Source organism: Macrosteles quadrilineatus, unplaced genomic scaffold, assembly GCF_028750875.1.
Source record: "Macrosteles quadrilineatus isolate MER2022 unplaced genomic scaffold, UCM_ALF_1.0 Scaffold_9__3_contigs__length_116548681, whole genome shotgun sequence".
NCBI lineage: Eukaryota > Metazoa > Arthropoda > Insecta > Hemiptera > Cicadellidae > Macrosteles > Macrosteles quadrilineatus.
In genome coordinates, this window is record NW_026542602.1 from 40,358,590 (window position 1) to 40,502,768 (window position 144,179).

General features: G+C 33.1%; 3 protein-coding genes across 4 annotated transcripts; all 3 read right to left on the reverse strand.

The window, feature by feature from the left end:
- Positions 1–9,392: 9,392 nt before the first annotated feature.
- On the reverse strand, positions 9,393–35,488 carry LOC129004243 (macrophage mannose receptor 1-like). The gene is made up of 23 exons (XM_054432732.1): positions 35,382–35,488; positions 34,401–34,461; positions 31,792–32,033; positions 30,807–31,022; positions 29,929–30,141; positions 28,747–28,926; positions 28,259–28,365; positions 26,790–26,951; positions 25,812–25,962; positions 25,135–25,360; positions 23,361–23,602; positions 21,839–21,882; positions 20,654–20,774; positions 19,959–20,216; positions 18,387–18,430; positions 17,813–17,933; positions 16,331–16,582; positions 15,380–15,423; positions 14,757–14,877; positions 12,670–12,924; positions 11,336–11,382; positions 10,539–10,659; positions 9,393–9,752 (listed from the first exon to the last, which is right to left on the reverse strand). Exons 1-23 carry the CDS (start codon positions 35,419–35,421, stop codon positions 9,490–9,492), a joined length of 3,531 nt encoding a protein of 1,176 aa, XP_054288707.1. The 5' UTR covers positions 35,422–35,488; the 3' UTR covers positions 9,393–9,489.
- Positions 35,489–39,877: 4,389 nt separating this feature from the next.
- On the reverse strand, positions 39,878–51,444 carry LOC129003346 (macrophage mannose receptor 1-like). Its single transcript, XM_054431638.1, has 11 exons — positions 51,338–51,444; positions 50,675–50,932; positions 48,692–48,742; positions 48,126–48,246; positions 47,115–47,363; positions 45,884–45,927; positions 45,244–45,364; positions 42,391–42,666; positions 41,583–41,629; positions 40,773–40,893; positions 39,878–40,241 (listed from the first exon to the last, which is right to left on the reverse strand). Exons 2-11 carry the CDS (start codon positions 50,828–50,830, stop codon positions 39,973–39,975), a joined length of 1,455 nt encoding a protein of 484 aa, XP_054287613.1. The 5' UTR covers positions 50,831–50,932; positions 51,338–51,444; the 3' UTR covers positions 39,878–39,972.
- A 1,824-nt stretch (positions 51,445–53,268) lies between these two features.
- LOC129004244 (limulus clotting factor C-like) lies at positions 53,269–67,384 on the reverse strand. 2 transcript variants are annotated; one of them, XM_054432734.1, is made up of 10 exons: positions 67,312–67,384; positions 66,789–66,849; positions 60,058–60,296; positions 58,741–58,956; positions 57,883–58,095; positions 56,709–56,888; positions 56,221–56,327; positions 54,694–54,855; positions 53,714–53,864; positions 53,269–53,459 (listed from the first exon to the last, which is right to left on the reverse strand). In XM_054432734.1, the coding sequence occupies exons 1-10, from the start codon at positions 67,349–67,351 to the stop codon at positions 53,308–53,310; spliced, it is 1,521 nt and encodes a 506-aa protein (XP_054288709.1). In that variant the 5' UTR covers positions 67,352–67,384; the 3' UTR covers positions 53,269–53,307. The 2 variants fall into 2 exon arrangements, with proteins under 2 accessions (XP_054288709.1, XP_054288708.1); XM_054432733.1 differs by having other exon boundaries at positions 60,058–60,299.
- Between the last annotated feature and the right edge of the window lie 76,795 nt (positions 67,385–144,179).

The following is a 144,179-nucleotide window of genomic DNA, read 5'->3' on the forward strand; positions in this document are numbered from 1 at the left end:
GAACCTTGTGGTGGACGGTCTTCTAACTGAACTCACCAGCAAGGGCATCTTTGTCCAGGGCTATGCAGATGACGTAATCCTCATGGTACAAGGAAAATTCACAAACATTTTAGCTGACGTCATGAACGGCAACCTACAATGTGTTAAACAATGGTGTCTCAGAGAGGGACTCAACATTAATCCTTCTACAGTCGTAATTCCTTTCACCAGGAAAAAGAACCTGGATTCTCTTTCCAGGCTGAAAATTGGCACTACTCAGCTGGGAGTGTCGAGTGCGGTCAAGTATTTAGGACTGACACTTGACTCCAAGCTGACGTGGAACAACCACCTGAATAACGTGCTGCACAAGGCCAAATGGGCGCTCATGACGTCCAGGAGGTTTGCAGGAACCACCTGGGGAATTAAACCCCACATAGCACTCTGGCTATACGAGGCTGTTGTCAGGCCTCAGATTACCTATGGTTCACTAGTCTGGTGGACAAAGGTGAATCAGGTAACTGTCATAGCCAAGCTAGAAAGCATGCAAAGGCTCGGCACGCTACAGGCCACTGGAGCCTTCAGGAGCAGTCCATCAGCTACTCTAGAAGTCGCTCTTGGGCTGCTACCACTGGACATCTTCATCAGATCTGAGGCCCTCAAGGCAGTTTACCGTCTGAGGGTTGCAAATCTGTGGAGGGAAGGCCTGTCAGGGGCAGGCCACTGCACCATTGCTAAGACTTTAGCTTAGTGTCCTGTGCTTGACATGACCTCGGACTTCCTAAGCAAGGAAGCAGTTTTCACCAAACCCTTTAATGTTGAATTCCGCCCCAGAGATGAGTGGAAACATCAGGAAGGGCATCTCCAAGATATGGAGAGCTTCGTCTGGTACACAGACGGCTCCCTAATCGATGGAAAATCTGGTTTTGGGGTTTACTGTCGATCACCCAGAACAGAACTATCAGGAAGTCTGGGACAATACTGTACCATCTTCCAGGCAGAAATCTATGGCATCTTGGCTTGTGCCAACCTAGGACTAGCCAGACGGTACCAAGACAAAAGGATAGTGAATTTATCTGATTGTCAGGCTGCTCTCAAAGCTCTTGACTCAAATGAAGTCACTTCAAAACTGGTCTGGGAGTGTTTCAACACCCTCTGCAGACTTGTATCACAGAACTCTGTAACTCTCGGCTGGGTCCCAGGTCATGTAGGCATTGGCGGCAACGAGAGTGCAGACAAGCTGGCAAAAAAAGGTGCGAGCATGCCACTCTTTGGACCAGAGCCATTTTGTGGCATCAGCAAAGCGGCTGCTAAACATGTAATAAACAAATGGTCCAGAGGACATCATCTTGAGCGTTGGCGTAATTATCCTGGACAATCACTTGGCAAAAAACTGCTCTCAGAACCTAGCACCCTCTTCACTCGCTGGCTGCTAAAGCTGGGGAGAGGGCAGGTCAAGCAGGTACTTGCTCTTATCACTGGACACGGCCATTTCAGGAAACACTCCACACTCTAGGAATTGTCAATGACAAGCAGGAGTGTCGACTTTGTAACCAGTCCGATGAGACTGCAAAACACATTATTCTGGACTGCGATGGACTACGGGCTAGGAGAAGGGCTCTGTTTGGTCTAAAGCAGCCAGTTGAGGAACCAGACGCTAACATTAGGCAAAAGCTCCTGCACCTAGTTAGGGACACAGGCATAGGCTTACCCAGTTAGTGGCAAGCGGGATGCACAATAAGCTTCGGTTGACGTGCTTGGACCATGAGTCCACCCTCTTACAATCAATCAATCAATCAATCAATCTTCAGTGTAATCTTTGCACAATAGTTACAACTGATGTTTTCCCTTTGTACTGTATTTTGTAATTTGCTATTATACTGTGGATGGCTTGTTATAAACATATGTTACAAGTCTTTTGTTTAACTTTCCCTTGTTACTTTGTTCAATCAATAAGATTACTTGGCAACCTGTCAGGCCAAAAAACATTTTTTACTTTCAATTTTTATTTTTTTATGTGTTTTTATTTTTGCTGGCAGTTTTAACTGCAGTAAATGTTGTTATTGAATTAATTTAAAGAAAGATACAGCTGTATTTATTATTGATTTGGTTTACTAATCAAATATTGTTTATGTTTGATGAGTTTATTAAGTGCGATGTATTGTATTAATAAAAGTTAAGTTTTATATGAAAAATGCTTATTAATAACAGGTTATGGGCCCAGGTACGTATCGCAATGACAGAGTAAGTTTTGTGGGCAGTATCAACAATGCCAGAGCTTCATCTTATCTTACTAATATTATAAATGTGAAAGTTTGTGTGTTTGTTGGTTTATATGTTTGTTTGTTTGAAGGTCAATCACGCTTTAGCTACTGGACGGATTGGGCTGAAATTTGGCATGATAATAGCTCATATTCCCGATTAACATATAGGCATATTCTTATCTCAAAAATTCTTTTGGGCTCCGCCCCAGTGGCTCTGTAGTTTCCCATGTTAACCTTATGAGTATTCATATTTCAAGGGAATTAAAGAATTTAGTCATCTGTTTCAACTAAAAAAGTTGGTTCTATAATATGCAAAAGTATTAAAAATTTATAAGATTTACCAACAGGGTGCAGCACTATTATTTTTTTGCATTTATTTATTTTATTTTTTTATTTTTTTACTTTACAATCTGTTCTATAATATGTTGAACAATAAGTAAATGTCATGTAATATAAAAAATTAACTTTTGAGCATTAAAAATTGCTGTTAGGCACTGTCAACAACAAATTTTTCAATAAAACACTTTACAAAAGTCTGAAGGGCAGGTCCAGAATTGATGGCCTCTTAAGTCTGTAAATTGTATCCGTGTTGTTTAGTAAGTTCAATGCTAAATAATTTTGATGAGATTCTAATTTCGTAATATATCGTTCACTTAAGGTCATGATTTCGTCCTTAACTGTAGGCATCTTAAGGTCTTGATGTAGTGTTCTATTGGTGACATACCAAGGTGCATTTGTTATCTCCCTCAGCATTGTCGATTGGTATCTTTGGATAATTTCTATATTAGAAGTACTCGCCGAGCCCCATGTTGCACTCCATATGTCCATATTGGTTTCAATATAGTTTTATATAGCAATAATTTATTTTCTAGACTAAGTTTTGATTTTTCTCCCGATGAGCCAATTTAACTGATTAGATTTTAAATTTAGTTGATGCCGTTTTCTCCAAATGTGCGTTTTCCACGTTAATTTCCTATCTAAATGGATACCTAAGTATTTAACCTCAGTTACTTTGGGAAGTTGGGTGTTGTTTATTGTGACAGGAGGACAAGAATTTTGATTTAGAGTAAAAGTAATGTGGACAGATTTAGTTTCATTAATTTTGAACCTCCATGTTTTAAACCAATCAGTAATTATGTTCAGATTTTGCTGTAAATTTAGAGAAGCTTGAAATGGATCACGATGAACAGACAAAATTGCAGTATCATCCGAGAATGTAGCAATTTCTACCAACTCATTTTCTGGAAGGTCAGCTGTGTAGAGAATATACAAAAACGGCCCGAGGACAATTCCTTGAGGAATCCCAGATTCAATTGGATGTAGGTCAGTGAGGACATCTTGATATTTAATTTGGAAAGTCCTGTTTTGAAGGTAGGATGTTAAAATGGTAAAAAATTAATGGGTTAAAAACATTTTCACTTTATATAACAAGCCAACATGCCACACCTTATCGAATGCCTGCCTAACATCCAAGAAGGCAGCTGAGCAAAATTTTTTATTTTCCATACATTGACGTATCACGTCAACAACTTGGTGAACCTGTTCTATCTCTATGGTATTATGTTTCCGTCTGAAACCAAACTGATGCGCAGGAATCACATCTTCGCCAATTAGGTCTTGTATCCTTTTCAGAAGATTTTTTTCAAATAACTTAGACATTACTGGTAAAAGACTTATGGGTCGGTATGAACTTACCTGGAAAGAGGCTTCCCAGGTTTCGGAATGACTATCAATTGTGCTCTTTTGAAATGATCTGGTACATATTCAAGTTTTAACATTGTATTAAATAAAATAGTCAAAAACATCATTCCTTTTCGTGGAAGCTCTTCAAGTATTTTACCAGTTATGAGGTCGTAGCCAGGAGCCTTATCAGAATGAAGATTGTTTGTGATGATTGATTTTAGTTCCGAGGGTTTGAACTTCTGCAATGGGAAGTCAAGTTGTAGCGGAGCATCCAAATATTCAAGTATCTCTTCCTCGTTGTTTACTGCCGCATTTGGTTTGAACACATTCTCAAAGTATTGAGCAAAGGCTTCAGACTTCTCTGTGTTACATTTTGCCCAGCTCCCATCAGATTTTAAAATAGGCGAAATTAGAATCTTTGGGAGCTTCATTCGCTTCGTAGCTTTCCAGAGGGAGTAATCCGTAGCTTCGGAAGGTGATAGAAATTGGGCGTAATTCTCAAACCAGTGATTTTTTACATCATATAACAGCCGCTTCAAATTTCGAGATGCCCTATTAAAATTGGATTTATCGACAGGATTCCTGCTATTTTGCCAGATTCTTCTCAACCTTCTTTTTTCCGCGATCTTCTTTTTAACAAATATAGGGTAACTTAATCCAGGTTTCGACAAATAATGAAGGACAGGAGTTGATGTTCTCACAGAATTTTTAATACACGTTATAAATAAGCCAATGGCGTCTTCTAAATTTTGATTGCTTTGTAATTGAACTTTTAAGTTTAAATTTTTGTTTACTTCTTGACGATAAAGGTCCCAATTAGTGCCCTTGTTGTAAATCCGTTTACTTGCTTTTTGATGAAAAACTTGCGTACTGATTTGCAATAATTTGAACTAAGCAGCAACAAAAACTGTGATAGGATATGAGAATTGTCAAAGTAGGATTGTTTACAGTTATGTTTATGTTTAATTGCATGAAACATTTTTGATATTTTGCGAATTATTAATAGTTTATTTTTCTATATTGTTTAGGTGAAGTGGTAGAACATTATGGCTACCGTATTGGCTACGGTATTATAGATACCGTAAATTTAAAGAAGCAAATTTTATCAAACTGTGTCATCCCCCATTGCAAACGCTAAGTTGGAGTATAACTGCAATAAGCATTTTATACTTATATGCCAACACCGTACGAAGGACGGGTACTCTGCTAGTTTTTCCATAATAAAAGGTTGAAGGGCAGGGAAAATTATTCTACTTGGAAGTTTGCTGCTGTATATGCCTATTTGGAACATAAAGAACTTTACGATTGTAAGTAAGAATGTACGGAATGTAAGGATGTAGTAAGAATGATTATGAGAAAAAGAACACAAAAGCTAGATTCAAGTTAATTTTGTTACTTTATCCAATTTATTTTATGCATGTAATATCTGCAAAAAACAGCTAGTGAGGTGTGGACAAATTTTGAGAAAGCATTTGATGATTCAGTTCTAACAAGTAGAGTTGGTTTGTTAAGACAATTAATCACAACTAAACTTGACGAATGTAGTTCTGTAGAAAGTTATATTAATAAGATTGTAACAACTGCTCATAACTTAACAAGTACTGGCATGATAGTCGATGAAGAATGAGTTGGATCCATATTATTGGCTGGTTTAACTCTTACAAATTTTTTAGTTAAAAAAATTATTATTATATTATATTATTACATAAGTTTAACTTAATACATATTTTTTATTTTTAAATAAAACTTCCAGCAAAAATTATAACCCTTTAAGTTGTGTTTTAACAGAACTATTTAACATAACCTTCACACCTATTATATTTAACACAATTTTGCAGTATTTTACAGTAGTTTTTCAGCAAAAACGTCCACTAATGTTTCATAAATAATACATGCTTATCAAAAATATAAACTCAAGTTATAAAAACGTAAGCAAATTGCCAAAGGTGTATAAACACACAAAGAAAATAAATTATTGATAGTTAAAAAGTAATAAAACAACACAGTTTGTGTAATATATCTTAAGAATATTAATATCCGTTGTAGCTATGATTTCCTTGTACATCACGCCACTGTGAATCGTATGATTTTCAGTAAATCTCATTGGCTACAAACATTATCTGATCCCCTCTCCACCTACATCACACCACCGTCCATGTCCGTCCGTCCCTACAACAGCAGAGTCTACCTCCAGAATTCGAACCTTAACCACCCGTTTGTAGCCGAGTTTTAAACATGTAAAACTATCGTAATCATTTCAGTCCACTAACCCACGAACACAACAGTTTGTTTGACGATATTTTTGCATGGTGTCACATTTTACAGGTCCTCTGTCACATGATTGGTTCAATAACAGCTGGAATTTAACCCAGTTTTTTAACAAAATACTTCAACAAAAAATTTTGTTTGGCCAACATTTGGTTTTTGAAATAGTAATACAGTACATAACTAATATTACGTAATACAGCATAATTTTAAGCGAAAATTAATTTTAACATTTTTTACATTTAACTGCATCATTTAGAAGGGAAAAGTTATGCTTGAATGACCAAGCTTAAACTTTCCGTACAATTAGGGCTGCTGTTTTATAATTAGAAACTACACAATTGTCATTGCATTATGAGGTTTCCTTTCTCAACATTAGAAATGCCATGTAATATTTGTATTGATCTTTGACAATAAAGATTTTATTATTATTTTGATTTCCTTGGCTTAGCAGTAATTTATTATTGTACCTGTTCTAATTTCAGAATTACTTTACATGTACTAAATATATATTACTTGGAATTCTTTAGCTAGTGTTTGAATCCAGAATCATAATTAAAAATCGAAGTACGTTATATACTTACATGCAATGCATAACCTTTACACAACAATATGGTATAAATTCTATCTAATGTTGATCTCCATATTATTAATTTATGTATCCATTGTATTTATATAGATGTTTGCTAGTTCCTACAGGATAATGGATTAAGAGTAGTAATAGATAAATAATGTTAATAACACTGCTTTTCCAACTAATATTTAACCGCAGTACTATAAACTAGTTTGGCCAATCCTATTTCTTCAATTGAAGGAAAGGCAATATTTGAGGCAAATATATGTAAACGTAGGGATATAGAATTATACTTAATAATACAAATATTATGCATTATCTAGCTTTTGACAGAATTACAGCTATGCTAATCTCTTAACCATTGATTGTTTCATAGATTATTTTATATATGGTTGGTTTTTTTAGTTTAAGTAGAATAATGACAGAAGTTGTTTTGAAGAGCAGACTTGTATCTGGAAAACGCTGGCTAAATATTATTTTATTTATTGACGTTACTAAAACGATTTGTACGAAATCGCTTTGACCACAAACTCTATATCTGATTTCAAGTTGTTGTTAGGGTAAACCTTGGGACTTTACAAATTTATACATAATTTGCACGATAAATATTCTAATTCTTAATGGGATTTAACGGATAAATACAGTTCAATAATAATATAAGTTGTAACTATCTAATATTCAAATTATAATGCAAATGTGACATGGTAAAAGATATTGTGAGAAGCTTTTAATTTCTAAGTCTTTCATTCATAAACCAAATGAACTTTAAATGGTTAAGACTATCTTTAATTTAATGTGTGCAAGTATTTTAAAAACTTACTTAAATATCTAATCTAGAATTTTGGTGAATCTTTTTCTTTGAAATTTTTACTTGGCGAGTAGGCTATCAAATGAAATTTTCATGGAGTAAGAGTGTTCAGTGTTTATATGTACAGTACGTTTCTAAATAGTAGAACTAAATAAAATATTCAGTAATATAATAACAATAATACTAGTATATAATAAAATATTAAATATCTCATTAGTATACTTTTAATATACAACACAGCTAAGGTTAAGAATTAATTTTAATGCATTTGAAAGTTGTTGGTATAGAAATTTTCTTGGGACATGATAATTTCTAATTTTGTATAATATTTATTAACCTTATAAGAGTATTTGGGGCCATTTAAATATTTCATAGAGTTTGTGTAAAACATGATTAATTCTAGATTAGATAATATAAATAGGCATTTTCAATGAACTAATTGTTTTAAATATTAGAACTGATTCTTTACATGGTGAGGTGAGGGATTAAGTGAGCACCAAATTGCTTTCCAGCAGAAAATACGTAGCTTGTGATGTTATATTCCTTGAGTTTTTAACAACACAAGGAACAATACTTGACAAACTTACTTATTGTATATGTTTCCGCATAGCTACAAAACATAGGCATAATTATGTAGTGTTATACTCGTATGTGTAGAATGAGATAGTAAAATTTATGTACTTTCACTATCGACTATCTTGTGATTAAAAAAGGCCTTGATACGTTTAAGATATAATACAGATTATAATATTAATGTACGACGGTGGTTTGCTTAGAACATATCGAAGCAATCTAAAATATTGCTACGAGATTGAATATAATTAAGCGGATTGTAATTGACTTGCCTAACCCAATCGTCACGGATGTACATAGAGGTTTCATGTTATGTTGTCAGTATAGGCAGGTTAATATTGACTGCTGAATTGTCATTTGTATTATGATTATTATAATAATCGCGAATCTGCGTCAAAGCTTTAGTAAATTAAATTTAGTAAATGTCTTCATAAAGATTTAAACAAAAGGATAAAAGACATTGAGAAATTTTAATATAATATAAAGTAACTTAACTAATGATGGACAAACTAATTCCAGGCATGCAATTGATTGTCTGGGTAGCCGAGTGGTTATAGTGCTCGCCTTCAAATCGGAAGTTCGCTGGTTCGAATCCAAGCGAGATCGTTTCCAGACCCAGATGCTATTTGTCATTGGGCTATGAATGATGCTATCTAACAAAAAGGTCGACGTTAGGTAGTAACAGGACCAGGGTTTGGAACGTTCCCTTTCAAAACGTAAAAAATGCCACTGGCGTAGAAACACACAAAACAAATAAAATAAATGCAGTTATTAATTGTCAATTGACAATTTGTTTACATTGAAATACTAACTACATCACTTCATAGGTTTTGAAAACGTGGATATTGAATAGTATAAAAATAGTTGTTTTCGCAAGAAAAAAACTATCCTGAGTACATGTTATTTCTTTATAAAATACAACAATTTATGCACTTCTTTATCAAAACAAAAACGTGTAAGACTGTTGAAATATATATTCTTGGTAATGGACAGAACATCAAATTAAAACATACAACCGCTGGAATAGTCGGAATAGTTCAATTACGGATTAAGCTGTAAAGAAGCACTATTTAAACTAAAGAAAAATCCACAGCGGGGAATTAGCAAAAATATTTGTAACATTGAGTTGTTATGAATGTTTTCAAGATTAGTTGAAAAACGTTAAAAATATCCCACATGTGCATATTAATATAGGATCAATGACTTGAAAGAAACATTTCGTGTTATACATAAAATAACCTCACAGAAATAATGAAAAACAACTATTTATTGCTATGTTCAATACATTTAGTAAATTACGTTGTCATCTTTTATAAGTTATTTCAACATTAACACTATTTCAAATTTTAATAACGATTGGGGATTTCTTCTTCGCAGAAATACCGCTTCTTCTCAGGGCAGTTGCCGTCGTTCCACTGATACGGTTTGCCGCCGGGCCAATTAGGCCGGTTGCTCTCTTCTGGAATGGCTTCCACACAGTTCTCACTTCCTCCCACAATGTTAGGCTCTCCGGGCAACCAATCAGGAAGCACCAACTCAGTTCCATCCATCCACTTGAACTTTCTGTCTTTAGACGTTAAACCAATCCACAGGGACTCGGTGTTGGCGTCTGCAACAAATCGTAGGGGTTAACCACGATCGTACGTAGTACAGTAGAACCTCGATAAGAAGTCACCCTTGATAACATTATGTGATTTTCAAATCCCCTTGAAACTATTATACCCTTAATCATATGTTATTGCAAACCTCGATAGGTACTATGAGGTACTATAATAGTACGATAGGTACTATTATGTCCAAATAACCTTGATAACAAGTCTTATTTTATGATCCCTATGAGAGTTTTGTTATCAAGGTTTTACTGTATAACGTGTATCATGGGACTAAATAAGCACGGAGGTAAAGTTTAGTAGTGGCATTTTGGATAAACACTCGTTTTTTAGGCTAGACTGTCAAAGAAGAGTCCACCATCATTGTTTATTTTGTTCTATTTACTGAAATTCAATTTACATTTTCATCACCTTAATCTACCTAGTCTATCCGTCTACCTGAAATCACTTCTAATGATTGTTAAATCTATGTTTACCGATATTCGTGATGTTTATAGTGTACTCGTACACAGATAGCTTACTGAGATCGATGAATAAACTAGGTGCCAGTGCTAGTAAAAACTTGGTGAATATTACTGAATACTCGCCTGAAATATTACCGAGATAATATGTTAAAAGGAATAAGAATATGTTTTAAAAAACATCAAATTTATGATACCACATTGTAAGTATTGTTTTATATTTTGCTATGAGGTTAATAAGTTATTGGCCATATGTAACTGCTAGACTAGGTTTTACAATCAACACTTCTACTAATCAAAAATAAAATAGCATTTTTATCTTACTCAAACTTCTTAGATATCTTGCGACGGATTCTTCAAACTTTTTCTGCTGTTCTTGATTGTATACAACAGCTAGTTTGTGTCCCCTAGCTTGGCAGTTGTAACTTGCTTCTTGCCATGTGACCTAGAAATAAATAAACAATTAAAACCATCTTCCTTTATAGAAAAAAATCATCCTTTTATTATTTTCACAATATTGTTGCTTGACCAAATATTATAATTCATACGTCGAATGCAAATGTGAAAACCAAGTTTTTATTTCATTACCAATCTTAAAGTCTTGGTAAATAGTTAACGCTAAGTACTGTATTAACTTCATAGCTTTGTTGATAACCAAATTCAAAGACCTTTCTGACTCCTTTCCGTTTATAATATTGTTGTAAATGGATCTGGATAGCAATTTATATATTGTATTTATTAAGACCAGCCAATCTGTTCATAATTCCTAGTTAATTTATTCTTGACACTCCCGTAATATGAAAATAACGTACCGTGCTGTTTAAATTTATTTTCATATTACCTAAATGTTTACAAAAAATAAGACATTTGTACGTATTGCTTAGGTTAACATTATTTTACATTTTGTGTAAATAACCAAGAGTTAATGCGTATTACTCACGGAATATTTTGATAAACATAATTTGCAACTTACACTAGTTAATTACTTTTAAAAATGAATTAAATAATCTATTTGTAAGGATATGAGTCCACGCAACATTGTTCTATTTTTCAATATTCATAAAGAATTTATTTTTTTAATGACATCAATTACTCATTAATTAACCTTTGTAACAACTTACTTTAGTCCAAGGATTTCCTGGGACATAATTACCATCCACCGTTCCTCCTGTAACATTCATATATATTTTGTAAATCTGAACAATAAAAAGTTATTTCGGAATATTCATACTTCTGTAACATACAATTTCATAAGTTGACCATGTTGATGGTAAGGTTTGAATTTAAAAATATTTATTTATTTCTGTTTGGGACTTTGGTGGTTTTAGTATTACAATAATTACTGTCGTAAATGCTGTATTTTTTAAAGTAATGAATATAATTTAAGTATTTCAAGAAACTAACATTGTATTCTATGTTCAGTTTGGTATGATAAAATTGTTGTCTCTTAAAAAACATTTAAACTTTTTGGAAATGTTGATACAGGGATTTAGGTCAGATTTAGATTATGAAATGACTTAAAATATGTTATGAAAGTGTAAATATGTTTTTCAGACACTATGATAAGTTCAACCTGTTCAACCAAAATGAATTAAGGTCTATTAAGACACATCAGTTTTGGCACCTCACAATTCAGTCACAATCGGACGCCTGACACTTGGGCGATGTATGTGTTGGACCACAAATCGTGTTTATATCTTAAGTACTATTTATAACAATCATCAAGATGGATGATGACAAATTGATAGAATATTGCGTTTAAATAAAAAGTGTTTGACTGCAACATCACTGTAAATAAAGTGATGGAAGACTGATTGTAACCAACTGACGAACTGACTTCTGAATTGAGGATTCAATTGTGACTGAACTGTGGCTGAACTGTGATTGAACTGTGACTGAACTGTATCTGAACTGTAACTGAACTGTGACTGAACTGTGACAGAAATGTGGCTGAAATGTGTCTGAACTGTGACAGAACTGTGACAGAACTGTGACTGAACTGTGACAGAACTGTGACTGAACTGTGACAGAACTGTGACTGAACTGTGACAGCACTGTGACTGAACTATGACTGAACTGTGACAGAACTGTGACAGAACTGTGATTGAACTGTGACTGAACTGTGTCTGAACTGTAACTGAACTGTGACTGAACTGTTACTGAACTGTGACAGAACTGTGGCTGAAATGTGTCTGAACTGTGACAGAACTGTGACAGAACTGTGACTGAACTGTGAAAGAACTGTGACAGAACTGTGACTGAACTGTGACAGCACTGTGACTGAACTGTGACAGAACTGTGGCGGAACTGTGACTGAAGTGTTACTGTACTGTGACATAACTGTGACTGAACTGTGACAAAACTGTGAATGTACTGTGACCGAACTGTGACGGAACTGTGAAAGAACTGTGACTGGACTGATATGTGAATCAACCTTAACAATGCTCATCTTCACCTTCAGAGCAGAAGTAGAATTTCTTGAGCTGACATGAGTTGTCATTCCATGTGTAGGTTGTAACGTTGGGGCCCTGCAGATAGGTCCCTTCAGGGCTGGCGTGTACACAGTTCTCATGACCACCGTTATTGTTGGGCTCGTTGGTCCACCAAGCAGAGAAATCGCTTCCCCTCAGAGGTTGACCAGTCACCCATGTAAAGCGACCCTCCCACTCCCAGTCTGCTAGTCCTATCCAGGCCGAACTTGGAGATTCTCCTAGAGATGAAAACACAACATCTTGTATAAAAAATATTCAGCAGCCTATAATTTACCCTTTTTCGGTCCAATATTGGAGTTCTGCAGTACGCGTTTCGTGTCAACTACGACACATCTTCAGCTGCCTCATTATTAAGGTTAAAACATTTACATTAACTCACATTGAGAGTGTTTGTCACAAATTAGCGTAAAACGAAGAACACGGGTACATAAACGGACTCGACAACGGACTCATATTATTTACATGAACAATTAATGACATTGCATGACGGACTCGGCCGAACCACACGAGATTAATTGGAAAGAAATTCCGACAACGGCACCGCACTAATGTTGTAGGCCTACTCTAAATAGGGTAAATTATACTTAATAATTGACAGGTGTCTAGACTTTAGTAACAAATAAAACATAGTTTTTTCGTTTTTGATTGGCTCTTCCATCCGACAGATTTTCATGATTGCTTCACATGTATTTCTTATGGGAGTTAAATATGTTTTTTTTCTTTTCCGAGTTCGTTTGGCTCTTCTACCCGACTGATTTTCATGATTGAGGTCTCAAATTGAAGGTATGCACCCACAAATTTCACATTAAGCATCGGCATATATTTATCTACTGTATTACGGTACTCAAAAATACATAAATTTCATTTATTTTCGAATGTTTACTCCAATTGAAGATGCATTTCACCAGTTATAATTATATAATCCTGTATATTTTGGTCTAAGAACCTTCAGTGAAATACCAGCTTTCATTTAAGCTATTCACATCGGACGAATTACAAGCAAACGCTAGGTGAACAACTAACATAAAAAGGATTTCTATAAGGTTTTTATTATGATTAAAAATCAATAGCTCCAGCATTATTTATTTTTTTATATATTTTTTCTATTGATCGTTTGAATCAGTTAAGTTCAAGATACTGTATTTGTTCCGTATTCAAGCGCTACCTAGATATTTCCAGACGTTTCATATCATACAACAACCTTTGTCCTGTCTCGTGATGTCTGGAAACCCCAATCTCGCCCCAGTTCTCTTGCATTCATGCAACTACTAACATGTCCCCGGCACAATTAACTCACAATTGCTGCTCTCATCTCTTAACCCCAAAGTATATTTAATTATTATTAGTGACACATATTAAAAGTGAACTATTGAACATTTGTGAAGTGAAACACTACTACTGCCGGTCCGGGTCTGTGTACGAGCAATACGCAATAGCTGGCCAGCAGAAGAAACTCGTGTTACGTCTACCGGCTTCGTCTTCTCAACACTTCAGTTAAAAGGAAGGTACCTCATCAATCTCATTATTATCTGTTAAATAATTAGTGACAAGTTTTTAATATTGCTCTTTCACCATACAGTCCATTTGAACATTTTTAGGCAAGTTTACCCCCCAGTATTATTGAATAAAAATCATAAAATTTGATTATTTCTCGGATATGATATTTATTTCAATGCTGCGGAGAAGCATGGGTCCTCTAGTATTCAATAAAAATATTCGACCTACGTTACTAATATGACGTAGGAATGATCTGCCTATTCCAAAATATGCAACCCCCTTCTTCAGAAAGCATATACTTAATAACGGTTTAAAAAAATTGATACGATAACCTATAAGAGATAAATATATAGGGATAAGCTATTCCAAAGCTAATTGGATTTGAACGAAAGTGAGTAGGTTATGTTCTATTTTATATTCACACTACCCAAATACAGTATAAAAATATTATAGAACATATGTATCAACAAAACTTCTAGCAGTTTATAGCGTCGAAGAATGCCATGACCATCGTTGTAATACAAACTAAATATAACATTATGCAATCAATTACCTTTGTTTCTAAAGATATTTTCAGCAGCTTCTTTAAATCTTTGTATCTTTTCCTTAGTTTTTAATACGACGAGTCTCTTTCCAATAGAATCGCAATTTTTTCTCGCTTCGTGCCACGTTACCTACAAGATAAAGAACATTTAGCCAGGTAAAATAGCTCATGTTTGTAACTTAGTATCTTTATGATTTATACTTTCCCAAAGTAATTGTTAGTTAAGGTAATCCTTTATAGTAGACATCAAAAGACACAAAAATAATATAGTACAAAAACTACAGTCCCCTTAAGATTTCAAGAACACCATTGTTTTCTTATTTCAAATAAGATATGTCAACATTGTATACTAATTAGGAATTATTTCTCTCAAATTATTTATCCATACTACGTCATTGATTGAAACATTAATTATAGCTAGGGCTAATGAAATATAATTAGATATTTTTAAAACTCAACATATTTTATAGGGATTTTTGGTTTATTTCAGACATAAATTACCTACTCTAAACCAATCTAAAAAATAGCCTCCCATTCATATAGGTCAGTCTTAGTCTATTTAGAATGATTTTGGGCAAACGATGTAGTTCAAAAAGTGATTAAAATGAGTTTACACTTATAGTCCTGAATACCTTATTCCATGGGTCCCCAGGAGCAATGTTGGATTCTGTAGAATCTGAAAAAAATTGGTTGAATTATTTATTGTTGATGCACTAGTATTTGTGGTCCTAGATGATGGATCTATTTATGTTTTTGCTGGGAAATCCTTTTGTCATTTTTTAATTTGCACTTTCGTATTTTAAATAAACAACACTATGTAACAACATAAATTTTATAAATTTCAATAGCTAAACAATAACAAGTCGTAATGATTAAACAAACATAAACAATAATCATAAGCAGCATGTAAAATGTATTATTCAATTTTAAAATATATTGGAATTTAAAAGCTTCACCCAAACAATTAACAAAACTAAACAAATTTCACCCAGTCGGTGGAAATAAGTAATAGCAATCATATGAAAATAATTAAATATTGCGGAGGGAAACATTTACTAGCGAATCCAATATGTTCTTTTGAGGATTTTTTCTGAATTAAGAGGGTAAATATATATTTGGAAGCGCAACTGCAAACACTTACACCATAGGTTGCTGGTTGTTGGTTGGTGTATATCATTTTTGATCCAAACTTTAACCCGAACATATGCTACAAAACCTATATGTGGCAGGAGCAGAGCAAACCATAGTCCCACCTTCATACCAGTTCTATTTACACAACAGTCCTATTCATACCATAGTTTCACAAAGCATACCAATGGCATCGTGCAGTGGCTAATAAAATGCAGTTCCCTTACTTGGATTGTTTCTTTAACCCTCACATCGAATTGGGTGAATTTTATGTTGCAAGTAGTGAAAACTTCAAAAAAAATAAACATTATTAATATGAATACAAAAACGTGGGTCACAATTTACTTCAAAAATAAAAATACAAAAATACTCAGGGTTAATTAAATTAATATCACAGTTACTTTCTACATTATGTAATTAGAGCACCAAATAGTCCTAATTGAAATACCAATCACCTGTTTTGTCCTCGCAGAAGTACGACCGCTTGGCAGTGCACCATACGTCGTTCCACTGGTATGGCTTAGCGTTTGGCCACAACGGCTCCACGTCTCTCCTCCCCTCAGCTTTGACACAAGGCTCTCCACCCCCGGCATTGGTGGGCTCTGAAGGCAGCCAGTTGGTGTACGAACCCAGGGGAGAGTTGTCGACCCACTTAAACCTCCGTTCTTGCGTCTTCAGACCGATCCATAGCTCCTCTGCCTCACTACCTGATGAAAAAATAAAAAAAATCTTTGAGATCATTGTTTTTTTTAAGAACTACAAATATTTGTATGTACCACATAGGACGATAGATTCGAGCCTGCATCTGTTTTACTCATTACTTCAAGCTAGTACTAGAGGATAAAACCATTATCACATAGATCAAATACATTGGGGAAAGGCGTGATTTGAACCCGGGGCCTTGGCCTTTAAAGTTCTACCAGAAAAGCTCGTTTCCCTCACCAATTAGAGCTTTTAACATAGAGAACAAATGTTGTTGATCACATGACTGGTCACCTTGATCCAGTCAGTTTGATCAATTGATTTTATCAACTCTCTGGCAAGATCGGCTCTACTTTGACCGAGTCTTTCTCATTGACTACTTATTTAATGTTAAATTTTCTCATTTCGTTTTAAATTTAAAAATCGGCCATTCTGTCTAGGAGTATCATCCTTCCTCGTGCTTAATAGTTGTGGATGTAAAACTCCTCTTCTTACCTAATAATTAACTTATATATCAATGCGGATGCGAAGTATTCTTCTAATAAAAAAATCGTAATAGACTGGTGAAATATTTCAAGAAATCTTTGGTCTTTCAAAAAAAAAATTATGATAATGGTTGTCCGCAATTGTTAATATTTGTTTAATTCTAATGCCCATTTGTCTACTGCCCAGGCATTCTCGATGACGTGGAACATACATTTTTCCACTGCCAGCGCTGGGAAAGGCCCCGCCTGGAGGCTCAACAGTTAATAGGACTGCTGTCGGTGGACACGGTCATACCGATTATGACGGAGGGTGAGGACAATTGGACCTGTGTGTCACATTATATCCAGGGTATCCTCCGCGCCAAGAAGATCGACCTTGACCGGGATGCGGTGTAGGTCATAAAGAATCAAAATGCCAGAAACGGTGCGAGCCCTGAGGGCTTAGGTCACATGTTGGCCTGACTTGAAGTAATGTGACAAACAATTCCAGGTCTGTGTCCAACAGAGTAGAGGGGGTTTTTTAGTGAGTAGTCTGATAATTTCAGGAGTCTCACACTACAGGCTGGCTACCTGTGTGCGTAAAAGCATTTTCCCTCCTCTCCCTAAAAAAAAAAAAAAAAAAAAAAAAAAATGCCCATTTGTTACGTGTTTCCTTATTGCATAGTTTATTCTCTTATCGTTTAAAATACGTATAGTTTAAGTAGGAACTATTTTAGGGATAATGTATTTGTTAATAATAATGAACTTCACCTGTTTGTCTAAACTTTAGTGCAGCAGTAGCAGCAAACGCTTGACTATATGTTGCATTACTTATAATAGCCAATTGGTGACCCTTTCTATGGCATAATTCATCCGCTTCTTGCCAAGTTACCTGAAATAATGATTAAAGGAGTTTTTAATTTTCTTCAAACGCATCTTGTCAAAAAGAAACCTCAACGTTAAACACCATTCAAACTCTTACCCTAACATTTCGTAAACATTTTACTGATTTTCAGTCAGATAACCGCATTAATTTACGAACGCAATTTGTAATCGTGGCACCTTTTTGTAAATTTTTAAGTTAGCAACATTTTTAGTTTTAAAAGGAGATTGAAACACAATTTTTTCGCGTAATACCACGTATGTCAATTTACCTACAAAAATAATAAAAGAGTGCATTTTAAAATCAATTTATTACACCTAAACTCCTGAGATAATCGTGTATTTTTTACATTTATCTTTGAAAATCAGTTTTCATTTTTAAGTTCATAGTATTTCTATTCTAAAATCCTTGGATATTGTCTTATACAATACAGAATAAGAAGAAAGTAATATTTTGACTAACCTTAACCCAAGGATCTCCAGGAACATAGTCATTCGCAGAATTTCCTGAAACAAAATCTATTATTTTAGCAATGCAACAACTTCCATGAGCACATCTAAATAAACGTAACGCATTACCTTTGTTATAGTTTAATAAATTAACATGAATCAAAAGAAAGATTTACTATAATTCTACTATAAATTCATGTCTTTGATAGTTATAATGAATTATTAAAAACGCAGAATAAAACCTTAATCTGTCAAGGTAAAGTAGAGCGTTAGTGAGTGGTTCATGGTTAATATAATGCTATGTCCCTTTGGTAAAAAATAGAAGTATAGTTGTAAGTGAAAATATTAAACATGTAAACAAATGCCCCCCCCCCCGTTTACATAGCCAATTATAGGCCTATAGCACATTTTAGAGTTTAACTGTTACATTTGACTATTAATACAACTGTTATGACCCATCAACTTAGCCAGCAACAAAAAATAAGGTAGTAAATAGAGTTTTAGTTACCAGTGCATTCTGTGACTGGCTCACACAACTACATTCTTTTTTAACAAAAAATTGGTTACAGCTGTTCGATATATAGTCTGATTTTTGCCGGAGTGCGGCTGGAGCTCAGCCCTACCTGCGAGGGACCCGACTCACGCACGCACACTCACCACCGTCCTAATTGCCTGAAAGCCCCGATCCCCTATTCACTAAGTAGAAATATCTGTTGTATGATACCTCAAAATTGCAATTCATTTGATGTTAGATATACAGTAAAATGGTTAGTGTTAATAAATTTGTTGTTTAATTCAATGAAAAATGAGTCCAAACACGAAATGATTATGACAAGTAGCTAGCTAATAAAAACGTGTTAAAATATTCGTAGCTTTTACACTTTGTAAGCAAAATATATATTGTTTGGTATCATTTTACTAAGCATTTTGAGCTGAAGACAAAAGCGTTACCAGATTTTATAACAAACGTAAAATTAAAAAAATTGATAGTTTAATTTCCGTGAGGCACCGATGACTTGAGTGGCAGGACAATGGTCCGTCCCACGTCCGTCCTAATCCCTTGCGTCTGTGTGTGTGACGCCTGCGTGTGTGTGAGTAGAGTCGACCCTTCAGCCAGCCGCTTTCCGTCAACAATCACACAGATGGGATCAATGCTGGTATGCTAGCTAAATGTTCATACAAAAGTAGTAAAAACACAAAATAGAACCATCATGAGTTTCAGCTCAAGCCGATTCTTACTGCACATTTGTTTGTTAAGGGTTTGAAGTGCGAAAATTTCTTAAGAATTTAACCAAGTCAGTGTTTTTTCATGGGTTCAAAATTTTTCTTAGATGAGTTTCATTGGTTCCATGATCTAACTAGCCTGTTGAAATTCTTTAGTTCTTGGTATCCTTAGCAAAGACAAACCGTTGTTCAACAAAGGCATATGCAACACAGATAGACCTCAAGATAGAATATAATACCTAGGAAATACTGGAACAATATTCCTGCGTTGTAACATTTAATTCAACTCCTCTAAAAATCATATGGAAATTGTGTGGAGCCATGTCATATCTGAATACACATTTGAACTTGAACTATTTACCTTTACTGCATATATAGAAGTTCTTATGGTAGCAACGAACGTCGTTCCAATTATATGACGTGTTTGGGTCTTTGCCATTTTCCGGTTTTGCTTGTACACAATCCTCGTGAAAGCCGATGTTGTTAGGTTCTCCTTCCCGCCAAGGTGCGAAATCATCCTTCCTCAACGGCTGACCGTCGATCCAAACAAACCTTAGAGCCAAACTTCTGTATCCAGCCTCGTCCCTCAGACCAATCCAAATAGACCGGGAATCTTCACCTGAAAAAAACAACACAATAAATTAACACACTCACTCCCTTGTGGAGAGATGCCATACATACAGAGGAGTGTGACGGCTGGTACTGATCCTGTTAAATGTGTTATGTTAAAATGTATATCTTCAAGGTTAATTATATTAACTACCAATACAAATTTACAAAACATTCGGATGTTAAAACTGTGTCCGGTTTCAGTATCAAAACTGTCTTTGTTCAATTGAACCACCAAAAGAGTGCTCTGGTGAGCACGCAAAATGTTATCCGAACCTTTAATTAATTACAAATAATACCTATTTTAAACCATTGCTTTTTCAATTTCACATAAAATAAGAAAATAGAAAATCTTGCTTTTGACCAAAGTAATTATTTTTCCTTGGGTCAAAATAAGGAGAAAATCAAGAATAAACTATTGCTCTTATTGCGTTAAACTTATCTTACTATTTTCTTTGAATTTCTCGTCGGCAGCGTCTTCAAACATTTTTTGTTGATCTTCACTTTTGATCACAGCCAGCTGTCTTCCTTTAGCAATGCAGTTCTGCTTGGCTTCATCCCAAGTTACCTGAAATATGTTCTTTGTTAATTGAGATAATCTATAATATTAAAACGAAACAGTGTTTTTTTATTTCACGATTCTGAATCAACCACTCGACGGATTTTCATGATTTTTGTGTTGAAAGAAAGATAATTTTGAAAACTAGGGAATGTCGAAGCCATAATTTTAGCTTTGGGTCCCAGTTTTTTGGAAATTAAGTTTTAATTTTAATTTTTAATTTTTAAGTCTAGCAGCCGACGCTAAGATTCTAAACTAGCTTTTGGTCATAAAATAATTTGCTTAACATAACAGCTGTAAACATTCAGCTTTTGTGTCACAAATTCAGCATTTGGATAAAAATTTAAAGACATACTTAGGGTTGACTTATTTATACTATGTGTAATGCTAATCATTGCAACGTTCAATTCTTCTGTAAGAGGATGACAGATTAATTAAATATACATAGTAAAATACTAGGATGTTCAAATTTTTTTTAAAGCAGTCTTTGTAATCTTCGATTTGTTTTAGAGCAATATAATTTGTTTTAACAGCTGGTTAAATAAAAACTATGGAACTATGAGGTAATTTTATTTACTCCTATTTTGTCATTGATTATAGGAAATAAGTAAAATTCTATAACCATTGCTGTATACGAATCGAAGCTCTCGAATCTTCAAAAGAAAGCTCATGAAAATTATTAAACTACTCGACTTTTTGGGGAAAGGTTGGGAAAATAACAATGATCACATGTTTTAAATTCATCTTTGCAGCTTTTTCTTTACTATAAATTTTGAATCACTTACACTATGCTTGAATTAGTAATAGACACAATATATACAGTTTTAATAGACTACTCGATTCCCGTACGTAAGACGGGACAACAGCTCGTTTCTTTTAATGTTCCAAACCTCTTAAATAATAAATTTACAAAACAGTTTCTATTGAGAAGTCAAAGACTAAAGAGAAACACTTTTACCAGGCATCTACAATAACTTTATTACATACTCCCTGAAAATTGCATGGATGTAATTAAAGTATCAACCACCTTTCCATGAAGACATGATTAAAATTGCCGTAGACAAATTACTTACGTGGCTCCAAGGATCGCCTGCAATGTATTTCTTCCCAGTCACCTCTGAAACAAAGGATTGTTATAGTGATCAATACTTAACTCTGCGAAGCGTTTTATATTTAAATGCCATAACTAATTAGAAACATGCTTTCTCATCACAGGATTTATTTAATAGTATATATGATTACAATATATACATGTATTTTATAATCAGATTAAACAGAAAAAAAACAATCGTTTAATATGGGATGATTTGTGTTAACCTCATATATTAAAGCTCAGGAAGAAACTTGCCCTATCCTGACTTGTGCCCTATATTGACTTTTGCTAGCCTATTTTGCACGATTTATTTTAAGTATGGATGAAATAGGCTGCAGATTGTTGTGTATATTACAACGCACTAATCCGCTCCGGGCTACGATAGTCCAGGAGCCTCAAAAATTGTAATGTGGCTTCCATCCACCACATGTCATCTCAATTTCAGTAGTGTACCCCATCAATCTCTTCTAACCGACCTCTACTAGACTGGCATCATGCGGGAGCAACCGGACTAGATCGAGAACCTAATTAAAACCTGTTCTATACGGTATTTTATCACACATTCTTTAGAATGTTATGGAAAATCATGTATCTCCAATGTAAAGTGGGCTATTTACTATTTTATGAAACTACTTACTGACTCAGGTATATAAATTCTAGACCATATATAGTAAAAAAAAGATTTTTGAAATGTTCATGGGTGTTAGTTTGAAGACCAAACCGTTTGGGAAATTCGAAATCGTCTCATTTTCTAACTTACAATTCAGTTAAATCCCCCCTCCATGTTATTTTTATGGGGCAATATTGTAAATCCCCCTAGTATGCGTATGCCCAAGTTCATCCTACAATCTACCTGGAAAGTCCTTAGGACATCTTCAAAGAAGGCCCATGAGCCTCACTGGGGAGACGACAAGAGCCTTTAGCTCCGCGTAACAGGCTCTAAAACCGTTGTCGATCGTAGAGCGCCTATCCTTTCATCTGCCGATGGCATTAAAACTATACTTTCAGTCCTCGAAGGCAGATCAAGGCGAGTAGCAAATCACAACACCCTGCCTAATGATCAAAAAAATTTTCCACGAGGGGTGATCCCTTAGAATCACAGACTTGAGGTTCCTATATACCTGGTAAGTCTGAATGTACTATCACCAAATGACTGCCAAAGATGGGTCCGTTGATGGGTTGACCGTTGATGGGTCCAATGACCGTTGCTGCAGTAGATGTTGGTATAATGACGAAACTACCTTAATAATGTGCCAATGGTTCAACCACTTGGTCCCTAGAGTGACGAGATCGCAAAACTACATCCTGAAAAACTGGTGGTAGCTATTCAAGGTGTTGGTGCGCAGGGCATTGCAATTACAGGACCTATGACTCTAGTTTGTTTCCTTTGTTTATTTATACAAAATACCGTCGGAACTGTTATTTGTTTATGTACAAGACAAAAATAAATACTTTAAAATCACATAAACAGTATATATTACGGTTGATGATATTCAACATACTTATACACTCCGGTATGCGAGGGTACCAGGAGCCTCCTGACAAACATGTAGCTACGTCTCCTCCACTGTACACGTCACCAACAGCTCCTCTCAGACTGTAGCCTGGGTTGCAGACGACTCTGACTCTATTAGCCTGTGATCCCGCCGGAATGATGCATCTTGCGTCACAGCTGTCGCAATCTTCTGCCAAGGAACAAAACTTCCTGTTGTCAGAGTCTCTCGGCAGCATACAATTTTTGGGCCTTGAACATAAAATGGTTTTATTTTAGAATGGTTTGTCATTTTACATACTTGAAAAACACAGCAACAAAATGAAATTAACTTCCCAAAATGTATTAAATCAGTCAATGGAAAAATGCAGACCAACCGTTATCAAGGTAACTAAAAGATTACATAAAATGTTGCTCTACATGGAACCTTTGACTATTAATACCAACAAGTCAATGATGGATCCCAATCAATGTTGTGATCAACTGTAACACCATTCTATTATTATCATTGACTTAATAAATACATATTTTAACGTCTTCAGTGAAATAAGGAGGTATACATATTTTGTAAAAAAACACATTCAGACGACAGACTTTAAACGGTTCGAGATAGTACAGAAGTGTTATTGCATTTTTTGTTTGTTTTGACTGTAACGGGTATGATCAGATTTTTCTTATTTACTAGAATCAAAAATCAAAATACCTCTTAACTACATGAATGACTGATAGCGCGCTCTACTATGCGACTTAATTCAAAACTCGGCCACTAGGGGTCAGCACTCTACGGGGCAAAACGTCTAGTGGACGAGTCCAAAGCCTGGGTACGGGGGAGTAGCGTATGGGGTGAGAGACTAAAGACCTAAGAGAAGGAGAAGACAGATGAGAGGAGCCCGGTGTTGAGTGAGGGTGGGTGCTAACAGAGTTAGTCACTGGATGTTAGTTTAAATTATTTGGATCATCAGGACAGGCTAGTTAGTGACGTGTTGCCCTGTGCTAACTGTTTTCTCAATAAATACTCATTACTCAACACAACTTGTCTTATTACTGCTACCAGTCTTGACAACTACGAGGGTGTGGTAAAGGTAGTCGTGAAGCCGAGGAACAAGATGGCGATAGGCCTACAGGTGATTGACTGAACTGTACTGGACTACAACGACGGAAATCGAGGAGCAAGATGATGACACCGGTGATACAGGTGACCGATTGAATTGGACCACAACTACAACGACAGGTGATTGACTGAACTGGACTACAACTTCAACGACGGAGATCGAGTAAAGACGAAGTACCGTAACCTACGTAGCGACGCGACGAAGTGGCGCCAGGGGACTAAGGGAGTCGTCCGACCGGAGCTTCGACGCAGGAAGCGGCATTAAGCTAAGTGTTAAATTATAAGAATTCAATAGATTAATAAGAATTAGGCCTACATAACATAATAAATAAATAATAATAAAAAGACACCGTTACATGACCTCCTGAATAATCTGGCAAAGTTTTTCCTAGTTTGGAAGCTGGACACTCAGTAAATGTGTAAAGAATCTATAATTTTAAAATCATGCAAGCTCTTTAAAACCTACTTTTATTTGTATCATAATCAACAGTCGTTGAATGACATTTCAATATAATATAGTGTTTATATTTTAAAATCACTGATGTGACAAACCAATTATCTAAATTTTTAGGGTAAATGTCTCAGAAGAATGGTTATTTTTAACAAACTGTTTATTAAAAAATAATGAATGTATCATGAATCACAAATATAGTAAATAAAAACCTTTACTTACCTTGGTCGATCAGGATTGTCTAAAAATTCATGTTCAACCCACGTAAAGCTTGGGTGATGCTTTTTTACTTCGCCTTCCATCCATATCATGTTGAAGGGCCATGTGATATTTGAGAAGTACGTTGTCTTTTCAAATTTTATGCTGACCAAGCCAAATAGATAGTGAAGTCCTTCGTAGACAGCCGTAACCCCCCCACCACTATCGCCTTGTTGAGCAATTGATAACTCTGAAACATATCCAGAGTTTGAAGCATGACAATTATAAAACAACTAATTTTCATGCTAAAAGGTAGTCCGGTCATGTCAAAATGCTTCCCATATTGTAGCCCTAATATTGAAAGACTAAATTAGGGTCCACGAGAGTTTGCAGTTGGCGTCAGCCAAACAACAACGCACGATCCTCATTGGGTCCTTTGAAGTCACGTGGTAAATAGGTTCCTCCCTCAACTGCAGACTCTCGTGGACCGTACTATAATTACGGGCTGTGTTTGAATCATAGAATTTGAGTTGCCGCTACTGAAATCTTGCTGAACTTGTTCTCAGTTATCCACCATCCCAGTTATCCATCAATTCAGTCGAAAGATTCCACTGCAATTTAACATCAGGCAGTTGTGCATGTGCATAATTAGTGTTTTTTTTGGGAGCTTTTAACCTAAAAACGTGTTAATCTTAAATTACCTGAACTGTTTTTGCTGGCACAGAACTTGTCGAAGGTTGGGAAAACAGAAGGGGCTATCTGATTGCACTCGTAAGACGGTACCGGAGTAACATCGTTGTACAGAAGGGTTTCACTACTCATCTTGTCCTCCTTCTTTCCCCAACCTACAACCTGCGAGAAACATTTCAAACAAAAGATTTATCAAAAACGATACACCGGTACATGTATGTCGAAATATTAAATTACGAAAATAAATCTTCAGTAATGGATTTTTAACGTTACAGGTATTCCATCAAGTATGAAATTAAGCTGGCAATATGCATGTGGGTACATCAAGTAATTGAAAAGTAACTGCATTTATCAATAAATTACAGTAAGTTGTTTTTTTTTCTATAATTTATGTTCAAAAGTTTTGAATAGTTAGCCAACCTTCACTTCTAATATCATTCGTTAAAAAACCATTACATGAACACAAGGTTTAGTGTAGCAGCAACATATACTTTAAGTTCATTAAAAGGATAAACACTATAAAATGATGCTTTTTTATTACCAGTTGACCTATAAAGATTATATTTTTACGGTAATCACTGTGTGAAGAAATTAGGAATGAATATTTTATGACAAAGTATTGCTGATAGATTGACCAAAATAAGTATTTTTGTTTGCCACTGTCTGAGAGCTAAATTAAATATTAAAAACTGGCTATAATTTTAATGTAGTCCTATGATGATATCAAAGTTTGCACCGTTCCTTTTTAAGTAACATTTCCTTAAATAGGTGTAATAATTCCTAAAACAGATTAAGAAGTATAAAGAATTTTTATGTGAGTACAATCTGCATGGTCATCTATGCACTATGCAGCCAGTGAGAACTCATCACGCTCAGGCAGAAGCCCAGTTTATACATTGAAATGGTATTTTATTACTTGTAAAAAAAAAAGATTTATCAATTGGTTGATAGTATCATATACAGTATACCTTAATTTCTACTGTACTTACAAACAAATTCTTGTCTTTTATGTAATTTGAACCATCTAAAAATCCATGACAGACTGGCATTATAAATTCTCCTGTTTGAATTTTCACATCCAGCATCAAAAGCGCAATGTCGAAAATAAACGTTTTCTTGCTGAATTCCCGAGGGAATAATATCATCGAAACCTGTAAAGATCAAGCTTTACATTAGTATAGACATACAAAACTATCACACCCTATAAAGAAAGTACAAGGATAAGTTTGTAAAAGTCATGCAGTGTAAAATAGTACATTTCATAACAAGAGTAGAAAGTGAGTCCTTAAATATTTGAGACCATGTTGGAAGTGCGAGATTTATCGAGTATTTTAAATGGTCGAGAATATTGTATAGACCCACTTTCACTCGTGTTGTGAACTTTACTTTTCGCTACACTATAAAGACTAATTCTTTTCTTAATTAAAACAGACATTGGATATTTCTTTATTAAAGATAGAAATATTACAAAACTCATACCATGTTTTAGGATATACCTTAAATTTAATGTTAATACTCGTATTTTACTTTGGTTTTACAGTTTTGGTTGTTGAAAATTGAAACAGTTGACAAAACAATAACAAATCTTTGTTTGTTTACTTTTGCAAAATCCAAAAAAGATAGTCAACATTTCTATCACATAGTAAACATTCTTTTTTCCGTAGTAAGCAATGTAATGATGATGAATTTTGCAGGTGCTAAACATGTAAAAAAACCGGTCATTTCACAGTAGTGTAGCGAAAAGTTACATACAGCTGGGTTAATTTATATTCTAATATAAAAGCTATGTGACCTTCTATTAATTATCAAGTGATTGTTATACTATTTAGTGATAGAACACTATTTCAGTCAGTCTCTTAGGGTAGAAATATTTTGTTCTTAAATTATTTGTACACAGTATTTCATATTTAATCGGTTCAATTAGTCTTGATTAACAGATTTTTCGGGGGATTAAGAACGCTGTTTTTCTCTGTCTTTAACAGATAAGTTTACGGATAAGACTATTTTTCACGATTGAAAATGCGTGTAGTATTTTTTTAACAGGATACACTCTACCAAAATTATTCAAACTAAAGGCTGATTTCTTGAATGTATGACAAGGTATTCTTATTTTGATACAAAAATTGTTTTTAAACCACTAATATTGCCATGCAATATGATGATTGGCTACCACTATTACTGACTCTATTTAGTCGACTACATAAATAAAAGTTATCTAGTTATGTATCTTTTATCTAACTTTAAAAAATAGGCCAAAGTTTATACAAAAAATATTTAACTTGTGAACAAAGTTGACAGTAGTAGTTAATATGTTAATAACATATGGTAATTGTTCAACATATGTTTTGTGTTATTGTTTGATATTTTGATTGAGTTTTTGTTAAAATAGAAATACACAACCTTTCATGATCTCAGTATAATTATTTAATAATTAATTTAATGACAAAAGTCTACTCACATTGCGCTTTTCTTCAGTGTGCTCAGGGATATCCCACGACCTGAAATATTTGCCCAAAGCCACTCGTAGATCGGCCACATTTTGAACGCTTGTCACGCAATGAGCCGCTAAAAAGTTAAAAATATTGTTAAAGTTGCTCACTAAAACAAAACATGTTTCAGAATAATATCAAGTTTACTTAGTTTTAACACATATGCATCAATGTTGCCAAAGGACTGAGATAGAGATGCATTGATTACTTCCGTACTTTTACAAAAATTCCTCAAATTTTATAAATGCGTTGGAAGCAATTGTTTCGAAAAACGTTACTCAGAAAACAATGTTCCTAAAGAAATGTGCCTCTGAGACACTGCTTCGAAAAGCTCTGCTCTAAAAATGTGTTTCAAAGCAGTGAATTTCGGAGCAACGCCTGAAACTAAATGAATCGGTAAAAAAGAAAACTATGATTCTGGTAATCCTTGTCTAAGAGACTCTTATTCAAAAGTTACCTGTTAACACAAACTGGTCGTTTATCAAACTACCACCACATCGTTGGTCCCATATCTCTCTCCCTTCGTCTACATCACGATAATAGAGACCTGCGTGCCAAGGGAAGGCACCAACATTGGCCTGTACTCCATCCACAATCAGCGGAGTCAGTTGGCCGACCTCGTTCGACGCACCACACACTGAAATAACAAGTAGACACGATAGTTCCAGTATGGATAAAATTTAAACAAGTACAACAAATCAAACTTAAATAACAATAATAAAAGAATAAATTATTGCAACAATTACTGAACAGAAATTAAATCTACACACATGGGGAACATGGTTTCTGCAAAAAAAGAAAAACAAATACTGTCATAATATGTTGTGTCATATTTCAAAACTGGTTAATTTTCAATTTCAAACTTAAGACACGATAGTTCCAGTATGGATAAAATTTAAACAAGTATAATAAATCAAACCAAAATAACATTATGAAAAGAATAAATTATTGCATCAGTTACTGAACACAAATGAAAACTACACATTAATACAATAATTGATATTCACATGGGCTACATGGTTTCTGCTAGGTACTTTGAAGTCAATGTAAAGGGCAGTTGATGACTTAAAAAATAATGATGTCAGCTACAGTTTTTTGTTGTTTTTTATCTTCGCAAGTGGCATTTCACAAGAGAGTTAAGAGTGATTAAATGTTTAGTGGATGTGCCGAGGATTGAACCCGTCCCTCCCGCACCGAAGTCAGAGAGGGTTCTTCAAAGAGCACAATCTGTTAAGCAAGTCGTTTACTTTTAGACGATTATCATCCCTAATGATGATCATCTCAGAGAGCTCTCATGGGTGATCATCATGAGTTATTTTTTATAGATTCCAATCATAAACTGCTAGAAAACAGGGAGATGACATATAGGTGTAGGATTTTTCACCGATTCAATTGACGAAAATGAGCTACTTTGGCCAACAACCCCCCATCACACCACTGAGTATGTTACTTTATGTAATCTGTCAGATTTTACAACATAACAACGAAATCAACTTGACAAAATTTACGAAAGAGTTTGAAATATCTATGATAGCATGGCAGTAAATAACTAACCAACTTGAACCAATTGAACTTTGTGTTTGAAAGTTTACAAGTTTTTTTGCCAACGTCTTTCAATGAGTAAATATAGCGTAGTTACCTGCAGTGCAATAGAACAGCTGTTGGTCCCATGAGCCACTGTTAAGACAAGTCAAGTTGGTGTACCCCGGGTCGTAAGCAGGTCTGTAGTTGTGTTTGCATCTGGGGATTGCGATGGTACCGGGCTTCAACTGATCGTCTCTAACGACTTTGTCTTGGTAGATGTACTGAACCTTCATATTGTTCGGCGCCTTCAGTGGCGGGCATAGCTTTTCTGAAATAAATATCCAGTTTGATTAATATACTATAGTTACAAGACAATACCAAAATAGTGTCATTGATATAGGCTATACGCACCTTATTGCTGCTGGTATAAGACCATCAAGTGTATTATCTTGTCATTATTATCACCACATGTGATTTATTACGTAACGGTTATTCATTATTTTTATCTTTCATGATCAAAGACACTTCTGAGCTCTCAAATTTTCTGAACCTAAGACACCTTGGACGTATCAGTCCTTGCCTTGGAAAGGGAATCTAATTGAACCAAACTAAATCGTAATCAATTGACAACAAAATGTTAAATATTAAGCCTATTTTTTAGAAATATTTTCTTACAGACTTTATATAACTTGCGCTATTCTCAGTTGTACAAATTTCAAGGAGTTCGCACTCGCTCAGTTCGCTCATACTACACAAGCTTGGTTATTGCTTGCCGAATTTGCAACAATATCCGTTTTACCACCTGTTTTACCACTCTCTGCTAAGTCTTTTGCTAGCCTTGCCTTCTTGCAGAACATTTTTCATTGAATGACCATACTCGGTTTATCCTTATGTTTTGCGTATGAGATTGCAGACAAATATATGTGTAAGCTGATTTTTTATTTGTACATTAAATATTTGGGGAAATAATCATGGGGTTTGATTTGTCTATACCTGGAGTGCAGTAGAACAAAGGGTAGTCCCAATACCCATCGTTGAGGCAGGTAATGTAAGAGTATGGTATCTGGTAGGCAGGCTTGTAGTTGCTCTTACACTCTGGTGACGCTATCGTTCCTGGCTTCATGGACTGGTCACAAGACACAACCTTGTCTTGGAACGAACACTTGATATTGAGGTACTGAGACTTCAATGGTAAACAAGGCAGTCCAGCTGAAAAAATTAACAATTATCAGAAAATGTTTTCATAAGTAAAAGATCTGACGATAAAAAAAAACTATTGGATCTGACTAAAAAAAAGAACTTTCATCTTCACAGAAGACACGTGAATGACATTTTATGAATTTTATTATTATTACTTCTTAGCTTGAAAATCCCTCATCTTTCCACTTGACAAAACTTATTTTGAAACTAAAGAATTACAGGTCAAGCTATGTCCAAACCCAGTTCAATAATCATAATAAACACAAAAGTTAAATGGAACTTAATAGGAACTTTTTAAAGTAGGTTGTGACCAAGGCCAATGAAACGACAATTTTCAGGCTGAATATAATATAAGCTGTAAGTGACCGTGCAATGGCATGAACGTTTCTAACGTGAAGACAAAGCGTACAAATTAAATGATCTTGAACATATGTATATACATTATGAACAATATAACACGACTAAGCCGCGCTATCTAAACTGGATTAAAGATGTGTAAAAAACTCCAAAACGAATATTGAAACTACGACTTGCAGTCAGATCTGTCTAGAGCTATCCCAGTAGTAGAGTGTGGGACTTCGGTTGTTGAAGTCAAAGGTTAGAATCTCATCAGTCACCAATAGATAGAATCTATGTAATAATGCCTCTACCCAATGAGCCTATCCGGAAAAAAATATGTAAAATTTTTCTGGGATAGAGCCCAGCGTCTTAGGGTGTAAAGGCGAGACGGTAGGCCTAAGTCAACACAATAATTTATCTTTTCCACACCATGTCTTACCTATACACTCTGGCAGGGACGGAGACCAGTTCCCATCCGTACAGAAGGACACGGTATCAGTAGAGTTGAGGACGAACCCATCATCACATCCGTAGTAGAGATCCCACCCCGAGGGTACTGGGGTCCCGGGGACTATCTTGCAAGCGGCGTTGGAGACGTGGGGAGGGCATCTCTTGATGTTGGGTGAGTATCTACCATTGACCATTGGCTGTGGGAGAAGACAGCTCCTCTCGTCTGGGCTGCTGAAATCATTGTCAAAGTTAAATTTTTAGTGATGGTAAGTTTATAAGTAAAAACAAAGGTTTTCGTGATGTTTTGGGATCTGGAATCTCCTAATGGTAAGAAAGTTACTGAAACCTAACACAATTAGTGTACAAACCCAGCCAAAGCCAAACATGGTAAGCTGGTTTACTAATCTTGGTATATTTTAGGGGCTTCCTCAATTGAGGACGTGCTCAGACAGGACATCCAGAAACATCGTGAACAATAAAATTGTTAATGGAAAGTGGCTGCAATAATCTCTTAAAATGACAGGAAATATTTGTTAGAAAAACAAGTTTAATTCAAAGTTTAATTCAAGCTACACTGATTATTGTTAATGTGTTCAGAAATACGGGCATAATGCAATCTAAAAATACCGCAAACATTGAAAAATGCATTTTCATGTTTAAGATCAATATTAATAAAGATTTTCCTTTATTTGTTTATTTTATCGTTCTCATATTGATTTTTATTTGTGTAACTTATCTAATAGCGGTTTTAATAAGCACTAAGTGCATAATTACTAGGAACTAATCATGACCAACTCTAATGTGAACATAGACGATTATAATCAATGTGTTGTTAGCTAAGTAGCTCAGTAGCTATTATACTTGCTTATTAATGTCACATACCCCGATTGGATAAAAAGGTTTTTAGCTTTCAATAATTTCCATCAAATTAAATTCAGCTGCCCTGTAGTATCAATCTTTTAATTCATTAGGGTGGTAAAAAGTTGATTTTACGCCACACTACACTGTTTTAACGAACATTTCACGCATGGATTTTGTCCAGAAAACAGATGTTTGCCGCCAGCTTAATCAAATGGGATTACATTACGCACTATTGTACTGAGTTTTTACCGGACCGCAACCAGGTAATTATATTTGACAATGAATGGTTATAAACAAAAGCATGACCTCTCTTGTACAGAATTGAAGGATTTGTACAGATTTTTTTGTTAGCCCTAGAGTTAGCCCTGTTAGCTTAGAGTAGTATGGTGTAAAATATCGTACGTCACTCATCCAAAATGTGTTTACTCTATCGTAATCCCGAACTCGACTCCGTTTCGCACGGGAACGACCACATTCATCCGGTAAACGCATATTTTTACGACTTAACGGAATATACTATTACATAGTAAAAAATACTAGATAAGAAATATCAAGCTCTCAATGTTCCTTTATTTTATAGTTAAAATTTTCGCTTTTTGGCCCATATCTTATTTTAAACTAGTTAAACTGATAAAATATATTACTATATCAACGGATTTCTAAATGTTTTTATTATTATTGCTGTATCGAAACCTCTGAATGGGGACGCAGGATTGCAAGTTCTAGTGTTACTTTTGTTAATGTAGTCCGTGAATATTTTGCCTATTTTACGATATTCACAAGCAAGAAACTTGTATTTTGTTATTCTTAGAAAGACGGATTCAGGCGGAGAAAGCTTAGGGAGTGATCAAAATTGGCTGACCTTGGCCTCAACTTAGCCCTGTGAATACTTCCCACTCAATGCTATTTACATAGTCCAGTATGTAAAGTTCCACAGTTCTTGTTCATGGTTGGGCTCGAGATGGTATAAAAGGTAGAGCTCGGGGCTTCGGAGCCCTAGGTCCCGGGTTCAAATCCGACCAATCACCAATGTATTTGATCTAGGCCCTATGTGATAATGGCACGACGCGCTAAGACTAACCTGAAGTAATGTGTGATAGTTCCGGGCAAGAACCTAGTGTCCTAGGATGTGAAGGTGGAACAGTTAAACAATTATCATTCATTCGAATTCCATCGGTGATTGGTGTATCAGGTTTAAGAGTTATAAATTATGCTTCATAGGAGAACGCTTCGTGTACGAGTTTTAGAACAACCAACAGGGAACTGCAGTTGTCCAGAACCATCGACTTTTTTTTACAAAACACTTTAAAAAGCCTAATGTCATAGAAACAACACTAGTGCTGTTAGACAGTAAGGTCTGATAGATTACTGAGTAATGTGTTGCATTTCGTGGATTGAGGGTTAAACTCCGTCTCTGTCTGGTCTGATTAGCAAGCCCGATGAGAGAGACCTGGACTACTAACATGAGCTGTAAATGTTGACAAGCTGGATTGATTAATTGTGAGTTACACCTCATATCAGATGCCACGATACATTAGGCTCATATTATTTAATGTGTATGTTCAAAAACTGAGTTTCAATCATTTGAATTTGGTGTTGGGTTCGCAATATGAGAAAAAACTTTAAAAATCTATAGATAAATACTGAATAATCCATTGATTTCAAAGGGTATGACTTTGTTTAGTAGTGTGTTTCAAAATATATAAGCTATTTAAAAAAATAGATTGATTTACTTACCCTTGTCTCTTGGTCCTAATAAATCCATGCTTAGATGTTGTTGAGTTCGGTTCGGCTACCACTGATATAAAAATCACACATAAACAAATAAAGGTTGTTAATTTTGTAATTAGTTTTAAAACAGTAAGCTTGTTTAAACTGAATGCATTGTAATGTAGATGGAAAGAACAATAAAATCTTTAATAATATCAAAGATTGACATGTTTGCTATAGCACACTGTTAGACTACCTTGATATCACTTCTTTGCAGTGTAATATTTACCTTAAAAATATCTTTAACTACGACCGTTTATTAAAGTAGCCATTTCAGTTCAGTTCTCAGAATTGAAAAGTTTCACTTAACAGCTGTTTACTTTCATATCAGCATAGTTTTTTCCCATATCAACACAGGTAACGGACCAATGAGGTTCAAGTATTGAGAGAAAAGAATTAAAATTGTAATGCTTCGAACGTCAACTAATCAGCTAACATGAAATCAGCTGATTATACAATAAGTCGTTGCATCACTTTCAGTGGCACTGACAATAAACGAAAACATAACCTCTCTAAGAAGTTATGAGTAGTGATTGTTAGTAACTAAAAACCAGATTGTTAGTAATTAAAAAACTGTCGTAGGTAAAGTAGTGTACGCAACTCGCGTTAATAGTCTTTACGACACTCGTGGAAGTTTTTAAGGCACTCGCCAAGGCTCGTGCCTTAAGTTTTCTACTCGTGTCGTAAAGACCAACATAACGCAATGGTTGCGTAAACTACTATTACCTAACCTATAAATATTTTTAAACTGACAAACTAAAACAATTTAATCCACTGAGAAGAGAGCAAAAACGATCGGAAAATCCCTTCAGTTTAGCCATGAGGAAACAAACACAACTTAACCGGTTTATCCTAATTTGATAGTAATTTTATTAGGCCATTCTAAAGCTATCACTGTTAATAACTATTGTATGAGTAAAACGTGCTCTCTTTGACCCAAAAACCTACCTAATACTAAACAGAAAATCGGGTAGACCGATCGCAACATTGTTCACAACGTCAACACTCACTGGACATCGCGTCAGTATAAGTTTGCGATTATACTGAGGTTCCCGACCAGGAAAACCAAGTCGTGAGAGCGAAGTCCTTGACGTTGACCTTGAACTCTATCAGACTGGTTCTTCGCAAGCGATAATAACGATAGAAATGGGTTCTGATTAGTCACAGACAGTGTTGACCCTAAGATTCTGTATCTGAGTTGATGATAATAATGTTTTCCTAACCTACTTATTTATTGATACCATTGACCGTACACAGATTAGACCTAAATTTGAAGCCTAGAAAATAGAAGTTCAGGACCATCTCACTAGTGGGTACTAGTGTATTAGGTAAAATATAAAAACAATTCAGTCTTATAGCAAATTGATTGATTTATCACTTGAAACAAAATATTGCCAATAGTTGACTATCTCAACAGATTGCACCAGGGTTTTTGGCTTCAATGTTTTACATTACAAGAGAAGTCTATTCTGTGTATAGTCAATGTTAATTATGAACACCAAAAAAATGGGATATCAGCTATTATTATGGTAAAGGTAATTTGATTATGGAATAGTTTAACCAACCAACAAGCATTTGAAGTAACATAATCTGAATTTACAATTAAACGTGTGTAATTCCCAATGGTGGTTGATGCTTCCATATCAAGTATCAATTTACATGATATTGCTTTGTTCATTAGCATGCGCGGAATCAAATAACTGTGCGATGCTTTGTATAATTAGCAATAACTTAATCAACAACCTTATAATGGATATAGCGTAATTACCGGGACGTGTGACTAATATTACGCATCAAGGTTTTTAATGAGATACATCATATTAGTGATTAGAAATACGATACATTCGTTCATCATTATTTACTTTTAGTGAATTCTACAAAACAACGAAGTAAAAATTAATAGCTTCTTAGTAAATATATAAACGCACATCAATACTATGGCAGATATTTGAGGGAGCGAGTGGTTAGAGCGTGGGACTTCGGTTCCAGAGGTCCCGGGTTCAAATCCCGCTAAATCACCAATGGATTTTTTCTATGTGATAATGCCGCATTCCCTAGGTCTAGCCTGAAGTAATGTGAAAAACAATTCCGAACTCGTGCCTAGAGTCCTAGGACAAAAAAGGCAGATATTCAACCTTAGACAAAAATTCAAGCCTTCACACTTGTCTTTGTAAACTTCTAAAACAGCATATTTCTTACAAGTCGAACGATTTGAGCTTTTACAGAACAGATGACCACACAATTTCCAAAATTGTCTGGTAAACGTACAGACTTAATTTTTTTCACTTACGATGCAAGAACACAACTTCTTAAATTGTTCACCCGCCTTTTAAATAGTATTCCCACAAAGAAGAAACAGCACCGTAACAAGGAACATTGAAATTGTTTCAAAATAACTACTGTTTCAGTCGCAGACTGACTATTGAAAAAAAAACGCAGCAAGTATTATCAAGAGCGCATGTGAGGGATATTAGATTTTCTCCGTTGAAACATGAGAACCAAAGGAGTGGAATGAAAGCTCTTTATTGTCTTCTGTCACATTTTCATGGTTTTATTGTGAAATTATTATGAGCTTTTCGCACATTTAAGAACAAGTTCCAGGGGACCGAGCCATTGCGGTATGGCTTATTTTGATTATAAGGGCAATATAAGGGAAATTCACGTTTTATTTACAACTAATTTTGGGTTTTATTTTTAAATTTCAAAGGAATTTCAATTTAGTATGGTTTAAATTAAAACCTTGCAATTGGCAATTGTTATGGTAACTTTAAAACAGAATGAATCACTTTTTTAAATATACTCTTAAAAAAAAGTGAAACATGAGACATCAACACGAAACACTCATCAATACTTGCTCTCTATAACAATATACGTGTGTAATTTTATTTACGCTACTTAAAGTCAATGCTAAAATGTTATAATAGTTGTTAATAATAATCTGTCTTTTGATTAATGTCGTTTTGACAGTTGGTAAATTAATAACTGCTGATTGAAAATGCGAGTATGAATTCCAATTTATATAAAATAAATATATTTTTCCTACAGATACCTAACAATGTACATGTTCTCTCACTGATTTGAGAAAGCAAAGTGGTCAATTCGCTCATCAGTGAGACAATGTTAACATTGTCTCACTCGTTCCAGATTTGCAACGTGAAGGCACGAAATAGTGAGCGCGTAACATGCAGACAAGGTCGTAAGCGCGCGAAATACGATGGCAGCACTGGCTGTAAATCAGCTGGTCAGCTGTTGTACTGTTGTATCATTAAATGTCATATTAAAAGTTCACTTCTGTGTAAAAATATGTCACGTTTCTTTACCAATTTATTTGTTTTATGGTAACTGTAGGAAAAATATAATGTGCAACTCGAGTGCAAAGTGCAATTGCTCACTAGTTGCACAAATAACCATTTAAATATTTATTCCACTTCAAAATCAAAGTTTGCTAACAATAAATTGCCTCAGTACTTCAGGGATTACGTCGATTACGTTAGGGTGGGAGAGAGCTAAGTTAAATAATCGGTATTTGATAAAAAAAACTAATATAACTTTTTACATCTATGGTGATAATATTTATCCCCACTGTTCTGTTCTGTCAGCGTGTCATAATCTGTTTGCTGGCTGGAGGTAATTTAACGTGAACTTCCTCCACCTGAAACTACATTGTGTTATGAGCAGAGCTCGACGTTACAACTTTTCCCACTTCATGTAGTGCTTACATTATTTTACATGATGTTTTTTACTTTTATTGGTATATTTGAACATGGTTTTGAACTCGAGTAATTTTTTCAATCCCTAATTCACCAGAATGATCAATGTAAGCTAACATTAATGAACAATTGAAATTGAATTATCACCATATTGTTGATAAATTTGATATTTTAGTATATTTTCTTAAACCATCTGTTAGGGATTCCTGTTGGCATAAACGTATGAAGTATCTAAGATTTTTCATGGAACTATTCAACTATTTACCTGACCCGACAATATACAGGAGGTTAAGAACAATATTTTTCATTATGCATTTCACTCATCTTCTAACAGTAACGTTCATTTACAAACAAAAGCTAGGTTAGGAAAATTCTTCAAAGCATAACAATAATTAATTTATTAATTAAATTATAATTAAATTATAAATAGTCAAAGGCAAGACAATGTCTGCCGGGTTCAGCTAGTACAGATTATAATATTAGTGTACGACGGTGGTTTGCTTAGAACATATCGAAGCAATCTAAAATATGGCTACGAGATTGAATATAATTAGGCGTATTGCAATTGACTTGCCTAACCCAATTAATTATCACGGATGTACAAAGCAGTTTCATGTCATGTTGTCAATATAGGCAAAAAATATTGACTGCTTAATTGTCATTTGAATTATGATCATTTTAATAATCGTGAATCTAATGTGCGTCTAAACTTTAGTAAATTCGATTTAGAAAATGTCTTCATAAAGATTTAAACAAAAGGATAAAAGACATTGAGAAATTTTAATATCATATAAAGTAACTTAACTAATGATGGACAAACAAATTCCAGGCATGCAATTAATTGTCTGGGTAGCCGAGTGGTTATAGTGCTCGCCTTCAAATCGGAAGTTCGCTGGTTCGAATCCAAGCGAGATCGTTTCCAGACCCAGATGCTATTTGTCATTGGGCTATGAATGATGCTATCTAACAAAAAGGTCGACGTTAGGTAGTAACAGGACCAGGGTTTGGACCGTTCCCTTTCAAAGCGTAAAAAATGCCACTGACGTAAAAACACACAAAATAAATGCAGTTATTAATTGTAAATTGATATTATATTAGATTGAAATACCAACTATATCACTTCATAGGTTTTGAGCACGTGGATACTGACTGAATCGTATGGAATGAGTGGTTTTAGCAAGAAAAAAGCCTATCCTGAGTAGCATATATGTTATTTCTTTATAATATACAGTAGAACCTTGATAACAAGACTCTCAAGGGGATTATTAAATGAGACTATATAGTGATCAAGGTTGACTCCTTCTTGAGGTTTGCAATAACATGTGATTTGGGGTCAAATAAATTCAAGGTGATTTGAAAATGACACTTGTTATCAAGTGTGGCTTGTTATCGAGGATCTTCTAATCAAGGTTCCACTGTACAACGATTTCTCTACTTCTGTATCAAAACAAAAACGTGTAAGACTGTTAAAATATATTCTTAGTAATGGACATAACATTAAAATAAAACATACAACCACTGGAATAGTCGGATCAAGCTGTAAAGAAGCATTATTAAAACAAATTCACATTGGAACGTTTTAAAAAATATTTGTAACGTTGAGATGTTATGTGTATTTTCAAAATTAGTTCAAAAACGTAAAAAAAATATCTCACATGTCTATATTAATTTGTTAATATTGGATCAATGATTTAAAAGATACATTTCGTGTTACACATAAAATAACCTCACAGAAATAATGAAAAACATTTATTGCTATGTTCAATACATTTAATAAATAACGTTGTCATATTTTATAAGTTATTTCAACATTAACACTATTCCAAATTTTAATAACGATTGGGGATTTCCTCTTCGCAGAAATACTGCTTCTTCTCAGGGCAGTTGCCGTCGTTCCACTGATACGGTTTGCCAAGAGGTCGGTTGCTCTCTTCTGGCATGGCTTCCACACAGTTCTCACTCCACACTCTTGTTAGGCTTGAAATGTTAGGCTCTCCGGGCAACCAATCAGGCAGCTCCAGCTCAGTTCCATCAATCCACTTAAACTTTCTGTCTTTAGACGATAAACCAATCCACAGTGGCCAGTAGTAAGTGCAGCCTGGAACAAATTGCAGGGATAGACCATGATTGTAGTATAACGTTTATCATGGAACTAAATAGGTACGGAGGTAAAGTTTTATGAGTGCATTTTGGATCAAAACTCGTTTTTTGGCTAGACTGTGAAAGAAGAGTCCACCATACGTTCCTATTTTGTTCGATTCACTTAAATTCAATATACATTTTCATCGCCTTAATCTACCAAGTCTATTTGTCTACCTGAAATCGTTTCTAATGATTGTTAAATCGATGTTTACCGATATTCGTGATGTTTATGGTGTAATCGTTTACAGATAACTTACTGTGATCATTGATGTGTTAACTGAGGTGCCCGTGTTAGTAAAAACTTGATTAATATAACTGAATACTCAATATCTGAAAGAGTACCGAGAGAATATGTTAAAAGGGGCGGGTGGTAAAAATATCAAACTTATGACCGCGCCGAAACTACATAAGTTAGTCATATGTTACTGCTAAGCTTTTGGAATTAACACTTCTACTAATCAAAAATAAAATAGCATTTTTATCTTACTCAAACTTCTTAGATATCTTGCAACGGCTTCTTCAAACATTTTCCGCTGTTCTTGATTTAATACAACAGCTAGTTTGTGTCCCTTAGCTTGGCAGTTGTAACTTGCTTCTTGCCATGTGACCTAGAAATAAATAAACAATTAAAACCATCTTCCAATATAGAAAAATCATCCTTTTATTATGTTAAAATATTGTTGCTTGAAAAATATCATAAATAATATTTCGAATGTAAAAGTGAAAACCAATTTTTATTTTAATACCAATGTCAAAGTCTTGGTAAATAGTTAACGCTTAGTACTGTATTAACTTCATACAGTAGTTTTGTTTATGACCAAATTCAGAGACCTCTCTGACTTTTCCGTTTATAATATTGTTGTAAATGGATCTGCATAGCACTTTATATATATTGTATTAATTAAGATCAGCCAATCTTTTCATCATTCCTAGTTAATTTATTCTTGATACTTCCGTAATATGATTTTAAAAGTAACCTACCGTGTTGTTAAAAAATTATTTGTATATTACCTGAATGCTAACAAAAATAAAAAAAAAACTTTTTACGAATTGTTTAGATTAACATACTTTTACATTTTGTGTAAATAACAAACATATAATGCGTATTACTTGCGAAATATTTTGATTAAACAAAATTTGCAACTTATACTAGTTAATTACTATAAAAAATGAATTAAATAATCTATTTGTATGAATATGATTCCGCGTAACCTTGTTTTACTTTTTTATATTCTTAAAAAATAGAGTTTCATTAATCAAATCAATTACTCATTAATTAACCTTTGTAACTACTTACTTTAGTCCATGGATTTCCTGGGACATAATTACCGTCCACCGTTTCTCCTGTAACATTCATATATATTTTGTAAATCTGAACAATAAACATATTTCGGAATTTCATGATTCTGTAACATACAATTTCATAAGTTGACTATTTTGATGGTAAGGTTTAAATTTAAAAATATTTATTTATTTCTGTTTGGGACTTTGGTGGTATTAGTATTACAATAATTACTGTCGTAAATGCTGTATTTTTTTAAGTAATAAATATAATTTAATTATTTCAAGAAACTAACATTGCATTCTATGTTCAGTTTGGTATGATAAAATTGCTGTCCCTTGAAAAACATTTAACATTTTTGGAAATGTTGATACAGGGAATTAGGCCAACCAAATTACGATTATGAAATGACTTAAAATATGTTATGAAAGTGTAAATATGTTTTTCAGACGCTGTGATAAGTTAAACCTGTTCAACCAAAATGAATTAAGGTCTATTCAGACACATTAGATTCGGCACCTCACAATTCAGTCATATTCGGACGCCTGACACTTGTGCAAAGTATGTGTTGGACCACACATCGTGTTTATATCTTAAGCACTATTTATAACAATCATCAAGATGGATGATGACAAATTGATAGAATATTGCGTTTAAATAAAAAGTTTTTGACTGCAACATAACTGTAAATAACGTGACGAAAGACTGACTGAAACCAACTGACGAACTGACTTCTGAATTGAGGATTCAACTGAGACTGAACTGTGACTGGACTGATATGTGAATTGACACCTTATATCATATGATATGATCATCTTATCACCTTCAGAGCAGAAGTAGAAATTCTTGAGCTGACATGAGTCGTCCTTCCAGTTGTAGGTTGTAACGTTGGGTCCCTGCAGATAGTAGGCTTCAGGGCTTGCGTGTACACAGTTCTCATGACCACCGTTATTGTTGGGCTCGTTCCACCACCAAGCAGAGAAATCGCTTACCCTTAGAGGTTGACCAGTCACCCATGTAAAGCGATCCTCCCACTCCCAGTCTGCTAGTCCTATCCAGGTCGAACTTGGAGATTCTCCTAGAGATGAAAACACAGTATCTTATACAGGGTGAGGCAATGAGAGCATCCCGATTTTCTTTCGTTGTCACATCTATATATAAAGCCAAAAGTACCTATGAGTTTTTGAGAAAACTACAAGTCAAACCCCCATAAACCATATACTTAAAATGTTCGTCATGACGAGAAACCTTGCGCAAAACTATCCATTATGTCATAAATTGGACCCTTTAAGGTCGTAATTCATTTCTAAAGGGAACTTTTCATAAACCTAATGTTAAAAATACCTCAGCTGTACCTCAGTTTGTTTGTTATTCTTTCAATGTATTACCTTATCGGATAAGGTGTGATTATTTCTTTCTTTTACTGTATTTTCTTTATTTCAGGTTAACTTAACCAATCAATAGTTTTATTACTTATGATGTCAAATGGGGTAAAGCCCTTGGGTAACAGCTTGTTATAAGTAAAGCAACAATGAATGAACAGCTGTGTTTATAACATCAATCAAACTATTCAATTTTAGTAAACATTGTGCCCGAGGCTTGTAACACTGAGATTTTTATGTAGGAACCTATTTTTAAAATAGTGATTCTCTTGCAAACGCCCAGAGATTGTTTGGATCAAATTCCATACTTGGCCAATATGGCGTTGTTCCAGATTGAAAAACAATTGGGAACTGGGTAAAATTATTTAGGATAAAAGCTTAAACGATAAAAATAATCTGTGGGTGCCGCAAAACTCTTTGTACACCAGCAAATGTTGAAAGAGTGTGAGTCGCAGTAACTCAAAGTCTAAAGAGGTTTGCCAGGATGCTTTCGTTGTTGGAAGCTTTACGTTGGCTCTTTGCTTTTTTGGGTGTTCTCTCTATAAGCTACTTGAAATTTAAGGTTTTTCAAAGTTGTCCTAGAGATTTTCTTTAATTTCCAAGAAACTAAAGTGATTCCTAGAGATATGTTGGAAGGAATATTCAATGGCATTTTCAAGTGACTGCTAAGGAATGTCAAGTAGAACAAGGACGTCACTTAAAAGATTTTGTTTAAAAAAATGGAAAATAACTTTGTTAAGTTAAAATGGCAAAAGATAAGCTGTGTTTTGATGAGCTATTTATATGTATAGGGTAAATAGTATTGAATTTGTACTAGTTATAAATTGGGGTGCTTTCATTGCCTCACCCTGTACATAAAAAAAGTTTTTCTTTTCCAAGTTCGTTTGGCTATTCGACAGATTTTCATGATTGAGGTCTCAAACTGAAGGTATGCACGCACAAATTTTACACCAAGCATCGGCATATATTTATCTACTGTAAAATACATAAATTTTATTTATTTTCGAATTTGTACTCTAATTTAAGGTGCATTTCACCAGTTATAATGATATAATCCTATATATTTTGGTCTAAGAACCTTCAGTGAAATACCAGGATTCATTTAAGCTATTATTTATTCAAATCGGACGAGTTACAAGCAAACGCAAGATGAACAACCAACATAAACATTATTTCTATAAGGGTTTTCTATGATCAATAGCTCCAGTATTGTTTATGTTTTTTTATATGTTTTAGACTCAAAATAACCAGGAAATTATAGGCTTTAATTTGAGCTATAGATCGTTTGAATCAGTTAAGTTCAAGATACTGTATTACTGACTCTAAATTTGATTATTTCTTGGATATGATATTTATTTCAACGCTGCGGAGAAGCATGGGTCCTCTTGTATTCAATAAAAATATTCTACCTACGTTACTAATATGACGTAGGCATGATCTGCCTATTCCAAAATATGCAACCTCCTTCTTCAGAAAGCATATACTTAATAACGGTTTTTAGAAATAGATACAATAACCTATAAGGGATAAATATATAGGAATAAACTATTCCGAGGCTAATTGGATTTGAATGAAATAGTAGGTTATGTTCTATTTTATATTCACACTATGTGATGATGTGGAGTAGTATGAGTGTAAATGAAGATACCTGGGCCCTATATATCTTCCTCTAACCACTACCAAATCACGCACATTTCCTGTCATTACCCAACTCTATTGCATGGAAACTATCTAACTCGTCAAAGTGCACAATATTACCTTAGCTGCCTATCACAGCCAGCTTTTATGTTCTTTAATATATCTAACTATAATATAGTGAACAGAGAAATTAATATACATATCTGGACTTACTCAAATTCGTGAAAAGTAACTAGATATAGCAAATGTGGATTCTAAATTGGTGATGTTGATTGCCAGACCACGACCATTCGAGAACCTAATAAATTACATAAATTAATTACTATTTACCCTAACCTACACCCTTCCCCAACCCCTACCAAGCTATCTAGACATAGTCTTAATTTAAGTACTTATCCGGACAGTTGACTTGTTGCTGGTCCACACACTACTGGACTATGATGGCTCGCCGCGCGTGCTTGCCGGACCGACTGCGCGCGCATTGGCGTTACGTGACCTGCGCTATTGTAGCGATTCGCTACAACTATACAAATGCAGCATTATAATATTATGGAACATTTGTATCAATATAACATCTAGCAGTTTATAGCGTTGAAGAAGTCCATGACCATCGTTGTAATATACAAACTAAATATAACATTTATGCAATCAATTGCCTTTGTTTCTAAAGATATTTTCAGCAGCTTCTTTAAATCGTTGTATCTTTTCCTTAGTTTTTAATACGACGAGTCTCTTTCCAATAGAATCACAATTTTTCCTCGCTTCGTGCCACGTTACCTACAAAATTAAGAGCTTTTAGCCAGATAAAATGGCTCTTGTTTGTAACTTTAAGTATCATGATGATTTATAATATCCTAAAGTAATTGTTAGTTAAGCTAATCCTTTATAGTAGACATCAAAAGACAAAAAAATATACTACAAAAGCTACTTTACATGACCCAATTAAGTCGTGTTTAAGATTGTAACTCCATTGTTTTCTTATTTCAAATAAGATATGTCAACATTGTATTCTATTAGGAATATTTATATCAAATTATGTATCAATACTACGTTATACATTGAAACATGAATTATAGCTAGGGATAATGAAATATAATAAAATATTTTTAAAACTTAACATATTTAATAGGGGCTTTTGGTTTATTACAGACATAAATTACCTACTCTAAACCAATCTTAAATGTAGCCTTCCATTCATATAGGTCCAGGTTAATCTTAGTGTATTTAGAATGATTTTAGGTAATAAATGTATTTCAAAAAGCGATTAAATGAGTTTACACTTATAGTCCTGAATACCTTAGTCCATGGGTCCCCAGGAGCAACGCTGGATTCTGTAGAATCTGAAAAAAACTGGTTGAATGTTTTTTTGTTGATACACTAGTATTTGTGGTCCCAGATGGATTTATTTATGTTTTTTACTAGGAAATCCTTTTGTCATTTTTTAATTTGCACATTATTAAATAAACAACACAATGTAACACAAAAAAATTATATAGATTTCAATAGCTGAACAATAACAGGTCGTAATGATTAATCAAACCTAAACAATAGTCATAAGCAGCATGTTAAATGTATTATTCAATTTTAAAATATATTGGCAATCAAAAGCTTCACCCAAATAATAAACATAATTGAAGAAAATTGAACCCAAACGGTGGAAATAAGTAGTAGCAATCATAGGAAAATGATATAATATTACGGAGTGAAAGATTTACTAGCGAATCCAATATGTTTCAATAGCTGAACAATAACAGGTCGTAATGATTAATCAAACCTAAACAATAGTCATAAGCAGCATGTTAAATGTATTATTCAATTTTAAAATATATTGGCAATCAAAAGCTTCACCCAAATAATAAACATAATTGAAGAAAATTGAACCCAAACGGTGGAAATAAGTAGTAGCAATCATAGGAAAATGATATAATATTACGGAGTGAAAGATTTACTAGCGAATCCAATATGTTCTTGTGAGACTTATTTATGAATTAAGAGGGTAAATATAACTTTGGAAGCGCAACTGCAAACACTTACCCCATAGGTTGTTGGGTGTATATCATTTTTGATTCAAACTTTAATCCGAGCGTATGCTACAAAAACTATCAGCGCACGGAGCAGAGCAAATCAAAGTTCCACCTTTAAACCATAGTTCTATTTATACACTAGTCATATTCATACCATAGTTCATATTCATACAAAAACAAAGCATATCAATGACATTCTGCTAATCAAATGCAGTTCCCTTCGTTAGATTGTTTCTTTAGCCCTCACATCAAATTAAATGACCTTTTTCATTCATCTAAACAGTTACAGCAGCAAATTTAAAACAAATCCTTTGTTTATAATTTTTATGTAGTGCCAACTTTAGTACAAATAAACATTATTATTATTAATTACAAAAAAACGTGGGAGCCACAACTTACTTCTCAAAAATTCACTAATTAAAATTTTAAAATACAAAAATACTGCAGTTACAGTTACATTCTGCATTATGTAATTAGAGCACCAAATAGTCAATACTAATCACCTGTTTTGTCCTCGCAGAAGTACGACCGCTTGGCAGTGCACAAAACGTCGTTCCACTGGTATGGCTTAGCGTTTGGCCACAACGGCTCAAAGTATCTCCTCCCCTCCGCTTTGACACAAGGCTCTCCATCCCCCGCATTGGTGGGTTCTGAAGGCAGCCAGTTGGTGTACGAGCCCAGGGAAGAGTTGTCGACCCACTTAAACCTCCGTTCGGTCTTCAGACCGATCCACAGCACCTTTGCCTCACTACCTGATGAGAAAATCGTTGAGATCAAATTTGTTCTAAGGACTTTTACGCCTACCAATATTTGTATGTACCACATAGGATGCTAGGTTCGAGTCTGGATCTGTTTTACATATTACTTCAGGCTAGTCCTAGGGGGTAACGGCATCATCACATAGATAAAATACATTGAGGAATGGCGGGATTTGAACCTGGGACCTTGGCCTCTAAAGCTCTACCACTAGACCAGCTCGCTTCCTTCACCAATTAGAGCATTTAACATAGAGAACAAGTGTTGTTGATCATATGATTGGTCACCTTGATCCAGTCAGTTTGGTCAACTGCCTGATTTTATCAACTCTCTGGCACGATCGGCTCTACTTTCACCTAGTCTTTTTCATTGGCTACTTATTTACCTTTAAATTTTCTTATTTCGTTTGTAATTCAAACATCTGCCATTCTGTCTTGGTGTATAATAATTCCTCGTGCTTAATAGTTGTGGATGTAACACTCCTCTTCCGACCTAATAATTAAACTTATTGATCGATGCTGATGCGAAGTATTCTTCTCTTTAAAAAATCTTAATGGACTGGTGAAATATTTCAAAACATTTTTGGTCTTTCGTTGTTTTTGTTTGCAATGGTTACAAAATATGTGTTTAATCCTAATGCCTCCCACTTGTTATGTGTTTCCTTATTAAACAGTTAAAACTATTATCACGCATAAATAGAATTTAGGTAGGAACTATTTTAGGGCTAATGTATTTGTTAATAACAATAATCACTTCACCTGTCTGTCTAAACTTTTGTGCCGCAGTAGCAGCAAACGCTTGACTATGTCCTTCATTTCTTATAATAGCCAATTGGTGACCCTTTCTATGGCATAGTTCAACCGCTTCTTGCCGAGTTACCTGAAATAGTAGGGATAAATGAGTTTTTAGATGTTCTTCGAACGTTTCTTGTCCTACAGAAACCTCAACGTTAAACAAAATTCAAACTCTTACCCTAACATTTCAAAAACATTTTACTGTTTTTGTGTCAGATAACCGCATTTTACGAACGCAACTTGTAATCGTGGTACTTGTTGTAAATATTTAAGTTAGCAACATTTGTTTGTTTGTTTAAAAAAGAGATTGAAACACCCTTTATTCCCGTCAAACTACGTATGTCAATTTACCAACAAAAATAGTAAAAGAGTGCATTTTAAAATCCATTTATTACACCTAAAAGCCTGAGATAATTAATTGTGTATTTTTTACATTATCTTTGAAAATCAGTTCTCATTATTTAAGTTGTAACATTTTTGTAAATAGTCTTATACAATGCATGATAAGAAGATGTAGTATTTTGACTAACCTTAACCCAAGGATCACCAGGAACATAGTCATTCGCTGAATTACCTGAAAACTGTTATTTTAGCAATACAGTATAACAACATCCAAGAGCACTTGTGAATAAAGTAACGCATTACCTTTGTTAAAGAGGTAAATTAAAGGAAAGAATTACCAAAATTCTACTATAAATTCATTTCTTTAATAGTTATAATGAATTATCAAAAACTCAAAATAAGACCTAGGCCTGTCAAAGTAAAGTAGAACTTTAGTGAGTGGTTCATGAGTAGACGTATCGGGCAGAAACTGACCTTGAGATGATCTAGGGATGATAGCTGTTTATCTCAGCTGACGTATTTGACCATGAGACGATCAGCTGTTTATCTCAGCTGATCATGTGATGTAGTAATTTCTATTAATTAATTATTACATTAAATTATGGATAAAAAGTGTTGGTTTGACCGAGGTTCGAACCCGGATCTAGTAGATGGTTGTCGGAAGCGTTACCATTGAGCTATGATAGCAGTTATAGGTATTGAGTTTATAGTGGTAAATGACACCTTAACTTACATATACAGGGTGTGTAAATATTGGTTGTGGAGGTTTGATCCTAACCTGGTTTAGAGGTTCACGGGTTCAATCCTAACCTATCATTTCCGGTTAGAGGTTCACGGGTGCAATCCTAACCAATTATTTCTGGTTGGATGTTCAAGGGTTCAATCTTAACCAATCACAAAACATGTTATTGGAGGTTATCGGGTTCAATCCCGTCCTGGTTTAGAGGTTTATGAGTTCAATTCTAACCAACCGTAAAACATCCTAGCTGGAGAGGTTTACGGGTTCAATCCTAACCAATCATTTCCGGTTAGAGGTTCACAGGTTCAATTCTAACCCTATTGAGTTAGTTTTAGAGGTTCATGGGTTCAATCCTAACCAATCACAAAACATGTTATTGGAGGTTATCGGGTTCAATCCCGTCCTAGTTTAGAGGTTTATGGGTTCAATCCTAACCTATCATTTCTGGTTAGAGGTTCACGGGTTCAATCCTAACCAATCATTTCTGTTTAGAGATTCACGGGTTCAATTCTAACCTATCATTTCCGGTTAGAGGTTTATGGGTTTGAACCTAACCTAGCTGTAGAGGTTTATGGGTTCAATCCTAACCCAGCAGGTTTTGTAAAAAAAAAAAAAACATTTTAATAGTGTATAGTGCTTAAGCGAAACATTACCGTTGAGCATAAAATACCATTATAACCATAGTATTATTTTAAGCGCCATCAAAAAAGTTCGACATAATTGAAACTTTGAATAAACTAGCAAAAAACAAATTTGCCTATTCAAAAGTTTTGGAAGTAGAAGTATAATAATATATGCCCATAATAAAAGCCCACAATATCAACTTACTCAAACATGGTAGTTTTAACCCACTACAATTAACAATTCATTTAAGTTAAATCAAGAGTAATAGTTTGTTTTTGAAGAGTTATTAGATTTATTTAGTTAAGACCAACGATTAACGATTACATAGCCGATTATAATAGGCCTATAGCATTTTAGAGTTTAACTGTTACGCCAGCTAAATGTTCATACAAAAGTAGTAAAAACACAAAATAGAACAAACATGGGTTTCAGCTCAAGCCGATTCTTACTGCATATTTTTTTATTAATTTAAAAGTGTTTGAGGTCCAAAATTTTCTTTAAAATTCAACCAAGTCAGTTCTTTTTTTATGGGTTCACAATTTCTCTTAGATGATTCTCATTGGTTCCATGATCTAACAATAGCCTGTTGAATTTCTTTAGTTCTTGGTATTCTTATCAAAGACAACCCGTTGTTCAACAAAGACAAATGTAACACAGAGAGACCTCAAGATAGAAAAAAATACCTAAAAAATACTTGAACAATATTCCTGCGTTGTAACATTTCATTCCACCCCTCTTATAAAAATCATGTGGAAATTGTGTGGAGCCATGTCATATCTGAATACATATTTGAACTTGGACTATTTACCTTTACTGCACATATAGAAGTTCCTAAGGTTGCAATCAACGTCGTTCCACTTATATGACGTGTTTGGGTCTTTGCGATTTTCTGGTTTTGCTTGTACACAATCCTCGTGATAGCCGGCGTTGTTAGGTTCCCTCCACCACCAGGGCGCGAAATCATCCTTTCTCAAAGGCTGACCGTCAACCCAAACAAACCTTAGAGCCAAACTTCTGTATCCAGCCTCGTCCCTCAGACCGATCCAAACAGATCTGTTATCATTCCCTAAAAAAAAGAAACATAATAAATCAAATGTGTCATATTAAAACTTATATCTTCTGGTTAAAATTATTAACTACCAAAGACAATTGACAAAACATTCGGATGTTAAAACTACGTCCAGTATCAGGACCAAAACTGTCATTGTTCAAGTGAACCACCAAAAGAGTGCTCTGATTATTACTTTCTGGTGAGTACGCCAAATTTTATCCGAACGTTAATTAATGAAAAAGAATACATATTTTCAATCATTGCTTTCTCAATGTCACATCAAATAACACAATACAAAAAATGAGAAAATCTTATTTTTACTCTAAAGTACTGTAATTATCTTTCCTTGGATCAAAAGAAGAAGAAAATCAAGAATAAATAATTGCTCTTATTGCTTTAAACCATTTAAACTCATCTTACTATTTTCCTTGAATTTCTCGTCGGCTGCGTCTTCAAACATTTTTTGTTGATCTTCACTTTTGATAACCGCTAGTTGTCTTCCTTTGGCTATGCAGTTCTGATAGGCTTCGTCCCAAGTTACCTGAAATGTGTTTCATGTTAACTAAAATAGTTTCTTTTAATATTCCAAACCCCTTAAATGCCAATATACAAATATAAAGCCGTTTTCTATTGAAAATTCAAAGACTAAAGAAAAACACTTTTACCCAGCATCTACAATTACTTTATTACATACTCCCTGAAAATTGCATGAATGAAATTAAAGAGTATGAACCACGTTTCCATGTAGACATGAATAAAATTTCCGTAGAAAAATAACTTACGTGGGTCCATGGATCGCCTGCAATGTATTTCTTCCCAGTCACCTCTGAAACAAAGGATTGTTATTACTTAACTTTGCGAATCTTTTAATATGTAAACGTCATAACTAATTAGAAACATGTTTTTCCATCACAGGATTTCTTTTATAGTATAAATGATTACAACATGCACATGTTTTATAATCTGATTAAACAAAACAAACAATCGTTTAATATGGGATGATTTGTGTTAACCTCATATGCGAGCTCAGGAAGAAGCTTGCCCTATCCTGACTTGTGCCCTATATTGTCTTTTGCTAGCCTATTTTGCACGATTTATTTTAAGTATGGATGAAATAGGCTGCAGATTGTTGTGTATATTACAACGTACTAATCCGCTTCGGGCTACGATAGTCCAGGAGCCTCAAGAATGGCTTCTATCCACCACATGTCATCTCAATTTCAGTAGTGTACCCCATCAATCTCTTCTAACTGACCTCCACTAGACTGGCATCATGCGGGAGCAACCGGACTAGATCGAGAACCTAATTTATACCTGTTCTAGACGGTATTTTATCACACACTCTTTAGAATGTTATGGCAAATCTAGTATCTACAATGTAAGGTGGGCTATTTACTATTTTATGAAACTACTTACTGACTCAGTTATATAAATTCTAGACCACATAATAAATAAAAGAAGATTCTTGAAATGTTCATGGGTGTTCGTTTGAAGACCAAGCCGTTTGGAAAATTCGAAATCGTCTCATTTTCTAACGATAGGGTTTACAAATCAGTTAAATCCCCCTCCATGTTATTTTTATGGGGAAAATATTGTAAATTGCCCTTGTATGCTTATGCCAAAGTTCATCCTACAATCTACCTGGAACGTCCTTGGGACAGCTTCAAAGAAGGCACACGAACCTCACTGGGGAGACGGCGAGAGCCTTTAGCTCCACGTAACAGGCTCTAGAACCATTGTAGATCGTAGAGCACCTATCATTTCATCTGCTTACGGCATTACAACAACACTTTCAGTCCACGAAAGCAGCCCAAGGCGAGTAGCAAATCACAAAATCCTGCCTAATGGTCAACAACATTTTCCACGAGCGGTGATCCCTTAGAATCACAGACTTGAAGTTAATATACCTGGTAAGTCTTAATTTTAACCACTCAATGACTTTAAAGAATTGGAAGAGCAATGACCGTTGCTGCAGGAGATATAGGTGAAATGACGCAATTTCCACCTCCGTACTGTGCCAATTGTTTAACCACCCGGTTATTAAAGTGACGAGATCGCAACTACATCCTGAAAAACTGGTGGTAGCTATATAAGGTGTTGGCACCAGCGAGCACATAATAATAATAATGTTGGCACAATGTAATTACAGGACCTATGTGACGCCTCTGACTCTAGTTTGTTTCCTTTGTTCATTTCTACAAAAGACCATTGGAACTGTAGTTCGTTTATGTACAAGATAAAAATTAAAACTTTAAAATCACATAAACAGTATATATTGTGGTTGATGATATTCAACCTACTTATACACTCCGGTATGCGAGGGTACCAGGAGCCTCCTGATAGACATGTCGCTACGTCTCCTCCACTGTACACTTCACCAACAGCTCCTCTCAGACTGTAGCCTGGGTTGCAGACGACTCTGACTCTAGTAGCCTGTGATCCCGCCGGAATAATGCATCTTGCGTCACAGCTGTCGCAATGTTCTGCCAAGGAACAAAACTTTCTGTTGTCAGAGTCTCTCGGCAGCATACAATTTTTGGGCCTTGAACATAAAATGGTTTTATTTTAGAATGGGTTGTCATTTTACATACTTGAAAAACACAGCAAAACATCTGGAATTAACTTCTCTAAATGCATTAAACCAGTCATTAGAACATACAGACCAACCGTTATCACGGTAACTAAAAGATTACATAAAATGTTGTTCTACATGGAACCTTTGACTATTAATACCAACAAGTCAATGATGGATCCCAATCAATGTTTTAACCTAAAAACGTGTTAATCTTAAATTACCTGAACTGTTTTTGCTGGCACAGAACTTGTCGAAGGTTGGGAAAACAGAAGGGGCTATCTGATTGCACTCGTAAGACGGTACCGGAGTAACATCGTTGTACAGAAGGGTTTCACTACTCATCTTGTCCTCCTTCTTTCCCCAACCTACAACCTGCGAGAAACATTTCAAACAAAAGATTTATCAAAAACGATACACCGGTACATGTATGTCGAAATATTAAATTACGAAAATAAATCTTCAGTAATGGATTTTTAACGTTACAGGTATTCCATCAAGTATGAAATTAAGCTGGCAATATGCATGTGGGTACATCAAGTAATTGAAAAGTAACTGCATTTATCAATAAATTACAGTAAGTTGTTTTTTTTTTCTATAATTTATGTTCAAAAGTTTTGAATAGTTAGCCAACCTTCACTTCTAATATCATTCGTTAAAAAACCATTACATGAACACAAGGTTTAGTGTAGCAGCAACATATACTTTAAGTTCATTAAAAGGATAAACACTATAAAATGATGCTTTTTTATTACCAGTTGACCTATAAAGATTATATTTTTACGGTAATCACTGTGTGAAGAAATTAGGAATGAATATTTTATGACAAAGTATTGCTGATAGATTGACCAAAATAAGTATTTTTGTTTGCCACTGTCTGAGAGCTAAATTAAATATTAAAAACTGGCTATAATTTTAATGTAGTCCTATGATGATATCAAAGTTTGCACCGTTCCTTTTTAAGTAACATTTCCTTAAATAGGTGTAATAATTCCTAAAACAGATTAAGAAGTATAAAGAATTTTTATGTGAGTACAATCTGCATGGTCATCTATGCACTATGCAGCCAGTGAGAACTCATCACGCACAGGCAGAAGCCCAGTTTATACATTGAAATGGTATTTTATTACTTGTAAAAAAAAAAAGATTTATCAATTGGTTGATAGTATCATATACAGTATACCTTAATTTCTACTGTACTTACAAACAAATTCTTGTCTTTTATGTAATTTGAACCATCTAAAAATCCATGACAGACTGGCATTATAAATTCTCCTGGTTGAATTTTCACATCCAGCATCAAAAGCGCAATGTCGAAAATAAACGTTTTCTTGCTGAATTCCCGAGGGAATAATATCATCGAAACCTGTAAAGATCAAGTTTCACATTAGAAGTATAAACAATGTTAATGTAACTACAATCTGCATGAACGTCAATGCACTATGCAGCCAAATACCTACAAAACTATCACACCCTATAAAGAAAGTACAAGGATAAGTTTGTAAAAGTCATGCAATGTAAAATAGTACATTTCATAACAAGAGTAGAAAGTGAGTCCTTAAATATTTGAGACCATGTTGGAAGTGCGAGATTTATCGAGTATTTTAAATGGTCGAGAATATTGTATAGACCCACTTTCACTCGTGTTGTGAACTTTACTTTTCGCTACACTATAAAGACTAATTCTTTTCTTAATTAAAACAGACATTGGATATTTCTTTATTAAAGATAGAAATATTACAAAACTCATACCATGTTTTAGGATATACCTTAAATTTAATGTTAATACTCGTATTTTACTTTGGTTTTACAGTTTTGGTTGTTGAAAATTGAAACAGTTGACAAAACAATAACAAATCTTTGTTTGTTTACTTTTGCAAAATCCAAAAAAGATAGTCAACATTTCTATCACATAGTAAACATTCTTTTTTCCGTAGTAAACAATGTAATGATGATGAATTTTGCAGGTGCTAAACATGTAAAAAAACCGGTCATTTCACAGTAGTGTAGCGAAAAGTTACATACAGCTGGGTTAATTTATATTCTAATATAAAAGCTATGTGACCTTCTATTAATTATCAAGTGATTGTTATACTATTTAGTGATAGAACACTATTTCAGTCAGTCTCTTAGGGTAGAAATATTTTGTTCTTAAATTATTTGTACACAGTATTTCATATTTAATCGGTTCAATTAGTCTTGATTAACAGATTTTTCGGGGGATTAAGAACGCTGTTTTTCTCTGTCTTTAACAGATAAGTTTACGGATAAGACTATTTTTCACGATTGAAAATGCGTGTAGTATTTTTTTAACAGGATACACTCTACCAAAATTATTCAAACTAAAGGCTGATTTCTTGAATGTATGACAAGGTATTCTTATTTTGATACAAAAATTGTTTTTAAACCACTAATATTGCCATGCAATATGATGATTGGCTACCACTATTACTGACTCTATTTAGTCGACTACATAAATAAAAGTTATCTAGTTATGTATCTTTTATCTAACTTTAAAAAATAGGCCAAAGTTTATACAAAAAATATTTAACTTGTGAACAAAGTTGACAGTAGTAGTTAATATGTTAATAACATATGGTAATTGTTCAACATATGTTTTGTGTTATTGTTTGATATTTTGATTGAGTTTTTGTTAAAATAGAAATACACAACCTTTCATGATCTCAGTATAATTATTTAATAATTAATTTAATGACAAAAGTCTACTCACATTGCGCTTTTCTTCAGTGTGCTCAGGGATATCCCACGACCTGAAATATTTGCCCAAAGCCACTCGTAGATCGGCCACATTTTGAACGCTTGTCACGCAATGAGCCGCTAAAAAGTTAAAAATATTGTTAAAGTTGCTCACTAAAACAAAACATGTTTCAGAATAATATCAAGTTTACTTAGTTTTAACACATATGCATCAATGTTGCCAAAGGACTGAGATAGAGATGCATTGATTACTTCCGTACTTTTACAAAAATTCCTCAAATTTTATAAATGCGTTGGAAGCAATTGTTTCGAAAAACGTTACTCAGAAAACAATGTTCCTAAAGAAATGTGCCTCTGAGACACTGCTTCGAAAAGCTCTGCTCTAAAAATGTGTTTCAAAGCAGTGAATTTCGGAGCAACGCCTGAAACTAAATGAATCGGTAAAAAAGAAAACTATGATTCTGGTAATCCTTGTCTAAGAGACTCTTATTCAAAAGTTACCTGTTAACACAAACTGGTCGTTTATCAAACTACCACCACATCGTTGGTCCCATATCTCTCTCCCTTCGTCTACATCACGATAATAGAGACCTGCGTGCCAAGGGAAGGCACCAACATTGGCCTGTACTCCATCCACAATCAGCGGAGTCAGTTGGCCGACCTCGTTCGACGCACCACACACTGAAATAACAAGTAGACACGATAGTTCCAGTATGGATAAAATTTCAACAAGTACAACAAATCAAACTTAAATAACAATAATAAAAGAATAAATTATTGCAACAATTACTGAACAGAAATTAAATCTACACACATGGGGAACATGGTTTCTGCAAAAAAAGAAAAACAAATACTGTCATAATATGTTGTGTCATATTTCAAAACTGGTTAATTTTCAATTTCAAACTTAATATTGTTGTTGGACAGTTGGTCAAAAAGTTTGTTTTAGTTTTGCATGACTCGACGAGGAATGTGGTACGGAACTAGGAGGTACTTTGAAGTCAATGTAAAGGGCAGTTGATGACTTAAAAAATAATGATGTCAGCTACAGTTTTTTGTTGTTTTTTTTTCTTCGCCAGTGGCATTTCACAAGAGAGTTACGGGGGATTAAATGCTTGGTGGATGTGCCGAGAAGGGCCGGGGATAGTAGTAGGAGGTAGTATCCTAGTATACTAGCTGCTATCCCCGGCCCTGGTGCCGAGGATTGAACCCGTCCCTCCCGCACCGAAGTCAGAGACGCTAACCACTAGGCTAGCAACAAACCCAAACACGGTTCTTCAAAGAGCACAATCTGTTAAGAAAGGCGTTTACTTTTAGACGATTATGGGTGGTGATCATCATGAATTAATTTTTATAGATTTCAATCATAAACTGCTAGAAAATAGGGAGATGACATATAGGTGTAGGATTTTTCACCGATTCAATGGACGAAAATGAGCTACTTTGGCCAACAACCCTGCATCAGTCCTATCACACCCCCGAGTATGTTACTTTATGTAATCTGTCAGATTTTACAACATAACAACGAAATCAACTTGACAAGATTTACGAAAGAGTTTGAAATATCTGTGATAGTATGGCAGTAAAGAACTAACTATCTTGAACCACTTGAACTTTGTGTTTGAAAGTTTACAAGTTTTGTTGCCAACGTCTTTCAAGGAGTAAGGTAGTTTACCTGCAGTGCAATAGAACAGCTGTTGGTCCCATGAGCCACTGTTAAGACAAGTCAAGTTGGTGTACCCCGGGTCGTAAGCAGGTCTGTAGTTGTGTTTGCATCTGGGTATAGCAATGGTACCAGGCTTCAACTGATCGTCTCTGACGACTTTGTCTTGGTAGATGTACTGAACCTTCATATTGTTCGGCGCCTTCAGTGGGGGGCATAGCTTTTCTGAAAATAATATCCAGTTCGATTAATATACTATGGTCACCAGAAAATACCACAATAATGACATCGATATAGGCTATACGCAACTCATTGCTGGTATAATACCATCAAGTGTATTATCTTGTCATAACTGTCACCACATGTGACTTATTACGTAGCGGTATTCCATTATCTTTATCTTTCATGATCAAAAACACTTCTGAGCTCTCAAGTCTTCTGAACGTAAATCGTAATCAATTGACATCAAAATGTTAAATATTAAGCCTTTTTTAGAAATATTTTCTTACATACTTTATATAACTTTTACTATTTACAGTTGTACGAATCCCAAGGTGTTGCACTCTGCATTATACTACACAAGCAGAACACCTTGGTTATTGCTTGCCGAATTTGCAACAATATCCGTTTTACCACCTGTTTACCACTCTAAGTAACAATAGCCACCAGCTCTAAGCTACCAGCTCTGTCTCTGCTAAGTCTTTTGCTAGCCTTGCCTTCTTGCAGAACATTTTTCATCGAATGACCATACTCGGTTTATACTTATGTTTTGTGTAAGAGATTGCAGACAAATATATTTGTACTAAGCTAATTTTTATTTGTACATTAAATGTTTGGGGAAATAATCACGGAGCTCTGACTTGTCTATACCTGGAGTGCAGTAGAACAAAGGGTAGTCCCAATATCCATCGTTGAGGCAGGTAATGTAAGAGTATGGTATCTGGTAGGCAGGCTTGTAGTTGCTCTTGCACTCTGGTGAAGCTATCGTTCCTGGCTTCATAGACTGGTCACAAGACACTACCTTGCCTTGGAACGAACACTTGATGTTGAGGTACTGAGACTTCAATGGTAAACAAGGCAATCCAGCTGAAAAAAATTAACAATTATCAGAAAATGTTTTCATAAGTAAAAGATCTGACAATAATTAATTATTGGATAAAGTACCTATCTAAATGAAAAAAAAACTCCCCACAACGCTCACGAAAACCCTGCTCAGCGTAAGCCAGCTTTGATAGGTCTCAAATAAATAGATTAACTGCATTTTATTTTATTCTAACTCTCCTCGCCATTGTAACACGCCTGCAGCAACTTGCCCTAAACATGATATCGACAATTGTTAAGTTTAATTTGCTTACGTCAGTTAATTTATTGTTGGTTGAACTTGGCCTAGTTTAGAAAAGATATGTTTCCCCCCTAACCCCCTTTATCCCCCAAAAGATTAATTAACCAGTTAGCCATTACGGGTACTTTACCAACTGTAGACCAAGGATTAAGATGTCCTTCTCCCTCCGAAGCCGAACCAAGACAAACCTGGTTGCCAGCGGTTGGTCTTTTCCGGCCGGAGCGCTAGTGTCGCAGGTGCCTGACTACAGTTCTGCTTGTCGTCCGATCAGCTGATGGGGTTGACTCTTACCTTATACCTTAATTGTTGCGGTGATGTGGGTTATTCCCACAATCGTAATAAACCCAAATTTTAAAATTACGAACTTGTTTAGGTAGTTTGTGAACAAGGCCTGCTGAATATAATATAATATGATGTAAGTGGCCGTGCAATTGCATGAACGTTTCTAACGTAAAGGCAAAGCGTACAAATTAAATGATCTTGAACATATGTATACATTATGGACAATATAACACGAGTAAGCCGTGCTGTCTAAACTGGATTAAAGATGTGTAAAAACTCCAAAACGAATATGAAAATTATGACTTGCAGTCAGATCTGTCTAGAGCTATAGGGAACGAGCGATCCTAGGAGTAGAGCGTGGGACTTCGGTTCCTGAGGTCAAAGGTTCGAATCTCATCAGTCACCAATAGATTTGATCTACGTAATAATTCCGCTACCCAATGAGCCTATCCTTAAAACATCTGTAAAATGGTTCTGGTGTAGAGCCTAACACCCTAAGGTGTAAAGATGAGACATTAAGTACACGTAATACAGTTATTGATCTTTTCCACACCATGTCTTACCTATACACTCTGGCAGAGACGGAGACCAGTTCCCGTCCGTACAGAAGGACACAGTATCGGTAGAGTTGAGGATGAACCCATCATCACATCCGTAGTAGAGATCCCACCCCGAGGGTACTGGGGTCCCGGGGACTATCTTGCAAGCGGCGTTGGATACGTGGGGAGGACATCTCTTGATGTTGGGTGAGTATCTTCCATTGACCATTGGCTGTGGGAGAAGACAGCTCCTCTCGTCTGGGCTGCTACAATCATTGTCAAAGTTAATTTTTTTGGTGATGGTAAGTTTAGTAGATTAGTAAAAACAAAAGTTTTCGCGACGTTTTTGGATCTGGAATCTCCTAACTCAGGTAAGAAAGTTACTGAAACCTAACACAATTAGTGTACAAACCCAGCCAAAGCCATACACGGTAAACTGGTTTACTAATCTTGGTATACATCTTTTAGGGGCTTCCTCAATTGAGGACGTGCTCAGACAGGACAATTAGAAACATTGTGAACAATAAGTTTTTAATGGAAAGTGGCTGCAATAATCTCTTAAAATGACAGGAAATATTTGTTAGAAAAACAATTGCAAAGTTTAATTCAAGTTACACTGATTATTGTTAAAGTGTTCAGAAATACACACATATCAAAAAATGTCTACGTAATTCATTAAGTATTCAATCTAAAAATACCGCAAACATTGAAAAATGCGAGATCATGTTTAAGATCAATATATTCATAACAAATTGCCTTTAATTGTTTATTTTATCGTTCTCATATTGATTTTAATTTGTGTAACTTATCTAATGGCGGTTTTAATCAGCACTAAGTGCATAATTACTAGGAACTAATCATGACCAACTGTAATGTAAACATAGACGATTATAATCAATGTGTGTTTAAGTAGCTCAGTAGTTATTATACTTGCTTATTAATGTCACAATCCCCGATTGGATAAAAAAGGTTTTTTAGCTTTCAATAATTTCCATTAAATTTAATTATGCTGCCCCGTAGTATCAATCTTTTAATTCATTAGGGTGGTAAAAGTTGATTTTACGCCACACTACACTGTTTTAACGAACATTCCACGCAATGATTTAGTCCAGAAAATAGCTGTTTGCCGCCAGCTTAATCAAATGGGATTCGATTACGTACCACTGTACTGAGTTTTTACCGGACCGCAACCAGGGAATTATATTTGGCAATGAGTGGTTATAAACAAAAACATGACCTTTCTTAGAGGTTGTACAGAATTGAAGGATTTGTACAGATTTTGTTGTTAAGTTAGCTTAGAGTAGTATGGTGTAAAATATCGTACTTCACTCATCCAAAATGTTTTTACCCTATGGTAATCCCGAACTCGACTCCGTCTCGCACGGGAACGACCAAACTCATCCGGTAAACGCCTATTTTAAGGGCTTAACTTAATATACTATTACATAGTAAAAAACTAGATAAGAAATATCACCCATCATCAATGTTCCTTTATTTTATAGTTAAGATTTTAGCTTTTTGGCCCCTATCTCATTTTAAACTAGTAAGGGCCTATTTAAAGAAAGCTTAACTTTACTCACTCTACCATATTACTACTCACTGATAACAGATATTTCTATATCAACGGTTTTATAAATGTTTTTATTATCATTGCTGTATCGAAACCTCTGAATCTTAGTTTGGGACGCAGGACTGCAAGTTCTAGTGTTACTTTCGTAAATGTGTCTTTGTTATTATTAGAAATACGGATTCAGGCGGAGAAAGCCTAGGTAGTGATCAAAATTGGATTACCTTAACTCAGTCCTGTGAATATTTCCCTCTCAATGCTATTTACGTAGTTTTCAAGAATCAAGAATCAAGAATTTTTATTTCCATAAAATGTAGTTACATTGCTGGAAAACGTCAGTCAACTATAGCTAAAAAAAAATAAACTAAAATAAGACAATGGTACAAGGTTTCTTACCAATATAAGAATTACATTCCTGAAACTCTCCATGCAAAGAGAAGGAAAAAAAAAAAGAACAGCACACAGCACTCGGTTGAAAAACTAAAAAAAACTACTTACAAGTTCTTCTTTCAAATCAAAAAATTCTCTGTTTTTGTACAAAGGGTTTGCCAAAAGGAGCCCCTCAACACCTTTTCTAAATTTTGGGTCCGGCAGGTTCCGAGCTGCAAAAGGAAGTTTATTAAAAAACGTATAACTTAGAATCTCATTCGACATCTGAACTTTACTTAATCTAACATGTGGTAAATTGATATCATTTTTCCTACGTGTATTATAGGGATGGATGTCGCCTCTCAGCTCAAGAGAATCCCATTCCTTCTTGATTTTGATCAAGGACTGAAAAATATAGAGGTTACAAACTGTCATTAAGCTCTCAGCTACAAATATGGGTTTGCAATGGTCCAAGTAATCAGCACCAGCTACTACTCTAACTGCTTTCTTTTGATAGCGCAGAACTCTCTTGACCCCAGAGGCGGCACCCCAGAGCCTTAGGCCATACAATAAAATACTCTGAAAGAAAGCAATATAAGCAGTTTTCAGCCAGTCCTTTGGTACAAAATATCTCAGTCTTCTGAGTAGACACAGAGCTCTGGAAAGTCTAGCACAAACATGGCTAATCTGGTCATTCCAGTCTACTTTATTGTCAAGATGTAAGCCTAGAAGTTTGACAGATTTCACACTATGTTCTAAGTTTCTTAGGCTAAAGATTATTGACTTAGTCTTTGTCTCATTTAGAAAAAAGTGATTTGCTCGGAACCAGGCCGATGCCCCCTCAAGAGATCGTTTCATGGCTTCCTCAAGATCTCCCAGTTCATTACTAGTTTCAAAGAGTGTAGTATCATCTGCGTAACAGATGACACCTTGCCCCAAACACAAAGCGAGATCATTAAGCATGACATTGAAAAGTAAGGGACCAAGAATTGAGCCCTGAGGTACACCATGGGTCAATTGCTGTACACTGGATTGTCTGCCATTTATACAAACCAGCTGCCCACGTCCAGTCAGGTATGACTCAAACAGTTCAAAAAGTTTCCCCTTAACCCCATAGAAATTTAACTTTCCCAGGAGGGTGTCATGATCCACCATGTCAAAGGCCTTGCTGAGGTCACAAAGAGTGGCCCCAGCAAAGCCCCCATCCTCAAAAGACTGAAAAGCTGCCTTTATTAACTTGTCAACCGCATCAGTAGTGCTGCGGTGAGGCCTGAAACCAAACTGGGCAGCTGAGAACAAATTATTTGCTTCAAAATACAGAGAGAGCTGTTCTTTAATAATAAACTCAAGGATCTTAGAGAAAGATGGCAGAATAGAAATTGGTCTAAAATTCTCTGGCAGGTTGGGATTGCCTTTCTTGTGAATAGGCACAACCCTGGCAATTTTTAAAACATCAGGGAAAATACCTTCTAAAATACAACAATTGATACAGTAAGTTAATGGGCTAACTATAGAGAAAATGATCTGTTTCACAAAACTAGTAGAGATATCATATATGTCTCTGCTAGAAGAATTCTTTAACCCTTGCACTACAGATATGACTTTATCACATGAAACTGGGGACATGTGAAAGGTACTAGTAGGTGGAGGATGTTTTCCCAGTAGTTCTAGGCCAGAGGTAGGGGGGATTCCAATAGCGTCACGGGTCTGCTGGACCGAGTTCACAAAAAATTCGTTGAACTCACTGGGTGTTAGGTTGGTCAGCTGTAAAGGTTTTGTTGGGACCACTTCTCTCTTTATAACCGTCCAAGCTGCAGAACAAGGATTTTGTGCAGATTCAATGAATTTGACATTACTTTCAAATCTGGCAAGCTTAAGGCTTTCTTGGTATTCATTTTTGACTCGCAGATATCTTGCTTTAGCTTCAGGAGTTTTGGATACCTTGTACATATCATAGGTTAAAAGTTTCCACTTTCTTAAGGTTAGTAAAGTGGGATTGTCTGTATAGGGCTGGATGGAGTTTTTTAGATTCTTACGGAGCCGGAGGGGTTTTTTGGGAAACCACTCGTTAACCAACATTAGAAAAGTATTTAAAAACTGGTTAAATTTTTGGTTAGCATTACCACCTTGAAGTAGAACATACCAGTCTATGTTAAAGAGATCACCCACAAAGCTATGTATTTTACTTACAGGAAAGGGCCTATACAACTTAGATATAGTACCATGCTTCGAGACGTTTCCATCTGCCTGCTTATCCCTTATGCTAAACTTAATTGCTTCATGGTCTGCAATGGCATAGCTAAGGACCTCTGCATTAAAACAGTCATTAGATAAATCGGTTGCTACATTGTCCAGGCAGGAAGTGCCCCGAGTAGGCTCCCACACAGAACAATAGAGGTCAAGGGACCTTAAAAGGTTTAAAAAATCTTCGGAAAGTCTGTTTCTTACCAAGATGTTCACATTGAAGTCGCCACCTATGACGACACTGTTCGCAGATCTTCTCACACTTAAAGAGAGGACTAACCTTTCAAGGCTATCTAAAAACCTGTCGGGATCACCGTCAGGCGACCTATAAATGCCAATGAAAACAATACTGCAACTATGGAAATGAACGCAAACATATTCATGATGCAGGTCAACGCAAAACTCACTAACATCAATAACAGTGATTGAGTTCGTTATGTTAGGTGTCCCAAAAAGAGCAACCCCACCGTGCTTCAGAGAAGTTCTGCAATAGGCTGAAATAAGGCAGAAGCCACTTATGTTTGTACACTTTATAAGTTCATCGGACTGCCAATGTTCTGAGAGACAAAGCAGTTTATAATCATTAAGAGCAAGTGTCATTTCAAGGTCTAAAATTCGAGCAGTGGAAAGGCACTGTACATTAAGTAACAATATACAAAAGTTAAAAAGTCCTAGGCCTACACCTACATTATTTGGGCCTCTATGGCTGTTTTGGCTAACAGGTCTAGATGCACAAAAATTTACAGAGGAGTGATTTTCCCGCATCATGTTTAGTCCCATTTTTTCGGACGATCCCCTAAAAAAGTACGAGAAGGAATGTAGCTTTTAACGTTATTTTGTCTGCCTGAACGACGTTCTTCAAACTCTTTTACAAAAATTCCCTCGGGCCAAAATTCAGGTTTCAATAAGTCCTTAACAAGATTATCAGAGACGCTTACCTTGAAACTTGTATAGTCTGAAAACCTGGTAGGTAGTTTCTCACATTTGTTACAAATAACGTTTTCACTTTTTAGATAGGATTCAATGTCACTACTTTCCGTATCTGAAGAACAACGACTAACAAAAACTGCCTTGGATTTTTCCGCACGCTTGAGACCACTTTTGTCAGTATTTGAACCTATAATGGGTTTAGTCTTAGTTTTAGAAAACCTAACCTCTTCTTGAGACGTCTTGGAAGTTGTAGGTCTAATTTTGTTTCTAGGCCTACTGTCAGTATTGCTAGCTAGTACTTGGGAGTAGCTTTTATTCCTATTTTCAGTGTTTCCGGCCTCCTGTCCATTCACTTTGTCATCAGATTCGGAATTTGGTAGACTTGACTCTTGACTAGGCCTAGTTAGGCCTATAAGCTGAGAATGGGATTCTGCAGAGGACCGCTTCTTGGTTTGTACAACATCTTCAAGTTTGTTGTTAAGTTCGAGGTTATTTTCAACAACTCCTTTAACGAGAGATATTAAGTTCTGGACAGTAGAATTTAGGTTAATAAATTCTTCAATATTACCAACTCTCGTCTGCAGACTTTTGAGGTTAACATCACAGGAGTCACAGAACCACTTGGATTTGTCCCCTAATTTGTTTACTAAGTCATATTCAACTGAAGAAATATTTACACAAGCAATGTGGTACCATTTGGAGCAAAAACCATCACAGAAAATCGCATTACAATTATTTTTAACTAATTTAAAACAAGAGCCACAATTAGGATCAACGTGACCATCCGCCATGACACTTGGGAAAAAAAAAAAAAAACTTTTATATCATTCACTCAAATTGCATTGTTATTGTTCATAGTTGGGAGTGAGCTGGTCTAAAGGTAGAGCTCGGGGCTTTTGAGCGTGAGGTCCCGGGTTCAAAATCACCAATCAAATCACCAATGGGTTATCTATTTGATAATACTGCGACTCGCTAAGACTAACCTGAAGTAATGTGTAATAGTTCCGGGCAAGAACCTAGAGTCCTAGGATGTGAAGGTGGAACGGTTACACAATTATCATTCATTCGAATTCCATCGGTGATGTTGGAGTTCAAACTTTACATTAGCATGACGGGTGTACAAAGATTAAGAGTTATACATTATGATTGGTAGGAGAAAGATTCGTGTGAGTTTTAGAACACCCAGCAGGGAACCGCAGTTGCCCAGAACCCTCGATGTTTTTTTTTTACTAACTACTTTTTTTTCTAATGTTTTACACTAGTGCTGATAAATTACTGAGTTGTCTAATGTGTAGCATTTTATGGATTGCGGGTTAAACTTCGTCTTCGTCAGGTCTGATTTAAGTTTGATGAGATATACCTGGACTACTAACACGAGCTGTGAATGTTGACAAGCTGGATTGATTACTTGTGAGTTACAACTCATATCAGATAGTCCGATACTTTATGCTCATATATAGCGTGTGTGTGTGTTTACCAAAAGCTGGTTTTCAATCATTTCGATTTGGTGATCGCAAAACGAGGGGAAACTTTAAAAATCTATAGATACACAACCGAATAATTCATTAATTTCAAAGGGTATGACTTTGTTTAATAGTGTGTTTCAAGATATATAAGCTATCTAAAAATAGATTTATTTACTTACCCTTGTCTCTTAGTCCTAATAAATCCATTGTTAGATGTTGTTGAGTTCGGTCCGGCTACCACTGATAAAAATCACACATAAACACACATAAACAAAAGAGATTATTACGTTTGTATGGTTTTAAAACAGTAAGCTTGTTTAAACTGAATGCATTTTGATTTAAATGGAAAGAATAAAAATGGAATAAATGGAAAAAAATCCGTAATAAAATCAAAGATTGACATGTTTGCTGTGGCACAGTAATGTAAGACTACTTTTGATATCAATTTTTTACAGTGTAATATTGACCTTAAAACAATAATATCTTTACCTAACCTATAACAATTTTAAACTGACAAGCTCAAACACAATTTAATCCACTAGAGAGGAAAATCAATCTAAAAATCCCTTTAGTTTAGCCATGAGGAAATAAACACAACTTCACAAATCTAGCATAGTATGATAATAATGTTATAGGACCATTTTTAAAGCTATCACTGTGACTATTGTAGTAAAATGTGGCATAGTTGACACAAAAACCTACCTAATACTAAACAGAAAATCGGGTAAACCGATCGCAACATTGTTCACAACGTCAAGACTCACTGGACATCGCGAAGTTTACGATTATACTGAGGTTCCTGACCAGGAAAACCAAGACGTGAGAGCGAAGTCCTTGGCGTTGACCTTGAACTCTATCAGACTGGTTCTTCCCAGACGACAGTATTGGCCCAGGGATTTTCTATCTGAGTTTATAATAACAATGTGCTCTTAACCTACTTATTGATTGATACCATTGACTATACACAGAATAGACCCATGTTATGTTAAAATTTGAAGCCAAGAAAATAGGAGTTCAAGACCATCTCACCAGAGGGTACTAGTGTATTAGGTTATCAATTAAAATCAATGCAGTATCGTAGCAAATAGCTGATTGATTTATCACGTGAAACAAAATATTGTCATTAGTTGACTATCTCAACGGATTGCACCAGGTTTTTTGGCTTCAATTTTTACATTACAAAGGAAGTCTATTCTTTGTATAGTCAATGTTAATACTATGAACAAAAAAAGATGTAATATCAGCTATTATTATGGTAAAGGTAATTTTAGAATGGAATAGTTTAACCAACCAATAAGCATTTGAAGTAATATAATCTGAATTTACAATTAAACGTGTGCAATTCCCAATGGTGGTTGATGCTTCCATATCAAGTATCAATTTACATGATATTGCTTTGTTGATTAGCATGCGCGGAATCAAATAACTGTGCGATGCTTTGTATAATTAGCAATAACTTAATCAACAACGTCCTTATAATGGATAGAACATAATTACCGGGACGTGTGTACCAATATTACGCATCAAGGTTTTTAATGAGATACATCATATAATTTAAGTGATTAGAAATAATACGTTACACTCGTTCATCATTATTTACTGTAAGTGAATTCTACAAAACAACGAAGTACAAATTAATAGCTGCTTGGTAAATATATAAACGTAAATCAATACTATAGCAGACATTTGAGGGAGCGAGTCGGTCTAGTGGTTAGAGCGCGGAACTTCGGTTCCAGAGGTCCTGGGTTCAAATCCCTCAAAATCACCAACAGATTTTTTTCTATGTGATAATGCCGCATTCACATTGAGTTGGCAAGCATGGGAGTTGGCAAGCCTGATTGCCTGTCTGTGTCACGGTAAACTATCGTTCCTGGAAAAGTTACAATTTTCCACATTTTTGTTTTGTGCAGCCTTTGTAGTGTTAGCTTACGTTTAATACTAATAATATCGGTTCATTTATTACAACCATTGCACTATGGACACTGTAAGTAGGCTACTATGAGGTAAATGTGTCTGTCACTAACCTACAAAGTTGAGCTGCAAAGAACATAAAACCTGACCGTTGAGCGGCTGATTCGAATTAGACAGCGCTGCCAACCGCACAGATCGTGATTAACCTATGTCTGCTCGGCCGCTACTACACTACCGTCCCGCTGAAAGAATTTTACAGCGCCTTCAATTGTGGTGATACGATCCGTCCAACACATCTGCGTTGTTCTACATTGCCTGTTTTGTAGGCGTTTAAAAATTGACAATGATTAACGAAGATGAGTTTATCTACGAAACCGATGATGTAATAATTCAGGATTTTCAAGAAACTACGCTTTTAGATCTGACCAACGAAATAAATTGTATAGAAGCTAATTTCCCAGATGTGTCTCTGAAAAATATTTCGCGGCATATTGCAAAATTATTGCAAAGCCTCGAACTCCTAAATAATGACAGAGAAAAAAAGCTAAAGATCTGGAAGAGTGTATGAGTGTGCTAAAACTATTGTCTTCTAAACTATTTATGGAAAAAGACCGTCTACAGAACGAAATGAACACTTCTTTCAAAATTCAAGATGAAGCCGCTGTTGAGATTGCTACCTTGACCTCACGTATCGGGCTGCTGGAGGAGAAACTCCGAGAAAGAAATGGGGACGTGGCTTCCTTAATGGCCGAAAACAGCTCGTTGAACGTCAAGTTGGTTGAAATGTCAAAGACTATGACAACCATGGAGGCTGACAGCAAAAAACAGTTAAACCTGATTGTGGATTTTAAAATTAAAAATAGTTTAGCCCAACAGGACATTGTTAATTTGAATAAGATGTTGAAAGACAAGTGGGTTAATGATAGCATTATAAATGATTATTTTATGTCAATGCAAAACTTTGTGGTTGAAGGTAATTCTATGTTTCTGACTCCAGCTTTGTCACAGCTGGTAAAACTTGGTAACCAACATGTCATCTCTGACATAACTGAATCTGTTGCTTACACTAATTGTAAATATGTTTTTATTTGTGTGAACAACAGTTGTGATCTGGTAAATGGGGAATCTGGATCTCACTGGTCTTTGCTTTTTGTTGACAAGATCCAGCAGCATGCTTATCATTTAGATTCTATGTCAGGTGTTAATAATAAGCATGCAATGGATGCTGCTTTGAATTTAAGTATTCCCTCTGACAATTTCCACTCAGTCACCTGTTTCAAGCAGAGGAACAGTCACGAGTGTGGTATCAATGTATTGGTCCATGCAAAGCTCATTCTTCACTATTATATCTTACCATTAGTTGATAAGGATTTTATTGAATGGTTTAATTATTTTGACTTAACTCCAACTCCAGTTCTCAGTACAACTTTGGAATGCACATTAACAGTCTCTAGTTTAAGTAAAGAATCTGTTCTTGAGACAAGTGTAGATGAAAATGGAGTGAGTCCATTATTGTTGAAAAAAATTACGAAAACTGGACACTTGTCAAATCCAACAAAACACATGATCGTAATTTGGGTAGAAGTAAAGTTTCTCATGCTGGAGAGAAAATTGAATGTAAAAATAGGTTTTCCTCTCTAAGTGTAGTAGATCAGAATGCCACCAAAGAAAAGGAAGAAAACTATGTAAATAACCAATCCGGTAAATGGAAAAAATCTAGTCAGAAAAATGTAAAAAAGAGTAGTAGTACTAAGACTAAGTTGAATAGATTATTAGATGTAAATAAATGTTTCAGTTAGTCTATTGGTTCCCACAACAGAGGAAAAAGCGGTAAAAAGAGTGTTTGGCCCCAAACAGAAGTCAAAGAAGTTGGTAAGCAAACATGTTTATTGATTGGTGATTCAATGATTCGCCATGCAAGCAAACAACTTGTAAACAATGGTTTTATTGTTGACTGTTGCCCTGGTGGCAAAATTCATGATATCAAGCGTAAGCTGTTTAGATAAAAGAATCATAACCTGTCTGTTGTTTATTTCCATGTAGGTACAAACAACCTCAAGTTAGGTTACAAGGGGAGAGCAGGTTACAATGGCGGCCATGGGAAGCGTGAGGCGCTTCACTCCATGGCTGACCTGCTGTTCACAGCTAAAAATTACTTTCCAAATTCCAGTATCTTTGTGAACAGCATTTTGATTAGATCAGACTTGACATATAAAGCACTCTTTGATTTCAATGAGCAGTTAGAGTTAATGTGTAGCAACTTTAATGTCTCGTTTGTGGAGGCAAACTGTTGGGTTGGAAGGAGTCATCTTGCTCGGGATGGGAGGCATCTCAACATGGGAGGAAACGCTCAGTTAGAAAGGTTACTCAGCGAAGTTTTCAGTTGGGCTTTGAATGGCAATGTTTCGCAGAACCAATCCATCCTACAAGATCAAGGGGAACAATGTGATAAAAACATGCCAAAAAAGAAATTTCACCCGGAGAGTTTGGGCGACGGGTCAGCAAGAGGCGTTTTATGAAATTTGCCCATATCAATATGCGCTCTTTAGGAACTGGCTTTGACGAGATATGCTCTTTAATCAAAGATGGCATTATAGGAGTCTCAGAAACATGGCTAGACCCTCACACTCCCTCGAATACCTACAATATTCCTGGCTTTTCTTTTCTGAGATGTGATAGGAAAAGTAATGACAACGCCAAAGGCAAAACTGGAGGGGGAGTTGCTCTTTACATAAATGAGTCATTAAAATATGTTGTAAATAGCTTGAACAACGTTGATCCTCAGCTTGAGCATATCTCTGTCACGATTATAAATAAAAGAGTAAAACTTGGCGTTTGTATTATGTATAGGCCTCCTGATGCAAAGTACACAACATTAGAAACATTGTTTAACGCAGCTTTTATCGATCTTGCAGTTGAGGTCGATAATGTGATATTGTTAGGCGACACAAACATTGACCTATTGTCTGATCGTAGTGATGCCAAGTACATGAGACGCCTCTTGCAAAGTACAAATACAGTCCAACTGATAAACGAGCCTACCAGGGTCACTGCCGAGTCATCCACTCGTATAGACCACGTCATCGTCGAAAAAACCACAAAAATAATTAGATGTTGAGTGATTGATACCTCAAACATAAGAGACCATAGGGGAGTTAAAATAACTGACCACAAAATGATTCATGGCTGCATTGAGTTTGAACTGGATGAAATGAAAACTAAAATGGTATCATACAGAGATTTTTCAAAATTTGACATTGCAAGTGCAGTAAGAGATATGGCGGCAGTGGACTGGGGATGTGTTAAACAAATTTTAAATGTGAATGAAATTGAACAATTCATCTCTCAAAATATAAGGATAATTTTTGATAAACATGCTCCCATAGTGCATAGGCGTGTTAAAAAGAAAAAATCGCCACGGAGAACTACTGAAATAAATGAATTATCAAAGATAAAAAATCAATTAAGGAGGAAGTATTTGAAAACTAAATAGCTGTGATTGGGAGCAGTACAAATCGATTAGAAACCATTTAAATGTATTAGTACACAAAGCGAAGAAGTCATATTACATAAAAACCCTGAATGATTCAAAAAAACCAAATGAGTTCTGGTCAGTCATACGAAGTTGCAGTATAGGGGGTGAGGATAGTAAACTAAATTATTATTCTTTTGCAAGCATCAATGAGATTAATAAGCATTTTATTTTCATGGGATCTAATTTTAGCCCTGATCAAAACGTGATTGAGTATTATAGAGGCAACAGAATGAATGACATTAAAGCATTTAAATTTGTCAATGTAACGGACTTGGAGGTAAAACATGCAATTAACAGTATAAGCTCAAAAGCAAAAGGAAATGATGGCATAGATATTTTCATGATCAAATCAACGAGTCCGTTCTGCCTTGAAGCAATCACCCATTTGATCAATCAGTCACTGAATACCGGATTATTTCCAGATGCTTGGAAACAAAGTATTGTAAGCCCATTGCCCAAGACTAAACACCCGACGAATGTAGATCATCCAAGGCCTATATCTGTACTACCAACGTTATCTAAAATCTTAGAGAAAATTGTAGTAAAACAAATTACTGAATTTATTGAAACAGAACACATTTTACCGAAACAGCAATCAGGTTTCAGGAAAAACTATAGCACTTGCACTTCCCTTTTAAATATCATGAGTGATCTCTTTGAAATGAAGGATGTAAGTAAATGCAGCTCTGTAGTCATGTTGGATTATTCTCAGGCATTTGATTCAATATCTCACAAATTGTTGTTAGCAAAACTACACTATTTCGGATTTGATAAGTCAGCAGTGAATTGGGTCGAATCGTACCTCAAAAATAGAAGTCAGGTAACAAAAATCATCGATGAAATATCAGCTCCCCTGTCAAAAGAAAGAGGAATTCCCCAAGGAACATGCTTAGGACCTATATTCTACAACATCTACACTGCTGACATTACAAGTGTTGTGAAAACTAGCAATTTACATTTATATGCGGATGATTGTCAGATTCGAATATCTTATGATAAAGCCTCTTACGCAAAGGCCTTTGATGCCATTAATGATGAGCTGAATGCGATCTCTGGCTGGTCAAAGAGCCATGGATTGAAACTGAATCAAGAGAAATGTTCAGTTCTCCATATTGCACCCTTAGATACTTTACAAGAAATTAAGCAAGGCAATAGCGGACAGATAGAAATAAATGGAAAGGCCATAAATATATGCAACAAATTGAAAATGCTTGGATTAATTGTTGATGAAGGCCTGACGCTATCTGACCATGTAAACCTCATGTGTCAGCGAGCCCTTGGCCGGCTGCGAGGTCTATACAGATTAAAAACAATTTTACCTGAAAATGCCAAAATAAAAATCGTAAGGGCCCTAGTACTGTCTGTTTTTGATTATTGCCTTCCGGCTTACGGAAACAGCATTACAAAAGGCGACCTGAATAAAATCCAACGACTACAAAACTCATCACTTAGGTTTATTTTCAATTGTACAAAAAGAGATCACATAACTCCGTACAGAAACGCTGCGCAAATTTTGCAGATAAATAAAACTTGTATATACCTAACCTGCAGCCTGATACGTAAAGCTATAGAGCTCGGCCAGCCTGAGTACCTGTGTGAGAGACTTCTGTCTCGTCGAGATGTCTCTGCCCGCAGCACGAGGCAGGACAAGTTGTTACACTTTCGCAGAGTCAGGCATGAGGTGGGGAGGCGCGCCTTCTCATACTTCGGTCCCGCCTTGTATAATGCTCTCCCTAATCAGGTAAAGGGGGCCAACACTCTTAACTCATTCAAAAAAAGATTAAAAGCATATTTGGGTGAGTTTTGAGTCCTTTGCTACAAACTATTGTTGTTGTTCATTGTTGATTTTTGGGTAGTTTTAAGATTGTTAAATTATAGATTGATTTTATAGACTGTTTTATAGATTGTTTTATAGATTATTTTTATAGATTGTTATTAAAGATCGATATTATTGATTGTTTTTACATTGTATCACCACAGAGAAGATTGATTATTTATATTGTTTTAGCGGATTTCCCTATAGGGAAGTAGCTATTACCGTAGGTCTCATGGTAAGACCTAAGCCCGGGACCGATTTACTTTTTCATTTTGATGTCCCCAGAGGCCAAAAACACCATTCGTTCAAATTTTTATATATCTATATCTATATATATATGTGTGTCCATCCGCACGATAACTTGAGTAATTTTTGTCCGATTTTGATGAAATTTGGTTTGAAGGTGTAAGGCGGGATAAACTTGAATGAGTTCGCGAACCAGCATGATCGGACTATGGGAACGGGGGTTTATGGGGGGTTTTATGGGGTAAAAACAGGTTTTTCCCTTTTTTGACCCTAAAAACACAAAATTTCACAATTTCTTTTTAAACCATTTTGTAGAGCTTAAAAAACAAATAATTTAGTATATTGAAGCGTTATTATGCGCCTAATTGTTACGGAGAAAATTCAAAAAAATTGTAATTTTAAAATTCCCATGTTATTCTTATGGAGAATAAGTCAACTGTTGTAGTTTGCTTGTTTATGAACATATTTTGATCAAATTTGGAAAATACATTAATTTCTTACTAAACCACAGTACCTTTTAACATTTTACATAAAAAAAACATTTTACCCTCCCTGTTGCAGCAAACCTAAGTACTCATTGAACTACAGTAATTCTGTTTAAACTTGGAATAGGCTAAATGTGATATTTTTAAGGAGACATTTTAGTTTAAATCCAATCAGGCAAATGGAAATTCGCTAAGTCTGCAGGTTTGCTGCTGCGGGGGTATTTAGATTGTTTGATGGATTGTTTTTATTTATAGTTTAAGTAGGTTAATGGCAAGAGTTGTTTTGTAAAGCAGAATTGTAAATATCTGAAAAACGCTTGCTAAATAAAGACCATTTATTATTATTATTATTATTCCCTAGGTCTAGCGTGAAGTAATGTGAAAAACAATTCCGGGCTCGTGCCTAGCGTCCTAGGACAAAAAAGGCAGATATTCGACCTTAGGAAAAAAGGCAGATATTCAACCTTAGACAAAAATGCAAGCCATCACACTTGTCTTTGTAAACTTCTAAAACATATTTCTTACAAGTCGAACGATTTGAGCTTTACAGAACAGATGATCACACATTTTCCGAAATTGTCTGGTAAACGTACAGAATTACAATTTAGTTTCACTTATGCAAGAACAAAATTTCTAAAATTGTTTACCCGCCTTTTAAATAGTATTCCCACAAAGAAGAAACAGCACCGTAACAAGGAACATTGAAATTGTTTCAAAATAACTATTGTTTCATTCGAAGACTGACTATTGAAAAAAAAACGCCGCAAGTATTATCAAGAGCGCATGTGAGGGATATTGGATTTTCCTAGATGAAACATGAGAACCAATGGAGTGGAATGAAAGCTCTTTATTGTCTTCTGTCACGTTTTGGTAGTTTTATTGTGAAATTATTATGAGCTTTTCGCACATTTAAGAACAAGTTCCAGGGGACCGAGCCATTGCTCGGTATGGCTTATTTCGATTGTAAGAGCCAATATAAGGGAAATTCACATTTTATTTACTAATAATTTTGGAATTTATTTTTAAATTCCAAAGGAATTTAAATTTAGTATGGGTTGAATTGAAACCTGGCAACTATTATGTTAACTATGAAAGAGTGAAAAAATATAAAATTTACCTTTAAATAAAAGTGAAACATTGAGTCATCAACACGAAACACTTATCAATACTGGCTCTTTATACCAATATAAGATGTTTATTTAAACTACTTAAAGTCAATGCTAAAATGTTATATTAGTTGTTAATAATAGTCTGTCTTTTGATAAATCGTTTTGACAGTTGGTCAATTAAAAACAGCTGATTAAAAATGTGTGTTTGAATTCCAATTTACATAAAATAAATATAAAATATTTTAAAATATTTATTTCACTGTCAAAGTTTGCTAACAATACAGTAATTGCCTAAGTACTTCGGGGATTATGTTATGACGTTATGGTGGGAGAGAGCTAAGTTAAATAATCGGGATTCGATAAGAATATTTTACCCCTGTATCGAGTAATCTTTAGTGTAATCTTTGCACAATAGTTAAAACTGATATTTTCCCTTTTTTAATGTATTTTGAAATTTGCTAGTTTGCCATAAATGGCTTATTATAAACACTTGTTACAAATATTTTGTTTACCTTTCCCTTGTTATTTTTGTTAGTTATAAACCAACATGATTATTTAGCAAGCCATAAGGCCAATGTCAAACTTTTAAATTTTCAAATTAGTTGTTTAGTGAAATGGAAAGTAAATAAAAGACAAATTAAAACAATTAAAACATATATTTACGCTTATACTGTTACTCACAAAACGGTAAATATACAAACTAGATGGTAAGTGGTGATCGATTTCGATTGGACACTCCAATCATCATCAGACCCAATAGGTGAATGTTAATTATTGAAATATGAATTTCCTGGAGGTAGTGGCAGTAGCCAATCACATTTTTAGGCCAGAAATGAATTATTTACAACATTTGAAGGAAATAGTCGAAGCCTTCTTTGAGACCTTTGTGCAACACATACATACAAGCAAAAATTGCTTATAAGAGTATAGGATAAATATAGGAGATTGGAATAGGATATTTATTATACTGTAAGCTTAGAGATCAATAATCAATGGCATTGTCGTGTGGAGTGTAATTTAAACTAACAAGTTATGTTAGTCAATCACGTTCGAAAGATGTACTCGTATAACACTCCTAAAAAAAAAAAATAATCGCGTACGACAATAAACATTTCTTACTGACTAAAAATTACAAACATCTATTTTGGATGCTAACAATGACTACTATTACATGATATTCTACATTATTCAATGACAACCATGGTGATTTTCCGTCACCAGCTAAAGTAGTATTTTCCGTAAAACATTAATTGGATAACTTTTGTGGTGTTCAACTTTACTATGACAATAACTCCAAATGAACTAAAACACTGAATAAAGCAGTAACCAGACAAAAAGCACATGAAACACTTCTCCATTTACAAATTATTTTTGATATTTTCAGAAACATTTTGGTTTGATAAAAAAACTAATATAACTTTACACATCTATGGAAATAATATTTTTTCCCACTGCTCTGTTCTGTCAGCGTGTCATAATCTGTTTGCTGGCTGGAGGTAATTTAACGTGAACTTCCTCCACCTGAAACTACATTGTGTTATGAGCAGAAACCGACGTTACAACTTTTTCCACTTCATGTAGTGCTTCCATTATTTTACATGATGTTTTTTTACTTTTATTGGTATATTTCAACATGGCTTGAACTCGAGTTATTTTTTAAATCCCTAAATCACCTAAATGATCAATGTAAGTTTAAATTAATGGACAATTGAATGTTAATTATAACCATATTGTTGGTAAAATCAATAAATCAGTAAAAATATCAAATTATCAACAATATGGTTATTGTTGATAATTTGATATTTTTACTATATTTTCCTAAACCATCTGTTAGGAATTCCTGTTGGCATAAACGTATGAAGTATTTTGATTTTTTATTAAACTACTTGTTGTAATTGTTTTTAATACAAAAGGTAATATTTCTTATCACTATAACTTTTGAATTTATAAAATGTGTTAAGGTAACGTAACCTGTAAAAGCGACATACAAGGCAATAAGGTTATGTTTGGCTAGGTTGCTTAGTTAAGTATCACAAAGTACCTTGTGTAGGCCTTCGAAACCGTTTAACAGGTTAAATGATACCGTAATGTACAGTATATGAGTGTATCGCATAACAATCATAATACACATAAACAATAAAATACGACGTTACAATCAATTGTACTTCGCACGTGGCAGTACACCAATGCATAGGCAATTTTATTGTAGTTTCAAGGTGATTGAAAAAAGTTTGTAATATATATTTATACTAAATTTGTAACGAAACTTTGTTACTATAAAAATAACGATAATTTGTTACTTTCATATAAATAATTAAGTGGTAACCAACAAAAAATGAAGTGATGTTTTCAAGGGCAGTCCATAATTCACCAAGGCTTTTTATATATTTTTCAGCCTCTTTAGGTTGAAAACTCGACGAGACCTTTCTATCTCGTGGACCGTACAGTAAGGGCTTTTACAGACCAGTGAGTTTATATTAAACACTTTTGGTCAATAAGGGATAATATAAGAAAAAAAAAACTCTTAGTGCGTGTTACTCGTGTATGCATGGACGTATGCTGATTATTATTTTATTATTATTATTATTATTATTACTTATTGTTTATTATTATATAAAGATTCGCAGCAACCATTGATAACAAATACTGTTATAATTCCCGTTCCAATTCTAATGGATTTTTTTTAGCACAAACAAATGAAAGAAAGGTATTCGAAATGTTAAACAATTTTACCTACGACTGTTTTAAAGTAGCCGTTTCAGTTCAGTTCTTAGAGCTGAAATGTTTCTCATTACAGCATTGTTTACTTTCATAACAGCATACACTCAAAACAACACGGGTAACGGACCAACGAGGTTCAAGGATGAAGACAGAAGAAGTAAAATTGTAACTATCCGAGCGTCAACTAATCAGCTGTTTAGGCCAATTTAATTGTCGAGTGGTACAATTAGTGTTTGTTACAATGTTTCCTTGCATCACTGTCAGTGGCAATGAGAGGTTATAAACGAAAACATAACCTCTCTTAGAAGTTATGAGTAGTGCTTTTGTAATTAAAACACTGTCGTAGGTAAAGCAGTGTACGCAACTAGCGTAAAAAGTGTTGATGACACTCGTAGAAGTTATTAAGGCACTCGCCAAGGCTCGTACCTTAAATTTTCTACTCTGGTCGTTAACACTATCTTTACGCAATCGTTTCTTAAACTACTATAGCATCATTTAAATCACTTATTTGATATTCATTTGGCTTAACGAAACTATGTATCTTGTTCTTGTTGTATTATATAAAAACCCGTATCCCATTAGTTGTTAAATTTCAATATTTAGTGCTCAAACTTAATTTAAGTGTACAACTAGGTAAAACATTTTGTATAAACTCTAAGGAACAGTTGCTAAAGGGAAATAGGTAATAACTTAAGTTACGTTGTTAGAAACTACGAGACGAAAGTTTTAACATTAGAAAACGTTAAATCGTTAAGGTATCCGTTCAATTAAATTACAAAATATAAATACAATTTCAAATTACACGTCCTTGTTTCACCAAAGGCACTAATATCTTTCTTTTTGGACGATTGGTGACAAACGACATGATTTTTTTAACTAATTTCTTGGTCCAGAGCTGAATTCTCATAAAGACACTACCCTTTTAATAGTGAACCAATAAACGCATACTATTGCATGAAAATATACAATTAAACGTGGGATAATACTTAATATTTGCTATGATTCAATCAACAATGTACACGTATGTTACTTTTTTATTTTGAATGTTAAATTTGAAAATGATTAATGAAATACCTGTTAGTTTTATAGTAAGTTGAAAAGTCTTGTGTTTTAGCTTATTTAACCAAAGCCCACTAGAGGAGTAACTAAGTATATTATGTCAGAGCAATCTTGTCTTGTAGTCTACTCGGTCTGTCGACCACAAACCATTGCAATAGTGAATGTCACCTTTGATGTTGAAACTAGGTAAACTTCCCTCTACAACACAGTCAAACAGGTAGAGGAGATGCCAATCGTGGCGATTCTCTGACAGAGGAGTTATATTACTAATTCATGTTCAATTATTAGCACCAGTTCATTTGTCCTAAGGAAAAGATAGCAGTTTTAAGGATTGTCTAGTCTAGTGGAAAAGCTCGGTACGTCTGACCCTTAGGTCACGTTTTCAAATCAAGTAAAAAACTAATGGATTTTATCTTAAATATAATACCACAACTCTTTACATAAAAAAATTATATTTTAAAAACAATAATTATACATTTAACATCTTAATTATATAAATCATTAAACGCATTTCAAATAAGCAAATTTAAATAAATGGTGGGCAAAGTGTACAATTATAATCTACAAACTCATATAACAATAGATTAAAGCAAAGGCTGAACTAGCTTTAGCTAACTCTGTGGGGTTAAAACAAATGGCGGGTCACTTAGACAACGTGAACACCATTTGTTGTTTATGTGACATAGATACGTCTTCGTGTTCCAGTTGCTGTGTAACAGTGTCAATGTACACATGCAATATTAGAGAAGATCTCTAACGTTTATTTTCTCAAACACGTTTTTCTCATGACAGTAATGTTGAAACAATAAAATATGATAAAATAAAACTGTCGTCACAAAAGCAGGTTGTAAAGCTATCTGTCGGAGACAATTTTACCTTAACCAGAATTAACATTTTAACTTGTTCTACTTTTTTTTACTGAACTTTTTTTCCTAAATTTGAAACCAGTGTATTCGTATTGTATCAGCTGTAACCAATAATTTCTAAAAATTGACATTATTTCTCATAAAAGAATTTAAAGGTCGGTAAAAAATGTGTTTACTACATTTTTGTTGCCTAGTTTTTATATGTTTTCCTATGTTAATTAGACAAAGTTACTTAGTTCCACAAAGGTTTTTATAACCTCAAAAAGTGTTCCCTGTTACCCTTTTTATTGGTTGACCTTTATCTGTATATTTTCATTACTTAACTAGCTGAAGGTCCGGTCTACGCACGGGAAACCCATCAAGTTAACATGATTTAAATGTATTACACATATATTTTACAATATAAGCATTAATATTTTTTTGATTAATTTGTTTTATCTAAATAAATTTAGTTTCGCTACCTTAAAGTTTTATAGAAAATATCACCACTAGAATCCATATAAATGCTTGTATTTTACGAACGAAACCATTCTATTTCACCGAAGGTTTACGTGGTTGACATTTGTATAAATCTCTCCGATAGTGTTCATTCTGTTATTTACAACAATCACGTAAATGTTTAAGTATTGCATGTGGATAGAAAATGTTACATCTTTTGGTCTTTACGATCTCCTTTGGTTAATATTTAATATTATACTAATATAAATAAATACACAACCGTCTATAATATGTTTACCATTCAATGACTACAATGGTTTATGTTTAAATACATTTACGTACAAAACCTTGATTTACGAGGTGCCATTGATTTATAATGCCATAATGATAGTTATATATGTGAAGACTATACATACAGGGTGTTTCCAAATTGTCTGGACATATATTTGTGAACTTGTTCCTTGGGCTAAGACAAACATACAATGCCATATCAGTATGGGTCTAAAATGCATAGGCTTCCGTTTGTTGGTCTGTTTGTGATTTTAAAGAATTATTTTATATCTTAGGCATTTTTCAATATAGAAATTTCAAAATTGGTATAAATTTGTATTTTATTGTAGGTCAAAAGAGCTTACAAAGTTTCGTTCGAATATCTTATAAGCCTATTCAATATGGCGGTCATTTAAAATAATAAATGCCAACTTCGTGAAAACCGTTAATATTAAGAAAATTGTTTTACAGATCAAAAATATGGAGAATTTAAATCCAAATCAAATGAAACCTTGTTTGTTAAAATCGGATGACAAACAACAGAGTTATCAGTTTTCTTCTACATTCGATTACACAATTTTAAAGGACTTCCATATTGTTTATTTTTGTTATTTTACAGAGCAGTATGGTAGTCCTATTAAATTGTGTAACGGAATGTAGAAAAAAATTGATAAATCGTATGTTTGTCGTGATTTTAACAAAGTAGGTTTCATTTGATTTGGATTTAACTTCCCTATCTTTTTGACCTGGAAAACAATTTTCTCAATATTTACGGTTTTCATGAATTTTGGCATTCAAGATTTTAAATGACCGCCATATTATAAAAGTTTGAGATATTGGAACGACACTTTGTAAGCTTTTTACCTACTATAATACACATTTATACCAATTTTGAAATTTCTATCTTAAAAAATACCCAAGATATAAAATAACCATTAAAAATAACAAACAGACCGAGAAAAGAGAAATCTAAGCATTTTATACCCATACTTATATGGCATTTTATGTTTGTCTTAGCCCAAGGAACAAGTTCACAAAATATGTCTAGACAATTTGGAAACACACTGTATAGCGGAGAGTGAGGGCTGAGTGTGGAACTATTAACAAGCACACACACTCTTTTAAAATTAAGATTGAGCTATATTGATCTGTTTAGGGCAAACAAATCACTATTCATCGCTTACAAGAAAAATTAATCAGTATTTACTTTATCTTATATAGTTTTATATCGATATGAAACCATGGTTAAACCTCACTAAGGTAGTTTGCTTAAATCTATTCATTATATTATGTGATTTTCCTTAAAAAAACAGTTTCTTAAATTTTAAGTGAGTGCATTAAAGTTTCCATCTTTAATATTATATGATAAATTTTTCCACAAATCCATATATTTTATTATACATATTTTCGAACAGCATGAACAAATCACGCACAGTACGAGTTTTTCAGGTAAACATTTAATTATAATCACAATCTATTAGTTCAACTAAATATATAAACATATCCATTCAGAAGATAACCGATATGATATGCCTCTGCCTTCGACAGGGTTTGATTAAAATGTCGGATGCATCCCAGAATCCAATCGTTTTTCTGCCAGAAAAGACATAATGTATCTCAATAATCCTGTGAAATTAAACTGGTGTTTTATAACTATCTTGCTATATCAATTCACCGATCAATATCCGACTTATGTTATATTGAATTGTTTTTTTTTTTACCTTATCTACAAACAATTAGACTATTTTAAGCACATTTGGGGGAAACGCCTATTTCATCCTGAAAGTAGTGTTTTAAAATCACTAAAAATCGGTGATTTTCGGAGCTTGAAAATCCTTTTTTGACTTTTTATGTATTTTTCGTATTATTTAGGCTGTTTTAAACAACTTTTCCTTCGACAATTTTTCAGCTAATACCGTCTTTACCCAGAAAACCAGGTTTGAAATGTAGTAAAAAATAGCAACGTGCCGAAAATGACCTCCCAATTTAAATCCAATCCGACCTAACTCAATCTTACCTAACCTGACCCAACCCTACCTATCCCATGCTTAGGTTAGCGAAAAGCATGTGCCAAAAAATGACAAATTTTTGGGTAAACCATGGTTAAGTCAGGTAAGGTTAGTATGAAGTTATTGACACATAAAAATTAGAAAAATACATAACAATAAGAAGTCCAAAAAATATTTTTTAAGCGCCAAAAATGTCCACTGTCTAGAGCTTTTTGTGATTTTCAAACACAATGTTTAGGGTGAAACAGGTGTTTCCACCAAACCAGAGGAAAAAAGTGCTTAAAATAGTCGATTTTTAGATTAGGTAAAAAATACAACACAACATAAGTAGTATAAGTTCACTTTTAAAATCTTTTTATTATTATTTATTAGTTTCATTAAATTGTTATTATTAATCAGTTTTGTACAAGTGCTAACCAGGTACGCCAGCCGCAACAGACGGGCTACTTTTGTCCATAGTTGTTAGTGCTAAGAAGTTATTTTTGTTCACTTATTTGTAAATAAAAGCACTTTTTCATTTCATTTCATTTTCATTTCATAGTATAAGTTCAGTATCTCACAATTTATTTCCTTACTAAAATGTCATTATAACTCCAGTCATTGATGTTTAAGTCCATTTATTTTTGGGCCAATAAATCCAAAGGACTAAACTGGATTATCGTATAAAGGAATCAGAACACTTGTATTGACTCCTTGCTTCAAAAGAATTCTGTTGAAGATGAAACTCGTGGTATTTTATACAACTCTAAATGATTTTATACTATATGAAACCTAATGATTAAAAGTAATTCAAAGTCATTATCAAGTATATTTACCTATGTTTTTACCGAAGCATTGAGTAAGATGAGGCCAAAAATAGTAATGCATTTCTCTAGCTTAGTTTTTATCAGATTTTTTTCCTTACAACAGTGGAATTTCACAAGAGCGTCAACGAGATGATAAAATTATTATAAGTGTTAGTTAGTTGATACAAAACTTTGGACAATGCCTTCATATATCGGAAACTGCAGTTACTATTTTTGTAAATTCATTCTGTATTCTTGGTTAATCCAGGCTGATGTTATACTCTTAAATATTTCAATTTATTGAATATTTTGATTTATTTTCCTATTTTCTTAATTTGTGAGTTACTTTTAGAATGTTCTTTGGGCGTTTATCATCCAATATACTATAACAGTTTTAATTGTACGTTTTAAGCTAGTCACATTTTGCCATTTTGACTTAAGTAAATTAAGTAAGTAGGTCGGGTATTTTGAAGATTTTATTGTAATTATTATTATTCCAAATTGTAATTAAACTAAAAGACTGACATTTTTTACGAGGTTGTATATAAAGGGTAAGGTTCACAAAAATATTTAAAGCTATAATTGTACTGTTGTAAAACTAAAATACTCTTTTAAAAACAACAAAAATTACTCATCAATCTTATTTGTAACTTATTTTGTTGCCCCTGTAGCTAGGTAGAGTTTGTATACACCAGTCCTTATATGTAACATAAATTATCAGCCCATAAATAGCTTAAAGACAGTTGAAAGTAAAAAGTAATTTCATGTACCTTTGTTTGTAAATTAACTGAGAGTTATATAACAAGCTTTACTTTATGTTTTCTTTGTGACTTAAAGGGTGTCAAAATACTTTTTAACATAACTTTATAGGGCTTATGCATGCATAGGGCTACAGAACTTAAGCTCTAACCGTATAGCTAACGGAAGACTAGTACGACCTACTTTGAGCTGCCACTTCAAGCCGGTTATCAAATACACTTAGAAGTTTAAGTTTGTGGTAATTTTTTTTCTTTATATTTTCATATATTTTTAGCTGTTGAACTAAAACAGCACTAAAAAATAGAAGCACTTCTATTAATGACTAGCAGTTACCAGCAGTTTTATTCAGAATACTTTCTTGAATGTCCACTCGATGTTTTTTACTCTTTTAGAGTAAAATGTGCTAATTGCATGATACAATCTAATTAGAATATCTTTTTTAAATAACATTACCAAGGTCCTATGATCATATCTGTAACTTGGAACAGCTGGGGTGTTACCAGCAATTGCCAAAACAATTACAAACCTTTTTCCTGTTTAATTTAACGTTTTGTACAGATCAGTGTTCGATTACACTTTAGTGAAATGTAAGCTACAAAAAATGTGTTAGCTAAAAGCTTTTTATAAACGTATAAAAATGCTTCATTTATCTCTTAAAAACAATGTTTCAACTTACTCATACTCGCTTATGTTTGTCAAGCATTGTAATAAACGAGAGGTTAACCAACGTTATCAGGGGTTAACAGTTACTTAAATAGTTGGTCAATTTTTAGTAGGATTTATAGTTTAATATTTATAGCGTGCAAACCTGTGATAACGTACCTTGTAACGTATTATAGTCAGTATTTAGACTTTGACTTTCGTGAAATCGAAATCTATACACGTAGCAGGTATTTAATTTGAACCATTTTTTGAGACAAAACCTTTTTCCCCAATTTTCAAAACATAAAGAATATTCGTTTTAATTGTATGAATAGAGTAGTTCAGCACCAAACACTATTATGTGATCTGCATGGAACATTGCCAGTGGAATATAATGAATATCAATGGTCCTTAATGAGAAACGGCATTATGAAGCTGTTGAAATGTCTGAGTTTCGTCGACTGGTGGAGCTTGATTAATAAAATCCCGCGGTGTAGCTATACATTCACAATATGCACAACATACATTGGGTTATAATTATTTTTTTATTATACATACTTTAACAAAAATCATATTTAAAATATTTAAAAAAATGGTAGTGTTAGTACAGCTAATATTCTAGTAAGTACCGACTTTTTAATGTACAATTCCGGTGTGTACAACATTGTGTTGTATGAAAATGCATTGAATCACATAAATATGAAACTTTGTTTAACTTTAAAAGAATAACATGACTTGCTTGTAAAAACTGTAAACAAACATTTACCTACTCTTTTTGTTTTTGTTTTGACAAAAAAATCATTCTAAATAATTATTATCACAATAATGTGTTACTTTAAATACAGTTGGTTAGGAGATTAAGGCTGGACACTATGCTTCGTTAAAGGAATTTCGGCAGTCGGAAGGACACTGGTAGGCTTTCTTTTGAAGCTGTTACAAAGAGAATAGGTGCTTAGAATAGTGAAGTTTTATTCTTCAGCACAGCCTTGTTCTTGTATAGTGAAATGTTTTCATTACTTATGTTACACTCAAACTTTGCTTTGCAGAGACCTAATTTCAGATTATTTTAAAGTATACATATTATTTATAAAATAAAATGTTGTCAACCCGGCAGACGGTCTTATGACCATTGCTGTAATGTGCTGTTTTTAGTAATTTTGTTGTTGTTATGCAGAAGATTATGTTTAGTTATAAGTTCATATGTATTTATGCAGTTTATTTTTTTGTTAATAAAGCACTTTTTAATTTCATTTCATTTCATTCATTCATTTATGTAGACCTACCATTTATAGTTTTGTAATACATTTATTTTATTGATTGATTTATGTTATATTAAGTCGAGAATTTTACACTCTTGTTGTATCAAATGGAAAACAAACAACAATAAATAAGATGTTGCAGTTATAATTAAAGGTTGTTATAAATAGTTTTAAAGCTTATGGTGAAGTTTTTGATAATATGTTATACCTTTTGCTTTGTTACTTGGTCCGGATGTAAAAAGAAATACTAAACTGATTTAAAAGACAAATTAAACGCATGACTATAAAGACGTATAACGATAAAACGAAATTATCCACACAACTAATTTCATCATTTGATATACCTTTTCTACACAATAATAATATGAGTAAAATCCCAAATAAATAATATCATATCACAAAAGTTGCACTAACTTGAAGCAAGTAATAATGTTTTATAGATCGTTAAGCTGTTCTCTTGATTAAAAAATGCGCTTTACTCTTCTCCCTTGTGGTTTCATCCGTAAATGTCTCTGAGAAACTTTTTTAATAAATAGTTTCGATCAACTAATTAACCATTAAATTAATTAAATATATAAACAGCCATTTTCATAATTTTGAATACTTTTTACAATTATTTGATTAAAAAGACTTTCAAGAAAGAATGAATTATGATAAGTAATATTCTTTTAATTTAGCAAAGAGGTAGAAAATTACACATACAAAAGATATAATCAGTTACTTGCAAAGCTAGCGACTAAAATGATACAATGACGTTTGGCTTGACACGGTTTTGATTGGCTAAATCGTTGCATAACGTGTAATCTAACAGTATATCGCCCGAACTCACTCATCCCTGGAATTATACGGTTTTATTTAAATTTTAACTGAGCATTATTTCATTGCTTAGTGCAATATACAGTGACCAAAAGTTGTTATTTAGCTATAAAAGATTTGATTGATTGTTCATATTCTGATAATTAAAAGGGGGAATCAGTAACTAGTATTTTTTATAATATACAAGAGGATTTATGAATAAATTACCCACTAATGAAGTTACAAAATATAGCCTTTTAACTGTCTTACAGCATTACCCAATTTTAATGGAGATGATTTTAATAGAAATGGATGATACATTTCTGTGTTAAAATCATCTCAAAATATGGAAAACACTGAATGGACATTATCTGAATAGTTAATGTTTCAGTTCTATTGAAAAAGGCAAAGGAAGTGCAGTGACCTGTGCAACTGACAATAACTTTGAAAAAGTAAAAACTATCTCATATCAAAGCAACTTTTGCTGCTTTAAATATTCATATCTGTGCATCTTAACTTATGGAGAAGCATAGTAAATTTCGAACAACAGTTGTAACATAAATTGCATTAAACATGAGTTAACTGTGGTAACATTCACTAGCTACGGTAACATGATTATGTCAACCAATTTATTTTCAGGGCTGAATTAAATGTTTATACAAGTTCTGAAAGTCACACTTTTGTAAACGTTTATACAATTTATTTATACAAAATAAGATTGATCAATCAGCCGCTATTAAGAGGAAGAATTCAATTTTTACAATTGAAAATACAAACTTTCCACTAGGTATCAGATCTCACACTACACAGTTATTTGATTTATTAACATCATTTTTGTAATTTACTCTAAATTTACACCATAATTGTTATAATGCTATACACATGTTTAATATCAAGAAAAGCATATTTTGTGTAGAAAGAAATGTGCTTCTCACTGTACGCCCCAAAATATGGATTTAGCCATGAAGAAATCGTTTGTTCAAAGTCATATTTTAAACGAAAGCTATGTTTAATCCTATTTAAAGACAACCAGTAGTTCGATGGTTACAAGATATATACTTAATTTTCAATCATATTTACGAAACGAAATTGTGTCAATTGTAAGACTACTAAGGTTTTTGAATATGTTAAACATGATTGATTTCATTTAGTAAGAATATATTAATTGCTATACTCTCCTTTATTATTTTTAAGGAGTAAGGTAACTAACAAAACTTAAGTAACAAGTTAGTTTGCAAGGCCCACCTTCTGCCGTACCAGATTGGTTGATTCAATTTGCAAGTTTTGGCCCCAAAGCAACAAAGTGCCAAACACCAACGTAAATTAGGCAGTAAGTTGTGACGATGGTTAAATATCACAGTAAATAACAATTTAAGAATGGTTGAATATAATACAAATGTTACTCAAAACCTGTTTAACCTAGTATATTTCGTCCTTAGGACTAAAAGTAACATATTTCAGCCTGAGCTCATGATTGACGAAACTAAACTAAAGTCAACAAATGGGCAAAGGTTAAAAGTTGCCCTTGGAATGAACAAAACGTAACAAAATGTTTATTTCATCATTCTACGGAAAGTAAATAAAGATACGTCTTATAACACTTAAAACATTTATTTACGCTTATACTGTTACTCACAAGACGGTAAATATACAAAAGATGGTAAGAGGTGATCGATTTCGATTGGACACTCCAATCATCATCAGACCCAATAGGCGAATGACTTATATTTCATCATTCTGTAACTTTCGTTAAGCAAAATAATTCACATAACGGTAAATTTCGTACATCATTAAAGTAGAATCCTAAATTTACATTCCTATTTCACTACTAGCTGTAGTGACAACTTACTAAGATCTTGTGGTCAGTTAAAGCCTTATTAAATTCATTATTATGCCTTGGTTAGCAAATAGTCAATTCACAATTGGCCAGATATAGTTTTGAAAAACTGTGTCGTGCATAAAATGGTCGAAAAATATAAAAATGTAATGTGTATAATACGAAGGGTTTTACGAAATGTTAATATGCAAACTTTTAGCCGAAATCCAGTTACGGTTTGGTCAAAATGTTTCCCTAAAATGTGTATAAATTTCCATAACATAAACGTATGTTGAGGACTCAGATGGAATACATTTACGACGAAGTTCTGAACCCATATATATTATTGTTAAATATAGTTTGAAATGAAAATGCAAATCCTCTACGGCAGGAAACAATTAAACGTTGTATGCCTGCAACAAAGGTTTAATACCAAATCCAATACCAACAGTTATTTAGGTGTAAATAGTGATGATAGTATCTCAAAGTCATTCTCGGTACATTTATGGGGAAATTACTGGTGTACCGAGAACCGACGCTGAAATTCCGTAACTTTTCGGTACTACAGGATCAGCATCGTACGTGTCATTTAAATTACCTAGACGAAAAAGTAAACAAGAGACTTGCAAAATGTGTTTACTAGCCATTTTACAGTATACTAGCAAATATCAAAATACAGTACAAATGGAAAACATCAGTTGTAACTATTGAGCAAAAATTACGCAGATTAGTCGATATAGAGGCAAATAGAGCAAGTGTTGACGAGTGCTTCGTGATGGGTCCCAATTCCGCCTATTGTGTCTGATGATGATTGGAGTCTCCAATCGAAATCGATCCCCACTTACCTTCTTTTATATGTATTTATCGTCTTGTGATTAAACAGTATAAGTGTAAATATATTATTACAAGTTTTATTTGGAGTATTTATTGTACTTTAAGATACAAGAGGCCCATCTATTTGTGGCACGGTCCAGCAACGGTGGAATAATGGTGAATCTAATCCGAGGATTGAAAGATTGGGAAAGCATTTTCAACAGAAAATTCATGAACGACTCATGACGATCATTGCGATAACGATGACATTTATATCTCCCGCGATCCCAGTATCATCCATGATCATCCTCCACAATTGTGGTTTTTACTTGGCGTGATGACGTAAGAAGAACCAACTAAACGCAGCGATTTATGGACAGTAGGTTATTGGTTGTGATTATTGTAAAATGTTGACTTCCTGGTCCTATACACAACTGATGTACAATTCAAGAACTTTTCATCAAAACTCAAGTACAGCACAATTCACGGTCAGTCGTAGTCTAAATCCAGTACGGTAAATTATTGTGTTCCAGTGGAACCTTAATAAGAAGACCCTCGATAACAATTGACCTTTGGTAAGAAGAGTCTTTTTCAAATAAAGTACCATTGAATTCATACGATCCTTAATTAAATGCTCTTGCAAACCTCGACAAGAATTCAACCTTGATTCGATCATCCCCATAAGAGAATTGTTATTGAGGCTCCACTGTATTTAATTTACAGTTACTACAAGCTACCTAGTACTTGTAAAGCAGGTTATTTGTTAATTAAGTCTCAAAGATTATTGTTGTTGCTTGCACCAAAATAAAATAAACTGTACTTTTTGTAAACAGCTTATAAAGTGTAATCATATCAGTAACACTTTCCAGAAAGAATCTCCCCCTTCACAATTCATTTGTATTTTATATATGACGTAATCTCTAAACAGATGATACTTATTTGATAAATGACGTATCTACATAGTAAGTAATAGGGGGAAATGTGTGCAATGACGGAAAAACTGGGGTTTCGAAGTTAGTTTATTTTTATTTTAAAGTAAGTTAGACGCAAGTTAATTCTTTTTGTGGTAAGATTAAAGTTAGGTAGCTATACCAACCCCACGATGTTTGTATTAATACCAATTTAAAGAGATTAAATAATCCAGATAGTCAAAGTACTGTCTAATAAACCAAACCGATTATTATAGACCAGAAATTGAGAGCCAGTATCATACTATTATAAGTGATATACATCTTAATATTTGTATTTTACATAAACATTTATTTATAAAATGTAATTGAGTGCATAATGGTATACCAACAAGAAGCAACTAAGAAAGAAAAACATTATAGAGGTCTCAGTTATTTAATTGTTTTAGCAGAGTAATTTAAGTCTTACATTTTTTCCTAGACTTGCAATTATTTTAATCAAGGCCTAAGCCTTTCTTGAAAATTATACTAGCATTACAAAACGTACATAAGCTTGTCAAAGTAGTTAGTTAGTTTCATGTTAGGCCATGTAAGACTTATAATTTTAGTAACTAATGTTTTTCTGAACGTATTTCATTGCAGAATGATTTATTCAAAGTAAGACACACTTAGAAGTAAATAAAAGTCGAACTACTTTAGAAAGACATAAAATAAATCACCAACATTTGGAGGACAAATGGTGGACACTTCGTCCATTAAACTGCCGAAGGGACTCTTCATTTATCCAAACTGAGTTTGAGTACATGGCTACACAAAAAACTTCGTTGATAAAAGCTTACTATTCTGTGTAAAGTAAACAATAATCGAAAAAAAATTCTTTGACAACATAGAAGTTTATTTCCCACCAAGAACTTCTGTTTCCTATCAAATGTGTAATAGCCTACTCACATAATGTCTGGTTGTAATTACCACTTTTTAAATTTTACAATGCTATTTTAAAATAATACTTTCCGCACAATCGTAGAAAGTAAAAGTTGGCCCCATTACCTATGGTAAAAAATAGGTTTAATTTTGGTCCTTAAAAGACTTAGATAACTTTCTTTTGAAGGTGTAATCTTACCTTTAAGAATAAGAATTATTTAATCAATTTATGATTTAAACTGATATTGCACACATAAAAGCTTAGATAACATTAAAAAGTACAAAACGCCCTAAATTTACTGGCATAAAAGTATTTTACAAGCAATTATATTATGTGAAAAGTAGTGATGCAAAAGTCATAAAAATTTTATTAGTAAATAATTGGTCGATGCAAAATGTTTGATAATCTGGCTGAATAAATTACTTTGACTTTGAGATTTTATCGCTGGATTCTAATATGTTCAATATTTAGCACACTCTCTAAAGCTTTTATCCTAAAAGCTGGGTTGTTATTGAGAACGAATTGCTGGTGCGATTAAACCAATTATCGGACTACTGACCGAGAAATCGTCAAACGGACCGAAAATATTGTCAAACAAATCGTTATTTTAAAACTCCGCCTCGTATAATGTTATAAACTTTAAGTCAAATAATTATTAAACTCCTAATTGTTTTATATCATCGCTAAATCTCATTGTAATTTGAAATATATTTATCAATGTTGCATTTTTGTGAGTCAGTGTTGCATAATATTTCCGCTGTAGTAACTTTGGTGAATACAGTCAACATTTTTAAATTGCATATCTAAGCAGGTGGTCTCTTTTAGTGTTATCATTTTTTTAGCAAGGGCGTTACACTTTTGAATAAAAACATGTGTTAATTGGTAAACTTAGTCAAATATTTGGTTAAATGTTATCGTAGAATTTGGTCTATTAATTTTACAAACGAGTAAAAAGCACAAAGGGGCAAATTAAAGAGCAATGGTGAAATAATAGAGGTGTTAATAATGTTAAAACAAGGTAGGTATGCACAAAAGTAGGGAATGTTTAATTGAATGTGAATTTTAAATTAGCTTTGTTTAATAATTTGTATTTGTTAAAAACAAAGCGATATTATTTGTTTATCAGTCTTCAAATCACTTTCAATCTCTAAACAAGGACCATATATTTATATATTTTTTTATTGATCGATTATTATCTGTTTTTAGTTATTTATATCATTTACATTAAATAAAATTTTTACAAATTACAATAAAGTGAGCAATAACTCCTGATTGATTCTCTTTGACTTATAATTACATTTCAAATCAATAAATTATATTTTTCACGGAACAGAAGTAAATTAAAAAGATTAGACGTCCTAATAACCAGAAAGGAAAAAAGGATGAAATATATTTTCTAAAAGAACTCAAACCTCGATTAGAGTGTACTCATAAGCTGTAACTTATCTAACCTTTTCCACTAAAAGCTTAACCGTGTCCTTACCGATAACCATCTTTTAACAGAGATTGGCGTCGATAACGTATTATATTTATTGTATAATTTAAGATTAGCCTACTATAGTTCGGCCGCTTAGAAAACGACCTGCGCGCTAATGCTAAACCAATGCTGGAGGAGGTCGTTTTCTAAGCGGCCGAACTATAATTCTTCACCGGGTCTAGTAAACCTATATACTATTCAAAGCTGCATCTGCCCAATAATAGTTCTATTTTTCTGGCTGCGCTTTACTTTACGTCCTACACTCATTCGAATAAAAATATCGATTATTCGATTGTTTCATTCGATATATCGTTTGGTTAGTTAGGTTAGGTTAACCTCACCTAACTAACAAAACGATACAGCGAATGAAAAAATCGATTAATCGATATATCGATCGATATTTTAATTTGAATGAGTGTAGGACCTAAAGTAAAGTGCAGCCATTTTTCTATTTATACGAGTTTCAATATTAATTATTCATTGAATTTATATTTAGACCTAGATGTATATTTAGTTTGTTCATGGCTTCGCACTTGAAAAACAAATCTGGACTTATAGCGATAAATAATATAGCGACGAGTATGTATACATTTCAAAATTATAATTTCATCATTAGGTTTTCAAAAACACAAGCCATCATCTTCGCAGACTCGTCCCTTGGGGTAGACACAACTCAAACATAAAAAACACGTCCAACCTAAACATTAATTTGGACTACACAAAATGTTTTAAGCTTATGAAGCCAGTCGGCGATAGACTCTGATTGAAATATTTTGAACTGAAGGGATGTAACCTTAATTACGTATTATTCAGCGATTCTGAATGCTAAAAATGAATGAATCGAAATCAATTAAATACTTTATCTAAATCTATAGCTTACCTAATTTATCGATAACTAGGATAACTAAAAAGATAATGGTAATACAACAAAGGAATTTTTTTGAACTATTTGGCTGAATTTATCACAGGTTTACTTCAACAAATCTAAGTTATTCAGCGAAAACTCAATACTCAAAAGTGTGCAAAGGGCGCAAATATAAATAAAGTCTGTGATAAATTCAGGACTCTCACACTACAGGCTGGCAGACCTGTAGGCGTAAAAGCAGTTTCCCCTCCTCTCCTTAAAAAAAGCACAACATATAAATGCATATATAACGGGTTTTAATAAATAACTGATCTTGAAATGCATCCATGATGAAATAGTATACTATTGGCTACTAAGTATACTATTGGCTACTTAGTATACTATTGGCTACTAAACTAAGCACAGGAATAACAGTTAGACAATAATATGTCATATGAAGTTGTATACAGTATAACTATATCAGTAAATATATCTGTTGTATGGTTTCTGCGATATACCTTTAGTAGTAAATAAAAAGTCGCACTCGTTTAGAAGTGCTGCAGGTGAATCACCGACAACTGGCGGACAAATGGTGACCACTTCTTTAAAGTACCAATTTGACCCGACATTCATTTCCACTCTTTACAATGTAACGAGTAACTCTTTAATGTACATCTAGTTCTTTATGCAGTTTTAAGTATTTCGGTTCAAAGTTTTATAAGATTAAGCAAAATGATCCAATAGCATAACGTAGCATGATGGATCTAGATGAGAAAACTTCTGTAAATTTTAATACATGTATCTTTATTTAGTGCAAATGTAAATGGATAAACCAGTTTCCCTAAAATGAATGTGTTTTCTAATAGATTCATATAAAACCTGATAATCTTATGTAACTGGATCTTTTCTTGGAGATTATGGGTACAATTTAGTTATCTTCCAATTTCTCAGAGAGTGAAGAATGAAACGTAAAACCAGGAAAATCTCTTGTCAGTGATCCATCCATCTCACTCAGACTGTCAGAACTGTCAGCATTCAGCTCAACTCTGTCATAGAGTGAGATCCTACATGACAGATCATGCCATCCATATCTACGATTGTATCTTAAATGTTAGTCTTTTGTGAGGTAAAGAGATCAAAATCACATAAGAATATATTTGTCAATAGAAATGGGTTTAGTAAAAGTAACAGACCTGCGTACCAATAAAAGAACAGGCTAACGAAAATTCAGCATGTTTCAGAGAGTCTTCTCAACTTTGATATGCTACAGGGGCTTGGCTGTTTATTTTGCATACATTGTTTTGGCCATTAACGTATATTTAAATGCATAAGGTCTGTCAATTTCAGCTAGAAATGTCAGTAATTAAATCCACGGCCAATGAGAACATAATTTGTAATCTTAATGAACATAGTTTTTAAATAAATTCTGCAGGGCGTCTTACCTAGCTTGTACGACACATTTGGGGACCATATGTGTAATAGTCTCTCTTTAAAATGTTTCACATGTCGGGTTTTGTGATGGAAAGTCTATATTAAAATGACTGTTACAGTTCAATTAAAACGCTTATGTTGAAAAAAATTTAATCACTCAAACATAACTGAAAGAATATAAATAATCTTAAAATAAAATTTATTTAGCGTTTCAAGTTAGTTTTATGTTTCTCGTTGGTAACTGCTGGATGGAAGGCATTTTTAAACTATTTTGTTTTCAGAAACATATAAAAGTTAAATTTAAGACAGTACAATCCTAAAAACTTTAAAAGAAACTTGTCGTCCCATTAAATATTATTCATGATGGTTTCAAAGATATTATTTATTTATCTAATAACAACTGCAAAGTTACATTGATGTTTGTACCTATTTTGGGAGTAAATACTTCCAAACCCAATCAACCAATGTGTTGTGGATGACAGTTAGAACCTATAACCCAAACAATTTATTTTCATTGATTTTTTAATTCTTTAGCATTATTACTTTTTAAATTTGTTCGGTCGAAAATAAATTAGACAACCAATATTGTTTTATACAATTGTTACCAAAAATCACTCTTTAAGAAAATTTATCAATAAACATATTTCATGAGTAAAAAAACGTCAAAAAGAAAAAATTATAATATTTAGAAAACAAAATTTTCCCAAAAATGATTCTGCGAGAAAATAAATCAATGTTAATCCATCATGAGTTCAATAATCAAAAATATTATATTATTGACACTCTTATCTTGAATTAACTGATTATTTACTGTGTGCATGGTTTTATATGGGCCGTACGCTTAGGCTTACATTGGAACTTTGTTCTGAACGATCAAATCAATCTAGAGGAGATTAAGTGATCACAAAATTGCTTTTCCGCAGAACATACATCCTGAAATTGGTTTGAGATCCTTGGTTTTATTTTATCTTCGACTAGTTATTGATATTACTCTGAGACTCAAAAACAAGTTTTGAAACTTCACGTGTTGTTTTTTTACCCATTGTCTACCTATATTAAATTCGTATACTGGTGAGAAATACAATATTCGGACCTTTTATTGTAATTAACTACCTCTAGTTCTTAGAGCAATATATTATTAGCGCTAGAAGTGGTAGTGAATTAAACTGTGGTTGGATTATAATTAGGTTGGTATAGAGTTAAGTATACAGTTAGAAAAACCTAACCTAACCTAACCACGTTCTACTAGTGGTAGTGAATTTACGGAAAAGTTCATATTTTCTGATCTAATAAATACAGAACGTTGAAATGTGGGATACAATTGAACTATTTTAATTGGACTTTGACTATGTTATACTCATACGTTTTATTTTTATTTTTGTACATCAAACACAAGGTTATTTTTCTTGTATTTCATCTAAATATTTCCCGCACAATCCCAGCCAGACGTAAAAATCTAGCTTTTGAAATTATATTACTTGAACTGCATAAGTAACGATCACTATTTGATAAACATTTAACCCCAAAGTGGCTGTTAAAAATCTAACACACATTTAATTTTAACATGCATATTAACTGTTCAATATAATTGTATAAAGAAAGACAGATTGCAGTTATTTTATAAAAATTAATATCTCAATATTAAATGTGATTTTGAAATTTAGGGTTTAATTTTTTCGTTAGCATATCTCTTAAAATCATGTAATAAATATTCATAAGTATAAAAATGAGCTTTTTGCGTGCATCAGGTAAATATTAGCGATGATTAATATGTTATAGAGTATCCTGTAGGATAGAACAAGTGCTAGTTGGTAACTCATCAATTAAAAACGATTTAGCTGAAAAAGTGGAAAATATGTAAAGTCGAGTTATATTTAATTTAAATTTAACTCACTTAAGAAGATCCTATATGAATAAAGATAATATTATTATTGAAGAAACCTGAAATTGATTAAAACTCCCTTTAAAGAAATTACTTTAATTTATTGTGAGCACAAAAATCATAAAAAAGTATATGCGTACAATTGTTGTATGAATTTCAGACATTCATTTCAAAACTACATTACTGGTACCCTATTACAAATATTTAAGACACCTGATTAATTTTGATTTGTTTTAATGTGTGAATCCTACAATTGCAAGTACCAGTAAATTATAAATATTGTGGACAACATGGCCACACGACGTTCAGTTTACAGATACATGTTACGACAGTTAGTGAAAGTTAGCACTGTAAATCTCATGTTTCACGAAATTTATGTTACAAGTTCTAGTTTTGTGCGACATTTATGTTGGTTTTGCATAATCTCGTATATTCAAAACTATGTATATTTAAAGCAACGAATATTGTTGCGGTAAAAGAGGGGGTTGGGGATAAGGGTTAAAGTTTGAAAATGGCACTTTTTGTTTTTATTAAAGAATCTATGCAATAAAAAATAGTTAATTTTGCAAATTTAATAAAACAGTCCGTGCAATGGATACTGAAACTAAGTTTTATAACGCATAAAGCTATTGAAATAGTTTAGTACTGCCTATTTTTCTTTTGGATTTTTTACCAATGTCACAACTACCATCAATTAAATAAAAGTAAATTTATCCATTTAATTATGACATTATTTTTAAAAAGTAACAATATAGTTTAATATTGTTACTTGTTACAAAACATTACATTCCTACAAGTTGTCTGGTAGAGTGAAATAAGATGAACATTTCAAAAATGTAAATGTCAATATTGTATTACTGTACTTCGTTCCTTAAGTTCTACCTTAATACAAAGCCCATTTTTATAGTAAATTCTAGCTTAATGGGCATCAAAACTTCCGACAGACCGATGGAATTTCTGTAAAAATAAACCATATTAGTAGAGTTTTTTTCCTAAGACGCTAGGCACGAGCCTGGGATTGTTTTTCACAATACAGCCTAGAACTAGGGGTTGCGGCAATATCACTGACATAAAACCCATTGGTGATTCGGCAGGAATTGAACCCGGGACCTCGGGAACCAAAGTCTCGCGCTCTAACCACGTATTAGTAGAGTAATATTTTGATGACGTTTAATTCTATAAACGATAGCCTACACCTATCATCCAATTTAAAGAGTAAAGAGTTCACTTGAACCGTGCAATTCTATCGTTGTGTGAAACCTGACGTTAGGGCACAACGCTCGGCCATGCATCATGTAACAACCCACAAACATCCGCAATCACAACAACGTCAACCCGACCACAAATTTCAGCCTCACTTCCATTTCTGTGACTGATAAATGAAAATGTCGTTTCAACATCGAAACATCGATTGTCAAGTATAACCAAGCATAGGGCGGGGGGGGGGGGGGGGGTTCAATTTATTATTATAAGTTTTTGAATAAAATGAATATAAATTGATACCAAAACACAAAAGTTAAATTTAATTTCATATTTCTATTAACTTCAGTCAAATCTTTGGGTCAATTATGTTTTTTATTTATAGGTGATTGTTGAGGTTTAATTTGACTTTTATACACGAAAAGTAGGCCTAAGTGATGGAGAATTTCTTCCGTGTTATGAAAATGTTGTGTTAGCAAATAAAGTTACTCTTCCCTAACAATAGAATAAATTTATTTACCTATAATAGAAAACAAACGGAAGAAAATTAAAGTTAAAGAAAATAATGTACTAGCATATTAATTAATTATTTGTCTTAATAAGTTTTAATTACCTGTATTCCAAGAGCTACCAAAGAAGATTAAATCAATTATAATTTCAACGCACTCTTTCGCCTTCAATAATTCACTTCATTTATTTAATTAGGATCAAACGGTTCGAACTTATAATTTCGCACTTTCTGGCAGTATTAAACTTCCTTTTAAAAGATCAGATTATTGACAGAAAGATGGTAAAAACACTTTGTTGCCTTAGTTAATTTCAGATATTCAAGATTTGCCTTTTTTTCAAAACTAGTCTTTTATTTTATGCGGCAATTGATAATTTCTGATTAATATAAGTAAACAGAAAAAATAATTGTGCAAATAAAAAAAAATTACAACCACCAATCAGCTGCAACGCACTTTAAGCAAAACAGTTAAACTTAGTATAAAGTTATAAACAAAAGTGTACAGTAAAATAATTTAAAAAATGTTTTAAATAATTTTATCTTAAAGATAAAATTTATTGTATGCCGTTGAATCAACAGACATAAATTGTGCCTAACTTGTTTAAAAAAAAATACGCCAATGTATTTGGTGTAACACCTTACTATTTTGTCGGTTGTATTGATTTTATATTACCCTTTCTAAGAGACACCTAGAGAGAAACCCACAAGGGAGGAAAGTGGAGCGCATGTTTTAATCAAGAGAACAGTTAAACGATCTATAAAATGTTATTACTTGCTTCAAGTCTTACCTCAATACAAGTTTTTCTTTTCTCAATAAAACTTAAACTAGTTTCGTTCACGTTTTACATAATTTAAATTCTACAATTATATGTAAAATATTAAAATAACAAATTAGCTTAAAACATGAGTAAGATATTTTTCTTTTGTAAATATAGTTTAAACGAAATTTCAATGTGTTCGGTGTCCTGTTTCAATATATGACAATGAAACCAAAAATACCTTATTCCTGTTTTGAATTGAGTCGAAAAACAAAAGAGCAATGTTAATAAAGTAATGTATGTAATGGCGCGAATTTTTTTAAAAGTGAAAAAACATCAACGTTACTTGTATACTGCAAGAGGTACAAAAGCCAGGCTTTTCGGTTAGATTAAACTTATTGTGATATTCTAGTGATTTCAGTGTACTCATATACTAATTTAATCTCACCTACATTTCATTTTTTGCAACTCTGGCCAGAAAGAAATGCATCGGTTCAGTACGCTGATAGTTGTTTTCTGTAAATGCTACTATTCCCTCCTCATATGTTTCGAATAGAACCGTACTGAGGGAGTTAATATTAATTCTATCATACCGATTTGTATTTTATGTTAAAGGTTTATCCAGTAGACATTGAAATAGGTTATCTGTTTGGGTAAAATATTTCATCCAAATAAATTTTATGTTGAACTAAACATACGCCTGTTTTTGTACGATTAACATAATGCTAATAGAAAATAACACTATTATTTCATCACCCAAAGTCTATTATTTTTCACAAGACGCTTTCAAAGAATTTCTCTTTGTACCGCATTTGTAAATGTCATATTTATATAACGTTTTCCTTAACCAATGTTTGTAATAAAGGCTCTCTGAAAGATTAAACCTGGTTAATGATCTCTACAAAATTACTTCTGGCTTAGTTGCCGTAGTGATAGAGTAGTACCAAGAAGTAAGTTACGAAGCATACTTTACACTATAATAATTATTATCGAAATAAATCTTAAAACGCTACTTAATATACAAGAATTCGCAACTACGGCCAAATCAAACTTTCCTTTTAACTGTTACATAAGAGTAACATTATTCCCACTATGAACACTTTGCGGAAGCACCAAAATTCACTTATCTAAGCACTTATCAATGTATGTGATCAAATCAAATCAAATCAAATGTATGTGATTTGGCTGATGTAAAAGCTTCTACTGGAACCCAGACGACTCTTTTTCCTCCTAAAACTGGCCAGAATGCTTTAAACTGGGATTAGGATTTACTAAATATTTGACAGCTTTAATCCATGTTACAAAAATTGCCTTTACATCACAACTAAAGATAAACTCCAAAAAAATATTCCTAATCCATATCTCTTCGCCAGATGAAGTAAAAAACTTACAGATTCTCGTAAACATGCAAAATTAGACTCTGAATCTGAATATGAGTAATAACATGTATTAAAAAAATATGGCTTAGTAGTCATTGGAGCCTAGACATTCTAAATCGTTAAACAATTAAAAAACTACAAAGACAATTTCCAATCTCACAGTAAGTTATACTAGATATTTAAATTGCAAATACTCTGGTGTTTTAACAAATATTTTTAGATAATAAATAACGCTTCAGCAGCTGTTTGAAATTATCCAAGATGGCCGCTAGCCTCCTAGGACTTTTAATCTGTGATGAATTAAATGTGCTGTTAATGTATTATATTAGTGTTAGAGTCAATTAATTGATTGTAAAAGGCTATTAAGTTCATATGTCTCACATTGCACCTCTCTTACTACTGAAATGTATTACTGGACTCTGTTGTTTACGTATCAATTTACCAACCCAGCAAAGCCCGAGTAGAGTAGAGTCTCTTCAACGTTCGGGCATCCAGCATTCCATTTTAAACTATATTTTATCAATCAATATTACTGTGGGCGATCAAGTACCTTGAAATAGCTCGAGCTGAAGTATGTATGTAATTCATAACTGGTACATCAAAATAGCCTCCATTGTAATTTCTGTCTGTACTATAGATACGGGTCATTTAGGCCTTTGCACTTGACTATAGTCTATGATAGTTTTAGAGTGCTGCATACAACCCCAGAGAAGTAAGGGGTTGTACTTAGGAAGGTTGCTTATGGGACGTCTGTGTTTACACAAGTGAAATTATTGTGGACTATCTGTTTGCATCAGATGGTAAAAAAACAATACACATCTAGGATCTGATCCCGTCCTCAGGTAATAAAACTTAACGAACACATTACAACTAACAATACACAAACGCCCGACCTATGTTGAAATACACTACAAAAAGTAGCAGTAAAAAAAAACTGATTCCAAATCCCAAAACTATTGTTTTTTCAACATCGTTATGGAAAATATCCGCAATAAACCTTTGAACAACATTAACTCACCATCAAAAAAAGGAGTGAAATATACTCGTGATGAACAAGAAAGATCGACTAGACCTGTGCAGAAATAAATTCCTATTGTACAGGACATTCCTCCGCCGTTGTAGTATATGATGGCGAGAAGGACGGTGTTGGACCTTGTCCTAGACACCAGCTAAGTGCTAGACACCACTTAATTGTACCTTTGAATGTTTGCTCTGTACCTTGCTTCTTTGGGGTACAATAAAGTACGCCATTTAATTATGTATATAACTTAATATGCTAGCTGTTTCAATGGAATTTTTATTCTCAGTATCAAATTAAGGTACCTAAATCTTAGGTTATCTTTCTACTTGAGTTGTCACAAACACACCACTAATATAAAGATTTATTATTTTTCAAATGCAATACAATACCTGTGAATGTATCATATACTATAATTAAATGAAATTCATGACAAGATAGATATACTGTTTAATATTCAACCCGCAGATTGTAATTGGTTTTATGATTATTTGTATAATGCACGGGTTGATTATAAGTGCATTCAATATTCAGTTCTTAACGATGCAGCCCCTGCAATAATTCAGTATTATATATGATTAGTAGGAAGGTGATAGAGAATAAACTACGATTAATGGTGTTTTGTGTTTGAAAATCTTGAGCTGTCCCCAAAAAATACTGTGTTTAGTTTTTGGTACAACCTATAGAAACGTAATATGGGATATTGACGTATATTTTTATATAGGATGTCCATGGTGATAAAAAATTAAGGTGGCTGCAATTCTGTTATGGGTTGAGAGAGAGACCTCTAGTTTTCATCGATTATTTTACACTAACAGCCTATAAAATTAGGTTTCACTTGTAGGGGCTTTAGGTTTAGAATTTTTGAGCTGCTCCCAAAATAACCTACAATTGATTTTCGCACGAAATAGGGATGCCAACATAAAGTGCACTTTTATTCTATATAGAGGTGTGCAAAATTTGGTTTCCTAGTGTTAACTATTAAAAGTAAACAGGGGGTCTCCAGACTTTTATCAACCCTAGATATATACCCTATGCAAACCTTTTCACTAGCAACCTCTTTTTTTCGTAAGGCTAGGAGGATATAATAAGGATAACATATAGCGAACTTGTGGGTGTAATGGGTATATTTGTACCGTATGGTTCATATCGTACATACTGTCTTCCATTAAGTCGAATTACCTACAGGAGGGGTGGTTCGTATTAGGCTCTTAGTGAGATTAATGCTTCCCTGAATTTAATCCTCTCATATCACAATCATCATGTGGTTTGTTTGATAAGAGTAAGAAATTCGACTATGTATCAAATGTTTATTAATATTAATAATACATTAAAGGTTGTAAAATATACATTCGCATTACTACTTCCACTCATATTTAGGGATATTACATTCATAAGTTAACTTGCTGGATTCAAGGTAGACTAGGTTTGGAGTGTATTCGACATCTTAATCAAGTCCTGCCGATGGCAGAGTTTCACAACCTAAGTAATTTTCTGGCGAAATGATAATCCTTGGTATGTTACACTGTTTGACAGCCATTACTAACATCACTGACTGGTAATGTTTAAGATGCTTTCCAATAATATAATGTACATTTGCCAACAATAACATGTTTTCTCTAAGAGTCATTAAATTATAACATGTATTTATGTTACATTTATATCCGAATGCGATCTTGTAAGCTTTCAGAAAGATCACTTATTCGTAATTACTCTCTGTACTACTGAAAATTTTAAACTCGCTTCCCAATGAGATTACAGTCCCTAACCAATGTATACAGCCCCTCAGTATAATTTGTAATATCCTTTCTAATAATACAATAGATATTTACCAATAATAACAGGTATTCACTAATGGTGCTACAACTATTATATTATTAAAGTAATACAATCCAATTTTATGTAAACGGTTAAGGCCATTTACCAAATAAAAATATAGGCATCTGGCATATCAAAATGAAGCTTAGAGTGTGTAGATTTGCCGAAAAGTATTGATATGGACGAACTCCCTAAGGGCTCTGCCCCACAGGCTGATTTCCAAAGGGAACTACGCCTTGCATGTTTTGGAAATTAACGTTATTTGATTAATTTAGTGAACAACAGCTGGACAATATAGTTTGTTTGTTTAAATTTTTGTTTACTTATTTTATTATTTACTTTTATGTTCTTAAAAGAGGTGCGGTGGTGAATGGACAGTGGAACTATTTCTAGCTGTTTGATACAAGTGAGTGATTAAATGTGTTCGAAACATGATGAATATGAGATTAACAAACCATGTATGTTGTTTGTTCTAAGAGGTTGTCACCGATCTTTAACAGGTTGCCATTTCATTAAAAAGTATTTAAGTAAATTATTAAAGAATTCGTGAAAGAGAGCGGCGAGTTCAGGTACAACCGTGCCCACCTCGGCCACCTTAGGACGTAAGGAGGTATGAAGGTTCCACTGCTTTTAACATTATTTAGATGACAATTTCTCGAACTTGGGCCCTTTAAATGAAATATAAAGTCAAAGTTGAATCAATTAATTCTATGGTAGCTTCTGTACACCCGTGAATTCTAGGGTAGAACCTCTTGTCTATATCCTAATGAGATATTACTCTTTCTTTGATGATCATGATTACACTTTCGTGCTCTTTAATGAGATCAATTTAAGCTTTCAGGAAGATCGATAAGTCGTAATTACTCTCTGAAAATGTTAAACCTGCTTCCCAATGAGATTACAGTCCCTAACCAATGTACACAACCTCTCCCTATAATTTGTAATATGCTTTCTAATAATACAATAGACATTTGCCAATAATAACAGGTATTCACTAATGGTGTTACATCTATATTCTAATAAGATATTACCTTGTCTTTGAAGATCATGATTACACCTTGGTGATCACCTTGCTCACTAATGAGATCAATGTAAGCTTTCAGGAAGATCAATAAGTCGTAATTACTCTCTGACTAACCTAAATTAAACTTGCTTCCTAATGAGATAACAGCCAAGAACCATTGTAAACAGTTAATGAGTGTTGAGGTTGCATTTACTCCCTAAAATGAGAAGACAGTCACTTTCCAAACACAATGGTTAATGATTTCTTAAAGTTTGTTGGATGTTAACATAATTTTTATAAGTTTTTTATGTACCCTATAAACCCCTTAAGCTACTTGATGTAAATAAATGTTTTTTATTGTGAAAGCTATCACTTGTTTTTATACTCTCTCTAAATTTAAAATAATATTAGAAAAAACAACCTGACCAGGTAGGCCTAATGCAAATTAATGAGGTAAACCCAAAAATTAATTAGTTAAATTTAGTACAATTGAACAATGTGCTTCAGTAGATGTGTGTAAGGCAATCCACTCCATGTATATGCTAATTTAGCCAAGGACGTTGAAATGAAATGACCAAGGGTGTATCACGTGTCCTAAACAATGCTTTTGTATTAAAGTTAACACTAACTCGTTTCAAATTGATTTATAAACAGTATCTGTAGTTATGTAAGTTATTGAATAATATTCTCTACTAAGTGTTCTATTGATATACCGTAGCGTTAAAACTTAAAACACAATACAGTAGACTCTTGATAATTCGAAATTGGTGGGCCAAGTATATAAATTTGAATTATCAAGAGTTTTGAATTATCAAGAGTTTGATTTATCGGGAGAAAAATAAACCATTTGAATTACAGAGAGTTTGGTTGTTTATTACATACAAAGGTACAGCACGTTACAATAAAACATCATACCATATTTTAGTACACTTTTAAACAATCAACGGCGTACTTTTCAGTTAATGTACATAGTTGCAAAGAAATCTTTTATTTAGCGCTATATATTTCGCCAATAGCTGAACTATCAGCTGTCGACAACTAGGTACGTTTGTGCTCAAGGAGATGTCGCGCAATCTAGAGATCGGATTGCCAACTTAGAAAAACAAGTCAGCGAACTAACTCAGACTACTGCTCTAACTAAACAAACATCAAAACGTCCAACACTAGCCTACCATGGGAACAGGATGTACTGTACTGTATAGTTTCCTGTTATAACAGGAAGAGATCACTTCGAATTATAGAGTGTTTTGCCAACTAAACTTCGAATTACTGCGTGACTTTGATTTATAGAGTGTTTTTTCGACGAAACTTCGAATTACAGCATGACTTCGAATTATAGAGTGGCAACCGACGAACTTCGAATTACTGAGTTACTTCGAATTATAGAGTGTTTTTCCGACGAAACTTTGAATAACTGCGTGTTACAAATTGACCTGCCCTCTATTTGGACTTTGAAATACCGAGTGTATCAAAATGCATGGTAAAAATTTGAAATATTGAGAGATTCTCTAGGGACTGAGCCTTCATTTTGAATTATCAAAAGTTTTGAATTATCAAGTGTTTGAATTACCAAGAGTGGACTGTATTACTATTGTTGACCAAATATTTAAGCACAATTGACATCAATTTATTAGTTAAAATTATAATCCTTTCTATTTGTTATCTTTGTGATTTCAAGGTCCAAACAGACGCATATTTAAGCTATCAATCATTTTAGCCTCTGGATTGCTTATATATTAATTGATATTATAAGGCCTTACCTTAGCAATCCTGTTTTTGATCCACTAGATTCCGCTAAATTTGGTCTACTAGATTCCGACTGATGATGGACCTTCGGGCCCGAAATTAATTTCGGATCAAAAAACAGGATTGCTAAGGTAAGGCCTTATAGTATCAATTAAATATTTAAGAGTACAGTAGATTTCAACCCACAAAATTCTCCAATCTAAAATAAGGTAGAGAGTATAGTGAAATGTGAAATATGTGACATACAAATAAAATAAATTTTATTTCCTAATAATAATTAAAATAATTTAAAATTGAGCAATAATTTTAAAGAAGCTAAATTAGTATGGAAAATAAGGCAATTTTATTCATTAAAATTAATTAATTAATTTACCTGCAATATAAAATAAAATACAGAAAAACTTTCTAATAGCGATACCAAGAAAAAGCTCATTAGGTTTTAAGAGTTTGTCCTAATGAGTTTTAATGATCTAGATTCCAAGAGCCACCAGAGGGGCTGAATCTGTTGGAATTTCAATACTCCCTTCCACCTTCATTAATTCACTTCATTTATTTAATCAGGATCAAACGGCTAAGTCCGATCCTTATAACTGCCTGCTTTCTCGTAATACCAAAATGTTCTTCAAACCCTCATGTTTTGAGCAATTGTAGGTTTCACTTAGAAAATAGTAGATATCCAATTATTGGAAGGAAGATTGTAAAATCACTTTGTGTGATTTACCAATTGTCTATCATAACTGAAAGAGGCTACAGGGTAGAGGCTATTTTAGCAATAGCGTCATGCATATGATTCTTTGATGTAGACGAGCTGTTGTGATAGATTCTTATCTATTGTGTTATTATAAATCCAGTTAAGTTATAACTAGCAACCTGCGTCACTTAGTGACTTCAAAAACCGTGGTATATTTTATACATAGTTGATAAGTATGAAAACGATTATGTCTCATCATATCCCTATTATTTTCATTGCGTGCGTGATCTCTTCGATCCATCTTAGAAAGATCACAAAGACTAATGAAACATACTATGAAAACGAAAAGTCTAAGTAAGTCATTTTCTTCATTACATTTTACACAACTAACATTACAATATTTTACTTGAATTCCCTAAAACCTCAACACAACATACTATTAAGACACACAATCTTCTCACAACACAATATCTAACGTTAGTCATTTTCTTCTTTACATTTTATACAAATAACATTATAATATTTTATTTGAATTCACTGAAACATCACCAACTACAGATAACACCATGTTCGTATGGATGCAAACAAAATAATTGTATCATGACCATGTGTTTTGAAGTAAACAAACGTAACTTGTAAAAGTTCAGATGATTGACAAAAGAATTCAGCACAAACTCTGAAATTTTAAGAGCCCATAGGGTAAAGAGCTTTCACGGGATATCATCAAAAACCAGCAAAAGGCACATCTAGAGGATAAGAACTTTAAATTGACACAATATGCCTATATAAATAAATATTTAGGGGTTGATTTGCCTCACACTCCAACGAATTCATTTAATAATATAGATATAATTAATGTTTTAAAAATTTTTCATATTATATAACTTTTATGTCATTTTCATCATTTTCTGTGAAAAACCCGTGCACATTCTGTTCTAATGCTACCAAAAAGCTAACACTTCCAAGTAGTTTACAATCACAAACTATTCTTATATAAAAAAAAAGTAATTAATGAATGAAAATAACGTTTAATAGAAGATATTTGTAATTCTAATAACTTTGCAAAAACCTTTGCTAATTTTCTTACGTGGCAATTTTAAACGTAAAATAAAAGAAAATAAGTTTATAGGTTGTAGGAGAGTGGGAGTAATCTTTTACTTCCTTTCCTTGGGTGTTAAGTAATTTTGTTGTTTGTTCATTTGCTCACTTGAAACGAGCCACATACGTTGTGTTTATTGTATAGATTATAGCTTTTATCAAAAGAACAAGGGTTACAATAATACTTAGGTTGTTGTGGTATGTATTTATTTTAAAGTATGTTTTCTAAGAGACACTTAGAGAGAAAACCACAAGGGAGAAAAGTGGAGCGCATGTTTTAATCAAGAGAACAGTTTAACGATCTATAAAATGTTATTACTTGCTTCAAGTCTTACCTCAAGAAGACCTTTTCTTTTCTTTGTAAAAATTTGATTAGTTTTATTCATTCTTACAATGTTTGGATGTAAAGGAAGCTTACAATAATAGGCTTAAAATATAAATTGAAAAAACAAAAGTAAGATTTATTTGTATGGACTTTAGTTGGATGTTTATATGTGAAGATAGGACACAAAAATGTCAAAAATGTTGGCTGTTTCAGTTTGGGTTTAAATTAAATAAACGGAAAATGTTGTTAAAAATAATAAACAGAATAGTGACGATGTTCTCACCCGTGGCAAAAACATGAACGTTACTTTTATTATGCAACTAGAGCAAACAAACATTACCTTTTTCGGCTGGATTAACCTTATTGTTACACTTTAGCTATTTCAGTTTAAGCAGGTCTGCATTAAAATGTTTTGCAATACTGGCCAGAAAGAAGTAGTTGAATTTATTCAATAATGCTTAAGTTGTTTTCCTGAAAACTGTTCTATGTCCTTCTTTACGTTTTGATTACTATGGTAACAAGTAATTTAATAATTCATTGTGTGGATTTATATTTTAAATGGTTCATTGGATACACTAAGAAGGGGATTATCTGTTGCAACATGTTATTCCGTCCATTTATTTTCTTAATTTAACGAACATGTAAGCAGGATTTTGAACGATTATTTTTGGAGAGGATAGAAGAGTAAATTACCTCTTTCTTATTATACAAAATATACTATTTTTATTATACGCACTTTAACAATTTAACTTTGATAACTTTTTAAACACTATATCTATATAATAAAAGTCTCCTAAATACTGGAGTTTGATGAACTATACTATCATTTTTTACTTAAACCTGGTAATCAAATCGAAGGTTCCAAGTCAAGTATCCTATGCGCTATTTTAACCCTCGGAAGTAATCTCTAAACTACCCCTAATATGACTGGATTCTGAAACAACAGTCGAGTAAAATTACCCTTTTAACTGCAACATAAATGTAATGTCGTTTCGGACATAAACATTTTGCGGAAGCGCTAAAATCAACTTTTCCAAGATCTTACTCTTGTCTTGTAAACACTTCCATTAAAAGCCTACCTTTGTGTCACTCAGGGATAACCGGAATGCTTTTAACAGGGATACGGTTGTGCTAAATATTTAATAGTTTTTTATAAGGGTAGTTTTACAAAAGCTATTATCTTTCGAACTATAAAAAACTCCAAAATCTGAACCTAATCCATACATAGTCATAGTCAGACAAATTATCAGCAATAATACAGCATTATTTTAAAGTATTTATAATCCATGTATTAATAAAATGTTTGCTAGTTCTCAATAATTATTTCCGAAGATTTTTAAAGAAACTTAAAACTTAATACAAACGAAACAGAAAAAAATATTTTATCGGCAAGGATTGAAATACTGTCAATCATTAGCATTCATGTACTATTTAGGAAAATTTTATACTATATCACATAATTATTATTTATGATGATGCACATGAACTACTACTGTATTAGTTACGCATAAATGTACTAATTTCTCAAAGAGTAGGATCGAAGTTTGACAATCCTACTTTCCGTGTTATCCGACCTTCTGGATAACAACTGGACAAACTCGCGAAAAGGAAAAATAAAATAACAAATAACAACGATACTTCAATGAAATAACATTACACCATTGCGTTTTCATCGTGACAGCACTTTTTGCAGCCACTGTATATGTTCGGAAAATACGTTGTAGTTCTTTACACCTGACTGTACTCTGAAATTTTGCAGTGCACTGCATGAAACAGAGTTCCTCAACTGCTCAAATTTTATATTACAGTTATAACTGTATGTGTTGCTTCAAAAGCAATACACACACGTATATGTGAAGCTACATGGCGAGTTTGTAATGATCACGTTATGTGAGCTCCTCCATGAGTTAACAATGCTTATTCAGAAACATTTCAACAGATTCATAATCACGCCTCTCATTTGGAGTTGTTGGTATTCATTAGATCTCGCTGTCATTGTTGCTTGCAACGAGTATTCATAAAATGTAATAATCTGTAATTTAATGGACTATTGTGTTACGTTGTAAACATAGCATTAAATTATAATTATTTACTGGTATTTACTCAGGGGAGGTATAGAAGAGGCTACGATGACAGCTGAGGGCTTCTTATTAGCTGAGGGAACACCATTACCGTAACAAAACGTTCAACAACCATCGGCTTCGGTGGTCTATTGGTTAGCGTGCCGGGCTGATATGCTGTAGGTCCCGGGTTCGAATCCTGCTCGTAGCATTAACTTTTTGTCAAAGATTTTTTTATTATCAGCAAGTTTGGTTGGTTAGGTTTGGTTATTACAGTTTAATTTTATTATTAAGTCATTATAAAATTTTAATTAATCAATTTCTAGTTTCATTTAATAAAAAGAATTATTTTTCCGATTACTAAACTTTTGTTATATTATTTCTTTATCAGCAAGTTTGGTTAGTTCGGTTAGGTTATGATAGTTTAATTTTATAATTAAAAAAATAGTAAAATTGAATTTGAGGCATTTATAATTTTATTTTATGAACAGAACTGTTTTTGCGACAGTAAACCTTCATTGCCAAAGTGCTCTCTACTACAGCGCTGTTCACGGAGGAATTTTGAACTAAATGCCTCATTTGTACCTCCCCTAAGTCAGACCCTAATCTCCTTCCATCATTCCAACAGATAATATAGTTGTGTTTTTTTTATAATCTTCCTTGTGTCAATTCAATATTTGTTCACGTTATAAGATAAAGTACCTAACTTCCGTTTCGTTCTGATTATAATATTAAATATACAATTTTGTTTTCAATTCGCTTTATTGCCGTTTGAGTGCACTGGAGTCAAGCCAATGTTTCACTCTTATTTAGGGTGGACTTTAAAATTGTATGCACTCTTGTATATAGTTAACATAATTAAACAGCTGTATTCATGATCAAATGAAATTTCACTGGTACTTTAATAATAATAAAAGCCAAAATCAGTTGTTACAAACGTGAGCTTCGTTTATATTGCTTTTACAATCAAAATAAACTATACCGAGCCATCGCTCGGTTCCCTGGTGCTTAAATTCGATAATTAGACCAATTCGTTAATTACAAGGAAAACATGAGGTTCGAATTCCACTATAAACTGTAGGTCCCTTAAGTGCCATTGGCTGTATGGGCTATTAATTAACAGCTGTGTCTAAGGAACATGTCTGCCTCGTCTGCCTTAGTCAATAACAATGCTACAAAATCGCGCCACTCATCCTTCACTCATATTTGGGTTAAAATACGCACATAGTGGCGTCCCATCTTAAATAGGTGATATAATTGATCAATACAATACTTATAATTTATACTATAATTCATATAAAATTTTGCAATACTATATTAATGGTATTTAATGTTTAATATGCAGCCAGCAGACTGTAATTAGTTTGATAATTTCGTTCATAATGCACTGCTTGATTATACGAGCACTCAATATTAACTATTTAATCACACATGCCCTAAAGTATTTTGATTATGTACACTGTTTTGCAACAGGAGTGATTTAGGCTACACTAAGATTTTAAATATTCGATATGATTATTAGCACCAGTTTTAAAATAACCTGTAAATTAACTAGTGTACATGTTGCTCGAAATCGAGCAATCGCAAAGAAGTACAGGAGTTATCTATAAACAAATGACTTGTTTAAAAACTAATAACAGTCATAATTTCCGATTATTTTAGAGTCGACTAAAAGATTATTAACTAATAGAAATACTCACAATTTACATAACAGTCCTATTCCAGTTTAAAGAGGTAATTTTTTACTATCAAACTGCCCATGGACGGGAAATGGTAAGCTTACAATTTAAGTCAACGTAAAAAGGCTGTCAGCTTTTATAATGTACCGTACCTAAGTTATTTAGCCAATTTTTAGACAATAAGGTGTAGGCTACTTTAAACTCTACTGAACAGAGTTAGGCGAAAACTGGCAGAACTCTGAAATGGTGTCATTTATCATAAGCATACTCATATGCCAAATCATCAAAATAAAAATGCAATAATGAATAACTTATATCATTAAACACAAACCAACAACCAAAATTATACACATTTTTAATACAACATATTAGATAATTTGCACATTGACTGTTTACAATTAACATATGTTCTTCTTCTCACTTTATATTTTGGTCCGCAACGGGAAAAATCTGTTTCAAAATCATTGAAATAGATTTATAATAAATAATCTATCATAAAGTTTAAGATTAAATAAACCTACCACATAGTTGTTTAATTTTTTTGGATCAGCTGTCTGAAATTGTGAAATAGGCATTTGACAGTTCTGGTTGTTTACATTTAAATGTCAAAGCAAATGTAAACATTGTGAATTTTCTCATGCTTCCATTTCCATGGAGACCGATTTTTAATATTTAATTTCTGACAACAGCTGAAGTTTCAAAACAATGTTTGTTTCCCATGTTAATCTTATGGAGAAATACGAAACTTTAAAGGGCCCCAGGGCCTCACTCACTAATTATTTCCCTAAAAAGAATGTTTCCTGCACATCTTCACGTTACGCTCTTTCCAATGACACCATAAACATGTCAATCGGTTCAGTAGTTTCAGAGGAGTAATTGTCACAAAAATCCTGCTTCGTATTAAATAAGTATAGATTATATTATGTAAACGATCAATAAATTATCAATTTATTGAGATCGGTCCTCCACATATATTTAACATTGTACAATGTACGAATGCGTTCTTCTGTACCGACGGATAATTTAACTCTTAGATGTAGAAATTAAAATTAAGTATTTTATAGTTTAAATTAAGGTAAGGAACACATATGTTAGTAATGAGTAATTAGGATTTAAGACAATATAGTAGTCTGTGAATAAGAATGATGCCAAATAGAGGTTAAAACATTTTACACATGTATATGTATCATTCCTATTAATTGCGTGTATTTCGCTTTTCCAAATCTTTGTTACCTCAGCGTCCTGAGAGCGAAATTTAAAATTTGGTTATGGAGTGCGTACTGAAAGTGCTAATTACGCTTTTTTCCTTCGTATATTTTTAAGTAAGTATTGGTAATTAGACGATTTTAACTACACGTTGATGAAACTGTAATATTAACAAAGGCTTATACGAACAAAGTGCAACCTCAGTAAAAACCTTTAATCTTTGAACACTTTTTAAATTAACAATGCGTTTTGTTAAAGTTCTTAACAAATCAATCCTCAAGAAAGTCCGTCGCGTTAATAACCGCCCCAATTAAGTTTCCGGAGTTCAATATAAAGTCACTAAGACTCTTTATCGCTTACAGTTAACGAGGTATCAATTCAACGAAACTCTTTGATCTTTGTGCCAAGTTTAAATGAATCAAAAAACGATAATTCAGTATTTATGTTAGACGTTCGGTTTACAAAAAAAAAGGTTAATTAATCTTTTTGTTTTTGTCATACATATTTGTAAGTAAACCCATTAAAATAATCTATGTTACTAATCTCATTCAATACATATTTATAAAAATCTCCTTAAAAGTAAAGTTTTATAAAACATTTTGAGATGTTTCTATGGTAATTAACTAGCTTAAACTAGATAACTACTAATGTGTGCTAGAGAAGGCTTCATACTGTATGTGGTGCATTATTATTAAGCGTACTACCTCAATGGGATGAACATGGCTTTGGTGGGTTGGCGTGCGTTTGGCCTAGGTGTGGCAAAGAGTGAATGTGTGCGTGTGTATGCGTTGTTTAATCCATAAGAAAGACTAAGAAAGGACCGTGTGGTCATAATGTTTGCCTCAATAAAAACGTATTTTCATTTCATTTCATTATGACAAACCGTTTGACACTCGTACGTAGCTTAAAACTGATTTTGGTGATTTTGCACGGTGTACTTATCAAACAAAATATTATTCCTATTATACTGATTGTTCTTGTTTAAAGTCAATTCTAGCTTTCCCATCCTAGTTAACGCCGCTAATTGGTTGTGGGATTGTACTTAACTCACCAAGTAATTCATGGAAATTCATTCAAGGAAATTGTTTACAACATGACTGATTTACTGAATTTTCATATCATTTCTCTGAACATCACGTCCTTAAACCCATAGAAACCGGTTGAAAAATCGACTTCCCTATAACAAAAGTGCATCCCTTGAGAAAGTTAAGGCTTAAAAATGTATAGACCATTTGAAATATTTGAAAACATTTTTTGGCTTCATAGTACGGTACAAAAATCTAAAAAGAATACTAGATTTTGATTAAAAACTGTTTATTCTAGTCATTGTATTGGAAGGTAAAATGGTACACCATTCCAAGCGTCGTGTATTAATTAGAAAGAAATTCAATGTTTACTGGGTCAAAAATGAGAATACCCCCATAAAACCCTCTACAATACCCCCTTTTCCCCTAGTCCATTTATGCTCCCTCAAATAAACCAAATTTTACACCATCGTACCATAATCATCAAAATCGGATAATGTTTGCTTGAGTTATCGTGCTAACGGACACACACACGTTCTATACGAATATAGAAGGAAAACATGTATACTATGTATGAAATAGTTTTTGCCCTCTGGGGACATCAAAACGAAAAAATAAAGCAGTCCCGGATCCAGGTTCTACTATTAGACCTACGGTATAATAGCTTATTCCCTACAGATAAATTCCCTACACAAAATTAATTGTTACCTAGAGAGCTTGTAGCTGTAATAGGCATATTTGTGCCGTATGGCTCATATCCTACATTCTGCCTTCCATTAAGACCGATTAAACACAGGGGGATAACGTTTAGCTCTTAGTGAGATTAATGCACTCTGTATTTGATAACCTCTTACATCACAATCAACATGCTGTTTATTTGGTTAAAATATCAATAGTAAAACTCATTTAGTAGTATTCTTATGAACATAACTATTGAATAAACAATCGATACTGACTATTATCGTAATGTAGGTTTTGTGCACACTATATTGTACGAAAATAGTTCTTAGGGTATTGTAAAATATTTGAGCTTAAAGATATTTTTATATGAAAGCACCGAAAAGATTTTTTTCTACAACTGCATGGAAATGAACACATTGCCACATCTGTAAACAGTACGCAAAACAAAATAGATTACCGCTCGTTAAACTAGCTGATTTAACAGTTTTTGGCATGTATACACCAACCACCAAAAATTTTTCGATGTGTTGAATAACAAACGTAGCTATCCTGTATGTGGCATAACAATGTGTTCTAATGGTCGGGGCTTACCATAATACGTCTATGTCCTACTTAGGTTTGCCATTATACACGTGCATTGTAGTTTGCTGAAAATCAGCTATTCTGGATGTAATTCTCTTGAAATTAAAATATTTGTTTTGGTGTTGCTAACAAATTTTTTAGGTTTTCAAAGTACAAAGTTTTATTATTATAGAAATCCATTAATTTTGCTGAATAGCTATAGACAATATTTTGTATAGCTTACAAATGAGACTGAATGTTATTGAATCTAATTGACATTTTAATCAAATCCTGTCAAAGGTAGTTGTGGAAGAATATTAGCAAAATCGACCTAACAAATTCGGACTAAGTGGAAACTTTGCACAGTTGTTAAGTAAGCCTAAATAAATAAAATTTCAAAAGTCCCCATAAATCCCTGCTGTGCTTCAGCCGCCATCTTGGAAAATGGCGGCCAATTTTCACTTTTTTGACAATATTTCACAAACTATTGGTATTAGAGAATTTTTGTAAATACAAAAGTTAAAGAACGTCTAAAAATACATCTTTTTTATATTACAAGGTTTGCTCTATCGCTAATGGTTATTGAGATAAATAATAAAAGTTAATATTAAATAAAAAATTCCCATGTTATTCTTATGGAGGAAAATAAAATTGTTGCAGTTTGCTTATTTATGGATATATTTTTATAAAACTTGGCAAATTTATTTATTTTATACTAAGCTTTTAATATTAAACATAAATATACACTTTAGTACCCTCCCTATAGCAGTAAACCTAGTACTCGTTAAATTTAAAGTTATTTAAATAGGGAATCTATCTTACATTTTTAGGATATATTTTTAGTAAAAATCCAGTCAGGCAAAATGGATATTCATTTTTTAGACAAATTAACAATAGTTTTCCCTTATTAATTTTAGTAAGTTTAAAGCTCACTCACTATATTTTCACTACTATGTAACTACTTACATGGTAGGCCTACTTATTACTCCCGGTATAATTATTTAGTCGGTAAATATTAGGAAATTCAACCTTAAAATCCGGACTTAATGCGGCTGAGGCACAGCCGGTATTTTTGGGAACTTTTGCCATTTTCATCAACTAGTCTCACTCTGTGCAAAATTTCAGTTTAGTCCGGATTTTAAGGTTCAATTTCCTAATATTTACCGACAAAAAATTATACCTACCGGGAGTAATAACGTAGGTACCACTTAAGTTTTTAGTAGTTACATGGTAGTGACAAAATAGTAAGTGGGCTTTAAATCATAATACTAATAAGAAAAATGATTGTTAATATGATTGAAAAATGAATATCCATTTGCCTGACTGGATTTTTACTAAAAATATATCCTAAAAATGTAAGATAGATTCCCTATTTAAATAACTTTAAATTTAACGAGTACTAGGTTTACTGCTATAGGGAGGGTACTAAAGTGTATATTTATGTTTAATATTAAAAGCTTAGTATAAAATAAATAAATTTGCCAAGTTTGATAAAAATATATGCATAAATAAGCAAACTGCAACAATTTTATTTTCCTCCATAAGAATAACATGGGATTTTTTTATTTAATATTAACTTTTATTATTTATTTCAATAACCATTAGAGATAGAGCAAACCTTGTAATATAAAAAAGATGTATTTTTAGACGTTCTTTAACTTTTGTATTTACAAAAATTCTCTAATACCAATAGTTTGTGAAATATTGTCAAAAAAGTGAAAATTGGCCGCCATTTTCCAAGATGGCGGCTGAAGCACAGCAGGGATTTATGGGGACTTTTGAAATTGTATTTATTTAGGCTTACTAAACAACTGTGCAAAGTTTCCTCTTAGTCCGAATTTGTTAGGTCAAATGACTTTATAATTCCTAAAATTCTTGGACTATAGAATATTTTCAATCTCAGTAATCTTTTGTTTAAATCTTTTCTTTTTTGATAAACTGTTCGTAATCAATTAATTATGTTTTGTATCCAAAATCATTGGCTCGATCAATTACATTTGGTCATTACGTTTTGCAGGCTGATTAGAACATTGATAATAGACAAAACCATCAGTATTTAACCATAAATAGACTCACGGGAGAAACGATGTGAAAATACAATCTAACGGAACAAAGTTATGGTTAAAGTGGCTTTAAATTTAGTTACCATTCGTTACCCTAGCTTTGTTTACGTTTTATCCAAATAACATTACAATATTTTACTTTAATTCACTAAAACATCACAAACTGTAACGATAACCCAATTTTCGTATGGATGTAAACAATATTGTATCATGGCCCAAATATAAACTTGAAAACGTTCAGATGATAGACAACATAATTCAGCACAAACTCTGACATTTTGAAAGCCTGTAGGACAAAGGGCTTTCACGGGATATCATCCAAACACGCAAAAGGAGGTTGAGAGCATTCAATTGATACCCAATATGCCAATAAAAATAAATATTAGGGGGCAATTTGCTGAACACAAAAATGTAACAAATTCTTTTAACAATACAGACAAGATATTTCACATACTATGCTCCTACCGTAGGATGCTCTTCTATTGGACTTGTAAATACGTTAAGAACGAATAAAGGTTGTTAACAAGTATTCTTTATATTACGATGGTTAAAAAAAAAGTAATAGATAAAACAAACTTGGACTTAATGAAATATGATAAATTTAATAAATGACCAATAAAGCAAAAGTTAAAATAGAATAACGAGACTATACTACATGCTTGTTAGAACTATACAAAGCCGTATTTAATAAACTGAATTTTGCTTTGCAATTTAAAGGACACAAAACAAGATATTTAAAAGCTTCAGTTAATCATGTTGAATATGCTATTCCAAATCCAATGAAAAAATTCCTGCTCAACCGTTAACATTGATATTAGGTTAAGCCATTACAGGATTCAATTTTAATGGAATCATTATTGGTCTGTCTCAGATCTCATATATTTTTAATCCTTGATATTTCCATTTGGTTTGAGATTATATTATTATTTTCGCCCTTTCAACTTTTGTTTTACAATACAGTTACATATTTAATTGATATGAATATTCGCGTTGCGATTAATTAATTCCGTTATTAAGCTGCAAGGTTATTAATCTCACTTTGTTTCGGATTGGCTTACAAAACGTGATCGGAAATAATAGCACTATTTTTACAACTTTTAATGTAAACATATCAGGGTCAGTTACCACTTAGTTGTCGATCTATTATTTATATTATTATTAGATTTATAAACTAGTAAGTAGGCAACCTCATGATTAAATTCTTTCTAGAAAATCAACGTAAAAACTGGAATTTAAAAGAGTATTGACTATTAGATCACATTTTAAGTATAATGTGCAGGCCTACCTTTGTGCCACGTCGTTCTACCATATCCTGCTGTTACATTAAGCCTTCCATTAAGGGATATTACTTACACGGAATGTTTGTGTTTTAGTAACCTTAACGACTCCTTTCTTTATAACATAAATATCACATCTCAAATTAACAATGTTTTTATAATTATTTGTCGAAGCATCATTAAAAAAAATCTGGCTTACTCGATTGTGTTTACCATTTATTTGACTGGTTTTTTGATAATTTATACAGTAATAGACTGTCAATGTTAGGAAACTGTCTTAACTCCAAAACTAATCTAATTATATCTTATAAACATAGCCCATATATTATCATTCAATATATTCCCATATCATCATACAGGGTGTCCCGGAACTCTCTACCAATATTTTATTGCATTGCTCCTGGGTAAGAAACATACCTAATCATATTTATATCGTGCGGAAGTCCTTAGTTACTCACACAGCCGCCATTTTGTTTTTTTTAGTTATTAATTTTTTTCTAAATAATAATTAAATATACGAAATGGAAACTTTGCACAAACATTTATGACAAGTAGACAAAGCTCCAAACAAATTATGAAGATTTTTCAAATTCATAAAACAAAATGGCGGCCGTTTAAAATGTTTGTAAAATCAACGGTTTCGAGTTATTTAAGAAACAAAATTTTATACGGCCACCATTTTGTTTTATGAATTTGAAAAATCTTCATAATTTTTTTTAGCTTTGTCTAGTTGTCATAAATGTTTGTGCAAAGTTTCCATTTCGTATATTTAACCATTCTTTAGAAAAAAATTAATAACTGAAAAAAACGAAATGGCGGCTGTGTGAGTAACTAAGGACTTCCGCACAATTTAAATATGATATTTAGGTATGTTTCTTACCCAGGAGCAATCCACTAAAATATTGGTTGAGAGTTCCGGGACACCCTGTATATCAATATATAATTTAATAATATTATATTATATTATATAATATATTAAATATATAGGAGTTTCTTATATTCCCATATATTATTTAAGAAAAAAACAAAATTAACACATTAAAATATTAAAATAAGAAATAACCGTTCCTATATATTGTACGAAACATTAAAAAGCTAGTTTTCCGTATAAAAAGCAATTTATAATAAAACGGTCCGTTGAAACATTTTAATGCCATAATGTGATGTCACAATGTTTTCTAGTTGGAAGGGCATTACAGTACATTACCCCAGGGATTGTGGGGATTTCAGACGGCGGATGAATGTATTTTTAATCTTTTTGTAAATTAGTTTTTATCATTTGATAAATACTATTTTACTCCACTCAAAATATAAAAAAATTGAGTTATTATTGTTATTATTATAATATATTGTAACTTTACGCAGTTTCCATTTGATCATACTTAAAACAATTAATTAAATAGTAGCTAAGCAATTATGTAATCAAAATTAATTGACAAACATATAATTTTTTTCTGTAGTGTGATAAATGTTCTATTTGATACCATAGCGCTTGTTAAAATGTTTTGAATAAAATGAAATTAAATAGGACTAATTAGGTTTATGTATTTTATTGAATACAATTTTAATATTAAATCCCTTTGATGAAAATACATGCATGGCAAACGCTTTTAGCACCAGAAGAATACATTATATTAGTATGTTGATTAATCGAAACTAGAGGAATTAATTGTAGGCAATAATAGGACGTGTTATTCGATTAGGTAGGGCTTTAGGATATAACGCTAAGCACATAAATATACTGTCCCAAAATAACTAACTGTAATCTATATGTGGTTTATGCTTACTTGCAGCTTGTTTCACAAATCAGTGGGTTGACAGTTTAATTTTAAGGTCCCGTATCTGAAAATAAAATCACATAGTATCTCAATAATACATTTTGATTAGTAGGCCTAACTATGGGATCACTCATATGAAAAATAATATATGGCAAAGGTCTAAATAAACTTTCAACTTATTATGATCTTTTGTAAACAAATATTACCAAATTTTTGTTTTTTGAAATCTTTATACCATACTTCTAGTTACCAGTTGTGTCTTACCCTGTTAGGCATACATATCGAAATATTTTCAATATAAAGTTACATGCAAACGACGTAACATTACATAATATTTGTTTTGTTATGAGTCATAACATATTCTAATTTAAATCAATGTTAGATCAAACACAAAATAACAATAGGTTTTATAAGCTAACCATGAAGTGTCTTTTTCTATGAATTGTTTACATAGCATAACAGAATTTAAACTAATTTTCCTTAGTTTACAAAAAGGGAGGGGTTTGAAATCCAACTATTATTTTCGCGTACATTATTCTCAGGCAACATCCGTCCTAATATTAACCAAACAATATAGGTACCTGTATACCAACAAACTTTAAAAAATAACTACAAAAACCTCATCCAATATAGAACGATCCTTTTTGCTGAAAACATGATAAAGCTATGTTCTGGAACATATTTGCCATTTTAATCAAGCTCCGTCGAAGGCAGATGCATTTCAATCTTACTAATCTCTTAAATTAATCTGTTCATCTGGGTAGAATTATTACAAGTACAGAATTATGTAATATGTGAATTTCATCAACTTTGTGACGTTTATTCTATGTTTTGGATCTATTATTTAAAACTATAGAATAATTTCAATTGTTAGGGCCTTTATATACTTAAACGTCATTACTTTGTAAAAATATATTAACTAAAGCCTACTGTTAAGAAAATAATAATATGGATAAAGCATTGTTTTTCTTAAACTACAGCTTGTTGAAAATGTAAGGTTTTTGATTCCTGAATTGTCAAATGTAAAGCTTCACCAAAAAGCAACCATGTATCTCCAGAGGGGATGTTTTTAAAGCCAACATTATAGCGAATCTCTCAGCTTACCGTTTCTTCGCATTTAAACAGTCTCCTCTCTAGTGTGTTTTAAGGTTAAGTGTAACCTAAGCTACACCAGCTTGTTCCCTACAACGCTTTAAATTTACTTTTTTATCATACAAATAAGCCCTGATAGGTCAAAATTGTTCATTAAAAAGTATTGCAGATTAAGAGAAAGTAAGAGATTTTATCTTGAACATTGTGCTATTTCTTTCTTCTTTTGCTTTCTTATTTTTGATTAGCTTATTTACCCTCTTTGATATTTTTGATAATTTTTTTAACTCAACGGTACGAGCTACTAACGACATAACGCACCCCGGCGGTTACGTAATAGTAGTTTACGCAACGATTGCGTAAGGATAGTGTTAACGACACGAGTAGAAAATTTAAGGTACGAGCCTTGGCGAGTGCCTAAAAAACTTCTACGAGTGTCGTTAACAATATTTTCGCGAGTTGCGTACACTACTTTACCAACGACGGTGTTTTAATTACTAAAAATCACTACTCATAACTTCTAAAATAGGTTATGTTTTTGTTTATAAACTCTAATTGCCACTGACGATGCAACGAAACATTGTATCAAATACTACTTGCACCAATCAACAATTAAATTGGTCTGGACAGCTGATTAGTTGAATTTCGAGTCATTACAATTTTGCTTCTCCTCTCTCAATCCTTGAACCTCATTGGTCCGTTACCCGTGTTGTTATGAGTAAAACTATGCTGTTATGAAGGTAAACAATGCTGTTATGAGATACTTTTCAATTGTAAGAACTTTACCGAAACGGCTACTTTAAAAAACGGTCGTAGGTAAAACATTTTAAACATTTAATGTGGCTCTAAAACCGACTTTGCTCGAAATCGATCCTGCTACCTAAAGATTTGTAGTTGAGCGTTAAACACACTTTTAGATACTTACATAATTTCTAGATAATTTAATACTCATTGTTTCACCTGCAATAATACTATTTGGATTCTTACAAATATTAATAAAAAAGCCTTTTAAAAGATATGTGGAAAAAAAACACCAAATGTAAATTTTTTGACAACGTAAAATGAATTTATATTGCACATTAAGTTATTTACATGCTTAACATATATACTCATAAAATATGTTGTTAGGGAAAACCTTTGTGCTCATACAATTTGCAACCATGTCCCAAAGCTCTAGAGTCAACGCTACACAGTTCAGTTGCAATTTGTTTCACTTCCCGGAGGCCGATCTAGAGTATTTGATTTCCCAGGAACATTGTAGCATTATTTCTTGCTTACATAACGGAATAAAATAGGCAACATCACACTGATATTTCCCTATAAGCCTGGCATCAAAATGTAACATCCTACTACTTATATAAGGAAAACACAAATATAATGATGAGCTGCTAGAAATAAATAGTTTTGTATGTAGTAAAAGTCACAAATTACATACATTACAATGAAAACAATAACAACATGGTGAAATGGCAAGCGTAATTAGAATTTATCTATAGACCGTGGAAATGACAATAAACATAAATGATGACCTTAAAAGTACAACAGTATTATGTCGATGATAATATCAAGCATAAATATATAAGTTGAATATTACTTGGTTAACACAATGCAACCTCTCTTTGGCAGTATATTATTGTTTCAAGATAAACAATCGCAATGGAACCGATGATGAGATACCATCTTAAGTTCAAACTTAGTAAACATCATTTTACCACTGAATGGGTTACATTTTAGGTGTGTAAAGAATGGAAATAAATTCTGTACCTAAGCTAGTTATTTTATTATTTATTGCAGCTAAAAGTAATATTTACCTTTTGGGTTGACGTTTATAAAATTCGGATAAGAATATAATTTGCTATATACATTGTTGTTTCGTTGAAATTTGTACTGGTTAAGTTACTTATAGAAACATGGTTAATCATTTTTATTTTTATCGTGTGTATTCTTTTATATATACGAATTTATTAACCTACTTTTAACAACGTGGTAACAAATGTTAAAAGTTTTGTTCAGTGTTGGAACACTACAATTAACAGCCCCCAATCAACGAGACTTTCGACTGGTTCTTACTTTTTATCGACAAAGTTTTAACAATCATTGGTTCCTTGCGTTTCACTGAACTTTAGTTAAAACTTTCCCGAGAAAACCGGTAGCTGTTTTAGTTAGAAAAAGAGAAAAAGTATATTTCTGCTAACCAAATATGTTAGTTCAAGTAAGTGTTTTATTCATGAACGAGTTTTACAGTTAGCAATTTCAGAAATCTCCCCTAAAGTTTTGGCTACATGGATGGAATTTCCGTTTAATATGTAGGCCTACTTTTCATTTATTAATTTCTTTCTTGTGCTTATTTAAACGGGAGAATTGGAAGAGAACAAAGCCTGCCTAATGAAGTAATCCCGGAGGCAATAAAGAATGTTAATTTTAAGAGGTATTCAAAGGACTTAATAACAAATCAGAAAGGTCGTAAAGTACTAGAATTAATGGATAATCTGGGTCTAATAGTATTAAATGGGAGGACTTACGGAGATAAAAATGGGGAGTTTACTTTCGTGGGTCATATGGGAAGCTCTGTCATAGATTTGGTGGGAGTGTCAATCAATTGTTTGCATGCTGTCAAAGATTTAAATGTGTTAAGTTTTGTAGGATCTGACCACCTTCCTGTTGACCTTAGTTTAGAGATAACAGCTCCTAGAGCCGAGGATGAGATTGAGGACAGGGAGGAGAGTAATAAGATATTTTTGCTTCCTAGATTAAAGTGGGTAGATAATGATAAGGAGAGGTATTGTAAAGTAATTGGCGAGAAACTATTAAGTGTGCAATTAGGAGACGACGCACAAAGGAATGTCGATTCAATTATAGGCTGCATCACTGAATCAGCGCGAACTAAACAAGTTGTACCCAAGAACAAATGTCTTATCAGTAAAAAGGCTTGGTTCGATAAGGAGTGTCAGTCAGCTCGTAGGCGCTCATTCAAACTCTTGAATAAGTTTCGGAAAACTAATTTAGATTTAGATAAAGTAAAATACTTGGAGGTGATCAAATTATTTAAAGCACTTTGTAAAAAAAGAAAAATTCTTACTACAATCAAATTATAGATAATGTGTCTCAAGTAACGAACAGTAAGCAGTTTTGGAGTGCAATAAATTCTTTTAAATGTAAAATTTCAAACCAAATTGGTAAAATTGCGACACAGGATTGGACGAAGCATTTTAAGAGTTTATTAAATCCACCCTTGTTAGTATCTACTGTTTCGTATGCACAGCCAGTAGTTTGTGACGAATACCTCGATGCAAATATTTCACTAGATGAATTAAAAGCTGTGTTGTTAAGGGTAAAAAATGGCAAAGCACCTGGCATTGACAGGGTGCCTTATGAGTTTTTTTAAAAACGCACCGGAAGCATTACTTAATAGTCTTATTTATATGTATAATAGTATTTTTGAGAGTGGCAATGTCCCACAAACTTTCAAGGAGTCTATTATTTTTCCTTTACATAAAAAAGGCAACATTAATGACGTCAAAAATTATAGAGGGTAGTCCTTTATCAACTGTGTAGCTAAGATTTTTATAAACATTTTAGATTCAAGGTTAAATAATTGGGCTAGTGATAGGCAGTTAATAAGTGAGTTTCAGGCGGGATTTAGGAGAGGTTATTCAACCATCGACAATATCTTTAACCTAAATGCGAGTGTGCGCCTAAGGCTGGCAAGGACCGGAGGTAAGCTATATGCTTTCTTTGTTGACTTCTCGGCAGCATTCGATACTATTGATAGGAAGTCGCTACTGTTTAAGTTATCCTGTATAGGTGTTTCAACAAAATTTTTAAATATTTTTAAGAACTATTATGATGGTACTAGAGCGGGTGTGTGGTGTGGAGACAGTGTGACAGCAAATTTTGAAACTTCGACAGGTCTTAGGCAAGGATGTTCTGCGAGTCCTTTAATGTTCACTTTATTTATTAATGATCTCCCTGAGGCACTTGGTGGCGGCTGTAATTTTGGAGGGACTAGGATAAACATTCTTTTATATGCCGACGACGTCGTGTTGTTAGCGCCTACGTCCACCTGCTTACAACTTATGATAAGAAATTTAGAAACTTACTGTGAAACATGGAATTTGAGAGTTAATCTTGAAAAATCAAAAATAATCGTTTTCAGAAATGTGGGTAAATTGGCCTCGTCAGATAAATGGTGGTTCAATGGGAAACGTGTAGAAGTAGTAAACAGCTATAAATACCTCGGAGTGTTATTCACAGCGACGTTATCTTGGCAATCACATTTTAAAGATAAAGCGAGGCAAGCAAAATTAGCAATTAACTCGGTGTGGAATAACTTAATCAATAATAAATCTGTGCCTTTATCATCTAAAATTATGTGTTTTAATTCCGTCATAAAATCAATTGTTAGTTATGGGGCTCAGGTATGGGGTTGCTTCGAATCTGAATTCCTAGAATCCGTTCAAAAATTGTTTTTAAAGAGGCTCTTCCGGTTGCCTTTTAACACGCCAAACTATGTGATTTATTTAGAAAGTGGATTTAAAAAATTGATTTTTTATAATATGGTTACGAATTTAAATTACCTATTAAAAGTAATACATTTCTCCGATAACAGACTTCCTTTGATTCTAGCCAAACAAATTATAAACCAAAACTTAGATTGGTGCAGACAGTGGAAGATGCTAGGTGAGAAGGTAGGGGTTGATGTCGATTTTGGATCAGAGGCGGTAAAATCGAGATGTCTGACGGTGGTGGAAAAGCTGAGTGACGTATGGATAGGAGAGTGTATAGGGCGCGCACGCACGTCCATTCACCACAGTCAGCTGATCAGCCTCGACCTTGGCCTTGAACTTGGCGATAGAAGCTACCTTACTGATAACGCCGATGTCAGCTTCGTTTCTTGGATAATTAAGGCTAGGGCAGAGCTGCTCTATTTGAATGGTAAACCTTGGTCAACGGGAAATAAGTTCTGTTCTCTTTGTAATATGGGTGAAATTGAAACCACATTTCATTTCATCGCTATTTGTCCAATTTTAAGTAATCTTGGATTGACATTTTTACACAATAGAGTCCTTTCTGAACGGGATTATATTAGTTTTTTAAATGGCAGGGATTGGCGAGCGTTAGTAAATTATTAAAAAAACGCCTGGCAATACAGGTGGATTTTAATACAAGAATTTAACAATTGAGGAAAAAATATCATACAAATTTAAATATCTCTTCCAAACTTCTAAAAAAAAAAACAAACAAAAAAAACTGATATAACTAGAGAAACTGGTTGGATTGTATTATATTTCTTAACTTTAAAATATTGGCCATAATTGTTAGTTTAAGGAAAGATTTATAATTTTATTTTAAAGGAATCCAATAACTGTTTTGATTTAGTTTTAGACGTGCCAACCCGGCAGACGACCGAGAGGTTATAGCTGTAGCGCGTAGGCACGTCCCCTGCGTGGGACGAATTATTGTACACTGGGTTTTTTGAAAATAAAGCGCTTTTTCTTTCTTCTTTCTTTCTTTCTTCTTCTTCTTTCTTGTGCTTAAAGTTGTTGTAAATTAACAAGTAAATGTAACTGTATTTTTTCCTCAAATTGGAATTTTTAGGGCCTATATTGATCTGTAGCTTGGAACAGCTGGAGTGTTACTGCAGTGATTGCAAAAACAATTACAAACCTTTTTCCAGTTTAATTTAACATTTTGTAAAGATCAGTGTTCGATTGCACTTAAATGACATGTAAGCTACAAAACATATATATAATAAAAGCTTTTTATAAACGAATAACAATGCATTATACACCTCTTACAAACAATGTTTCAACTTACTCATACTCGCTTATGTTAGTCAAGCATTGTAATAAAAGATAGGTTAACCAACGTTATCAGGGGTTAACAGTTACTTAAATAGTTGGTTAATTTTTAGTAGGATTTATAGTTTGATATTTATAGCGTGCAAACCTGTTACTTATCTTATAACGTATCATAGTCAGTATTTAGACCTCGACTTTCGTGAAATCGAAATCTATACACGTAGCAGGTATTTAATTTGAACCATTTTTTGAGACAAAACCTTTTTCCCAATTTTCAAAAATAAAGAATATTCGTTTTCTTTAGTAGTCCAGCACCAAACACTATTATGTGATCTGCATGGAATATTGCCAGTGGAATATAATGAATATCAATGGTCCTTAATGAGAAACGGCATTATGAAGCTGTTGAAATGTCTGAGTTTCGTTAACTGGTGGAGCTTGGTTAATAAAATCTCACGGTGTAGCTATACATTCACAATATGCACAACATACAATAGGTTATAATTATTTTATTATTATACTTAAACAAAAATCTTAATTAAAATAAAAAATGGTAGTGTTAGTGCAGCTTAAATTCTAGTAAGTACCGACTTGTCAATGTACAATTTCGGTGTGTACAACATTGTTTTGTATGAAAATGCATTGAATCACATAAATATGAAACTTGATTTAACAGTTATACTGAACAGATCGTAAAATAAAATAAAGTAAAAAAAATTAACTTTAAAAGAATAACATGAATTGCTTGTAAAAACTGTAAACATACATGTACCTACTGTTTTTGTTTTTGTCTTGAAAAAAAAAACATTCTAAATAATTATCAACACAATCATGTGTTACTTTAAATACAGATGGTTATGATATTGAGGCTGGACACTATCCTTTGTTAAAAGCATTGCGGCAATAGGAAGTACACTGGTAGGCTTTCATTGGAAGCTGTGACAGAGAGAATAAGTGCTTAGAAAAGTGAAGTTGTATACTTCAGCACAGCTTTGTATAGTGAAATGTTTTGATTACTCAAACTTTGCTTTGCACAGACCTAATTTCAGATTATTTTAAAGTATAAATACTGATGTAGACCTCCTATTTATAGTTTTGTAATACATTTATTTTATTGATTGATTTATGTTATGTTCAGTCGAGAATTTTACACTCCTTTTGTATCAAATCAATAACCAACAAAACAACAATAAATAAAATGTTACAATAATAATTAAAGGTTGTTATAAATAGGTTTAAAGCTTATTAAATGAGGAAGATTTTGATAATACGTTATACCTTTAGTTTTGTAACTTGGTTCGGATGTAAAAAGAAATACTAAACCGTTTTAAAGGTCATATTAAACGCATGACTATAAAGACGCATAGCGATAAAATGTAAACAACTAGACACAACTAATTTCATCATTTGATATATATTTTAGACACAATAATAATATGAGTAAAATCCCAAATAAATAATATCATATCACAAAAGTTGCACTAACTTGAAGCAAGTAATAACATTTTATAGATCGTTAAACTGTTCTCTTGATTAAAAAATGCGCTTTACTCTTCTCCCTTGTGGTTTCATCCGTAAATGTCTCTGAGAAACTTTTTTAATAAATAGTTTCGATCAACTACTTAACCATTACATTAGTTAAATATACAAACAGCCTGTTTCATAATTTTGATTAGTTTTTACAATTATTTGATTAAAAAGACTTTTAAGAAATAATGATTTATTATAATTAATATTCTTTTAATTTAGCAACGAGGTAAAAAATTACACATACAAAAGATATAACCAGTTACTTGCAAAGCTAGCGACTAAAATGATACAATGACGTTTGGTTTGACATGGTTTTGATTGGCTAAATCGTTGCATAACGTGTAATCTAACAGTATATCGCCAGAACTTACTCATCCCTGGAATTATACGGTTCTATTGAAATTTTAACTGAGCATTATTTCATTGTTTAGTACAATATACAGTGACCAAAAGTTGTTATTTAGATTCGATCGATTGCTAATTTTCCGATAAGTAAAAGGTGAATCTGTTACGAACATTTCCACAATATTCAAAAGGATTTATGAATAAATTACCCACCAATGAAGTTAAAAAAATATTACCTTACAAACAACTGTCTTACAGCATTACCTAATTTTAATGGAGATGATTTTAATAGAAATTGATGATACATTTCTGTGTTAAAATAATCTCAAAATATGGAAAACACTGAATGGACATTATCTGAATAGTTAATGTTTCAGTTCTATTGAAAAGGCAAAGGAAGTGCAGTGACCTGTGCAACTGACAATAACTTTGAAAAAGCAAAAGAACTATCTAATCTCAAAGCAACTTTTGCTGCTGAAAATATTCATAGTTGTGTATCTTAACTTATGTTTAAAAGCATTATAAATGTCGAACAACTGTTGTAACATAAATTACATTAAACATGAGATTAACTGTGGTAACATTCAATAGCTATGGTAACATGAGTATGTCAACCGATTTATTTTCTGAATTAAATGTTTATACAAGTTCTGAAAGTCACACTTTTGTAAACGTCTATAAAATTTATTTATACAAACTAAGATTGCTCAATCGGTTGCTATTAAGTTTAATAATTTAATTTTCCCACTTGGAGATATCAACTTTCCACTAGGTATTAGATCTCACATTACACACTTATTTTATTTATTAACATCAGTTTTACAATTAACTCAAAATTTACGTCAACATTTTTATAATGCTATACACAGGTTTGACGTAGGGGTAATTTAATTTTATAAAGAAATATACTTTATGACAAATGTCCTATCCTGCGTTTTCTTTCGCATCCTAAAACGTTACACTTTAGCTCGGAAAAGTTCTATCCTACTTCAGGGTAAGCCCGGAGATAATGTAAAACCCATTAATACGAAAGTAGTATTCTTAAACGTTATTTTAAATTCTTATTTTTACTTATTTATGGTGCAAATATGGATGAGCTCAAAACAATATAATGAAATTGTATAGTAAGAAATGTGGTTCTCATTGTACTCCCAAAAGATTGATTTAACCTCGAAGATATCGGTGTTATTAGAGCCACATTTTAAAAGCTATATATTTAAAGAGAACCAGTTGTTCAATGGTTTCTAAGGTATAAACTTAATTTTAAATCATATTTACGAAACGAAATTGTGTCAATTATAATACTACTAAGTTTTTAGAATATGTTAAACAACGATATTGATTTCATTTAGTAAGAATATATCAATTGCTATACTTTCAATATTATTTTGAAGGAGGAAGGTAAATAACAACACTTAAGTAACAAGTTAGTTTGTGAGTCCCACCGTTTGCCGTACCAGATTGGTTGATTCAATTTGCAAGTTTTAGCCCCAAAGCAACAAAGTGCCAAACATCAACGTAAATTAGGCAGTAAGTTGTGACGATGGTTAAATATCACAGTAAATAACAATTTGAGAATGGTTGAATATAGTACAAATGTTACTCAAGACATGTTTAACATAGTATATTCCGTCCTTAGGACTTAGTAGCATATTTCAGCCTGAGCCCATGGTTGACGAAACTAAACTGAGGTCACCAGATGGGCAAAGGTTAAAAGTTGCCCTTGGAATGAACCAAACGTAACAAAATGTTTATTTCATCATTCTACGGAAAGTAAATAAAGATACATCTTATAACACTTAAAACATATATTTACGCTTATACTGTTACTCACAAGACGGTAAATATACAAAAGATGGTAAGTGGTGATCGATTTCGATTGGACACTCCAATCATCATCAGACCCAATAGGCGAATGACTTATATTTCATCATTGTGTAAATTTCGGCTAAATAATTCACATAACGGTAAATGTGTGTAAATTTCCATAACATAAACGTTTATTCAGGACTCAGATGGAATAAATTTACGACAAAGTTTTGAACCCATACTACCCATTGGGGTTTTGAAGTTCGTTATTTTTATTTTCAAATAAATTAGACGCAAGCAGATTATTTTTAGGGTAAGAAGAAAGTTAGGTAGTAGTCCCACGATATTTGTATTGCAACCAACTTAAAGAGATTGAATAGTCCAGATAGTCAAAGTAACTGTAGCCTATAATGAACAAAACCGATTATTATAGGCCAGACATTGAGAGACAATATTAGACTGTTATAAGTGATATAGGCTCCATCTTAAAATTTATATTTGACGTTTAGCATGACGTTTTACCAACGCACTCTAAGAGAGCAAAACATTCTATAATGTTAGACATATTAAGGTCTAACAGTACGAGTCTTAGACATTTAATGCAAGACTAATGCAAGTTTCAGACATTTAATTGTTTTAGGAGAGTAATTTAATTACCCTACATTTTTCCCAGACTTAAAAAGCATTCAATACGAAAACCACCTAGACATGATTAACTTAAATAGATAAAAATTTTGCAGTTATTTTAATAAAGACCTAAGCCATTCTTGAACATTATTCTAGTATTAAAAAAACCTACATAAGCATGTCAAAGTAGTTAGTTAATTTCATGTAAGGCCATGTAAGACTTATAATTTTAGTAACTACGTTTTTCTAAACGTATTTCATTGCAGAACGATACGATTCAAAGTAAGACACTCTTAGAAGTAAATAAAGTCGAACTACTTTAGAAAGACATAAAATAAATCACCAACATTTGGAGGACAAATGGTGGTCACTTCATCCATTAAACTGCCGAAGGGACTCTTCATTTATCCAAACTGAGTTTGAGTACATGGCTACACAAAAAACTTCGTTGATAAAAACTTAATATTTCGTGTGAAGTAAAAAATATTAGGAAAAAAGAATTATTTGACAATGTACAGGTTTATTTCCAACCAAGAACATCTGTTGCCCATCAAATGTGTAGTAGCCATATTACATAATGTAAGGTTAAAGTAACCACTTTTTAAATTTTACAATGCTATTTTTAAATAATATTTTCCGCACAGTCGTAGAAAGTAAAAGTTTGTCCCATTACCTATGGTAAAAAATAGGTTTAATTTTAGTCCTTAAAAGAATTTTATGAACCCCATTTAGAAAATGCCATCAAACCCCGAATTTGAGGCCAGATTCATCACATTTTAAGTCCAAATTTACAATACAGTTGAAAACAGGCATGACATGTTTAACAGGTAGGATTTCACTCTGTGACAGAGTAGAGCGGATGTTGACAGTTCTGACAGACAGAGAGAGATGGATGAATCACTGACAAGAGGCTTTACTCGTTCTACGTTTCATTTTTCACTCTCTGTGAAATTTGGAAGCTAAAAAATATCGTGTCTTGTAATGTCATTTATTCTCAGAGGGCATAAATATGACATATGATACGTTACTTTTCATCCAGGCTTAAAGCATCGTCTTTACATATTTTATCTGAGTCTCGGGTAAACTGTATATGGAAGCTATCAAACTCTTGTATTTTATAGAGATGTAGCTAAATACTATTATTAATTATATTTATATATTTTTGAAATTCGTTGTTTGCTGATGAGCTCTCTCTAAACCGGAGTTGTACATGCAAATTCATATATAAAGGCTTAAAAATCATGTAATAATTACGTAAAATCAAAGTTTTAATAAATGAGAGCATAACGCTTATTGATGGTTTGCTACCGGATCCAGCTGTCCATGATTCTAAAAAAGAGGCCTGGCTAAAAAAACAGATGTTCTTAGTTAATAATGAAATAACAAGCCATCTCACCCCCCTAAAACTCACTTTTTATCCATATTCTTTGGTTCTATTAGTCCTTTTATTGGCCTACACCATATAACCATTGTACTATTGTGCAATTATACAAAATAAAAAACAATAAATCAACTGTTGTACGTATAATAATTGTTATAAATCAAACTTTAACTTATTTTATTTTTGTTATATGACCAACACTTAAAACTTTAACTATTTAACATCTTATGTTTTTTTACGAAGTGCTGAGAGATATTCAAATATACTTTTAGATATATAGATGTTTATGTCGATTGCATTGTCACCTAAATTAACTTTACTTGTAATAAACTTAATAATTGACATCATTAACTATACATCCCAAAACTATGACAAAAATAGTTTCAAATATAACTTCATTATAAAAAAAAACAAATGTTTTCTTCATAACCATAGCTAACCCAAACTATCTGAGTATAATGTTCGTTATATTGAGAGTGGATATGAATATAAAAATTCATTTTATTTATAACATTTCCTGATAAACAAAATGCAATTAATATGAAAATTTACATAAATTATACATAGAATTTACATAGAACACAACTATTATCCCTTTAAATATTAATTTACCTAGTAAGTTAATAAACAAAATAATCGTACTACTACCAAAAATGTCTTGAACACAATAATATTACCACGTAAATTCACTTAAACATGCTACATAACAAATTTGATCCATCCCTAAACTGTATCTAAAATATAAGACGTGGTCGTCACCGGTCTACGTTAAAAGCATAGTTATCGATCAGGACATGGATAGGCTTTTAGTAGAAGCGCTTACTTAAGTTACAGAATATAAGTGTACTTTAAACGGCTTATAACTGTAATCATACCTTTCTTATGCAGCTATCCTGTTTCATTTGTAACTCTGGTATTTTCAAATGATATCCTCGTTTGTTAGCTATGTTGACCATTACCATCTTCTACATCACATAATTTTTTAAGTAACATTTAATGCCTGACGTGTATAATATTGTATCAAATCGAATTTTTGGAAAAAATTTACAGGTATTTTAATCTACCTCAAATTCTACGCTTCAATAAAACATAGAAGCAAAGGAGTGATACACACACAGAGGCAACATATTGATAGAGGGGTCATTTTTACACCATAGAGTTAAATGTTATTGTTTGTGGAATATCTATGAAAATAATTATTCACTTAGGTTTAAGTAAGTGGGATTTTTTTCCAAAATATGATACAAATATTTTTATGAGTCTTTATATATTTGTTAAAGTTCGCCTCAACGCCGGTGGCATGTTCAATAATTGAGTAACGAACTTTTTAAAAGGAAAGATATCCAAACATGTAGATATTTCAGGAATGAACCCGAATCTCTTGAGAATTTGACGTAGAACTATTAGACCAGAATCATAGTCTAACATTCTAAACTCATACTTTATATTCAAAATTTCACTATACTCTGTCCAAAAAAGATTAAAAAATTCATGACAATTTTGTATTTGAATGAAATTGTACTTATAAAGTACTTACATATTAGTACTGTAGCTTTAGTATTCAACATTTAAATGGATTTTTCGCAGTCCCGGTTATCTATGAAAATTTTGCACAATTAAAGTAAATACACATTATTGCATTTACAACCGTTGTAGGTTAAGTAATTGACAGAATAAGCAACTATGGAAACTCGTGCTTAGAGGTTCTGAGAAAGTATAAACTATAAATGATTTTGTAAGTTATTTTATTCAAAAGATTTGATATATATTTTATAATAAAATATTACCCTTTTCCCTATAAGAAACAACCTTCGGTCACCAAAGAACTAAGATTAGAGAACATCTCTCATGAGACTAGCAAAAGCTCACCTTTCAAAGGGCAAAAGCTTCAAAGTTCCACATCAGTTGAGATTACAACATGTACTTTATCACACAAATATTACGTTTTTGTAAAAGTCATTGAATTGAATACTTCCCTAATCCTAAGGTAACCATTTTTCATTATATTTTTCATCGTATTCCTTTTACTATTCTTATACATAAACTAACACATGATATATTTACTTATATAACTTTCTTTTGAAGGTGTAATCTTACATTTAAGAATATTTATTATTTAATCAATTATTGATCTAAACTGATATTACACACGTAAAAGTTTAGATAACATTAAAAAGTACAAAACGCCCTAAATTTACTGGCATAAAATATTTGTAGTATTTAACAAGCAATTATATTATGTGAAAAGTAGTGATGCAAAAGTCATAAAAATTTTATTAGTTAATAATTGGTCGATGCAAAATGTTTGATAATCTGGCTGAATAAATTACTTTGACTTTGAGATTTTATCGCTGGATTCTGATATTTTCAATATTTAGCACACGTTCTAAAGCTTTTATCCTAAAAGCTGGGTTGTTATTGAGAACGAATTGCTGGTGCGATTAAACCAATTATCGGACTACTGACCGAGAAATTGTCAAACGGACCGAAAATATTGTCAAACAAACCGTTATTTTAAAACTCTGCTTCATATGATACACGATAGCAAAATACTTAAGCCAAATAATTATTAAACTACCATCGCTAAATCTCATTGTAATTTGAAATATATTTATCAACGTTGCATTTTTGTGAGTCAGTGTTGCATAATATTTCCGCTGTAGTACCTTTGATGAATATAGTCGCCATTTTTAAATTTCATATCCAAGCGGGCTGTCTCTTTTAGTGTTATCATTTTTTTAGCAAGGACGTTACACCTTTGAATAAAAAAACATGTGTTAATTGGTAAACTTAGTCAAATATTTGGTTAAATGTTATCGTGGAATTTGGTATTTTAATTTTTCAAACGAGTAAAAAGCACAAAGGGGCAAATTAAAGAGCAATAATGAAATAATAGAGATGTTAATAATGTTAAAACAAGGTAGGTATGCACAAAAGTAGAGAATGTTAAATAGAATGTGAATTTTGAATTAGCTTTGTTTAATAATCTTTATTTATTAAAAACAAAGCGATATTATTATTTGTTTATCAGTCTTCAAATCACTACCGATCTCTAAACAAGGACCATATATATATATATTTTTATTGATTGATTATTATGTGTTTTAGTTATTTATATCATTTACATTAAATAAAATTTTTACAAATTACAATAAAGTGAGCAATAACTCTGATTGATTCTCTTTGACTTAAAATTACATTTCAAATCAATAAATTTTATTTTTCACGGAACAGATGTAAATTAAAAATATTAGACATCCTAAAAATCACAAAGGGGAAAAAGGATAAATTACATTTTCTAAAAGAACTCAAACCTCGATTAGAGTGTACTCTACGCTGTAACGTATCTTACCTTTTCCACTAAAAGCTTAACCGTGTCCTCCAATGACCATCTTGGCGTCGATAACGTATTATATTTATTTTACAATTTAAGATTATCCTACTAATTCTTCACCGGTTCTAGTAAACCTATATACCATGCAAAGCTACATTTGCCCAATGATAGTTCTATTTTTCTATTTATACGAGTTTCAATATTAAATATTAATTGAATTTATATTTAGACCTAAATGTATACTTAGTTAGTTTATGGCTTCGCACTTATGGAGGGAAAACAAATCTGGACTTAGGTCTGGTCTTAAAAATCTGCTATGAAGATATGTAAATAATATAGCGATGAGTATGTATACATTTAAAAATTATAATTATATCGTTCGGTTTTCAAAAACACAAACCATCATCTTCGCAGCCTCGTCACTTGGGGTAGACAGAACTCAAACATAAAAAACACATCTAACCTATACATTAACTGGACTACATAAAAATACTTTAAGTTTTAAGCCTATGAAGCCAGTCGGTGATAGACTCTGACTGAAATACTTTGGACTGAATGGAAAGAACCTTGATTACTTATTTTTCAACGATTGTGTAGGCTAAAAATGAATAATTTAAAATCATATAAATACTGAATCTAAACATATTAGCTTACCTAATTAATCGAAAACTAGGTAAACTATAAAAAGATAATGATAATACAATAAAGGAAATGTTTTTGACCTATTTGGCTGAATTTATCACAGGGTTACTTCAACAAATCTAAGTGATTCAGCGAAAACTCAAAACTCTAAAGTGTGCAAATGGCTACACTAGCAATTGCTATATAATAGCATATACAACGGGGTTTGATAAATAACTGATCCTGAAATGCATCTATGATAACATAGTATACTATTGGCTGCTAAACTAAGCACAGAAATAACGATTATAAAAAAAATATGTTACATGAAGTTATATCATCGATCAGAGATCGATGAATTATATACAGCATGTAAAGCTGTAGTAAATGCATCTGTTGTATGGTATCTGTGATACATCTTTAGTAGTAAATAAAAAGTCGCACTCGTTTAGAAGTGCTTCAGATGAATCACCGACAACTGGCGAACAAATGGTGACCACTTATTTCTTTAAAGTACCAATTTGACCCGACATTTATTTCCACTCTTTCACAATTTAATGTTCTTCTAGTTCCTTATGCAATTTAAGTACTTCGGTTCTAAGTGTTATAAGATTAAGTAAAATGAACCATTAGCATAACGTAGCATTATGGATCTAGATGAGAAAACTTCTGTAAATTTTAACGTATAATAATTTTTTTTATTTAGTGCAAATGTAAATGGATAAACCAGTTTCCCTAGAGAAAAATAAATGTGTTTGTGTATAAATTTAAATAAAACCTGATAATCTTATGTAACTGGATCTTTTATTGAAATATCAGAGATTATGGGTACAATTTAGTTATCTTCCAATTTCTCAGAGAGTGAAGAATGAAACGTAAAACCAGGAAAATCTCTTGTCAGTGTTCCATCCATCTCACTCAGACTGTCAGAACTGTCAGCATTCAGCTCAACTCTGTCGTAGAATGAGATCCTACCTGACAGATCATGTCATCCATATCTACGATTGTATCTTAAATGTTAGTCTTTTGTGAGGTAAAGAGATCAAAATCACATAAGAATATATTTGTCAATCGAAATGGATTTAGTAAAAGTATACCTGTGTACAAATAAAAAAATAGGCTAACGAAAATTCAGCATGTTTCAGAAAGTCTTCTCAACTTTGATGGAAGGATTGATGTTTATTTTGCATACATTGTTTTGGCCATTAACGTATATTTAAATGCATAAGGTCTGTCGATTTCAACTAAAAAGGTCAGAAACTAAATCCACGGGCAATGTGAAATTAATTTGTAATCTTAATGAAAATAGTTTTTAAAGAAATACTGCAGGGCGTCTGTACGACAAATTTGGGAATCGTATGTGTAATAGTACCTCTATAAAATATTTTTCTTTCGGGTTTTTCAGATGGAAAGACCATTAATAAAATGGCTGTTAAAGTTCAATCAAAACGCTTATGTTAAAAAATATGTAATCACTCAAACATAACTGAAAGAATATAAATAATCTTAAAATAAAATTTATTTAGCGTTTCCAGTTAGTTTTATGTTTCTCGTTGGTAACTGCTGGATAGAGGGAATTTTTAAAAACTATTTTGATATCAGAAACATGTATAAAAGTCAAATATAAGACTATATAATCCTAAAAATTTTAAATTAAACTTGTTCTCACATTAAATATTATTTATCAATGATGGTTTCAAAGGTATTATTGATCTATTTATATAATAACAAATGGAAAGTTAAATTGATGTTTGTACCTATTTTGGGAGTAAATACTTGCAAACCTAATCAAACAATGTGTTGCGGCTGACAGAACCTATAACCATTGACTACCCAAAACAATTTATTCCTTTTTCAAATTTTTTCGGTCGAAAAGAAATTACAGAACCAATATTTGTTTATATAATTGTTCCCAAAAATCATTCTTTGAGAAAATTTATTGATAAACATATTTCGTGAGTAAAAAAACGTCAACAAGAAAAAAAATTATAGGTAATTTAGAAAATAAAATTTTCCCAAAAATGATTCTGTGAGAAAATAAATCAATGTTTATCTGTCAAGAGTTAAACAATCAAAAATATTATATTTTAGACACACTTATATTGAATCAACTGATTCTTTACAATGTGCATGGTTTTATACAGTATAGTCCCTACGCTTAGGCTTACATTGGAACTTTGTTCTGAACGATCAAATCAATCTAGAAGAGATTAAGTGATCACAAAATTGCTTTTCCGCAGAACATACATCCTGAAATTGGTTTGAGATCCTTGGTTTTATTTTAACTTCGACTAGTTATTGATATTACTCTGAGACTCAAAAACAAGTTTTGAAACTTCATATGTTGTTTTCTACCCATTGGCTACCTATATTATATTCGTATACTAGTTAGAAATACACTATTCGGATCTTTTCCGGTGATTCATTATCACTAGTTTTTAGAGCAAGAGATTATTAGTGATAGAAGTGGCAGTGAATTAAATTTTGGTTGGATTATAATTAGGTTAGTATACAGTTTAGTATACAATTAGAAAAACCTAACCTAACCTAACCAAACTCCACTAGTGGTTATGAATGACCGGAACAGTTACCGGTACCAATATTCTGATCTAATAAATAAAGAACGTTGAAGTGTGGGATACAACTGAACCATTTCAATATGACTTTGATTATGTGCCATTAATAAGTTTTATTTGTATTTGTGTACATCAAACACAAGGGTATTTTCCTTGTATTTCATCAAAATATTTCCCACCCAATCCCAGTCAGACGTAAAAATGTAGCTACGTTCACCATTTGATAAATATTTAACTCTAAAGTGTTTTTTAAAAATCGAACACATTTAATTTTAACATGAATTTCAATTGTTCAATATAATTCTATTTATAAGAAAAACAAACTGCAGTTGCTTCCATCGAAAGTATAAGCGTACAAATATTGTATGAATTTCACATTTTCTTTTAAAAACTACATTACTAGTACCCTATTACAAATTCTTTAAACACGATAAATTTTGATTTGTTTTAATATGTGAATCCAAATACAATTACAAGTTCCAGTAAATCATAAATATTGTGGACAACAATCGGACAACATGACGTTCAGTTTACAGAAACATGTTACGACAGTTAGTGAAAGTTGGCACTGTAAATCTCATGTTTCACGAAATTTATGTTACAAGTTCTAGTTTTGTGCGACATTTATGTTGGTTTTGCATAATCTCGTATATACAAAACTATGTTTATTTAAAGCAACGAATATTGTTGTAGGGGTATAAGAGGGGGTTGGGGATGAGGGTTAAAGGTGGATAATGACACTTTTTTGTTTTTATTGAAGAATCTATGCAGTTCAAAATAGTTAATTTTGCAAATTTAATAAAACAGTCTGTGCAATGGATACTGAAAATAAGTTTTACTAAGCATAAAGCTACTGAAATAGTTTAGTAATGCCTATTTGGTTGGAGTTTTTACCAATGTCACAACTACAGTATAATCAATTAAATAAAAGTAAATGTAGCTATTTAATTATAGAAGTGACATTGATTGACATTGTTTGTAAAAAGTAACAATATAGTACAATATTTTTACGTTTTACAAAACATTACATCGCTACAATACACTTTACACTACATTACATTACATTACATAACATTACATTACATTACATAACATTACATTATATTACATAACATAACATAACATTACATTACATTACATTACATTACATTACATTACTGCAAGATGTCTGGTAGAGTGAAATAAGATATTTTAACATAGTAAAAAATGTAAATGTCAATATTGTATTACTGTACTTCATTCCTTAAGTTCAATTTTAATACAAAGCCCATTTTAGTGAATTTCCCTATAGGGAAGTAGCTATTACCGTAGGTCTCATGGTAAGACCTAAGCCCGGGACCGATTTACTTTTTAATTTTGATGTCCCCAGAGGCCAAAAACACCATTCGTTCAAATTTATATATATCTATATATATATATATATATATATGTGTGTGTGTCCATCCGCACGATAACTTGAGTAATTTTTGTCCGATTTTGATAAAATTTGGTTTGAAGGTGTAAGGCGGGATAAACTTGAATGAGTTCGCGAACCAGCATGATCGGACTATGGGAACGGGGGTTTATGGGGGGTTTTATGGGGTAAAAATAGGTTTTTCCCATTTTTGACCCTAAAAACACAAAATTTCACAATTTCTTTTTGAACCATTTTGAAGAGCTTAAATAAACAAATAATTTAGTATATTGAAGCATTATTATGCGCCTAATTGTTACGGAGAAAATTCAAAAAAATTGTAATTTTAAAATTCCCATGTTATTCTTATGGAGAATAAGTCAACTGTTGTAGTTTGGTTGTTTATGAACATATTTTGATAAAAGTTGGAAAATACATTAATTTCTTACTAAACCACAGTACCTTTTAATATTCTACATAAAAAAAACTTTTTTACCCTCCCTATTGCAGCAAACCTATTAGACTAGTTCTGTTAAAATAGGGAATAAATGTGATATTTTTTAGGAGACATTTTAGTTTAAATCCAATCAGGCAAATGGAAATTCGCTAAGTCTGCAGGTTTGCTGCGGAGGGGGTATTATTTATGGTAAATTCTGGGCATCACAATTTCCGACTGACGGAATTTCTGTAAAAATAAACCATATTAGTAGAGTTTTTTTCCTAAGATGCTCGGCACGAGCCTGGGATTGTTTTTCACAATACTTCAGCCTAGAACTGGGGGTTGCGGCAATATCACTGAGATAAAATACATTAGTAATTCGGCAGGAATTGAACCCGGGACCTCGGCGCACTAACCGCGTATTAGTAGAGTAATATTTAATTCTATAAACGATAGCCTACACCTATCAACCAATTTAAAAAGTACAGAGTTCTCTTGAACCGTGCAATTCTATCAATGTGAAACCTGACGTCGGGGCACAACGCTCGGCCATGCATCATGTAACAACCCACAAACATCCGCAATCACAACAACGTCAACCCGACCACAACGCTCGGCCATGCATCATGTAACAACCACAAACATCAGCAATCACAACAACGTCAACCCGACCACAACGCTCGGCCATGCATCATGTAACAACCCACAAACATCAGCAATCACAACAACGTCAACCCGACCACAACGCTCGGCCATGCATCATGTAACAACCCACAAACATCAGCAATCACAACAACGTCAACCCGACCACAACGCTCGGCCATGCATCATGTAACAACCCACAAACATCACCAATCACAACAACGTCAACCCGACCACAACGCTCGGCCATGCATCATGTAACAACCCACAAACATCAGCAATCACAACAACGTCAACCCGACCACAACGCTCGGCCATGCATCATGTAACAACCCACAAACATCAGCAATCACAACAACGTCAACCCGACCACAACGCTCGGCCATGCATCATGTAACAACCACAAACATCAGCAATCACAACAACGTCAACCCGACCACAACGCTCGACCATGCATCATGTAACAACCCACAAACATCCGCAATCACAACAACGTCAACCGACCACAAATGTCAGCCTCACTACCATTTCTGTGACTGATAAATGAAAATGTTGTTTCAACTTTGATCGTCAAGTACAGTATAACCATATAAAGGGGGTTCAATTTAATATTATTAGTTTATCGAATAAAATGGATATAGATAAATAGCAAAACACAAAAGTTAAATATACAATAGTTATTAAAATGAGTTCTTAAATGAAATGCAATACTACTTGTATTCATATTACTATTAACTTCAATAACAGCTTTGAGTTAATGGTATTTATCTGTTCTATTTACGATTATAGGTTTAAGTGACTAATTTGACTTTTATACATGTCATGGACACGTTTAAAAATGTCTTCTGAGTTAGCTAATAAGATTACTTTTAGCAAATGGAATAGATTAGTTTACGGGTATTAAAAAAAAAAACAAATAAAATTGATAAAAAACAATGTAGTAGTATCATTAGTTAATACCACTGCCTCAGCAAACCTGCAGACTAAGGAAATTTCCATTTGCCTGATTGGATGTACACTAAAATGTCTCCTTAAAAATATCACTTTTATTCCCTATTTAAATAGAATTAGTTTAACGAGTACTTAGATTTGTTGCAACAGGGACTGTAAAAGTGTATTTTTTGTAAAATGGTAATAGGTTGGTAATAAATAAATTCACATTCCAAATTTGATCAACATATGTTCATAAATAAGCAAACTACAACAGTTTACTTATTCTCCATAGGAATAACGTGGGAATTTTAAATTTACAATTTTTTGGAATTTTATCCGTAGCCATTGGGCGCATAATAACGCTTCAATATACTAAAT

Excerpts from the sequence above, each read along its gene's own strand:
- LOC129004243 (XM_054432732.1), bottom strand. The coding sequence starts at position 35,421 with ATGTTGCGATCGGTCTACCCGATTTTCTGTTTAGTATTAG. Across the intron at positions 30,142-30,806 it reads TTTGTTCTACTGCACTCCAG|AAAAGCTATGCCCGCCACTG; the intron begins GTATAGACAAAT and ends TATTTATTTCAG. Across the intron at positions 28,366-28,746 it reads CGACCAGTTTGTGTTAACAG|CGGCTCATTGCGTGACAAGC; the intron begins GTAACTTTTGAA and ends TTAACTTTTTAG.
- LOC129003346 (XM_054431638.1), bottom strand. The coding sequence starts at position 50,830 with ATGATTTCGCGCCCTGGTGGTGGAGGGAACCTAACAACGCCGGCTATC. Across the intron at positions 48,247-48,691 it reads CTGGTGATCCTTGGGTTAAG|GTAACTCGGCAAGAAGCGGT; the intron begins GTTAGTCAAAAT and ends CTACTATTTCAG. Across the intron at positions 41,630-42,390 it reads TTTCTACTTCTGCTCTGAAG|GAGAAACGGTGGACGGTAAT; the intron begins GTGATAAGATGA and ends TGAATGTTACAG.
- LOC129004244 (XM_054432733.1), bottom strand. The coding sequence starts at position 67,351 with ATGTTGCGATCGGTTTACCCGATTTTCTGTTTAGTATTAG. Across the intron at positions 60,300-66,788 it reads ATTAGGACTAAGAGACAAGG|CAGCCCAGACGAGAGGAGCT; the intron begins GTAAGTAAATAA and ends CAATGATTGTAG. Across the intron at positions 54,856-56,220 it reads ACACTGAAGAAAAGCGCAAT|GTTTCGATGATATTATTCCC; the intron begins GTGAGTAGACTT and ends TGATCTTTACAG.